At 40.0% G+C, this 144,179-nt stretch overlaps 1 protein-coding gene across 3 annotated transcripts; it reads right to left on the bottom strand.

Annotated features, from left to right (window-relative positions):
- Positions 1–55,917: 55,917 nt before the first annotated feature.
- Positions 55,918–143,018, bottom strand: CEMIP2 (cell migration inducing hyaluronidase 2). Of its 3 annotated transcripts, none has more exons than XM_063636997.1 (24): positions 142,998–143,018; positions 122,577–122,919; positions 118,755–118,895; positions 117,583–118,144; positions 111,705–111,874; positions 106,285–106,473; positions 103,847–104,016; positions 102,192–102,401; positions 101,534–101,739; positions 101,331–101,400; positions 96,811–96,939; positions 94,292–94,380; positions 90,769–90,900; positions 89,340–89,375; positions 87,747–87,902; positions 84,911–85,088; positions 82,516–82,731; positions 77,840–78,048; positions 73,387–73,569; positions 70,777–70,996; positions 67,047–67,145; positions 62,683–62,837; positions 58,286–58,389; positions 55,918–57,939 (listed from the first exon to the last, which is right to left on the bottom strand). In XM_063636997.1, the coding sequence occupies exons 2-24, from the start codon at positions 122,905–122,907 to the stop codon at positions 57,743–57,745; spliced, it is 4,152 nt and encodes a 1,383-aa protein (XP_063493067.1). In that variant the 5' UTR covers positions 122,908–122,919; positions 142,998–143,018; the 3' UTR covers positions 55,918–57,742. The 3 variants fall into 3 exon arrangements, with proteins under 3 accessions (XP_063493067.1, XP_055128250.1, XP_055128251.1); XM_055272275.2 differs by lacking the exon at positions 142,998–143,018 and adding an exon at positions 141,982–142,511; XM_055272276.2 differs by lacking the exons at positions 106,285–106,473; positions 142,998–143,018 and adding an exon at positions 141,982–142,505.
- Between the last annotated feature and the right edge of the window lie 1,161 nt (positions 143,019–144,179).

Genomic DNA, 144,179 nt, shown 5'->3' with positions numbered 1-144,179 from the left:
AAAGCAGACTTTGCACTGGAAGAGCTTTAAAAATAGCTCAGCAAATCCTGCTACACACACTGAACTTTTATAACACCATCATTTAAAAGGATGGTCATTCTGGGTTTTTGCAAGGTTACTAGATGAAAAAAAGTCACTAAAGTCATTTTTAAAAGTCACTTAAAAATCCTCTATAAGTAGATAAATAGGTTATCTTCCATACAATTTCACATTTTGGGGGAAACTTTTAAAAAATATCATCATCTGGATTATTTTACTTGTAAATAGACCTTTATTTTTGAATGTATATGTATATTCAGATTTAATTTTATATCTCGAGCTTTTTTTTCTTTTCTCTTTTTGACTTTTGGAATCTCTTATCGTCCTGCTACATTCATTCGTTATTACTCCCACTCCAGGGGAATCCATTTTAATAACCTATCTATATCTTTTCATATATTACTTATGCTCACATAATTCTATTTAATCATATACTTATATATACACATCTATACATTGTCAGAACAACTTTTTTTGATTCTAGTTTAGCAAGAAGAGGTTCACATTATTTATGCTTTTCTGTGCCCTGCTTTTCTCAACTCCTCATGGAAATCCCTCCAAGTTGACTGGGATCGCTGTAACTCATTCTTGTAAAACAGCTGCATAATATTCCATATTCCTCCTGTTGATAGAAAATGCTGTCTTCCTATGGGCCACTAGAGAGCACCATTGAAGCAGTGTCAAGTTAAGCAGAGTCTAGTTTGGGGTAGAAATTTGGAGACATATTTGTTACCAAATTTACCCCTTCATCCTCACTGTTCTGAACGAGATTTTGTTCATTCTCAGCTGAAGATGCAGAACTGTTCCTGACTTCTCCACAAGCCTATGCTCAAGGAGGGAACTCAGAACTCTCTAGCTTTCTCCAAGTGTATCTTACCTACTATTTCAGCCCCAGTGAGATGATAACAGGCTTCCCAGGGTTTCCTGTTCAGATTCTCTACAGTTGTTCACAGACCCAGAGGGAAAAGTCTCTGCAGAAATATTATGATTGACATGACAAACAAGAACAGCCCCTATCAAAGCTGTAACTTCTAATGTAATTCATAGAGAACAAAAAAATTCCAGTAAACAGGCTGAGAATCTGACACGTTACCTCCCTTTATATTCACAGCAACCTTTGAAGTAAGCACAGTTGTTACCCCATTATAAAGATGAAGTGTGTGGTATCTCTATACACACATGATAAGACACATATCCAGATGCAGACTCTTACAAGATACCTCGGGTTTTTCGTCATGCCCATCTAGTAAGTCCGTCACTGTGTGGCCCTTCCTGCATCTCCATCTTCAACCCTTGGCACCATCTGTCTCCAGCCAAATTCAATCCAAATTCCCTACAGTTTTTCAAAAACTACAGAGTTCTCAGAGCTTTGCATTTGCTATTACCCTGTCCTATGTGCTCAGCTCCCTTCCTCAGAGTATCACCCTGACCCCAACCAACCCTTTACCTGCAAGGCAAATTCCTCTTTGTTAAAGAAGTCAGCTTACATTTTGCCATCTGTGGAGCTTCCCCGGGTAAACTAAATATTCCTTGTACTTTAACATAATGGGAAAAGTTGCTTGCTTATCTAACTTCTCTACTAGAAAAAAGTTCTAAAGCTGAGACTTAATGGTATTAGTCTCTCTGCAGCTGGTACAGTGGTTGGTACATGGCAGATGTTTGACGTACATTCAGAAATGAAAAAATGACTGAGTGAGTGAGCTGTGAGGGCTCTCTCTGAAAGAACCAGAGTCAACTTCAATTCTTAGCAGCATCAAATAAATAAATAAAAGCCAACGGACTTGGGTCCCTTTTTTTCAGAGAAGATTTCTGTGACAAATTCATTTACCAAGCCAATCTGTAGCAAATAAAGAGCCCCTGGCTTTTGTTCTGCAGCTGAGCCTGCAGCGCTACTTTGCCTGTGGATCTGGACAGCTAAAATTGAAGAAATAGCGAGGGTGTCAGGCCACTCATATATGCCCAGGATCTGCTATTAGTTGCTGCTGAGAGATAAGGTTCAATCTTTTTATTAGAGTGGAAGTACTTCAGGCTCCAGAGTTATACAGCAGCCATTGGGGCGACAAAGAGAGAAAACTCACCTTTTATCTGAAAAATATGTGGTAAAAGTATACGTGAGTTTTCTCATCAAAAACACACACAGGGACTGTTTGGCTTGGTTGGGCTTCCTTATCATTTCCTCTTGCTAAAGACAGATCAATGCTCCTGGGGAAAGAATTGAAGCCCCAGTGCAAAAGTCACTGGGCCCACAATTACTAACATTACTACTTACGTGGTGTTTTCTTTCCGGCAAACTCCAGATGCTGCTAAGGAGAATGCCCCATCATTATATCTATTGACCAGAGCAGTGCTCTTTGCTGCCCAATAACACGACATTCTCTGGAAGCTCATTCTAATGAGAAACTGGGTTATTATGGGCTTCTTCACCAAGGAACACAGTTGAGGTGCTATAGCCCAAGTAGAACTTGCAGCTACAAATGCATATATTCAGGGTTACTGTGAGATCTTTGGAGAAGTTTTCCTCTCTCTCACAGAAGTTGGCTTTCTACTTTATATATTGGATGTTTCCAATCTAATGAAACAGAAATACATGTAAAGTATTTTTCTTCTTCATGCCCCCCAATTTTAAACACATTTTTAATATAACAGGATCAGAGATTTGGATGGGGGCCCTAAACTTTCTCTGCTCCTTGCAGGGAAAACTCTACTTAACTCATCCCTGGAAGCAAACTGCCCACCCTGTTCTCAGAAATACCTCAAGGAGACTTGGGACCGCCTGCGCATCCTGCTATCTCTTAGCACAGTTTGCTTCCTTGAGGCTCAAATACCATTGTCTTCATTTCCTCTACTGCTCAAGTAGAAGCTTAGCTTTTCCATTACTTTCATTTCCTGTGCCGCCCAAGTAAGAGCTCAGTTTTTTTCCATTGTCTCCAGAGTCTGTAGACTTTCAGGCTGTACATATGTTGCTGTTTTGTGCCTCTATATCTTTGCACATACAATTCCATCAGCCTGGAAATCTCCTTACCCTTTCTCACAGTAAGAAATTCTGTTTATTCTCCAACACTCAGCTCCTTGGCAAATAGCCTTCTCATCTCCATATTCTGCTGCTCTTTAATCTAAGATATTAATTACTAGCTCCTGAGTACTAGCAACAGCTCTTCTGAAACTGTATTACTCAAACTGTGGTCCTTAGACCAGCAGCAGCAGGAGATTACAAATGAGAATTCATGGGCCACACTCCTGAACTACTGAATTATTATATCCTAAAATGGGGTCTGGGAATAGGGGTTTTAACAGGCTTACCAATCTTTAAGAAGCCCTACTATGTAATAATTTAATCTCAGATAACCTTTGGCATTGGTGGATTTAACACTCTTAACAGATGAAAAGGATCATGGTAAGTAGTTATTATTTTACTGAATAAAATTGGAACAGAATTCTGAGACAGTCATTAGTGAAAAAGAATGTATGTAACAGCACAGACTCTACATCTCACTGAGATTATTGCTTTTCATTTTTGATTACAGACATATTTTAGAAGAAAATTATTTGGCAAACTTGAAAAGCCACAGATATCTCCCTTGAAAATGTCAAAGGTCAATGCTTTTGCCTTTTGCACATTATTTAGGAATCATTCCTTTGCATGTTTGTCTCATAATAGCCATAAAGACTAGGCCCATCTCTCTTTCATGTTGGAATCCCAGGACCGAGCACAGGCCCTGACACATAGTGATAATTTAATATGTTAACAGGAAAAAAAAATGCAGGAATGAATGTCCACAACAGAGCATTTCTTTCTGAAAACTCACTGCCTATTTTAGACAATACAGCCATCAGACTCAGTTTTGGTTTAGTCTCTGCAAATAGTTTTGGCATCTGCTAATGTTTCTCAGTGTGTTCTCTGGACCAAACGGCCATCAGCATCATCCTGGGTATATATCCTGTGCAGATTCATAGACCCACCCTATAATATTGAATCTGAATCTCCAGTTTTGGGTATACAGAAATCTCAGTGATTTTTATGTAAACAATGTTAAAGAACCACTGGATTATATGATTACTCCAATTCAAGGCACTCTAAAATTGGTCACTAACCAAAAAATAAGGAAAAAAATCCCCAACTAAATGGCTTACCATCTGAATTCAGTAAGGGAGGAGTCCTAATGAGGTAGAGAAGAAAGCAAAGATCCCATGAAGAAATTTCATTATGCAAAGATTCCAGACAATCCCATGAGTTTCATTGCATGTTTAGATTGAGATCCATATCTTTGTCAATAGCAGCTTTGGGAAGTGAGAAAAGAGTTTAAGAAGTTTATTTTGCTAAGCTACTCCTTACATAAGAAGCCAGTGAAATATACTCCCAGGAATTCAAATCAAGGGAAGGAAAGCAAGTGGAGGCAGTAGAGGAGTTGTTTTTGGTTTTTGTTGTTGCTTTTACAGGAAAAAGAACTAAACATAGAGCTATATATTCTTCCCAAGACCACTTCTCTCAAAAGAGCCTGGTGCAAAGGCCCAGTAGACACCAATTCACCATGGTGTGCCTTCAAGGGGTTGAAAATGAGGTATCTATTTCACGAGAGTTCTTGAACTAAAGATGCTTTCTCCTGTTCCACAATTTAAGATAATATCTACAATAGAAATACCCTAGGAAGAAAAAAAAATAGTTTATTTTCAAAATATACTATGGGGAGCTGGTGGTGGAGGTGTGCAATTTTTAATCTCCTTAAATCACCTCATAAGAAAGCAACCAGAGCCAAACAAAATAGCCACAGACAATAATATCTATAACCAAATCAGCTAATGAGTTGTCCTCATGAACCTGAGTAGACGTGGGTGGGAACAAATCATCAATCCCCAGGAAGTCTCAACATGTATACAGGGGGAAGCCATGGAAAGCAAGGGGACATCTAATGGATGTTGAAAAAAGGTAACTCCAAAAAATATTGGCTGGAAAGCACGGTCAGCCAATTTAAAGATGGCGGCTGAATTGGAAGGGCTTTTTGCAGATGAGACCAATGGGATGGCAGTGAGATTTTAAGAGGCTGGTTTAATCTGGAATTTATGAACTGCGGGAACATATTTGCCCTAGTACTCTTTCAAGAAAAAGCGCCATGCCAGAAAAAACTTCTTGGAATAGAACCCAAACTGACCAACAGGCGAAAAAGAGAGAGAGAGAGAGAGAGAGAGGAGAGAAAGAAGGTTCAGATAAAGTTGGGATGAGTAATAAAACCAAAGATCTCTAAAAGTATGAGGCCATGTTTTTGAACAAAAGCTATTAATCAACAAAAAGAATTCGACAGCAGTGAAGCTAGAAATGCTATCCTGACTCAACCCTTCCTCCTGAAAGTTGAGAACTTATTTCATATAAAAGCAAGCAGCAGAAAAAGATTACGGTTGAATTCTGGACAACGATTTTACAAGGAAATAGAAAATGAGTCACAGGAAAACCTCCCTGCAGATAATGAAAGCACTCTATAAATGCCCACAAAACAGATGAAAACTATAACCTCATTTTTTAATGAACTAATTAAAATTGTAAAATGATAAACCTATATGAAAGAACAACACAAATTAAAATTTTTAAAACTCGGAAACGAGGTGTTAGAACCAAGGACAAAATTAAGCCGGTCGCAGTGGCTTACGCCCGTAATCCCAGCACTTTGGGTGGCCGAGGTGGGCGGATCACTTGAAGTCAGGAGTTTGAGACCAACCTGGCCAACATGGCGAAACCCCGTCGCCACTGAAAATACAAAAATTATCTGGGTGTGGTGGCGCATGCCTGTAGTCCCAGCTACTGGGGAAGCTGAGGCAGGAGAATCACTTGAATCCGGGGGGCGGAGGCTGCTCTAAGCCAAGATTGCGCCACTGTACTCCAGATTCAAAGATGCAGAATTGAGCATTTTAGGACCAAGGAAAACGATATGCAACTTAGCAAGTCGGATTTGTCTCGGGCTTTTCCCAGCCCAAATTTTGCTCAGAGAAGTAGCATGTATGTTATTTGGCATGACATGACCAGGTCATTGTGGGTATAAACTATCATGCCATGCTGAAAGCGATAATGCAATGGGCTCTCCCACTCTGAACCTAAGGCAGATGCCATTTTTACCTCTTGTCATAAAGTAATAGAAAGCATGGGTATGACCTCAACTAGGAACACTATTGAATCCTCAAGGCAAAATGATGGCGTCTGAAGAAACATAAACACGTACACAATTTTCCCTTTGTTAGAGTCAGGTCAGATTCTACCTTTTATTTTTCATTCATCTCAATAGATATTTATTATATAGCTATGGTTGGAATCATACAGTATATAGCCTTTTCAGATTGCCTTTCACTTAGTAATATGCATTTTGGATTCCTCCATGTCTTTTTTTTTTTTCTTTTTCTTTTCTTTTTCTTTTTTGAGACAGAGTCTCGCTCTGTCGCCCAGGCTGGAGTGCAGTGGCGCGATCTCAGCTCACTGCAAGCTCCGCCTCCCAGGTTCACGCCATTCTCCTGCCTCAGCCTCCCAAGTAGCTGGGACTACAGGCGCCTGCCACCATGCCCAGCTAATTTTTTTGTATTTTTAGTAGAGACGGGGTTTCACCATGTTAGCCAGGATGGTCTCGATCTCCTGAACTTGTGATCCACCCGCCTTGGCCTCCCAAAGTGCTGAGATTACAGGCGTGAGCCCCTCCATGTCTTTTAATGGCTGAATTTCTTTTTATACACGTAAACTGTGGGTGTGGGGAGGGTGAAAGCACATAGCACGTCAAGAATTGAGACTCCAGGGTTGTTTTCCTTCTGCAATAAAGCCCCAGGCTCACACACCTTAGATTATGATAGCCCACTGGTCAACCTGGGAAGGGTTTATATGGTAATTATCCTAAACCTGTTTTGCTACAATGTGTAGTCTGTGTCAGGCATTGTGCTACAGCTTAAGGATGAAATATAGGGGTCCCAGGCCCAAAGAGTTCAAAGACTGGTCAGAAAGACTACACATAAATGCATGAATTGCAATAGAGAATAGTAGGGGCTTTAGGGGAGGGATAACAAAGGGCTTCAGGATCATACAGGATAGGACTGAGCGTTAGTCTAGTCCGTTTGGTTTCTATGTCGACTGTGTGCTCACTGCTATTAAACTGAAGGACTGATAGGATAAACCAGCTACTTTCCAAAACTGGTCAAATGAAAAAACACTGGGCTCTAGGTAAGGTCGGAGTGCCCTCTACTGAAACAGGAAGATGGAATTAGAAGACAAACTAGTCTGAGTAGAAAAACATCAAAATATTCTTTCTATCCTTTTACTTGTAGAAATGAATAAAGATCCACCTCTTATAACAATAACCATCTTAAGTCTAGTAGATTGTGTTTATTGGGATGGAAAACAATAGGAGCGCAGGAGAATAGCAAGCAGATATGAACATCACAGTGGCAAGACAAGTTTAGGATAACTAGCATATAAACACTTTCCGGGTTGATTTGGGGGCTATCAAAATCAAAGGTGTGTTAGCCTGGGACCTTATTGTAGAAGGAACTGGAGCCTCAACTCCTGACGAGCAATCATGCGCTTTCACTCTCCCTGTTCCCACATTTTATGTAAATAAAAAGAAATCCAGCCCCAAAAAGACATGGAGGAAACCTAAATGCACATCTAAATGAAAGAAGCCAGTCTGAAAAGACTACGTACTGTATAATTTCAACTATATAATGCTCGGAAAAAGTCAAAACTATGGAGATAGTAAAAAGACTGATAGTTGCTAGGGGTTAGAGGGGCTGGAAGCATGAATAGGCAGAGCACAGAGGATTTTTAGGGCAGTGAATCTACTCTGTATGGTAGTATAATGGTGAATACATGTCATTACACGTTTGTCCAAACCCATGGAATGTAAAACACCAAGAGTAAACCCTAATGCAAACTATGGACTTTGGGTGATGATACGTCAAAGGATTGAATTTGATTTTTTTTTTAAAGAAATTCAGGCTAATTCCATCGTCAGGGCAAGTCTCAGAAGGTAAAAGAAGATCATAAAAAGGCAATATGTAAATTGAACATTGTATCTGTAAGCCCATGGCCCGTCAGCGGGGCAGGGCACTCCCAGGCTGCTGGGGGTGGGCCCTTAAGCAAGCCACTTCTTTCTTTGCCGTTTTACTTCAGTCTGAATGTCATTTTGGGTTCTACAGTTTAAGATCTATGTTAAAAATAAGTTAGTTATGATTACAATCATTGCTACTTTTGAGTGAATGCTGAAATTTCCACTAAATCAATCAGAATTTAACCAGTTTCTGGAAAATGTAATGATAGGTAGGTTCATCGATTGTAACAAATGCACCACGCTGGTGCAGAATGTTGATAGTAGGGGAGACTGTGCATGTGTGAAGGTGAACTTTCTGCTCGATTTTGTTGTGAACCTAAAGCAGCTCTGAAAAAAAATAAGATCTTTTAAAAAAATTTTAAAGAAATTCAGGCTAATTCCATCATAAGGGCAGGTCTCAGAAGGCAAAAGAAGATCATAAAAAGGTAATTTGTCTTGCCATCTAAAGCGACTGTAGATAAGAAGAGAGAATGTGTGAAGGACAGATGACATGGTAGTATGAGCCTCAAAGAAAGCCGCCTTATTTACTTCCTCTTGCTCAACCTCCCTATCAAACAGCAAGCTACAGAGACAATATCATTACATATGCCAGAAATTGGCTAAATTCCAATTGATTTAGTGGAAATTTCAGCATTCACTCAAAAGTAGCAATGATTGTAATCATAACTAACTTATTTTTAACACAGATCTTAAACTGTAGAATTCAAATTGACATTCAGATTGAAGTATGACACCAAAGAGAGAAGTGACTTGCCTCTAAGGTCCATCTCTGACAGCCTGGGAGTGCCCGCCGCACTGACTGGCGATGTGCTTAAGGATCAGTGTTCATTTACATTATGCAACAGAAGAGACAGAGGCTTCTAAAACTGAAGGTTCTGCCATAAGCAACTCTTGAGCAAATGAGATACTTTATGGCAGCAATTGAGGCTGCTTTTTTTTTTCAAACAAGGACATATGCTAAATGTGGATAACTGTCCTTTAGGTTAGATTATTTGATCTGAAGTCCTTTTTCCACCTTAAATTAGCTTCCAAAAATGGAATCCCATATTTTGAAACAGTGTTGTTGATAAATCTTCAGAAATATCCCAAGAGGAGCACTGTAGTCATTTACTTAAATGGCATTTAGAGTAATTAGCAGTTACAGAATTTTTCCTAGCCTCTTTAATTATCCAGTGAGGCCTAAATATTTCATCGCTCCTGCATGATTAATGTGCTAGTACAGATGAAAAGGTAAGGGGAGGTCTCTGTAGAACAGGTGCTGAATGCCTTACTTGCAATAAACATCCTAGCCACCGTGAGTTTGGACATCTGGTAGAGATTTTGTAGTGATATAACATCTGGAATTTAATTTGCTACATGTTGTAGAAACTCCTTCTATTAAAAAAAAAAAAAACCCTCTACTTTATTCAAAGCAATTTGCAGTCTTATAATCCATTCATACCCCCACCCAGCCCTTTAGAAAAAAAATCTCCACAATGCCTATTGTGAAAATCCTTGGAATTTCTTGGCTTTGAAAAATGATAACTTAATGCATTCTAAGCAAGGTTATTCCAGTTCCTGCTTCTATGTTTCCATCCATTAATGAGCTCTGGCTTTATAATTAAAGTGACCTAGTGTGATATTTCAGCTTAATTACTCAATGCTGTCATCTATTTCAGGGTCTGTGAATTCTATAGTATATATGGAGGCCCAGTAAGAAGTGAGGGAGGAGGGCAAGCAGAGAGTTCATTTGCATTTATTGAGTTCATTCATGTTTATGTACACAGTGTTCTTTTCCTGTGGAAATGGACTTTTGTGACTGCTCTTTTCATAGTTCAGTAGATTGCTCGCTCCACTGCAAATGGCTGCTATCAATAAACACCCTTACTTTCATCTGTGAGACCCAATCATTTCCTAGAGATAAAGATGGCTTAGATTAATGTAGAATACATTCTAAGACATTTCTTGGATGGAGTCAGAATATTTAAAGAAAACCTAACAGGCAGACCTTAGATAAGATGGCTCTTTTTTGCTCTCTCTCTCTCTTTTTTTTTTTTTTTTTGCCATCGCCAAACGTGCGGCCAAGTGACCTTTGAAAAGCAAGAAGGGACTATTAAATGATATCAACCCCTTCTTCAGTCTCAGGGTGGCAGAGCTCCTTCTCTAAGAAAGCAGGTTGCCCACCAGATGAAAGGCTGGAAGTTGACATTCAGACCCTGGGTGTGCCTTTCACAGTCCTTTCTAAACTTGGCCTATGGGCAGTTTCATGTGTGATATCAAGCTGATAAGTACTTCTCGGAATGATTTCCTCCTCCGTTGAACCAGATCCTGAAAGGAAACGTTGATTCTGGCTCTTCCCTAAATTACCCATCCTCAGCATTTCCTACCATTGCTAACATTAAACAAAAACTGTCCTCAAATAGTTATGACTGTTACAAACATCTTGTATTCGTTTCTTTCAGCGATTTCTCCTTATAACAAATTCTGCTTTTGGATCCAATATATTCAAATTCAGCCTGCTAAAGCACTTACTATTTTTCTAATAATTGAAACATGAGTTTATTGCCTGTGAAAAACATGTTCAGCACAGAAAAACACATCCTCATAATCGGGACCTTTTGAAATGTAAACATTACATATGGGAAACATACAAAATGGGAACAGTTTAAGTGGGTTTCTCTAAGTCATTACCAGATGATCTTCCAGTAGACTTTAGCCTCAAGACAAAATGAAATCTAAAGTTGCCTAAGTAGATTTGTGGTGATCAGCTTTAAATACATTAGACTGGGAACATATGTTTTTGAAGCAAAGGAATCTTGACACAGCAAAACCTTTTGACATGACAGAGAAATGAAATTGATCTGAGTAGCTGTCTGTAATGTGCCATTTGCTATGATCAGTCTCTCATCTAGCCTGATCTCTGGTGTCCCTGTTTGTATTGGAGCCATTTCCTGCCTGATTGTACGTTCCTGTTTGACACACCATGCCTGGGAAAAGGCAGTACCATTTACCCCCACCCAGGCACAAGCTGTAAGACGTCATCAGAACCCTCTGTTTCCGTTACTGGGTGTTGGTCATTCTGCAGGGTTTGCATCTTTCTCTATTTACTTCCTGCCCAGTTAAGGGAAATCAAAAGAAGTGTCCAAAGATTTGGTTTCAAGATGAATTGACAAAGCTCAAAAAAAAGAAGACAAGGAGGAGGTGAAAACATAGTTCAAGGTCCAAGATTTATAATCAGAATTTTGAAGCCTATAGAATTTATCTGTTCCTTGCTATTCAAAGTATGGTCCATGGACCAGCAGCACAGGAATCACGTGGAAGCTTATTATAAATACAAAACCCCAGATACAACCCAGGACCTACTGCATCAAAATCTGCATTTTAACAAGATACTCAATTAATTTGTGTGTGCCCTGAAATTTGAGATATACTGATCCAAGTCAAGCCTTTTATTTACAGATAAGGAAACTGAGTCCCAAGTGAAAGGCTTATGCCAAACCACAAAGATATTCATCCCAGAGGAGCTGGGACAAGAACTTTAATATGAATACTCTGGCTAGTCTTCTTTCTCTGTATTTGAATGGAAGACATACAGCTCATGCCCTGGGGACAAAATTTCTTCAAATTTGTCATCCTCTTCAACTCACAGATTGTACCTCTTCAACTCACAGATTTCTCGTTCATCAGAGCTTCTTCACTTCTCTCCTCATCCATGTTAGATTCCATTACAATCCTCATCCTGCAAATTTCTGAACTCCCCTTGAACCATCTTCTCATTGTTTCACACACTCTGAGCAAAGCACCTAACATGAGTGCTGGACCCCTTTCTCTACACCTGCACCCAAACAGTTGAGCAAGGCTGGAGAAATATCATTGAACCATACAGATTGCTGTCACTTTATATTTACAATCAGCAGTCTCAACTAAGCCTTCAACAGTGTCCACTAATCTTACTATATGTCTACAGTAGTATAGTACATTTTCTACCCTTTCATACTTTTTGCAATTTCCTCAAAATTCCCACTACCTATTCTCTCTCTCTCTCTCTCTCTCAGACAAAATTTCATTTTATTACCCAGGCTGGAGTGCAGTGGTGCTATCACGGCTCACTGCAGCCTTGACCTCCCAGGCTCAAGTGATCCTCCCACCTTAGCCTCCTGAGTAGCTGAGACTACAGGCACACACCATCACTCCTGGCTAATTTGGTTTTTTATATATATATTTTTTTAGAGACAGGGCCCCTCTATGTTGCCTGGGCTGGTCTCAAACTCATGAGCTCAAATGATCCTCTCGCCTTGGCCTACCAAAGTGCTGGGGTTACAGGCGTGAGCCACCACACCCAGCCCACCATCCATTCTCAAGTAATGATTTGTCTCCAATTTCGCTGAGACAATATAAGTAATTAGCTACTAAACCTTTCAACTTTCTACCACTGGTTCTAAATCTACATAGCCGTCTGCACCTGCTCACACCAATATTCTCCTTTCCCCTCTCTCCCACCTCTTAACACACTAGTTTGCAATGGGCCCTGTGAAACCACCCACTCTCCCCTTCTCAGGAAGGATTCTTGCACTATAGATCATTTTTTATTTTCTGAATATGCCATATGTACACATCCTTGCTTCTGAATCAATCTCATCAGCATTCAGTTATATCCCAGTACCTCCCTTCTTCAACAAGAAGCAACGAGGCAAAGCTTTGGAGAGAATTTCCTTAATTTGAGTTCTCTCAATTCTCTTCCTCACAGCAGCTTCTTGAAAGAGTGTATTCTCTACACAAATACTGTTTACTTTTCATCTTTTATTCACTATTTCTTTACTTTGTTGATGTTATAAAAGTGGCACATGCTCCTTTTTTAAAAATTTAAGCAATAAAATATTTTATAACTATGAAAACAGCCCAGAACTTCCACAACCCAGAGATTATCATGCCTTGTCTCTTTGTAATCTCTCTTTTATATTAATATATGTCAACATGAAGGGGGATAGAGTAAAAAACATAAAATGAGATATATTCTATATGCTGTGTTTTAAAATGTAAGATTTAATTGTATTTTTTCAAATGCATTTTTCCCCAAACCTCATTTATTTTTTATTGTACTTGAATTTAACAACAGAACAAGTTTAGAAAGCAAAATTAAAAGCCATTCCTGGTCAGGTGCAGTGGCTTATGCCTGTAATCCTAGCGTTTTGGGAGGCCGAGTCAAGCAGATGGTTTGAGCACAGGAGTTTGAGACCAGCATGGGCAACATGTTGAAACCCTGTCCCTACACACACACACACACACACACACACACACACACACAAAAACCCTACAAAAATTAGCTGGGTATGGTGGTGCATACCTGTTGTCCCAGCAACTCAGGAGGCTGAGGTGGGAGGATCACTTGAGCCCAGGAGGTTGAGGCTACAGTAAGCTGAGATCACGCCACTACAGTCCATCCTGGGTGAAAGAGTGAGACCTTGTCACCAAAAAAAATAAATTAAAAAAAAAATAGCTACTTTGAACAATAAGAAAAGTAGTCTTTTAACCTATCAGAAACTCAAAAGAATGCAACATTTGTCTCTCACCTACCTGTGGCCTGGAAGCCCCTGGGATGACTGGAGAGGGGGTGGGTGGTTTGTTTTGAGTTGTCTCCACCCTTCTGGATGGAGTTCATGTACTTCTTACATATATTGATTGATGTCACATGTCTCCCTAAAATGTATGGAACTAAGCTGTGCCCTGACCATCTTGGGTACATGTTGTCAGGACTTCCTGAGTCTGTGTCACGGGCACGTCCTCAACCTTGGCCAAATAAACTTTCTAAATTAACTGAAAAAAAAAAAAAAAAAAAAAAGGAAAATTAGTCTTTTGTAATTGCCTTCACATTCTTAGTTTTATAGCTTATCTTGTTATTTTAATTGTGCCAAAGTTTTTAATACTTATAATCTGTCTGTAATTATCATCCTTTAAGTATTGTGTTCTAGTTCTCTATTTAAATATATCAAATCCTCAACACTGATTGTTTTTACTGTAGGTTTTCCATTTCTGAGTATATTCAACAAATATATTTGAAGCATCTAAACATTGGAGATGAGAGTAGAAAAACAGGTAAGAGCTTTGTTTTATGGAACATATTCTAGAACAGGAGAGAGAAAACAGAAGAAGACAAACCAAAAACCAATATAACTTTCAGATTGTGTGTGGTAAGTACTGTGTACCTTATATAAGGCCATATACTGAATAAGTAAGGAAAAAGCTATTCTCATCAAGAAAGGCTTCCCTTTGGATGTGGCATGTGAGCTGAGTCCTGAATGATTCAAAAGAGCCAATCAAAGAAAGGGATTGGGGAGCAGGAAGAGGAGGGACATTTTACACAGAAAGAACAGAAAATGCTTACGGCTACATAGAAGGAACAGAAATAAGCTTGGTGTATTTGAGTAACAGAAAGTAGGCCCATGTGGCTAGAGCTTAGTGGGAGAGCAGGAGAGGGGAACATGCGGTTGGAGATGTAGACAGGGGTTGGTTCACAAAGGGGTTTTAAGCCAAGACATGAAGTTGCAACTTTATTCAAAATGCAATGCAAAGCCTTCAGTAGGCATAAGCAAGAGAGGGAGAGAGGGATATAAAGTGATTTATGTTTTCAGACGACCAGTTTGACTCCTGCATAGAGAATAAATTGAAAGTGGAGGTGAAGTGAAAAGGTAGAAGCAGGAAGTTCAGTTAGGAGATTATTGCAGTAATCCAGGCAAGAGATGATGGTGGCTTGGCTAGAGAGATACCAGCAAGGATACAGAAGAGCAGCAAATTTGGGATATACATTATAAATAGAGGGGACGGGACTTGCTAGTGGGCTGGAGGTGGAGAAAAATAGAACCAAGGACAAATCTTAGTGGTTGCTTGATTGGTTTCGTTTTACTGAGCAACTGGGTTAAAATTGACGCCATTTACAGAGAGAAAGAAGACTGGAGAAAGTATAGGTTGGACTGGGAACAGATGCCCAGGGATTTCACATTTGAGATACCTACTGAAAAATCCATCAGACAGAGGTATCTACATCTAGTCCAGAGTTGAATGGAGAGAAAAATTTAGGTGTGCTCAACATGTAGATGCAATGAACACCATCGGAAGGATTGAAATCACCTAGGGTGGATAAAAGGTCCACAGTCCTCACTTTACAACAAAATTATCTGAAAACCCTAAGAAACACTTGTGGCTGGGGACAGTGGCTCAGGCCTGTAATCCCAACACTTTGGGAGCCCGAGGTGAGAGGATTGCTTGAAGCCAGGAGTTTGAGACCAGCCTGGGCAACAAAGTGAGACCCTCGTCTCTACTAAAAACAAAAAATAAATAAATACTTCTGTCCAGTTCCTAACCCCAAAATAAATCAGCATGTGTGAGAATGGGGTCAGCATCAGTGTAGATAAAGAAATGGGCCAAGGGCTAAGCCGTTGGGTACACTAACATTTAGGAGAATCCAGTAAAGGAGGCTAAGAAGTCGCCAGGGAGAAAGGAGGAAAACTAGGAAAGTGTGCTGTCCTAGAGGCCAAGAAAAGAAAGTGTTTCATGAAGGACGGAGAGGCTGCTCTTCTGCTGAGACATCGGGAAAGATGAGGACCAAGTAATGGCAATGTGGAGGAGAAAGTTGAGCAAGTTGCCACCTGCTTTTGTTTTATCAGCCATGTAAATGGAAACCATCAGCTGAGAAAGCGTAGGAACAGAATGACACTAACGGTTGGAGGAGAGAGAGGATATTGTGTAAATGTTATTTTGAAGAGTCAGAGAAAACAGAACATTCAAAGAAAGCCAGGAAGTGTCAAGTGCTGATGTGAAAATTAGGAGAATAGTTAGTTTACTGGTATTAGCTATTCCAACCCCATTCAGGTGCTCAAAGTGGGCAAGTAGTTGGCTTTCATAATGGTAGGGTTTTTGTTTTGGCTTTAGTTTTACTTTTGTTAGTTTGTTTGTTTTGCCAAGTAAACACTATGAAGGAAGACAGGGAGGCAAGACAGTTAACTTAAACTCCTAATTTCCCAGGGGTTAATTACAGTGACAGAACATAGCATCAACACCTTCAACATGGGAAATCTCGTGCTCTAAACTAAACAGGGGGGAAACTTGCAAAAAAACCAAAAAGGAAATAAAAAGCATTATTCAGATTTTCAAAAGAATGTGCTTTTAAGTAAATCTAAGCTGGATAAAGAGAGAATGAGACTGGAAAGCTTGATAATGAAATGCTGAATAATGAAGAGTGGTGGGGTTAGTAGATGGGGATCCCCATGAAATAGAATAATTGGTAGGGGGCTAGGCACAGTGGCTCACAACTCTAATCCCAGCACTTTGGGAGGCCCAGTGGGAGGATTGCTTCACCCTGGGAGTTTGAGACCAGGCTGGGCAACATAGTGAGACTCTATCTCTACGAAAAATTTAAAAATTAGTCACACATGCTACTGCACACCTGGAGCCCCAGCTATTTGTGGACTGGGGCAGGAGGATCACTTGTACCCAGGAGTTCATCGTTGCAGTGAGCTATGATCATATGACTGCACTCCAGCCTGGGCAACAGAGTAAGATCCTAGCTCTGAAAAAAAGAAAAAAAAAAAAAAAGAATTGGTAGGATGTAGACCTAAGAGTGAGCCAGAGGATCAGAGGTGGTGAGACCTTTCATTCCGAATGCATTCAACTCTTACCTTTGTCTGCTGCATTCTCTATGATATTGTCAGTATTTCCTCTATGTAAATAATTTGATTTTCAGCGGTGTGTACTCTGCTCTCTGTTGCTTGTAATTTGTGTATGTTTTATAATATTGTTTTGTTTCTTAAGTTATTCCCTTGACTCTGAAATCTGTCTCACTTTGTTCTGATTTTTGTGTTGTTTTTGAGGTTTTCCTGCCATCATGTCCTTAAATTCTTATTTTATAAATTCCTGTTTTTAAGAAAGAATCTTATAATTCTTTTATGACCCAAAGGACCCATGGAAATGTGGACTATTCAACTGTGTTTTGCCCACCACTTTCCTTCTTCGCTCCTTAGTCCCTTCTTCTTTTCCCTCCCTTACTTCCTTCTTTTCCTTCTCCTCTTTCCTCCCTTTCATTCCTTTGTCTGCCTCCTGTCCTTTCTTCCTTCTCTTCTTCCTTCCTCCTTCCCTTCTTCCCCTTACTTCCTTCCATGCTGTCTTCTCCCTTCTGGCCTTCCTTCCTTTTCCTCTTTTCTCCCTCTTCCCTCCTCTCTTTCCTTTCTTCCTTCCCTCTTTCCTTTTTTTCTTCCTTCTTTCCTTTTTTCCTTTCCCCCTCCTTCCTTCGTTTTTCTCTTCCTTCCTTCCTTTTTCCTTTTTTTCTCTTTTTCTTTTTCCTTCCTTCCTGCTTCTTTCCTTCCTTATTCTCAATTTATCTAGCACCATCGCTCGGTTTGTTGTTGTTGTTGTTGTTTCACACAAGTTTAAGGCTGACAGCCCTAAACAGAACTTCTCTTTACTCTGGTAGACTGCAAATCAGGCCTCATTGGCACCCTTTGCAGTTCATGTAAGACTGTGTTGTTTTCTCCTCTGGGCAGCAGGTGAAGGAGTAAATGTTGTATTAGACCCATCTTCCTGTGGCCTGTGGTGCAAGGGAACAGGAGAACCTTCTGCTGGGGCTCTGAGCAGCCTCAATCCACAATGTGAAGACATGAGCTCTTCTACTTCTTCAGAGTTTTTGTTTGTTTGTTTGTGTTTTTGAGACAGTCTTACTCTGTCACCCAGGCTGTAGTGCAGCAGCACAATCTCAGCTCACTGCAACCTCTACCTCCTGGGTTCAAGTGATTCTTGTGCCTCAACCTCCCAAATAGCTGGGATTACAGGCACGCACCACCACACCTGGCTAATTTTTGTATTTTTAGTACAGACAGGGTTTCGCCATGTTGGCCAGGCTGGTCTCGAACTGCCCTTGAGTGATCCGCCCACCTCGACCTCCCAAAGGTCTGGGGTTACAGGCATGAGCCACCACACCCAGCTAATTTCTTCAGAGATTCTCTTAATATCCTGTATGACAGCATATCACCTGGCTATTGGTGCCAGTCCCCCAAAACCTTTCCCATGGGGCGAGACTGCCCAGAGCCTTCATGTTACTGCCCAATTTCCTGGAAAACCCTTCTTTTCTCTACTGAGACCCTGTGATGATACTTAAGCATTTCTCTTAACTTTCCCTAGGCTTCCTACTCACCCCCTCAGTCTCCTTCTCCACAAACTTGGGAATTTTGACAAGAATGTTCAGGACTCTATGGACTTCCCATCTCTCCCGTGCTGCCTTTGGAAGGTGGGTGTGGGTTAGAAGCCATGCTAAGCCCAGCCATGGTAGAGTCTTCTGATTCTTTCTTTAGCTACCAGATTTCCACAGTTAGTGAAATTGGAAACTTCCCCTCATTTGACTGCAGCTGGTGAGCTTACTGTTGGTTTGGATTATATTGGTTGTTGAGAGGCAGATTTTTGTGATCCTCTTTCACACGACTAACTGGGAAGCACCAAAAATGAAATCTCTCCCTCTGCCTTCTTGTGGAGAGAGACAGATCTTAAATATGTAAATAAACATTCATTCAAAGCATTGCAACAGAAATAAAATACAAGGAAAGCAACATTTCTTTGGGTTTGTCTTACTAGCTTTACCTTCATTACTCCCTGGAACTATCATTTATAGGGATCTAGCCCTACAAAAGAACACATGACAAGTTGTTGCTTTAGTTGGATGCCGTGAGGCTCTAAATAAAACTGGTCCTGTGTGGATTGTGGTGTCATACTTAATAAAAACTTTATTTTATGGGATAGTCATGGGAACAATGACAGGTTAGACATACTAATCTGTCTCGAGGTGGCGGGTGGGGGTCGGGGGGAAGGGAGTCCTGATCTCTAGCATTTACAAATTTCTGTAGTATAAATACTTATACCATGCTGATTTCAAGCTACTAATGATTTAATAACTGGCTTGAAAACTCCTAAATATTAAAAAAAAAAAAAAAAGAAAACTCCTAAATATTTAACAGTGGGCTCTTGTAAGTCAATACAAGACAGCAAAAGCCAAGCCCTTCAGTCTGTGCCCCATTGGGGCTGCTACTCTGGGACCTAAGCTCCAGTTCTCATTTTCAGAGTGGCCTTAAGTTATATAACTGTTCTTAGTCTCCATATTTTCATTTTTATAAAAGGATCAATAATATGATAGAGATGTATGATGGTTAGATCCCATAATGTTTGGTTCATAAAATCTTCCTAATTTATCAAGCACATACATGATAGAGGGGGAGAGGTCTATCATGAGCTGAGCTGTGAACATGAGATTCTGAGGAGCTTCAGAATAAATGAAGACAGGTTCCTGAGCCCGCTCCCCATATAATTCGTTTGTTAAATTGCATCCCCTCTCTTTCCCTCCCTCTTTCTCACACGCATACGTGTCCAGTTGAAGCCACCTGCATGTCCAATGTTGAAAGCTCAGTCTCCCGCTGTTCTCCTGACTTCTTTAGGGAGTTCTGATGAGTCATTCTGGCTCCAAGCCCCGCCACTTCCTCTTCCTGCAGAGGAAGCTCATTTTCAGCACTCACACCCACAAATCACACAGGAAAGCGAGAAGTGGGATTAGGTGAAAATGTTGAGCTCCTTCCATCGCCTCTGGTCCACTATTATACATGATCTTGCCAGCTGTGCCTTGACTGGAACTGCGGCTTGTCTGAGAACTGGAGTGGCCCCTGGAGCACACATCCCTGCCTGCACATTGCCTGGAAAGTCGAGCTCTGTAGCCAAGGAAAAACCTCCTGATTGGAAGGCAGAAAGCACTGGGTTTTGATCCAGCTGAACTGGATACAAAGACCTTAGTTTCTTCATCAGCAACCTGGGCATAAATAGTTAGGCATACTTCATAGGGTTATGTAAAGATTAGTTGAGATAATGCATGCAAAATGCTCAGGATAATGCCTGGTACATAGAATATCCTCATATATGTTAGCTAAAATAACAATAATAACCTTTTCTTGAGACAGGGTCTGGCTGTGTCACTCAGGCTGGAGTGCAGTGGCACTATCAGGGCTCTCTGCAGCCTTGACTTCCCAGGCTCAAGCAATCCACACACTTCAGCCTCCCAAATAGCTGGGACCACAGGCATGCACCACCACACCTGGCTATTTTTTTTTTTTTCTGGTAGAGATGGGGTCTCACTATGTTACCCAGACTGGTCTTGAACTTCTGGACTCAGTGATCCTCCCACCTCAGCCTCCCAAAGTGCTGGAAGTGCAGGTGTGAGCCACAGCTCCTGGCCAATAATTATTATCATCATTAAGTAGATCTGCCTAAGGATATCTTTCCAGTCTTCAAGAAGCTTCACCTATGACTATTTTAAAACATGTATCCTCTAATAAATTTCAAACTCACTATTCAGGATTTGTTTCACTGAGTTGCTATTTTTTAATTTATCCAAAAGCTCTTTCATAATCTTTTATGCCATTTTGCCTAATAGGAATTTTTCTGTATGGTTTTGCTCTAGATGTCAGTCTGGACTGTTTTAAAAACCGCATACAAGATTTGCTTGTTCTCCAGACACTTATTTATCATTGGATTGAGAAATCTTTTTATCTTTTTTCTATTATTTCCCTTTTTCTTAATTTTTACAGTGCAGATGGAAAAGCAATCAGTGTTGGGCTGATGGCCATGGGTGCTTAGGGAAGCCTGAATTCATTTATTCATTCTACACACATTTGTTGAATACATTTCTTATGCCTTTGTGTCAGGCACTACTCTAAGATATAAGCCCACAGAGAACAAAAACAGAGTCCCTAGCTTCAAGGACTCCCAAGACTAAGCAGAAACTACAGACAGATCAACTGGTGATAAATGTGTGGTGTGTTAAGTGCTAGATACAAGAATTCATACACCACTATGGGAACCTGTGGGTCGGAGGGAGCTAAACTGGGAAAGGAGGAGACAGGGAAGTTTTTTTGAAGTTTGCAAGTGATTTTCAAGTAAAGAAAGTGGGCAAAAAGAATCCCAGGCAAGGCCAGGCAGAGTGGCTCACACCTGTAATCCCAGCACTTTGGGAGGCCGAGGCAGGTGGATCACGAGGTCAGGAGATCGAGACCATACTGGCTAACACAGTGAAACCCCGTCTCTACTAAAAACACAAAAAATTAGCCGGGCGTGCTGGCGGGCGCCTGTAGTCCCAGCTACTTGGGAGGCTGAGGCAGGAGAATGGCGTGAACCGGGGAGGTGGAGCTTGCAGTGAGCTGAGATAGCGCCACTGCACTCCAGCCTGGATGAGAGAGCGAGACTCCATCTCAAAAAAAAAAAAAAAAATTCCAGGCAGAAGGAAAAATAAACACATAAGCACAAAAACATGAGGGAGCCTGGTCTACCAGCAGCCACATGTGGTTGTATTTGTTGGAAATTAGGAAGAAGGTAGGGAAGTTCTAGCAGTGAGGCCTCACAAGCCAGGTCAACCTGTTTATAGAACATCCTGATACCAATAAGGAGTGATCAAAATATTTTTAATCAGGGGAATAAAGAGATCAGACTTGTGCTTTGAGAGGTCACTGCAGGAGTATTTGGAAATACTTAAAGGGGGCCAAGCCTGAAGGTGGAAAGACCAGTCGGGAGGTAAACACAATGGGTACAGAACAAGGAGGTTTGAACTAAGGAGACAGCAGTGGGAACGCAGAGAAGTGGAGGGCTATGAGAGAGATGTGAAGCAGCAAACTCAATAGCTCTTGGTGACCCAATAGACATGGTAAATAAGGGAAAAAGAACAGTCAAGGATGACTCTTAAATTCTTGGCTTAGGGGCCGGGCACGGTGGCTCACGCTTGTAATCCCAACACTTTGGGAGGCCGAGGCGGGCGGATCACGAGGTCAGGAGATCGAGACCACGGTGAAACCCCGTCTCTACCAAAAATACAAAAAATTAGCCGGGCGTGGTGGCGGGCGCCTGTGGTCCCAGCTACTCGGAGAGGCTGAGGCAGGAGAATGGCGTGAACCCGGGAGGCAGAGCTTGCAGTGAGCCGAGATCGCGCCACTGCACTCCAGCCTGGGTGACAGAGCAAGACTCCGTCTCAAAAAAAAAAAAAAAAAAATTCTTGGCTTAGGTATCTAAAGACTGTGGTGCCATCCACTGATGGGAAGCACAGGAGGAAGAATAGATTTAAGGGGTTAAATAATTATTCATTTTAGATATCTTAGGTTGATTTGCCTGTGATACATCCAGACCAGGCCGGGTGTGGTGGCTCACGCCTGTAATCCCAGCACTTTGGGAGGCCAAGGCGGGAGGATTGCTTGAGCACAACAGTTCGAGACCAGCCTGGGAAACATGGCAAAACCTCTTCTTCACAAAAAATATGAAAATTAGCCAGGCATGGTGGCGTACACCTTTAGTCCCAGCTACTGGGAAGACTGAGACTGGAGGATCACCTGAGCCTGGGGAGGTCAAGGTTGCAGTGAGCCAGGATTGCACCATTGCACTCCAGCCTGGGTGACAGAGTGAGACCCTGTCTCAAAAAATAAAAATAAATGTCCAGGCCAGACAAAAAGTGTTTCAGAGTGGTGCAGTGTGTCTAATTTGGAGTTTGAGAGACAGAACTTAGCAGAATACAGGTGGTAGTCAAGGTCACAGACATATGTAGAGAGTCAGCGGAATGAGAAGAGAATAAAGAGCAAGGACAAAAAACCAAACACCGCATGTTCTCACTCATAGGTGGGAATTGAACAATGAGACCTCATGGACACAGGAAGGGGAACATCACACTCCGGGGACTGTTGTGGGGTGGGGGGAGGGGGAAGGGACAGCATTAGGAGATATACCTAATGCTAAATGACGAGTTAATGGGTGCAGCAAAACAACATGGCACATGGATACATATGTAACAAACCTGCACATTGTGCACATGTACCCTAAAACCTAAAGTATAATAAAAAATAAAAAATAAAAAAAAAAGAGTCAAGGAGGAAAGACTGATGCTATGGTTTCCATGTACGTGTCCCTCCAAAATTTACATGTTGTAACTTAAAACACGAGGTGAAGTTATTAAGAGGTGAGGCCACCTGGAGGTGATTAAGCCATCAGGGCTCTGCCCTCATGAGTGGGATCAGTGTCTCTATAAAAGGGCTTGAGGGAGTGAGTTCACCTCTTCTGCCCTTCTGCTTCCTCCACCATGTGAGGATACAGTTTCATCTCTTTGGCCGCGTGAAGACACAGCAAGAGACACTATCTTGGAGGCAGAGAGCGAGCGCTCACCAGACACGGACTCTGCTGACACCTTGATTTTGGACTTCCTAGCCTCCAGAACTGTTGTCTGTAAATTATCCAATACAAGGCAAAGTTTGTTATAACAGCAAACAAACGAAGACAACTAGTAACCATAAATAGCAATAAAGAAGAGAAATAAAAAGGAAAAGCCAAAGAGATAAAAAGGAAATAAGAAGAGTGGGAAACCATATTAATACTTAACATTTATGGCCAGGTATGGTGGCTCACTCCTGTAATCCCAGCACTTTGGGAGGCCAGAGTGGGAGGATCACTTGAGCCCAGGAATTCAAGACCAGCCTGGGCAACATAGCAAAATCCTGTCTCTATTAAAAAAAAAAAAAAAAAAAACCTACAAAAATTATCTGGTGTGGTGGCAGGCACCTGTGGTCCCAGCTACACAGGAGGCTAAGGCAGGAGTTTTGAGTCCAGGAGGTTGAGGCTACAGTGAGCTGTGATTGTGCCACTGCACTCCAGTCTAGGTGACAGAGTGAGGCCTCATCTCAAAAAAAAAAAAAGATTTAAGTCTCAGTTCAGGTACCACATTTTCCAGAAAAGTAATTACCTATCTCCTCCTGATACCGAAGGCCCATCCTATAAAACCCTCAAGGGTATGGTCCAACTTTTACACATCTCCACATCTCTAGCACCTAGAATGTTTTTCTGACACATTGTATCTATTTGGTCCCTCAATATATGTTTTTTCAAAAAAGTTGAAATCAAGGGAAGAAAGACACTCAAATGAGAGGAAATGATCAGCTCTGCAAAATACTTCCAAGAAGCCAAGTCAAAACATTGTACATCTAAACAAGACAGTCAATTTGCAAGGTTCTTGGCAAGAGAACTTAGTAAACTAAAAGAGGCAGAAACCAAATAACCCTGGGAGTGAATTGAGACAGCGGGGAAAGAAAAAGTAGATTTCTCTTCTGAGAACTTTGTCAGTGAAGAGTTACATCACTTCATATAATAGCTGGTTAAGGAAAGGATTTTCACCATAATGGCTCTTGAAATATGCCACTTTTGAGGCAATTCCTTCTGCTTTATTACAATGACTTTTTCACCTAAAACATATGAGACAAGTCCTCTATAAGAAGTGATATTTTGGTATTTTGGTTCCAGGCAAAGTCACACTCCCCAATTTACTTGACACAACAGTTTCTCATCAGAGAGTATCATGCAAAACAAATTTGAATTGCACTCATGTTTGTATAAATCCAAATCTGTTTTGAATATGCGAAAAAGAGGCTAGGGAGATGGCATCTTCTTCAGTCTTTTTTCACACGTAACAACTCCACATTTCTAAGCACTCTCCTGTCTGGACTTTATTTTATGCTGCAAGTGTGTTTCTATGCTATAAGACTACTTTCACTGCACTTTGAGTGAAGATACCTCAAGCCCCCAAAAAGTTGAAAAATCGTTGAAGATGATGCAAAGAGAAATAATTAGCTTAAGAAATTTTCATTCTATCACATTAAGTGCACAAATTATTGACTTTCAAAATGTTATCCATTACTTGTAAAAATTTGTTTTTGTCATTCGATATATATTTACCAGCTATGAAAATGATTTGGGTATCATGGGTTCTGATGAAATTCATCAAAATTTTTCCATTAAAATTAATGAAAATATTTTCTTTATGGAATGGCTTTTCATTTAGCAACAGACTTTTCAGAAATGAATTTAAATTGTTAAAGGAGGGATAGGTGTTATGAAAATGGGAGGGTGATAGAGAGTCATGGAGATTTTTTTTAAAGATGCAGGATAGTTTAGTGCAATTGTATATCAAAGCGAAACAAAAAATGTTAAGAGAGAATGAAGATACAGAAGTCAGAGGCATCACCTATAAAGTGATTTCCTGAGAAAGTAAAAAGGAAAGAGGATCCAGAACACAGGTGCCTTGGACTAATGTGGAATGAAGGCAACTGCTCTCATAGAAACTCAAGGGAATGGAGGAAATAAAGGCTTCAGATTCAGATCAGTGGGTCAGGAAGAGGAGGTGTGATGCCCAAATTTACATGTTAACTTGGCTGGGCTGTGGTGCCTAGCTATTTGGCAAACACTAGTCTAGATATTGCCATGAAGGTATTTTTTAGATGTGATGTGCATTTAAATTAGTAGACTTTTCTTTGTAAAGCAGATTACCCTCCATATGTGGGTAGGTCTCATCTAATCAGTTGAAGGCCTTAAGAGAAAAGATGGAGGTCCCTGGAAGAGGAAGGGATTCTGCCTCCAGACTGCCTTCAGGCTCAAGACTGCAACATCAGCTCCTAACCAGAATTTCCAGACTCCCAACCTGCCCTGAACGTTTTGTACTTGCCAGCCTCATAATGGTATGAATCAATTTTTAAAAATAAATTAATCTCTAGACAGGCAGAGAGATAGACATAAACATCATATAATATATGTAGGGCTAGGCATGGTGGCTCACGCCTGTAATCCCAACACTTTGGGAGGCTGAGGTGGGGGGATCACTTGAGACTAGAGTTTGAAACCAGCCTGAGCAACATAGTGAGACCTCATCTCTACAAAACATAAAAACTTAGCCGGGTATGGTGGCACACACCTATAGTCCTAGCTATTTGGGAGGCTGAAGCGAGAAGATGGCTTGAGCCCAGGCGGTCAAGGCTACAATGGAATCATGATCATGCCAGTGCACCCCAGCCTAGGCAACAGAGTGAGACCCTATCTCAAATATAAACATACACACACACACACACACACACATTGTATATACACATATTTATTGGTTCTGTTTTTCTGGAGAAGGAGAAAAGAAGTTCAGGAAGTTCAGGGAGAAATGCTTTCTGACCACTATTCCCTGGATGAAATCTTGGATGGCATCATCCACTGAGAGCTAAGAGTGCTGCTGAGGGAGCGTTAGGAAACTGGCAAACATTTGCATAGTTATTGTGGACAAGCAGGAGGTTGCTAACTCAAAATGTGCAGAAACATTGTTAGAGCAATTTAGACATACTGATGGCTCAGTGCTGGAACAGCAGAAGACCACCTCTGTGAGGCCCCCGTTCCTGGAGTTATGTGTTGTTGCATAGATTCTGTATGAATATATAAGACTTGATTTTTGGTGGAGCATGGGGAAGGATCTGCTGTGTAGAACTGTTAATGAGAATTTTATATATATAAGAGGAAATAATATATTTTTTCACAAATGTATTTATTCATTTTCTGTAATACAAATAAGAATACATGTGATGGTTTATCCTTTCAAAATCCAAATCTCCAAGTATCCATCCCCATATTCAACAGGTGATATTTTTGCTATATTCTCATCAGATCATTTGTTTTCAGAAGTAGACATAGCAAATACAACTGAAGCCTTAATGTTTCTCCGTCTCTCCTCAGAAGTCATTAGCATCTACGTTTTCATAATTTATCTTCCAGGTATTTTATGCATAAGCAATATTTATATTTATTTGACAATGCCATTTCCAGTAAAATAATAGAGAATTGTTTTTGAATGATTTTATTGTTTAAATAAATGTCATCTTACTGTACAACAATTTGCTTTTCTCACTCTACTTTTTGTTTTTGAGTGTTATCATGTTAATACATGTAACTGGAAAATGAGATTTTTTTATTATAGTTTTTAAGTTAAGAATAGAATAACTAATTTATTTGAAAAAATCTTTTTACAGAGTTTCTTCTTAAATTTTCAGCTTAAATTACACCTTTCTAACTTAAATGAACAGTTTTTATATACTGATTGTATTAATTGAAATAAGAACAAAATGACCAACAAAGTTTATTTTTTTAACTAACACACACACACACACACACACAATTCTCTATTATGAATATTTTAACAAATGTAGTTTCCTAAAACAAACATACATTGTCTCAAGTTTACAAGCCAACGTTCTTGCAATCTCTACTAAACAAACTTTTACACATGACAGGAAAGTTCTTTGCTCTTTGAAGTAAATAGTCTTAGATAAGAGGTCATTTCATGATAACTAAAGACAAAAGAAGCATAGATAAATTTTATAATCGTGGCAACTGGAATGTAAATATTCTCTAAGCTTCTGCATTATCTTTTTCATCTAAACAAAGAATAAGGGCTAACCCAGTGTTTGGGATTCTCAAAAACACTATGCTAATAACCTCATTGAAGGTTTTTATTAAGTATTACTGAACTATGTGGCTTAGAATTTCAACTATAATTTTAACTGAAGCTGATTCTAAGTATTTGAGGTAAATAATGTTCTATGATATAGAACATTAAAGAATCTATAGGCAGAATCTATGGCCACATAGTAGCAATTCATGTTAATTCTTCACAGTATTCCATTGTATAAAGATCCTACATTCTAATCTACTCTCTGGCAATAAGATTAGTTTATTTCCAGTTTTTAATTATCACAAGGAAACCCCCAAGAACATTTATGCATATGCCTCCGAACTCACAAGCAAGAGTCTATGTTCCACATTAAGTGGAACTGCTGGATCACCGGGTAAAGAGAATGTGCATCTTTGATACGATACAAAGATCATATCTTTACTAGAAATTGTCAAAATTGTTTTGAAGAAGTTGCAGCAGCATAGCCTCTCACCACTCCTGTGTGAGACTTCTGGCTTGTTTTTCCACATCCCAACTCAGACTTGGAATTATGAGACTTTTAAGTTTTCACCAATCTGCTGGATATAAATCCGTGCCTTTAATCTGTATTTCCCTAGTTACTGGTGAGACTATGCTTTGCTTTTGGATTTGGGATATGCTTTGTGGCCGTGCTGGTTTCCTCTTCTGTGAATTGTTTGATCACATCCTTTGCAAATTTTCTCAAGGTCTTGTATTTTCTTTAAAGGTTTGTAGGAATTCTTGATATGTTCTGCATACAATTGTTTTTTTCAGTTTCATGTGTTGCAAAAACCATCTTCCAGTGTGTGGATTTAGAGCTACCATTTCAATTTGCACTTACCATTCTTCTCCTCCTCCTCCTCCTCCTCCTCCTCACTCTTATGTTTGCTCCATTCTTGCCTTCTGTTGTACTTATAACATTTATAAATATATACATATGTGAAAGGAAAACAAATCTTGGGATAAGCCAAAGGGAAAAGTCAAGCTGGGAACTGCTTAGGGCAAACCTTCCTCCCATTCTACTCCTAAAAACGACAGCTACTAAAATTTAAAAAGCCACAAAACCTCCTTCACAATTTGTCCACAAGGAAATTCCTTACAGACAAAGTTCAGATAGAACTCAGAGTCATTCCTCTCCTCACTGAGATAAATGCATATCTGCTTGCTTCCTTTGGAGAGGCTAATCAGAAACTCAAAAGAATGCAACCATTTGTCACTTATTATTTACCTATGACCTGGAAGCCCCCTCCCCACTTCGAGTTGTCCCACCTTTCTGGACCAAAACAATGTACATCTTTACACATACTGATCGATGTCTCAAGTCTCCCTGAAAATGTATAACACCAAGCTGTGCCCGACCACCTTGGGCACATGTCATCAGGGTGTCCTGAGGCTGTCACGGATACGTGTCCTTAACCTTGGCAAAATAAACTTTCTAAATTTATTGAGACCTGTGTCAGATATTTGGGGTTCACACATATATAGTCCATTTCTTTTCCTTTGGGGTTTTAAAGCTATACATAGTTTCTATTCTTTTAATGGTCACTCAGGTTTTTTTTTTTTTTACCTACATAATTAGTCTTTCCAGTGAAGTCAGCAGGAGTGGTTCCCAAAGCATAGACCCCAGAACAGCAGCCTTAGCATCACCTGGGAACTGTTAGAAATGCAGATTCTCAGGTCCCACCCCAGACCTAATGAATCAGAAACTCTATGGGTGGGTACACAACCTGTGTGTTCCAAGTGATTCTGACGCATGCCAAAATTGGAGAAACACTGGTCTAGAATTACTTAAATATTTCTATCCACCTTCTCTTACCCAATCTCATAAGAATCCCCATCCCTACTCCACCTTCTTCCTTGGTATTCTTGCCTGGAATTTTGACATCAGTGCTATGTTTGTGTGTGTGGGTGTGGAAATAGTGTCAATGGTTAATTAAATAAAACAGCATTTCAAGACAATTAGTTTCTCATGGGGTTTTTGTTTTGTTTTGTTTCATCACAATCCTTGGATCTCTGTTAATGGTTCTTTCATTAAGGATCCTAAGTTGTTAAATTTTCCTAATGCATTTTTGAAAGTCTTTATATGGTCTTTATTTTTGAATCCTGTTTCATTCAGGTTTAGAATTCAAAGTTTGCAGTTATTGTCTATCAGTACCTTGAAAATATTATTCTGTTGTGATGTGGTATCTGTTGCAGTTGAGAAGTCTGTTGTTCATCTAATGAGATCTGTTAGCAAGAATTCTGTCTTTCTGTCCTGTGTTTTTTTTGTTCTTTTGTATTGTTTCAGACAGAGTCTCACTCTGTCGCCCAGGCTGGAGTGCAGTGGTGCAATCTAGGCTCACTGCAACCTCCATCTCCTGGGTTCAAGCAATTCTGGTGCCTCAGCCTCCTGAGTAGATATGATATGTTTTGGCTATGTGTCCCCACCCAAATCTCAGCTTGACTTGTAATAATCCCCATGTGTCAAGGGCAGGGCCAGGTGGAGATAATTGAATCTTGAGGGTGGTTCCCCCATACTGTTCTAGTGGTAGTGAGTAAGTCTCATGAGATCTGATGGTTTTATAAATGGGAGTTCCCCCGCACATGCTCTCTTGCCTGCTGCCATGTAAGACGTGACTTTGCTCCTCCTTTGCCTTCCACCATGATTGTGAGGGCTCTCCAGGCATGTGAAACTGTAAGTCCATTAAATCTTTTTTTCTTTATAAATTACCCAGTCTCAGGTATTTCTTTATTTGCAGTGTGAGAACAGACTAATGCAAGCTGTGATTACAGGCATGCACCACCACACCCAGCTAATTTTTGTATTTTCAGTAGAGACAGGGTTTTGCCATGTTGGCCAGGCTGGTATTGAACTCCTGGCCTCGAGTGATCCGGCTGCTTCAGCCTCCCAAAGTGCTGGGATTACAAGTGTGAGCCACTGCGCCCAACCTTCTCCTGTGGTTTTTAAAACTTTTGTCTTTACTCTTGTTCTGCAATTTTACCATCTTGTGTCTACATGTGCATTTATTTCTATTTATCCTTTTCATTATTCTTTGTGCATTTTTAATTGTAAGCATTTGTGAATTTCTTTGTGAAAAGTCCTCAGTTCTTTCTTTGAGTGTTGTTTCTCATTATCCTTTTTTCCCTGTATGTATGTATGTATGTATGTAGAGATGAGGGTCTCACTATGTTGCCCACACTGGTCCTGAACTTCTCAGCTCAAGTGACCCTCCTGACTTAATCTCCCAAAGTGTTGGGAATACAGGCATAAGCCACTGTGTCTGGCCTGAATTTCTAATACAATTGTTCAGAGCACTTTTTCTTCAGCTGTGTCAGCCTAGAGTTGATCCAATCTATTGTGTTTTTTTTTTCAGCTTTCCAGATTTTGCATACATGATATCCAGGCGGTTCTATTTCATATGTAACTGTTCTTATGTCCTTTCTGCCTTTTTTTGTTTGGTTAATTTTGTTTGTTTGTTTGTTTCCAGTAGAGATGGGGCTCTCACTCTAATGCACAAGTTGGTCTTGAACTCCTGAGCTCAAGCAACCCTCCTTCCTCTGCCTCTCAAAATACTGGGATTGCAGGCATGAGCGACTACACCTGGTCCTTTTCCTTTTATTTACCACTCTGATGATCCTAAACTCGTGTGTTTAAAGCCTTCTTTATCTTATCCTATTATTATTTTTATTTATTTATTTATTTATTTATTTATTTATTTATTTATTTATTTTTGAGATGGAGCCTCACTCTGTCGCCCAGGCTGGAGTGCAGTGGTGCGATCTTGGCTCACTGTAACCTCTGCTTCCTGGGTTCAAGCAATTTTCCTGCCTCAGCCTCCAGAGTAGCTAGGATTACAGGCGCCTGCCACAACGCCCAGCTAATTTTTATATTTTTTTATTAGAGATGGGCTTCGCCATGTTGGCCAGGCTGGTCTTGAACTCCTGGCCACAAGTGATCCACCCGTCTCAGCCTCCCAAAGTGCTGGGATTACAGGCGTGAGCCACTGCACCCAGCCTTATTCTATTATTTTAATTATACGTAAAGTGAATTTGTCACAAATGTTGGCTTTCTCTCTTAGACTAGACTTCTTCACGTTTTGGACTGTGTACTTCAGCTCATCTTAGGTGAAATTTTTTTCTCTTTCATTCTTTCCAGCCAGTCTCCAGGTTTGGGGTTGTTTCTACCTGGCCTTTCAGAGCCCTCAACTTCTACTTCTAGTGGTGGCTCACAACTACCTCTCTACCCCATACGCTGTGTGGTATTGCAGGTATTGATGATACGCCAAGGTGTAGGGCTTGCTTAAGATTTTGGTTGTGTGCTTATACAGTTTCTTTCCTGGTTACAAAACTTCATAGAAGTGATAGCCCTAAGGAGTTTTCCAGACTCGTTTCTTAACCAGGGGAGCTTCGTTCAATCCCCTAGTTTCAAGAAACTCCTGCTCCCTTTCAGACATAAAGCCCAGCAAGGCCCAGAACCAACCCCCAATTATAACTTTGTGGGTTTGTTGTGTTTCTGATACATGGAAATATTATTTATTATTGGTATACCAAATGCTTTTATTTTCTATTTTTATACTAAAGATGGCATTTCAAAGAATAAATTTATAACACCTACTGAACTGTATTAGTCAGTTCTTGCACTGCTATAAGTAAATACCTGAGACTGGTTAATTTATAAAGACAAGAGGTGTAATTGGCTCACAGTTCCACAGGCTGTACAGAAAGTGTAGTGGCATCTGTTCAGCTTCTTGGGAGGCCTCAGGAAACTTACAATCATAGCAGAAGGTAAAATGAGAACAGCACTTCACATGGCTAGAAAAGAAGCAAGAGAGAGAAGGGGCACCTGCCACACACTTTTAAACAACCAGATCTCATGAGGACTCACTATGGGATGACAGCACCAAGGGAGATGGTGTTAAACCATGAGAAACCATCCCTGTGATCCAATCACTTCCCACCAAGCCTCACCTCCAACACAGGGGATTACATTTCAACATGAGATTTGAACAGGGACACAGATCCAAACCATATCATTGACACACAGATTCTGACAAGAAATCTGCTTTGTTATGTTTTTAGGGCCCAGGAAGGTAAACAGAATGATGCAGACTTCCAGTTTCTGCTCTGACATGTAAGAAGCTTGGAAGTCATCACTCTGTCCTAACAACAAGTAAAAAGCTGAACAAAATGAAAATCAATAACTTTTCTTAGATCTGTCAGAGAAGTGAGTTCACATCAAACTGCTGCCCTCAAAGCTGGAGAGACAGACAGGTGGTTACAGAGAATAATAACTTACCAGAGCAGAACTCCATGAGCAGAAACCTCCCCAGGAAAGGCTAGGAAAACCTAAGCTGTAACTGAAGAGTTGCTGAAGCCTTGGTGTGGACAGGTCTGAGAGTTAAAAACTCCAGAGGGGCCATTCACAAGGGCAACCTCATGCTTTTGTGAGTTCTCCACAATCTCTACCAGGTTCTCACAATGAAGGCTGGAGAGAAATCCACTGAGACTTCCTGCAGGGGGAGGGGGAAGGGAGCCATTTTAAAATATGCCAGAGCATTCTGTGCATCTTAACAAGGTCTGCTCTTAAGAGTAACTATTTTACCAGTGCCTACCTTAATGGGTTATTTTAGAGCCTAACCAACAGGGAGAAAGGGAAAAACCCAGCTCCAGCCCCCTTAGCCATCCTGTCCCACCCAAGGGGAAAGAGGGCACTGAGAAGCACTTATGAGGTTCACAGCCCAGCCCAGGGGCACAGACTTCCTCTCTCCCCACATCTTATGCCACATTGCTAAAGGTCAATTTACTGGAATTACTTTCACCAAGTATGTCATGTCTAGCTTTTAAGAAAAGAGTATAAGGCATACTAAAAGGCAAAAGACACAATTTGAAGACACTGAGCAAACCTCAGAACCAAACTCAGATATGGCAGAGATGTTGGAATTATTAGATGGAGGTTTTTTTGTTTGTTTGTTTTAGACAAGGTCTCATTCTGTCTCCCAGGCTGGAGTGCAGTGACACAATCACAGCTCACTGCAGCCTCAGTCTCCTGGCCTCAAGTAATCCTCCCACCCGAGCTTCCCAAGTAGCTGGCACTAAAGTGCATGCCACATGGCCAGCTATTTTTTTTTTTTTTTAATTTTTTGTAGAGACGGGGTCTCACTATGCTGCCCAGACTGGTCTTGAACTCTGGGCCTCAAGCAATCTCCCAGCCTCAGCCTTCTAGAATGCTGGGATTACAGGCATGAGCCACTGTGCCCAGCCCAGATCATGAATCTGAAACAACTATGACTATGTTAAGGACTTTAATTTAAAAAGTAGAAAACATGCAAAGACATATGGGTAAAGTAAGCAGAGAGATCGTTACTCTAAGAATCAAAAAGAAATGCTAGAGATCAAGATTACTGTAACAGAAATGAAGAATGCCTTTGATGGTCTCAATAGTAGACTAGACATGGCTAAGGAAAGAATCTCTGAGCTTGAGAATACCATAGTAGAAACTTCCAAATCTGAAGATGAAAGAAAGAAAACACTGAAAAAAACAGGAAAGAATATCCAAGAACTAAGGAACAACTTCAAAAGGTATAACATATGCACAATAGGAATAGCAGAAGCAGAATGATGTATAATAATCCTGTTCACATATATAATCAATTTAATGTCATCTTCTAAGTTCTCCTGGAAGATAAGACAATTACCCTCACTGTAATTGTTTGTGAAATTTCTTCATAACTAGGTTATAAGCCTCACCAGAAAAGCAACTTTGAAATCACACTTCATATGCAGCAACGTAGAGACCATGTGGACTTTCATTTTAAAGTACTTTCAGTAAAGTCTAAACAAGTGGTTGCAAACTCTCAGCACACATGCCATGGTTGATCTAGGTAACTGTTTGCCGTATTCTATCCCACCATACTGTGGCAGTACCTCATGATCCTTCTCAACACAACACACTAGGTAGTCATTTCCAATTTTCTGGAGTTAGCCCACAAAATACATTCTGTTTACCAATATTTCCTAAGGTGTGTTTATGTGGCAACTTCCTTCTACAAAACATTAATTTGTGAAAAACAAAAAAGGATTAATAGGGTCCCATGAGTTTGAAAACGCTGAATCAAAATTACACACATTCTTCTTTTAACTGTGAGACTTCATAATATTCATGATGTGTCTATTTTCTAAACTTTCTAAACCAGGAAGGGGCAGCTTGTAAAACAAGCATGCCCTGGAGGTACTTGGACAAATATTATTCTAGAAATATTCATGGATACATTGTTTACGGGAAAGTAGAGGAGTTTGGGAAGGGTGCCTAATGTTTTTAGGTTAGTGCTATAGTACAGGGATTTTGCAGATCTTCTCCATCAAGGCCAGATGCTAAGTATTTTAGACTTTGCAACCCATGAAGTCTCTTTCACAGCTACTCATCTCTGCTGTTGCAGCGCAAAAGCAGCCATAGTCAATCCTGGGTGTGGCTGTTTTCCAATAAAATTTTGTTTACAAAAAGAGGAATGTGGGTTGTAGTTTGCCAACCCCTGCTACAAAGAATAATAATGATGCTTTGTCGTAAAACATTTTTATTCAACAAATACCGAGTAGCTACTGTGTGTTTTTTGGTTCCTTAAATATTGTTGGATGCATGAATACAGTAGTCACCTCTTATATGTGTGTTATATATCCCAGGACCCCCAGTGGATGCCTGAAACCACGGAGAAGATTGAATCCTGTATATGCTGTTTTTTCCATCTAATAACCAAGATGGCGATTGTGACTAGCAGGTGGGTAGCATAGTAGGTAGTGTATATAGCGTGAATACATTGCACAAAAGGATAAGTCCCATCCCAGAGGGACAGCATGAGATTTCTTCACACTGCTCACAATGGCATGCAATTTAAAACTTATAAATTTTTTACTTCTGGAATTTTCCATTTAATATCGTCAGACCAAGGGTGACCATTGGTAACCGAAACCACAGTAAACAAAACAACAGATAGAGGGGGGCTACCGTAGATGAAATCAGTGTGTCAGGGAGACATCAAGGTGTTTAAGGCACAGACACTGTACAAAGTCCTAACCCTTTACAGTCGACATTTACTTATGGGTTTTTTTGCTTGTTTTTTTGTAAAATTATTATTTTTGCATCACCATTCCACAGAGGAGGGAACTGAGACTCAGACTTCCTTTGGTGCCCATGCCAGAGGTGGCATCAAGGAATACAGGATGCATAGGCACACCATCAGTATAGCTTTTCTAAGTCACTGATGCTTTGTGTGTCAGCTTGACATTGCCCCAACTTATGGTGTGAGTCCTACAAATATTAAAACCACAATAAAAACATCACGAAAAAACAACTAATTTGCTTTAGGTAATCCAACCCTGCAGTGTTTATGTGTTCCAGGATGGGATCTATTCTTGAGTTGTTCAAAGAAACCGATTACATCTTTTTCCCACATCCAGTTCTCTAGTCCTCTGCTGAACTTAAAACCTGGCCAGTAGCAAGGAAAGAAAAAGGCGCCCTCTGTTTTTTTCAATGTTTTGTTTTGAAACCCCGATGGAAAAGCTTTATTTAGATCTGGCTAGCCTTTATCCTGCAAGACTTTCCAAACAAAGGCTTCATGGCTTGGAGTTTTTCCAGGTCCTGTTGATTCCTGTAAATCAAGTTAACCCAAGGCAAGTTTGGGCTTTGTTCAAATCCCTACCACCCTCCACTTCCATGCCTGTTTCCCATGCCAGCTGTTTAGACTACAGCATTCTGATATCTGCAACCCACAGTTAGGCTAGCCTATGTTCTTGCCCAGCAAAAGAGAATCCCAAGATGACAAGTATTTAGCATCTGACAACTACAGAAGCAGGGAAAGGGAAGTGATTTATAATGAAAAGGAGATGGGTGCCCCCATGTTTACTTTCTCAAGCTCTGTTGCACCATCCTTTCTAACTGTAACCTTTTTGAATAAGTACTAGAAATTAGCCTGTTTCTAACAAAAGAAGCCATTGAAGCCCCCCTTACCCACCCCCCTGCACCCCTATAGCACAATATACTAAATTGCTGATGTGAAACAATTAGCATTGTGGCCAGACATAGGGCTCCAATTCAAAAAAAGGGCTGTGTCCCTTGAAATTCCTTAGGCTTGGCTGCCCTGCTGGCCACAGAACCAGCCACCGGAATGTTTAATAGCCCAAATTCTCTCTGCCTACACCATTTGTTTCTCTTCCTAGAATTCCTATGGAAATTTTCCTATGAAACATATCTGAGAGTCAGTATGTACAAAGAGCTTCCTTTTGGACAATTGTCTTCCACTCCCCATTCCCAGCCAGATCGGATGAAAGCAAAAAATGTTCTCAGATTGCACAAGCAAAATTGGGCCTCACAAAGGCTTATAAGAGTTAAAAAAATGTGGGAGCCATTCTTCAGTTGGATCAAATGTCTTATCTAAATGAAAGCAAATTCCTAGGATTCCCCTTCAGCTGGCATCATTCAGTAGAGCCAGTTCTCAAAGTATTGCTACAACATCCGCCAACAGGGATTGTCACCACTCATAAACATCTGTGGATTTAACTCACTCCAGAGCTCTGAAGAGTGGGAAATCCAGGCATTTGTTTTTTCTGCAGAACAAACTAACCTTGACCCAACAAGGGACAAAAACAAGGCAAAGCAAAATTAAATGACAAGAGCTAGGTGTGACTGATGGAAGGCAGAATATAGAAACGGGGAGAGGATTTGTTCTTGGGAATGTGTAATATCCAGTAAAGAACACCTGACTGGCTTTAACAGCCATGTCTACTAAGCACAATTTTTTTACTTACTAAAAACTCTAGTTTGGTGGCTTATCCTGTGTTTGTTTTTTCCCTCCATATCAAAGAATAACACACTCGACCATGGCTTGTCACATGTGACATGTGACATGCATTAACTAGTCGTTCAATCTGTAAACATGACACTCTAGAACTAGATGTTTTCTGAGATCCTCCGGTACTACAATTCTATGAATGATTTTTATCTTTAAAGTTTCAGAAAACGGTATGGCATCTTTTCCCTTCCCTAAGATTAAGAAAAAGGATTCATAGAAATTAAAGCAGACCCAGTTTCACCTATGAAGGAAAAATACCTACCGTTGTCTGATGGAGACACATACACCAGTTTGAGTTATTGGGGGCAAAATACACAAGACTTCATTTTTCACCTCCCACAGCACTGGCTTCTTGGGCATTTCACACCTCCTTCAGGGGACAACAAAGAATATGAGAAAAGTTAAGACTCAAATCAGTTTTCACACAGTATCTGTTAGGAATGCTAAAAATAAGCTAGGTAGCAAAGAGTAGTCATAATTAAGGTTGAAGTTTAACTGTAAATTTCAATTACCATATTTCTGTAAAATTTAATTTTTATATTTCAGCAATACTAAGACACATTTTTATTTTCACATTTAATATCTCTGAAATTGGAATGCAATGCTACATTCCAGGGAGTTGCATTTTATAATTCCTGTCATCGAGGCACCATCATGATGTAGTTGCCATTGCTGAGGTATGTACAGCTTTGGTCACACCTGTTCATAGGAATGTCGTCATCTCTATTGAATGATGTACCACCTGGTTGCTATGGTTTGAATGTCCCCTCCAAAACTCATGTTGAAACTTAATGTGGCATATTGAGAGGTGGGGCCTTTAAGAGGTGATTGGACCATGAGCCAGCATGTTAGCACACTCAGTCCCCTCACCATGTGATGCCCTGCACCGCCACATTAGTCTTCAGAGTCCTCACCAGCAAGAAGGCCCTCACCAGATACGGCCCTTCAATCTTGGCCTTCCCAGCCTCCATAACCATAAGAAATAAATTCCTTTTCTTTATAAACTACCCAGTTTCAGATATTCTATTATAAGCAACAGAAAATAGACTAATATATCAGTACTACAGCATTGAATTTAGCTATGATTTGATATTTAGATAAAAGATTTCAAGAATGCAAAAAGACACAGAAAACAGAGCAGAGGGGTATAAATTTGACATAAGTGAAATAAACAGTCTATTGTGTACGTACAAAGACATAAAAACTGAGCAGAAAATATTCACTGTAGGAGAAGAAGAATGACTATGCTTCCATATTTTCTTATAAAGGAATAACAAGTGCTTTACAGGAGCTAAAAAAAGATGATGTTCACAAGAATATGATGTCATGGTTTGTTACTGAGGTGTGTGCAAAATGATTTCCTATCACAAGGCAAGGAAGGCAACTGGGGGCAGGACAAATTGCCAAACCCCCTGGAAGAGCTGAGAGACATTTCAAAGCAGTAAGAGGTTGCTGTGATCAATTCATATAAAGTTGTTTTATTTTTTCTTCTCTTTCTTACTTAGTAATACATAAAATAATGGTAAGACTTGCAACTGATGGAATCTTAGGGTTGATGGGTTGTATCTTCAGCATCATAACTAACTGAATATGAAGTAGACCTTGATAAGAGATTGAAATAATATGTGGTGTTGTACTCATGACTCATCTATGGAAACTGGAAACTCATCCTCTTTGTGACCTCCAGCCCCTCAACCCCTCAGTCAGCAAGACCACTGACTGCTCTTCCCGGCTAACTTCACATCCATGGCCACTCAGCCCAGGCCCCCCTAATTAGTCCTTTCACCATGTTCTTACCAATACCTTAAAGACCAGTTTTTTTTCCCCATGATTTTCTATCTTGGTTAATGGCTTCTGCATGTACCTCAATACCCAGTTTCAAAAAGTAAAACCTTCTGGTTCATAGTAGATGCTCAATAAATGCCTGTTTCTTTTATCATGTGCCTCCTCCCCAGCTCAAAATCCCCTCTTCTGGGCCTAACCACACTCCGTGATTTCACAGAGCTCATATAACCAGCTTTCTCCAACACCCATTACATTCACACTAAAGGTTCCCTGTTTTCAAAAAACTTTGCTTCCACCTTGACTTTCTAGCAACTAGAAAAGATAATTTTTAGTTTGCTTTTTGCCACTTTATTCAAACTGCCTTTTCTGTAAATAAATCTCAGGGGAAAAAAATATATATAATGGAATTCTACCTGTTTTTGGTTTTAATTCTCCTGAATGTCTCAGCAACACTTGATACTATTTAAAACTTCCTTCCTGAAATTTCTCCTTTCTGACTTCTGAAATGCCATTTTTTCTTGGTTTTCTTCCAAAGTTTATGATAACTTCTTTGGTTACCCTTTCTGGAATCTTTGCCTCTATTCAGCCCTCAAAAGTAAAGTGGTCCATTGCATATACATTTCCGTATTATCTCATTCCAAATCCATATTTCCAATTCCAGCCTGAGCTCCAAACGGCATTTCAAACCATCTCCTGGAAATCCTCATCTAGGTGACTTACAAAGATCTCTGTCAACTATATCCCAAACTAAAATAAACTCCTCTATATTCTGACTGTTCTTATACACAAATACTCAGTTTAGAACACAATTATCTTTATACACCAAGTGAGAAACCTCAGCATCATCTTACACTCTTTCTTCTTCAACTCCAACGGTAAGTACCACCCAATCTTGTTAAGTCAAATTCTGTGAGATCTATTGAATCAAATCCTTTTGATTTTTATTCATTTATACAAATGTTTAATGAACACCTTCTCTTGGGGATGGCTCTGTAAAGTGCCAGTGATAACCCTCTCCTCCTTCTAAGTTTGATTCTCAGAGATAGATCCATTCTTCAGATAGAAATTAGAGTATGTGCATCCCAAATGAGGCTCCATACACACAAATACACACATGCACATGCACAGGGGCACACACACACACACACACGAAAGCCCAAATTTGCAATCCATCTAAAAAGAGAGTCTGCAAAGCAAATATGTCCAGTCAGCTACATGGGGAATTGTGTGCTGTCTTGCAACCCTTGAGCCTAGAGAGCTTCTAGAAAACAGGCTCGGGATCATCAATCAGGTTTGCTTACATAATTAGCAATCAGACTTGCTTACTTCATGGAGGAGCTCAGCAGAAGAACATATCCACCCTATAGACTAGCCTAAAACACAGCCCAGAAGAACATTAGCTGCTATGAGCGAATTCCACAATATCACAAATCAGATAAATAATTCTTATTTTGTGAAAAAGGTGGAGTATAAAATGAAGAGAGAATGTAATTGGAAATGTTACCGTAATGCCATCTCACCTGATAAGTGGAGTGAAAGTCCTATATTCGTTTACTGAGGCTGCTATTAAAAAATTACAACTAGGCCAGGGCCAGTGGCTCACACTTGTAATCTCAGCACTTTGGGAGGCCAAGGTAAGAGTATCCCTTGAGCCCAGAAGTTTGAGATCAGCCTGGGCAACACAGGAAAGCTCCAACTCTTAAAAAAAAAAAAAAAAAAAGAAAAAGAAAATAAAAACTACCAACTTTGTGGCTTGATAACTTAAACAATAGAAATTTATTCTCTCACATTCTTAGGGGCCAGAACTTTAAAATTCAGATGTTGAGGGGGTTGGTTCCTTCTGGAGGCTCTAAGGGCAAATCCATTCCTTACCCCTCTCCTGGTTTCTGATGGCTGCTGGCAAATGTTGGTGCCCTTTGGCTTACAGTTGTATAACTCTATTCTCTGACTCTACCTTAACATGTCCCTGGCCCCTGTGTCTCCCTGTACACTCTATGTCAAATCTCCTTCTCCTTTCTATTAGAAGAACACTAGTCATGGATTTAGGGTCTATCCTAAGTGTAGGCTACTATCACTTCACGATATTTAAGTAATCATATCTACAAAGCCCTTATTTCCAAATAAAATCACATTTATAGGTTATCAGAAGTTAAAACTTGGACATATCTTTATCTTTTGGGGGACACTAAACAATCCACTACAAGTCCTTATGAAAGTATGAGCACAAGGAATCTCCCTCTACTTCTCTTTTATTCTGGGAACTGTACCAGGCACCAGAAACACAGAAATGAGTAAAATCAATGCAGTCTGTGTCCTCACACTCACTGTCCATTCTTCACTTTTCCTACTAATAATGCCTGACCAATTTAAATGGTCTCCTAATTTTTCTCCTGGTCTCAAGTCTAATTAGTGACAGATTTTAAAACATGCACATTAGTCAGAACAGGCAAGGTTATGCTGCAACAACAAATAACCACTGTATTTCCATGTCTCTTTTTTTTTTTTTTTTTTTTTTTTTTGAGACAAGGTCTTGTTCTGTCACCCAGGCTGGAGTGCAGTGGTACGATCATAGCCCACTGCAGCCTCAAACTCCTGGGCTCAAGCAAACCTCCCACCTCAGCCTGCCACACTCGGCTCATTTTTAAAATTTTTGATAGAGACAGAGTCTTGCTTTGTTGCCCATGCTGGTCTCGAACTCCTGGGTTCAAGCAATCCTCTTGCCTTGGCCTCCCAAAGTGGTGAGATTACAAGCATGAGCCACCACACCCAATCTTCTCAGTGTCATAAAACAAAGAAGGCTTCTGTCTTCTTATTCATGTCCCTGAAAGAATAGCTGAGTATTCTCTATATTTTTCTCATTCAAGGACCAAGTCTCATGCTTCCATAAAAGCTAAGGCAGAAAAATGAAAAATCATGAATCAAACAATGTCTCTTAAAGTTTCTACCCAGACATGGCACATGTCACTTGCACTCATTTCTCATTAGCATTGGTCCAAGTAAGTCATGTGACCTTGACTCATCTCAAAGGTATACAGAGAAGTATGTAATCCTAATATAGGCTTAGAAGTGTGAAGAACTAGCAACATTCAGTGAATAGCTCTAATAACTACCACGATCATCCTAATGTTTCAATCTGTAATACATGTGCCTTGCTTGCAGATTAAAGTTTACACTCCTCAGCATGGCATTCCAGGCTTCATATAGAGATCCCAATCTCTATTTTCTGCTTCATTTCTGCCACTAATGCTTCAGCATTTTGACTACTCAAATTCCCTGCCATGCTGTGCCCTCTCTCGCCTCCAGGTGTTTGTTTACACTGTTCCTTCCACCGGGAACAACCTTTGTCCTTACTAATTTTCCAGGTTTCTTCTTAAAGGTCATTTCTTCTATGAAGCCTTTTCCTTAGGTGGAATTAATCCCTCCATCTGTTATCATATTTCATTTTTACATAACTCATTCCTTCACTAATTTATTTTCTCAAGAAATAAACCACGTGCCGGGCATTGTGCTGCAATAAAGAAAAGGGCATAGCCGTAGTCCTCCAAAGTTTTTTGCCTAGTAGGGGTGAAAAAAAAAGTAACAGGCAATTAAAATACAGAATTTCACATGCCACTTGAGGAGAAGGATGAGGTGCTATGGGAGCCCATTAGCCAAGAAAAGGCTTGGGGAGGAGAAAGTTCCAGGTGGAGAAAAGCTTGTATAAAGGCCCATAGAGAAGAGAACTCATGAGTTTGGAGAACTGAAAATATATGCTTAAATACAGGGGAAATGCATGGCACACACTGTAAAGTGAATTGAAGATGGCACCATATCTTGAACTGGTGAACAAGACAGTCTCATTTACTACTTTCATAATTCATCAGAGTAATTGGTTCCTTAGTTTGGCCTCTTTGATCTATCAGTTTCTGAGATCTGAGAGGGATATTTCTCTTTGTTGTTGTGTTAGTGGGCTTTGTTTTGTTTTGTTTTTCTGAGACATAGTCTTAACTGTCATCCAGGCTGGAGTACAGTGATGTATGATCACGGCTCACTGTAGCCTTGACCTCCCAGGCTCAAATGATCCTCTCACCTACCTCAGCCTTCTGAACAGCTGGGACTGCAGGCACGCGCCAACACCCAGCTTGTTTTTTGTGTTTTTTCGTAAAGAAGTTTTGCCATGTTGCCCAGGCTGCTCTTGAACTCCTGGGCTCAAGCGATTCTGCTTCCTTGGCTTCTCAAAGTGCTGGAATTATAGGTGTGAGCAACAGCACCCAGCCTTCCTCTTCATTTTGTAATGCTACCGCCTATTATTATGCATTGTCTTTTTTCTTTATACTTTTTTTTTGCTGAATATTCTATTCATATTCTACTAATATTAGTATTATTTTGTTATATCAACTTTTAAAAAATTAATAAACCATTTTCTCTTTTCATTTTTAATCATTCCATAACATTTTAAGATGTGTTTATAAACAACACATAATTATATTTTACTTTTTAGTCCAGAGATTGTCCAATTCAATATTAGAAAAGTGAGTTTAACCCATATCTATTTTGTATAATTATTAATATATTTACACTGGCCAGGTGAAGCAGTTCACTCCTGTAATCCCAGAACTTTGGGAGGCCAAGATGGGTGGATCACATGAGACCAGCCTGACCAACATGCCAAAACCCCATCCCTACTAAAAATACAAAAATTAGCCAGGCATGGTGGTGAGTGCCTGTAATCCCAGCTACTTGGGAGGCTGAGGCAGGAAAATCACTTGAACCTGGAAGGCGAATATTGCAGTGAGCTGAGATCGTGCCACTGCACTCCAGCCTGGGTGACTGAGCCAAACTCTGTCTCAAATATATATATATATATATATATATATATGTGTGTGTGTGTGTGTGTGTGTACATACACACACACATGCGCTCACACTGATTTTTGCCACCTTTACATTTTACTTTTTGCCATTCTTATTTTTTTCTTTTTGCTGTTTTATTAAACAGATCAATTTTATAGACTTCTTTCTTTTCACTTTCCAGTGTAGAAGTTATGCATTTTGTTTATTTTGGCATACATTCTTACATTTATAATATGCTGACAAAGTGAAAGGTAATCAGTATTTCTTTTCTCTACGGAAAAAGACAAGGACCTTAGCAAACAGTAACTTCCCCCAAACTTCCTCTGCTTCAAGGTTTCCAAGTTACTGTGGAGTATTTTATTTCTAGCTTCTTTTGAAACACAAAACACAAAAACAACTGTTCTTGTTATTTTATGGAAAATACTTTTTAAAATTGTGTTCAACATTTTATTGCTTCCTTTGTTCATCATTGCTTCTTGTACTTTATCACTCCACCCTGCAATCATTTATCTTCTCACTGAACCCCAGGGCTTTAGCCCCAGTCAAATAGATACTTTAACCCTAGGGCTGGTTAAAGAACCACCCTCATATATGGGTATCTGGGGTCCCTGAGTTGTAACCCAGCTCTTTGGAGCGTCCCTCTGGCTCTTCACCTACAGTGCCTATCCCCAAGAGCCAAGGAATCCAGGAGCCCAAGAGGACACTCCACCAGAGCAGGTACCTCTGGTCCTTCTCTGAACCATGTTTCAAAGATCCAGGACCCAGGAATTTCCTCTGAATGGCAAATGTTAAGGGCAGGCTTTCAGTGTAGCTTCCTGGTCCACACAGACCTTTACATCCTGCTCATTGATACTAGTTCCTTCCACATTTCCAACAAGTACAGATTTTGCTTTATTTTGAGCCAGAACTGTGTGAGTTAATATAGAATCTAATAATTCTGTATGTCTCAAAATGAAGGGTTATTAGGGGGAGGGGAAAGTAGATTTTATATGTGCAAAATCCACTGCCTTAATTTTACATATAACTAAATGTATGATTTAAGTGAAATAAAATTAATTGAATTACATTGGTTAATTTTACAATTAAATTGATTGAATTAAAATTATTAAATTATTCATTAAGAAAATCCTCTAACTGTGGCCCAAATCGTACTGTGGACCAGATAAGTCTATGATCTGGGGCAAATCACTTTTATTTTTCTGAGCTCCAATTTCTCCTTTTAAGAAAGACACTGATGTGGATTGCACATAGTGACTTCCTTCCAAAGAATACAGCATGGAAAAGAGGGAGAGGGCAGAAAAGCAACTCTGCAGCTAAGAAATGTGGCAAATCCTACTTGCACCAGGTGATCAAGGTTAACATCAAAAGGGATAAGTCATGATAATAATATGTGCAGTTGATATAATGTGATAGGGATAGTACTTTATAGTCTTCCTCACTGAAAGTCTAAAAATGAGAAAAATATCAGACAGCCTCTAATGAGGAACATTCTACAAAATAGCTGATCAGTACTAAACTGTCAAGGTCATCAAAAAAAGGCAAAGTCTGAGAAATGGCTACAATGTAGAGGAGCCTAAAAAGACATGACCGATAAATTCAATGTAATATCCTTCATGGGACCCTAGAACAGATAAAGAACATTTGTTAAAAACAGAAACTCTGAATAAAATATAAACTTTAATTATTATATCAGCATTAGTTAATTAAGTGTAACAAATGTACTATACTAATGTAAGATGTTAGGCCGGGCATGGTGGCTCACACCTGTAATCCCAGCACTTTGGGAGGCTGAGGCAGGTGGATCATGAAGTCAGGAGTTCAAGACCAGCCTGACCAAGATGGTGAAATCCCTGTCTCTACTAAAAACACAAAAATTAGCCGGGCATGGTGGTGGGTGCCTGTAATCCCAGCTACTTGGGAGGCTGAGGCAGAAGAATTGCTTGAACCTGGGAGGCGGAGATTGCAGTGAGCAGAGATCACACCACTGCACTCCAGCCTGGGTGACGGAGCAAGACTTTGTCTAAAACAAAAAACAAAAAACTAATGTAAGATGTTAATAGGAGAAACTAGGTGTAGGGTATATGGGAACTCCCTGTACTATCTTCATAATTTTTCTATGAATCTAAAGCTATTCTAAAATCGAAAATCTATTCTTAAAAAATTTAAATGGGGAGATTTGATAAGATAATTTCTAGGAGAGTTTTTAGCCCCAACATTCTGAGATCTAAATGTAAAATAGTGAATCTTCAAGTTTAGCAAAGAAAGAAAGAAAATCTCTTCTTAGAGGTAAGAAATTGGATCATGCAACCTCAAAAATAAGTGTATATCTATAAATATAATACTACCATTTCATATGAATTCATTTGTAACTTGCCTACCCAGCACTGTTTCCTGAATGTATCCATATTGATACACAGAGACATAACTCATTCATAGTTAACTGAAGTAGAGTAGTTCAATGTATTCTATAATGTGTTTATGCAGTCCCACATGATGAACATTAATGTTCTTTCCAATTTTTCACCAGTATAAACACAGCAATGAATTTGTCTAAACATGTTTGCTTGTATACATGAGCAAGAATTTCACAAGTGTATATATACAATTAGGGCAGCAAATATACAAAGCTTTTAGATACTGCCAATTTGACCTCCAAAGTATTTGTACCAACTTACTTTCCAACCAACAATGTATTCCACAGTTTCATTTTCTCTACATATTCACTAACCCTTTGAATGGTATTTCATTTTTTAATTTCATTTTCCCTGAATACTAATAGAGTTGCCATTCAGATTTCTATTCTATGAGTTGGATATGATTAACATTTGCCCATTTTTTTCCTGGTTTCCTTTTATTTTCCTCAGTGATTTATAGAATACATATATATATATATATATATATATATATATATATTCTTGATAGTAATCCTTTACTGGTTATACTTGTTACAAATATCTTGTTCAAGTTTTTGGTGAGTCTCTTGACTTTGCTTATGGTATCTTTTGTCATACAAAAAATTCCATTGCACTATGGTATGAAAGTTTGTGTTTCCCTAAAATTCCTATTTTGAAATGTAGTCACTAATGCGATGCTGTTAGGAGCTGGGGCCTTTGGAAGGTAAGGACAAAGCAACAAGGCTCCATCTATGAACCAGGAAATGAGTCCTGCCAGACATCAAATCTGCCAGCACCTTAATTGCAGACTTCCCAGTCCCCAGAACTGTGAGAAATAAATTTCTGTTGCTTGTTAGCTACCTAGTGTACAGTGATTTTTATAGCAGCCTGAATGCACTACAACAAAATTGGTACCAAGAAGTGGGGTGCTATTATAAGAAATACCTAAAAATGTTGAAGTACCTTTTGGACCTGGCTAATAGATAGAGGCTGGAAGTGAGATCCATGCTAGAAAAAGCCTACGTTGGCATGAATGGACCATAAAGGGTAATTCTGGTGAGGGCTCAGAAGAAAAGAGCTGTAGAGAAAGGCTGAATCTTCTTAGAGAATACCTACATGATCATGAACAGAATGGTAAAGGCTATTCTGATAAGTCTCAGATGGAGATGAAGAATATGCTATTGGAAAGTGGAGGAAAGGTGATCCTTGTCATAAAGTGGCAAACAACTTGTCTGAATTATGTTATTGGCCTAGTGTTTTTGTGGAAGGTAGAACTTATGAGTAATGAAATGGCATATTTGGCTGAATAAACTTCTAAACAAAGTGTTGAAGATCTGGCTTAGATTCTCTTGAATGCTTATAGTAAAACGTGAAAAGGGAAAATGAATTAAAGATGGATTTTTAATCAATAAGGAAGCAGAACTTAAAGATTTGGAAAATTCTCAGCCCATGTATACTGTAAAAAGTGAGAAATGTGTTGGGAGCTAACACCAAGGGTGTGGCCAAATGACCCTTTGATAAGGAAATTAGTATGGATTGGCCAGGTGTTACTCATCAAGACAATAGAAGAATGACGCTGAAGGCATTTCAGATTGGGGCTGCCACTCACAGGCCCAAGTGCAAGGACCTTGGGGAGAGAATGATTTCAAAGGAGGGGTGATTGGCACCCCTGGGACCTCGGCACCCTCTGCCCAGCCCTGCCTCAAGGTTCTGCTTCCTGCACTTTGTCACCATGCTCCTCCACTGCCCCAGGTGTGGCTCTTGTGGCCCTGATTCAATATGCATTGTACCCAACAGAGCTATAAGAGTCTGGCTCCCTCTACCTAAATTTCAAAGGATGACCTGGAGAGCCTGGAGCCCAGGCAGAAAGCAGCCATAAGGTGGGGCCACTGCAGGGGACCCACACTAGGGCAATTCCCAGCAGAGCCATGGGGGGTATGGCCACATTGAGACCAACAATTAGAGCCACTGGCATGTGATTACATCTGGGGAGAGCTGCAGGTTCAAGACCCAGGCAAGGAGCCACCATGGAGATGGGTCCTGCTCAAAGCCCCATTAAGAGAACTGCCATGGGAATGGGGCTCCTCAAAGCCATGAGGGCAAGGCCATACCCCAGTGGGTTCAGAAAGGGGAACTTCAACCCTGCTAGGACTGGCCGGAAGAGCCTCAAGTCAAAGAAGATTATTTTCAAGCTTTAAGGTTTTGAATTGCTCAGGACCCATTACCCTCTTCTGCCCTTAAATAAGCAACCTAACTAGTGGAATGAGTCACAGAACCTGGAAATAGCCATGTGACAAAGATGGCATTACAAATGGAATGGAAATGTCTATCCTGTTCCTGTCCCACCATTGTGTTTGGAAGCACATAACATGTTTGATTTCACAGGTTCACAGCTGGAGATAATTTGCCCCATGATGACTCATACATTCAGTCTCACCTATATCTGATTTGAATTATATTTAGATGATACTTTGGACTTAAGATTTTAAAGATGCTGGAATCAGTTAAAACTTTGGGGGCTACTGGGATGAATATAATTTTCATGTGAGATGGAGTTTATTTTCTTTCATGGCGTGAGGTAGGGATCTAATCACATTTTTTTCCATATGGAAAACCAATTTTTCTCACATTATTTATCGAATAATTTATCATTTACATGCTGATTTGTAATGCCATCTTTGTCACACATCTATTTCCAGGTTCTGTAACTCATTCCACTAGTTAGGTTGAAGGGCAGATTTCTAGGTTTCAACCCAAGATTCTAATGCAATCCACCTAGAATGGAGTCCATGAATCTGCAATTTCCATAGTTCTGATGGATATTGGCCATAAACCTCACTTTAAGAAACATAGTCCTTGGCTTTGGTAAACAAAAGAGAATGCCAGAATCCAGGGAAGATGATATTCTTTAATACAGGGTAGCCTCCCCTTTACAACCTGTTCTTTTTCCAAGTGGTACCTGAAACCTTAACATCCACTATTCAATAGCCCATTTCAATGCAACTTGACTCATAGAAGTCTGACCACAGAGAGAAGCTAAGCCCTCATTCCCTCTAAACTTAGAAACTCATACTAAGCAGGTGGGTATATCTAAGTAGCTAACTTCCCCTGTTAACTTTTCTTAACAGATTTAACTTTTCCCTTGAAGCAGGAGTCTACCTACCACACACACCATTGTAACATTATTTTTGTAGCCCTCAGCAAGATAGATTAGTACAACTAATAAACTCTCAGATGTATGAGAGCAACACATACACACACATACACACAAAGTAACAAAGAGGGCAGAATTTATTTAGAAAAATATTCTCTCACTAAGCACACTCAGAAATTCAATGAGTAGATAGAGTCCACTCGCTCTGACCTGTTAGTGGAAGAGCAGAGATGGTAGGAAAAGTAAAAGAAAACCAAGGTAGAGTCACTATTCTTCCTCCTCATTCTTTACTTCCAAAGTTACCATTCTTTAAGTCTAAAATTGGCTACCTTTATGCTTCATATTAGCCACTTGTCCTCTGTAAACAGATAAAGTTAGCACCAAATAAAAAGAGCCTCTTGTGTTAGGTAGCAACAATAAAAATACTAAATTCTTAATTTAGAAGCTGACTCTCCAAAATATCCAACACTTACACTTGTTATCGACTTTAAATCCAATTATTTTAGATAATATTACAGTAAAAAATTATGACTGAAATCAACAAATTGACTCATTTCAAGGAATTTGAAACAAGAGCCAGAAAATTTAGATTATCAATATAATAAAATCACACCTTCCCCTCACAAAAATAATTTTGTGTTTGTAACTGACCCTCTTCCTGGGGTCAGTTCCTGGATAAAACTGCACAGGAAGCCCCTAATCCTCATGATTCCTAATCTTGTTTATGTATCATCTATCCACTTGCATCTTTCCTTAACTTTTCTGGCATATGTTTTCAATATAGAGCTGCAACAAAGGAAAGCTATAATTAACAAATCTCTTCCTCATAGCTATTAAAATAGGTGACTTACAGAAATGCAAGACATTACAAAAAGAAAGAAATTTTCCAGTGCTCACAGAGCACAGCTTCCAGGAAGATGTTGGGATAAACATGCTTTCTTGTGGCCAAGACCCTGGGCCTGGAATCTGAGTAGATTATATGTTTCAGAGCCAGGTACTGTTTCTCATCTAGTATCTGTGTTCTGCGAACATTGCTTAAGCTGGAGGAAAATCACAGTATAATCCATGACCTTCCGGAAGGTAATCAGAAGGGATTCTACTCAAGTACAAATGCTCATATCCTGTAGATGTACTGACTTTACTACCCAGTGACTAGTTCTCCAGGGTGTGAATTTTCCAGATCTGTAATTTCCTTTACACACAGATGAAATCAGTCTCATATGGAGGTCAATATGCTGCTGGAGGGCAAAAGTCCTCTAAAAGCCAACAAATCAGATATGTCAACAAAAATTCCAGGTACACATTACTTTTAGAACTATAAGGTGCTGCGGGCAGATATTTAAAATCACATTGTCTCCCAAGAGATAATTTGTTTCAGACATGAGGACTGACCTGATTTTGAATTACTTTAGCAAGGGCCGAGCATCTTGAGGGTTAGAAGAAAACATGTGAGCAGCAGTGGAGCAGGAGTTACAAAACAGTTCCGGGAATGTGGTCTTCCAGTATAACAAGGGTCCCAGGAGTGGAACTTGGGCAGTTGGGAGGGTGCAGAGGTGTGACTAAGCAGGAATGGGGCACAGAAACACGGGCAGGTTTGTTGTCAAAGCACTCATTTTCCAAGTCCTTGAACTCAGCTTAGTTTGTTATATGAACCTTAGCTCTAAACCATTTCACTACATGTTAGCATTTTTTCCTACTTGATAGGAAGAAAAAGTGAAATTGTGTGTGGTTTAAAAACTGATAGTGGGCTGGGCGCGGTGGCTCACGCCTATAATCCCAGCACTTTGAGAGGCCGAGGCGGGCAGATTACCTGAGGTCAGGAGTTCGAGACCAGCCTGGCCAACTAGAAACCCCGTCTCTAGTAAAAATACAAAAATTAGCCAGGCGTGTAGCACATACCTGTAATCCCAGCTACTCGGGAGGCTGAGGCAGGAGAATTACTTGAGCCTGAGAGACGGAGGTTGCAGTGAGCCGAGATCGTGCCACTGCACTCCAGCCTAGCCGACAGAGTGAGACTCTGTCTCAAAAACAAACACACAAACAAAAAACAAAAAACCTGAGAGATAGTTAGAAATCAGATGTTTCTGGTCCCTGTTAGTTTATGGTACAGAGGGGTTAGAATAGACAAATTACTAACTGAACTAAAGTTTCCTCTCACAAGAATGAAGAGCTAAAAACTATACATACTAGCAGCAGAACAGGGTGAAGCCACATGTTTTCCAGGTTTTTTTTGTTTTTTGTTTTTTTTCCCACATTTCACAGCTCCAGTCTGTACACAGCTGATTTGTGGAGTTATGGTGCTAGGGCAACTAAGAGCATGAATGCAAACCCCATGATATTCAAACCAAGTCGGTAAATGGATATTGCCTGGCCTGAGTTCCCGTTTTCTAGATACAAGTAATAGCACCAGAGTGTGTCGAAACTAGGGCAGGGTTTGCATCGGGTATCCTCAGTGATTCCTGAAACTGGCATTATCTTAGAAGTTTGTTTTTAAAAAATCCAGATTCCCTAATCCTTAACCCTCAAAACAACAACAGTAAAAAAACTACTAAATTAGAATTGGCAGGGGTCTGGAAATCTAATTTTTTAGACAACAAACCATCAGGTGTTTCTGATGACCAGCCATGTTCAGGAGCCACAGCTGTTCTCATTTAATCCCCCCTGTAATTTCACTAAAGTTATGAATGGTTCCACTTTATAGATGAGAAACCTGAGGCTCAGGAGGAAGCTGCTCCCAGGACCACCACTAAGTAGGGAGCCTTAGCGGAATCAAACCTAGACTGGTCACCAAAACATCCATTCCTACAGCAAATAACTGTATCAGACACTTTACCCTGACTCCACTTCACTTCCTCTAAGAACTATTTTACTTAAAAAACAACTGACTGCATGCACTCTTGATGGAGGCAACAAGTTTTGTCATCTTTCTCTCCCATCAGAATTCTCTTGTTCTCCTACCCATAGTGGGAGCTAAGGATGTTTCTTGCCTCCTGAGACTTGCAAATCTTGCATTCTCCCACATCAGAAACCTACCTGACCCGGGCCCTCCTCCCTCAGGAACTGGATGTTGACAATCAATATGGGCTGATGGGAGAGGGTGAACCTCCCACACCCACCCTCTTCCCTGGCAAGGGTCAATCTCATTATCCACTACTCAGCCACCTCCTGCAGCCCTCCATAAAGTTCATGCATTAAAAGGTTTTTGCTTACAAAGCAAACTGCTTGCATGAAATGATTCATTCTACCTCACAAAAAATATATCTGAAATTACCAATCAGAGCTTCAATAAATGTAAAATTAGTAAAAAGGGTGGATACAGTTTCATCAAAAAGCAAAGAAACCTACATTTTTGTTAGCCTGTGCAGCCTAATTGTGGCCAAATGTACATTTTCCTTTAAAATCCTTAAAATAATAAAACGAACTTGCAGAAAATAAAGAATGGCTGGGATTTCAGAGTAGGGATAACTGTAGCCAAAGGAATCATTGTAGTGGTATTTCAGGCATCATGGCGGGAGGACTTAATCATGGGCTCCAAATCTTTGCCCCAGTAACAGCCACATATTCTGCCCAATATCAAATCTGCCCTAGTCAGAAAAAGTTCTAGGGAAGACTGTGTAGATGGAATCATTAAGGTTAAAAAAAAAATCAATTTTGTTCAGATGTGTTCTCTGTTGAAGGGAAAGAGGGAAAAGAACAGCCTCACTACATGCTGAGATGGTCAAACTTTAATGTTCATAAGAAACATCTGGAGAGCTTGTTATAATATTCCCAGCTTCACAACTCCTGGAAATGCCAGTTCTCCTGTCTGAGCTGGGGCTTGGGATCCTGCATTTTCCTCAAGCACCTCAGGCGATTCTGAAGCAGGTTTTTTCCTTAAGTTGCTATTTTAAAAATTCTGACAATGTGGGAAGGTTCCAAGAACAGGACAATGAATGCTGGTTTACACCACACTGAGATCAAAGGTTGGTAAACTTTTTCAGTAAAGGGCCTAATAGTAAATATTTTTGGACTGACAGTCTCTGTAGCAACTACTCATTTCTACCCCTGCAGCAGGAATTGCCCACAGTTAATAAGTAAAGAGAATGAGCTTGGCTGTGTTCCAATAAGATTTGATTTATGGACACTGAAATTTAAATGTCATAGAATTTTCACCTCATAAAATATTACTCTTTTCTTTCATTATATTTAAAAACAGAAAAACGATTCCTAGCTCAGAATTGTAGGCAAACCTACAAATCCATAGGTTTGCCAACTCGGATTTCTCACTTGTGATCATGAAGCCAGCTTTTCTATGGATGAACTTTAAACTTACCATTTTTCATATTTAGACTAATTATTTTGTCCCTCTTAGGAAAATTACAACACCACATCTATAAAGATGTTTTCTGGTCCACCCTTTGCTATATTTTCAGATACAACATGTTCACAGCTTGCTATGGCTGATAATTTTGGATGTCCTGTGGGGCACAGTTCCTCATTTAGAAATCACAGTTCAGTCAGTCATTCTCTAAATTTACCACATAAAAATAAAATGTGTGCGTGCCCTTATCCACAACACCAGGGCCTACTGAAGCATCCTTTTATTAGTTTTTTTTTCAAATTGAAATAAGGGAAAAACAAAAAAACCTTTTCTCTTCCAAATGACTCAAATGGTCTAGCAAGTCGTGAACAGCATTTTGCCATTTGTGAGCGAGGAACCAGGAATGGAGTTCCTTTACTGTTTTTCCCTCCGTGACCTTTTGTTGAAAACTAGCTTAAATAGTGTCTGCTCACATTTCCAGCAGACTGGGTTATAACCAAGTTAAGACTAACAGTAATGATACAAATCTGCTGCCCTATTAAAGGTCTTTACCTCCAGGGGAATTTCTCAGGTTATTAAACATTCTTTAATAAGTATCTGAAAACCAAACAAGAATTCCAGAAGCTCCAACTCTGCGCGATGAAATTAACAAACATTGTCATCATTGAATCTATGTATTGTGCTTACCTACTAGGAACAACAGAAAAAAACACTTGAACTAACTAAGCTCATTCCTTCTTACTGAAATGCTTCTCAACCAGACACATCCAAACGTGACCTCATCTCTTAAGGAATGAAAACCTGCTGTAGTTATCTGAAGCACTCAAGCCTCGATCTGTCACTTCATTACCTTCCCCTCCTCAAGACAAAGTAACTCACTTAATGGCATGAGGATGTGTTGTCTCTTGATGAAGTTAGAGAACAGAGGAGTCATAATTCCTCTCTTCCCATTCCCAAGTCTAAACATCAGCTTAGAGGCTGCTTTGGAGTCATAGCCCATGAGATGGTGTGTCTGCCTTTCATCTTCTTGCCAGCACTCTCTTCCAGCCTCTGAAGATAATATATGGCATGCTGACTCAGGTGGAGAGGCAGGAATCCAGCAAAGACTTAAACCCCAGTCTGTGGATACATGAGAGCCCTCTGTGTTTCTCATCAGCTGGCTGATTTGTGGATGACCACATTTTTGGAGCTCAACCAACTGCCTCACCTGATGGAAAATGCTTACGAACTTATAAATCACCTTTGAATATATTTTCTTGGTAGAAATAGAACAGATTGCTAGCTTCCAATTGCCTAAAATGTATGTATCAGTGTATAGAACCAATTTAATGATTTGAGAGGACTGAGGACTAAAAACTGTATTAAAAGCTTCTATTAAAAAGAGACAATAGAGAAATGCTTTGTTTAGGGCTGGAAGTTTTGTGAGTAATATAGGAAATGCAAATAAAAATAATAGATAAATGCAATTTTGTTTTAGTCACAAAAAAATTATAGACTGGAGTTAAACAGTGGGCCTATTATATTAGTGCCATGGTTCCAAAACCTGGCTGCATATTAGAATCATCCAGGGAGCTTTAAAGAAAATTCCAGTGCTCAGGCGGCACCCAACACCAATTAAATCTGAATCTAGGGGGAAGGGGGTAAAGTCCAGGTCTCTATATTGTTTTTAAAGCTCCTCAGGTAATTCCAGTGTGCAGTCAAGATTGAGAACCTCTGCATTGGAGAATACAGTCCCTGCCCTTCTGAAGCTTACTCTTACAGTATCTACTTGGTGGATTCTGTTCACCAAGTGTCTTCCTCACTTCCATCAGTAACTTCTTTAGAGCTGGAATCTGGAATTTTAAATTTATAGATAGAGATACAAATTCACATACAGGCCAGGCACGGTGGCTCATGCCTGTAATGCCAGCACTTTGGGAGGCCGAAGCAGGAGTATCACTTGAGGTCAGGAGTTCAAGACCAGCCTGGCCAACACGGTGAAACCTCACTTCTACTAAAAATACAAAAATTAGCATTGTATGGTGGCGTGTGCTTGTAGTCCCAGCTACTTGGGAGGCTGAGGCAGGAGAATCACTTGAATCTGGGAGGTGGAGGTTGCAGCGAGCTGAGACTGCATCACCTCACTCCAGCCTGGGTGACAGAGCGAGACTCCATCTCAAAAATAATAATAATAATAATAATAATAATAAAATAAATAATAAATAAATTCACATACACACATATATAAAATACATGCGCACATATTTTTATTTAACTTAGGCCCTGATTATTAGTATATAAAACAGAAAAACCAAGTGCCTTGGTAATTTACATATCTTCTCCAAATCTTTAAAGAACCAAGCTCTAAAAAACACACATAAAGATATTTAAGTCATAAAACACACACACACACACACACACACACACACTCAAACTTTAATGACCTTCAGGAACCATGATCCAATAATATATTGAATAGGTAAGATCTCATTCATCCATATACAAAAAAAAAAAAAACCCCAGAAAACAAAAAACTAACTTTGATTAAGACATGTGCCCTTAGTAAGGGCACTTACAGTTAGAAAGGTTTATTGGTAGCACTTTGAGGTAGCATATTTTGTAAAGTCACAGGGCTGCTCTGCAGTTTCTCCTGGACACAAAGGTAGAGGCCATCAGCCTTTGCCCCTGGAAGAGGAAAGTGAAATTATCTGTACTCATTGCCAGTGTCAGCCTGAACACACTTTCTACCACCCACCCTTGGCCATCCCTCCTCTACACTTTATGTGTGGGGGGTTTAGAACAACATAAAGGCATTTTGCTGCTTCTTTCCTCTTGGTATGGCAGCATCCCAGGCTGTGGAGCCAGTTGCCTCTCGCCGCATGTGATTCACCAGCAGGAGACGCATGCACCCTGTGGAAAGGGAAGCTGGGCATCACGGCACGCTTTTTAATTGGCTTTAACATTTCATTAAGTAAGAGTGACTCCTTCCTGTAAGGCTTTAAAGAGGTTCATTTCTGAGTATTCTCTCCACGATTCTGACCCTAGAAAGCGCTCCTTTTTTTCCTCCCTGGGTGTAATCATTTTGGGGTATCATTAAGCTTTCTGGGATTTTCCTGGCAGGAAGGTGAAAAGAAAAGCTTTAAAAAATCCACACAAAACAACAACAAAAAACCCAAGTGCAAGAGCAATACCAAGAACAGACTTCCTTTGTGCAAGTTAAAATGATACAAGTTTATGGTTCAGGAAAACAACCTGCTTCTTAAAACAAAACAAAAAAAAAGGAAATATTCAGTTCAGCTCTGCATTTTAAACACAAATATACAGTCAAAAGAGGCTAAGGATTAAAGCTGCAAAAATGGTCCCAACAGCCTCCGACTTTTGCTGCAGGAAAATTTTTTGCCCAATGGTCACAGATTAAAGGGATATCTAATTCCCAAGAGCCCTTTTGTCCCAATATACTTCCTGTTTGAAAGTTTAACCCTTACAAGTAATTGATATACACAAGTGAATAAAAATAGCACATGTCCAGGCAAAAAAGGGCATGAGCTGGGCCTGAGTTGCCACTTAAAACTGTCATTCAATATCATAGAAAATCCTCAAAGGCTGCCCAGAAACAGGGCCCCAGGCACTGCTGAACATGCCAGCCACCAAGTCAACTGCCACCTGACACAACTGAGCTTTAGACTTCAAGTATCCAAGGTGCTACAACAGCTGGTCCTCTAAAGACCTCAGGCTCTCAGAAGCCCCCACTCCACCCCACCCCATTATACAAAAAGTAAAAATATTGCTCATGGTCATTACAAAATACTGGGGTGGAAAGTGAGGAATAAGAGATCTGCTCTCTGAATACACCAGCCTTACAAATACAAATAACGTCTTTAACATTTTGTACAACTAGAAGGTGCATGAAGCTGGTATCCAAGCAATGATTTCAAACGCTTTCTTTTCTCCCCGTTCTGTATCAAACTGGAAAATGGTTCCGTTGGGTTAACAGTGTCATTTTAACATGCCATAAATTAAATAAGTTAGTTCACATTTTTTTCCCCCAGCACTTAAGTTACAGTTAGTCTCTAATGTGCTTTTGAAGCTTGCTTTAGCAGTTCCAGGTCTCTTCTGCGGACAGTGGTGGCTCTGGGACAACCATATTCGTCCAGCTGCAAAGGTATGAATTGTTCAAGCACCCCAAGGCCCTGTCCAGCAGGACTGGTAAATAGCTTAGTCCATGATGGTTTAAAGTTTCCACGGAATCCCAAAAATATGGTACTCCCTAAAAAAAAAAAAGAAAAAGAAAAAAAAAATTCAATTTTTATAGCTACATTCCAGCAAGAGAATACAGGTGGTGAGTCGGAGGTGAGCAAAACAAAGGCAGCTATTAAAAAACTCTGCACTTCCTTACATCAGCAAATGAACTCTCACCACCCACCTTTTGCCCCAGATAACAAACCACATCCCAACACACTTCCTCTCACACTGTGCCCTTATTTAGAAGTCATCTTAATGATACCCACTCCAGCAAACAAGCTCATGAAAATGGTCTGGTAGCCGAACTGCACCATAAAATTACCTATGTTGCTGGCCCTGTAAGAACTTCATGGGATAATGCAAATACAAACCTTTGTCATAAAGATGAGCTGGTTTGGCTAATCCCAGAGGTACTAGTAAGTGTGAAATGTTCAACTGCTTTATTTCTCCTCTTGTGCTCAACAGAACAATTGACCTGTATGTGAAATTTAGAAAGTCAGAGCCAATTTCAATCCTTCAGCATGAGTATCTTTCTATTGAGTCTTTCTGAACTGAGTGCTGAATAGAAATATTAGATAAAAGCAGAAATCCAAAAATAAAAAAGCCTAGATGCTTTTCCATCCAATTCCCACTCTTCCACCCCACCACCATGGGCTTCGCATGTTGCTCTTACAAGGGGTAACACATACAGAAACCAAATCATTTATGTAAGTTCACCTAGTGCAGGGCTTCCCAACCCCTGGGCCATGGATGGGTACCAGTAGATTAGGAACCGAGTTGCAAAGCAGGAGGTGAGCAGGTGAGCAAAGCTTCATCTGTATTTACAGCCACCCCCCAACACTTGCATTACAGCCTGAGCTCCGCCTCCTGTCAGGTCAGCTGTGGCATGCAACTCTCATAGACGCGGAACCCTATTGGGAACTGCACACGTGAGGGATCTAGGTTGTGTGCTCCTGAGAATCTTATGCCTGATGATCTGTCACTGATGATCACCCCCAGATAGGACCATCTAGTTGCAGGAAAACAAGCTCAAGGCTCCCGCTGACTTTACGTTATGGTGAGCTGCATAATTATTTCATTATATATTACAATGTAATAATAATAGAAATAAAGTGCACAGTAAATGTAATGTGCTTCAATCATCCCGAAACCATCCCCCTTCACCTCTGGTCCATGGAAAAATTATCTTCCATGAAACTGGTTCCTGATGTCAAAAAGGTTGGGGACTGCTGATCTAGTGGATGGTTTGGGGCACAGCTCTTTTAGGGAATAGTCTATGGCTGTTGCTGTTGTTGTTTGTAATTTGCATAAATTTGTGGGGCACAAGTGCAATTTCATTACATACATAGGATTGCATAGTGGTGAAGTCAGGGCACTTAGGGTATCCATCACCCAAATAATGTACACTGTGCCTATTCAGTAATTTCTCGTCATCCACCCCTCACCCTTCCTTCTCCATTGTCTATCAGGGAATAAGTCTACTGTAACATGAGAGAATGGTTTTGTTTTGTTTCAAATACTCTATTTATTTAAGTTCTATTATCTATTTATTAAATAAATGGATAAACACAATTCTAAAAATAAATAACTGTGTTTTCCATGGTTTGAATTGCCATTTTTGTCACATAGTAAACCAACACACATACTTGGACCTATCTGTGGATTCTCTGTTCTCTGATCTTGCTCTTCTCTGCCAAAACTATGCTGGCCTATGGCCTCATGGTCTATTTTAATATTTGATAAAATATTTAATATTTGATAAAAACAAGCCCCTTGTATTACCGTAATTTTACTACTCTCTCATTTATTCTTCCAGATGAACTACAGTATCAACTGTCAGGTACGGTAGAAAAGTACCTTTTGGGATACTAATGGAAATATGTCAAATTTATATTTTAACTAAGTAAATGTAATGCACTTGACTCATCCTGAAACCATCCCCTTCCACCTCCAGTCCATGGAAAAATTATCTTCCATGAAACTAGTCCATGAAATTAATATTTATTAATTTTTCCATTCAGAAACAGAGTCTCTCCTTTTATTCAACTTCTGTTGCATATCCTTTAGCAATATATTTAATAATGTATTTATTTTCTGTGTGTGTGTGTGTGTGTGTACATACAGACTCGCTGTTTCAAAAACTTTAATCAGAAATGTTCTTGGCCAGCCAGGTGCAGTGGCTCATGCCTTTAATTTCAGCACTTTGGGAGGCTGAGATGAGAGGATCATTTGAGCCCAGGAGTTCAAGACCAGCCTGGGAAACACAGCAAAACTCCATCTCCACAAAAAATAAGAAAAATAATAAAATTAAAAAACAAAACAAACAAACAAAAAAACAGCCAGGCTGGTGGTGTGCACTTGTAGTCCCAGCTACTTGGAAGGCTGAAGTAGGAGGGTCACTTGAGCCTGGGAGGTCAAGACTGCATTGAGCTGTGGTCACATCACTGCACTCCAGCCTGGGCAACTGTTTTTGGTTTTGTTTTGTTTTTTTTAGAGATAGGGTCCTTGCTCTGTCACTCCAGCTGGAATGCAGTGATGCTAGTTTACTGCAGCCTCAAACTCTTGGGCTCAAGGGATCTTCCTGTCCTAGCCTCCTCAGTAGCTGAGACTACAGGTATGTGCCCACATACCCAGATAATTTTCAAATTTTTTATAGAGACAGGGTCTCATTACGTTGCCCAGGCTAGTCTTGAACTCCCGGCCTCAAGCAATCGTCCCGCCATGGCCTCCCGAATTGCTGGGATTATAGGCATGAGCCACTGTGCCTGACTCTTGGCCGGTATTACTGAAACAAAAATTTTCAAGAACAAATCAGTGTTTAGGGGCCTCTGAGTAGCTCTTATTAATTAAAAGGTAACATTAGATCGATTTATTTTCAGAGTCATCAAGGATGCCTACAGGAAGTTGAAATTTGTGTAGTATGTCTTAATGTGGGTCTTGATAGTTCTTAAGATTAAGTGCCTTAGCGAGACTCCGTCTCAAAAAAAAAAAAAAAAAAAGATTAAGTGCCTTAAGTTTCATGCTGGTATGGGTTCTTTATGGTAGTCTTTCTTTCTTTTTTTTTTTTTTTTTAGAGACAGAGTCTCGCTCTGTTGCTCAGGCTGGAGTGCAGTGGTACAATCTTGGCTCACTGCAAACTGCCTCCTGGGTTCAAGCAATTCTCCTGGCTCAGCCTCCCGAGTAGCTGGGATTACAGGTGCCACCAACATGCCGGCTAGTTTTTGTATTTTTAGTAGAGATTATGTTTAGAAACATAGTTTCACCATGTTGGCCAGGCTGGTCTTGAACTCCTGACCTCAGGTGATCCTCCTGCCTCAGACTCCCAAAGTGCTGGGATTACAGGTGTGAGCCACCATGCCCGGTCTACTGTAGTCTTTCTAAAGCAGTGGTGACACAATCTAAAATTAGTGCAGCAGTCTAAGCACGGCTACCCTGCAGACCTGACCTTCTTCAATAGGTCAGAATTACCCATAAGATCATTTACAGGTTACCCTGCAACCGTATACACGTAGACACATGCTCCGTCTCCCTAGAAGTCACTGCCAGTTGCTCCATACCTTCTTAACACTTTGTTAAAATACAACATACACATTGAATTTTTGCATACGAAACCTATCTGCATAACCAGAGGGCGGATCAAGAAACAGCATTACCAGTATCTTAAAAGCCTTTCTGTTAATGAGTTGGTTTTACCTCTTAAATCTATGGGGTACCTTGCAGGACTACCACGTTGTCCTAAATATTTGTGGTGAGATTTATGTCCTGGATTGTTTTAGGGGAAATGAGTGCATGTATTTTCAACATTAGGAAAAATCTTTAAATCCTGCAAGAAAATTGAGGCTGTACAAGTATCTTAAGCCAGAAGACAGAACTACATATATACATTTAATGTTACATCCAAATAATCCAGCGACTTCATAGAATTTATTGGCATCCGGTTCTATAAAGCATAAGCTATTGGAAAATGATTCTAAAGCTAGATAGGCCTTTAATTTGGGGAAAGCTTATGTTCCTTCCTTAATGGTTCCATTAAATGAAAGCCTGTGTATAAATCAACATCTGCGGCAAAGGCAGAAAACACCCTGAGTTCATCTCCTTGCCTCCAGGCAGGGTCTCACCAACCCAGAAAAAGAAAGGTTTCTCTCCTATGCAGCTTTCTTCAGAGACATCAAAGAAAACCAATCAGACTAGTGCTCTATAAGAGCGATCGCACACTCAACCACTTCAAAAATCAATTTACTCTTTTCCAGCCATTTCCAAGTGACCCAGGTGATGACTTCCTGTATCACAGTCATAGTGCAATGCTGTCCAAGACCATCAGTGGGACAGAGGGCTGCAAAGGTCAACTGCCTGGAAAATCACTTCAAAATAGTAATAGACCTTCTGAGGGGGTTGTGGACAAAGTATATCAACTTAATACTAAAAAGTATAACGCTCTGATATTTGTTTTATGAGACTCAAAAAATAAATAAAATTAAAAGTGGGATAGTAATGTTCCAAATAATGAGCTTTTTTCCTCCGAAGAGCCTTCCACCATTTGCAAAATGTTGCAATATCCAAGTTCTGCCACAGGTAAGCATTGGCTTGTCAATGATAAGCAGCTTAGACGACATGGGCGTCCATCTGAGGTAGGAGAGGAATGAACACTTTGCATAGTGCCCTGAATGTCCAGAGAGTAAAAAAATCGGACTTGACCAGGCATTATGGGTTTGGAGCACTCCACATCTTTAAGGTGGCTTTTCCCTGTTATAGCACAAGCTTGACCTACCTTGGAGGGATGCCTGTTTTTAAATACTCTTCCATGCGACTGACATCAGCAAGAGGAAAAATCTTTTTTTCCGTCAACCGGAATGGAACGCTGCATGGATCCACAACAAGGAGGAGGACGCCTGCACTTCGGAAGGTAAAGTCAGTGCCATTGACCTGAGAATGCAAAAACATCTTCTGCTGTCATCATCATTTCGAGAACATCTGCAGGATGACTCATTTTTCCGGCCCTTTCCCTGTGTCTTCTAAACCCATGATTCAAAGTGTATTTCCAAGATTCAAACTGTGTGCTTCACTTGCTTTTTCCTCACCATCTGAAATTGTGCCTGTGTTCCTAGGCACTGCCTATAGATTCTGCCTTGACTGATGTTTGCTGACTGGAGAAGCTGCTTTGAGCAAGGCATGGTGGCCCCCACTCAGCTAAGCTGGGTGACTTCACTCTGAAGTGTTCAAGGTATTCCTTCTTACACACACTCTCACTGGGGTCAAAGCTTTATAAGTCCATGATAGGTGGCTGCCTCTGTCCTTCAGTGTAGATGGCTTATTGTCATATTGGTTCAGGAAAAAATACACACACACACATAAAAATATGTATCATGCCTTGATCCACAGGAATTCCACATTAGTTTATATTTGTAGTTTGCTGCAAATGTAGCTCTCCTCTGAGATCAAAATGACAAAGTGATAATTTTACTGGAATTTAAGCTACAAAGTACTACTACATTTATTTCACAATTATTGTGAGCTAAATTTTCAAAGTCATCCCCTTTAAATCAGTGGTTTGTGACGTTTTCAAGAAAAAGGAACTCCAGACATTTCCAAATATCATTAATTTCTCAGCCAAAAATGAAGGAGCAAAATAAAACAACTAAGCACTAATTAAACCCACAGGCACTGTTTCTGTTTATAAGGTGTAAAATTATAAACTATGCTAAAGGCTAACAAAGGAGAAATGTTCTCACCACTACATCTGTCCATGCTTGGGGAAATTATAATATTTAAATTTTACTTCTAATCACTTTTGATCTCACTGGGATTCAAAATGGCACTTTAAGGCTGGGTGTGGTGGCTCACACCTGTAATCTAATCCCAGCACTTTGGGAGGTTGAGGTGGGTGGATCACCTGAGGTCAGGAGTTCAAGACCATCCTGACCAACAAAGTGAAACTCCATCTCTACTAAGAGATACACCAGGCATGGTGGTGTATGCCTGTGATCCCAGCTACTTGGGAGGCTGAGGCAGGAGAATCACTTGAACCCACGAGGTGGAGGCTGTAGTGAGCGGAGATGGTGCCACTGCATTCCAGCCTGGGCGACAGAGTGAGACTCTGTCTCGGGGAAGAAAAAAAAAGCCCTTTAGCTAAGTTTAAATTGCACCAATCCAGTGAAAATAGTTCTGGAAGCATTTGAAGTAAATTTTATATGTGGAAAGACTAGACATGATTTCCTTATGTTTTTAAATCTCAATACTTAAAATTGAGGTACACTTAAGAAAAAAATACCTAACAGTCCTCAACATATTCAGACTGCCCCCATGAAAAGTATCCCCAAAACCTGTTGCTTAAAAAAACCACAATACTTTCCATGAAAACTAAAGCAAAGCAAGGTACTGTGGCCCATGCCTGTGATCTCAGCTACTTGGGAGGCTGAGGTAGGAGGGTCACTTGAGTCTAGGAGTTCAAGGTCAAGGTCAACCTGGGCAACATAGCAAGACACTGTCTTAAAAAAGAAAACCAAAACCAGCTGGGTGCAGTGGCTCATGCCTGTAATCCCAACACTCTGGGAGGCCAAGGAGGGTGGATCACCTGAGGTCAGGAGTTTAAGACCAGCCTGGCCAACATAGTGAAACCACATCTCTACTAAAAATAAAAAAGATTAGCTGGGCATGGTACCTGACACCTATAATCCCAGCTACTCAGGAGGCTGAGGCTGGAGAATCTCTTGAACCTGGGAGGCAGAGGTTGCAGTGAGCCAAGATCAAGCCACTGCACTTCAACTTGCATGACAGAGCAAAACTCTGTCTTAAAAAAAAAAAAAAAAAAAAAAAAAAAACCAACCAAACAAAAAACCCTAATGCAATTCCAGATCTTAGGGAAGAGTTTTCAGATAATGAATGTAAAAAGTATTGGGGATAAATATGACTTTTCTAGAGTCCCAGGCATCCAGTGTGTAACAATAGAGTCAAACAATGTTTTCAGACTCTGGGGCATAGCCTGCCTGAGATTTTTTTTTTTTTTTTTTTTTGGCAAAATGCTCTCCCCATCTCTCTCTCTCTCTCATTACCTAGTAAACTACTAGAACAGTGAGACTCAGCACCCACCTGCTTCCCTTATGCAACTCCCACCAGTTACCACGCTAACAGGCTGGGATCAGGTTCCTCATGCAGCTGATTGCATTCAGATGCTGAGCTAGCAAATTTCATGCCAATAAAATTACATCATGAGTATATTACAAAATGCAGGACTGCTAAAGGAGGGGAACAAGCATAAACACAGACTTGAAGAATCTTTAACCTGGTGTGGTGGCTCACACCTGTAATCCCAGCACTTTGGAAGGCCAAGGCAGGAAGATCACTTGAGCCCGGGAGTTCAAGACTAGCCTCAGCACCACAGTGGGACTCCGTCTCCATAAAAAATATTTTAAAGATTAACCAAGTGCTGTAGCATATGCCTTTAGTCCCAGCTATGTGGGAGGATCAATGTAGCCTGGGAGGTGGAGGTTGCAGTGAGCCGAGATTGCGCCACTGCACTCTGGCCTGGGTGAAGAGGGAGACCCTGTCTCAAAAACAAACAAACAAAAACAAACAAACAAACAAAAACAAGAATCTTTGAGCTACATTTACATAGGGATAGTCTTAATTCAGAGTTGTGAAGTAGAACTTAAGTTCCGGAGCTGGATGGTAGTGATGGTTTTACAACAATATGAATAGACTTCATACCACTGAACTGCCCACTTGAGAATGGTTAAGATAGTAAAGTTTATGTGTACTTTACGACAATAAAAAAAAATTAAGAAAAAAAGTAAAATTAAATTTTCTCCACATGTATATGGATTTGTGATTATGTTGCCCACCACTAAAAACACTAAGCCCCTAAAAAGACCACGTGAGATGGCACAGGCCTTGGCTGAGTGTTAGTTGAAAGGCTGGATACTTGTCACCCAAAGAGATCTTTGTATGGTGGCACCTAGGTCAACCTGATCTTGGACAGGCCACATGCTGAGACCTGGTTCTCAGTGGCTAACCTTGCTCTATGCGCAAATGCTAGTGTTGACACTGAAACTCATGTCTATACATCCATCAAGCCACTTAGAAAAGACAACTAACACTTTGCATCTTCATTTTCCTCAACTGAAACAATAGAGAAGAGGCAATCTTAAAATAAAAGGCCAAAGAGATGTTAAAACTTTCATTTCCCATATCTTAAACAATCTTGAAGCTTATTTTAAGTTTCAAAGAATAAGGTTAAAGAGTAAACACAATCTACTCAGGAAAAAAAAACATTTCTTAAATGTATTTAAAAACACAAAATGTTTAGGAGGTATTTATATCTCTGTTGTATTGCTTGCTACCAACAATAGAAAATGTGATGACAAACCAGTGACTATAGCCAGAAGTAATTCATGTCACCAAGATAGAAGATAAAAGCAAGAAGCTGTGATGGTGTACACATCTGCTTTGGTCTGAATGTCTGTGTCCTGTCAAATATTTCTATGTTGAAATCCTAATCTCCAAGGTAACAGTATTAGCAGGTAGAATCTTTGGGAAGTGATCAGGACACGACAGTGTAACCCCCATGAATAGGATCAGTGCTGTTATAAAAGAAGCCTGAGAGAGACCCCTGGACCGTTCTACCCTGTGAGGACACGATGAGAAGGCACCATCTATGAACCAGGCTCACCAGACACTCAATTTGCTGGTGCCTTGCTCTTGGACTTTCCAGCCTCCAGAACTGTAAGAAATAAATTTCTGTTGTTTATTTTTATTTATTTATTTATTTTGAGACAGAGTCTCGCTCTGTTGCACAGGCCGGAGTGCAGTGGCGCGATCTCGGCTCACTGCAAGCTCCGCCTCCCAGGTTCAGGCCATTCTCCTGTCTCAGCCTCCCGAGTAGCTGGGACTACAGGCACCCGCCTCCATGCCCAGCTAATTTTTTGTATTTTTAGTAGAGACGGGGTTTCACCATGTTAGCCAGGACGGTCTCGATCTCCTAACCTTGTGATCCACCCACCTTGGTCTCCCAAAGTGCTGGGATTACAGGTGCGAGCCACCGCGCCCGGCCAATTTCTGTTGTTTATAAGCTGCCTAGTTTATGGCATTTTGTTATACCACCTAGAACAGACTAAGACAACACCAGACAGTACTTACAGAAATAACAGACGGGTCTCCACGCTGGGTTTCTGCTTTATCAGGTGACTGGAATTGCACAGGGAGATAACTTTTATGAGGATCACTAGTAAACACCACCTAGACAGAGAAGATGTTCCATATTTATGGCAACTCTTACCTTCCTCCAAAAGGTTCCCTCAATATAAACTTAATTATAATTAAAGCCAGTGGTTGTATTTCTTATTCTGAACTTTTTGTACATATTTCATGACCTAGAATTCCATCTTGTTATTCTTAACACAGTAAGTATATATTTGTTCCTCATTTTCTGGAGCAATCCCAGTTTCAAATAAATATTATTCTTGTTGTTCACTTCAGTTCCATAAGTGATTAAATAAATGTGCTTTATATTTTTATTTAAATCTTTGTAAACATTTTATGGAAAAACAGGCACAAATATTTTTTAAAGTTTTTTTCAGACCATGGTCCCTCAGTCACTCTAGGACCGAGGAAAGAAGTGTAGATAACAAGGACTACCCTGTTAAGAAACGTTTACTAACTTTGTATATGCACAGGTCTCAACTCCTCTTTGTGACCTGCAAGGCATTCCATAAACAGAGTCGTGCCTTGTAGACAGGCCCCTATTTTTCCCTGCGCTGTTACACTCAGGCAGGGCCTCACTTTCCCATAAGCACTCCACCCTCTTTCTTGCCACTCTGCCTTTGCTGATGCTGTTCCCTTCCCAAGAATGCCCTTCCCTTATCCCTGTACTCCTCCAAATTACTCCCAGTCTCCAAAACCTATCTCCTCCCTAAGGGCTCTCTTCTCATTCAAAAACACTTAACTCTCACACAATTTAACACTTAGAGGTACACTGTCCATATAAACCAATGTTAAAAACTTCCCTGCAAGAATAAACAATTAGCCGGGCATGAGGTGGGCAGATCACCTGAGGTCAGGAGTTCAAGACCAGCCTGGTCAACATGGTGAACTCCAGTCTCTATTCAAAATACAAAAATCAGCCAGGCAGGTGGCACACATCTGTAGTCCCAGCTACTTGGGAGGCTGAGGCAGGAGAATCGCTTGAGTCTGGGAGATGAAGATTGCAGTGAGCTGTGATCATACCACTGCACTCTAGCCTGGGCGACAGAGTGAGACTCTATCTCAAAAAAAAAAAAAAAAAAAAAAAACAGCCGGGCGCGGTGGCTCACGCTTGTAATCCCAGCACTTTGGGAAGCCAAGGTGGGCGGATCACGAAGTCAGGAGATTGAGACCACGGTGAAACCCCGTCTCTACTAAAAATACAAAAAAATTAGCCGGGCATGGTGGCGGGCGCCTGTGGTCCCAGCTACTCGGAGAGGCTGAGGCAGGAGAATGGCGTGAACCCAGGAGGCGGAGCTTGCAGTGAGCCGAGATTGCGCCACTGCACTCCAGCCTGGGCGACAGAGCGAGACTCCGTTTCAAAAAAAAAAAAACAAAAAACAAAAAATAAACAGTCAAAATGATCCCAAGTCAGAAGCTGGGTAGTTCTTTGAAGTCTCCAAGTTTGGGTCAAAAATTCCTGTGAATTTTCCTATTTACTCCTAGTATACATGTGTTTGGTTTTGACAGTCAGAACAAAAATTAGGCCGGGCGTGGTGGTTCACACCTGTAATCCCAACAATTTGGGAGGCCAAAGTGGGAGGATTGCTTGAGCTTAGGACTTTGAGACCAGCCTAGGCAACATAGTGAGACCCTGCCTCTATATTTAAGAAAAAAAAAAAAAATTACCCACAAATTTTCAAGTAAAAGTGATGTTCCCAGCTACTTCAACTACTTCACAACTGCACAAAGTCAGTAATCAATACATTTTTAAAAAGTGAATTCTGATCAATGCTTCATGCACAAAAGATAAAGAATGCTAAGTATTAGTGCATGGAATCATTTAACAACATAGGCCTAGAATATTTCCAATAACAGTTAAATTATTTTTATAAGTTATAATGTTTATTATAAATTATAAAAAGTCTCTTTAATATTGAAGGGTCTTAACAAATCCAGCTTGAGAATTAGGCTGGAAAATTTACTTCCCCACAAAGATTATCTCAAAATGTCACTTTAACAGTCAGATTATTATATCGACCTGGCAAGGAATCATATAACCTTCATTACAGGGTTGTTTTTGTTGTTGTTTTGTCTGGTTGGTTTATTATTTTACTTGCATGAGAGAATAGAGGTGGCTCAGAAATATGAGAGACTAAGATTGTGATAGTAGAGTTGCCATTAAAAAAAAAAAAAATTGGCCAGGTGCGGTGGCTCACACCTGTAATCCCAGCACTTTGGGAAGCTGAGGCGGACAGATCACTTGAGGTCAGGAATTAGAGACTGGCCTGGGCGATATGGCAAAACCCCATCTCTAGTAAAAATACAAAAATTAGCCAGGTGTGGTCACATGCACCTGTAGTCCCAGCTACTTAGGAGGCTGAGGGAGGAGAATCCCTTGAACCCGGGAGGCAAAGTTGCAGTGAGTCGAGATCATGCCACTGCACTCTAGCCTGGGCAACAGAGAGAGACTCCATCTCAACAACAACAACAAAAAGCAAAACAAAACAAAAAAAAAAAACTTATACATCCTAGTGGGAAACATAAATCCACCTCTTTTCTTCTTGCTCTTACTGCCACTGATGGATATAAATTATGAACCAAAAAAAAAGAGAGAAATATGGAACTTATTAGTGGAAGTAATTTTGTCTTCTTAAATCACTTAGAATAGTAAGAAAAGATTTAGTCTTCTCCATATTAATAGGCAGTATGCATATTTGTGGTAATTATTGCTTTTTAAGAAAAATTCTCAGTGGAACTCAAATGTGAACATGTATCAGAATCAGCTGCAGGGCTGGTTAAAATAGATTGCCAGGCCCCAGCCCCGCAGTTGCTGACTCAGTAGGATGAGGGTTGGGCCCAAGAATTCCCATTTTCCGCAAGTTTCCAGGGGCTCCTGATGCTGCCGGTCTGAGGGCCACACTTTGAGAACCATTTCCCCTAGCCCATATTTGTTTGTGTGAAATATAAATCAGGGCAGCTCCATCCTTTGTTTTTTCACTTGGAACTATCTGATTTCCTTTGGAACCCCTTCTGTATGCCCAATTTTAGTTTGTATTTTGGGTTCACTTTCATTGCAGTGCTTTCTTGAGATCCAGTAGGCGGCCATCTAATCAAGAATGTTAGAAGAAGCATTTTCATTTCTAACCAAAGTCAGTCTGTACTTTTTTTTTAAATAAAAATGATAGAGTGATGTGATAGTCTGTACTTTAATTACAGAAGATATAATAGCATATGCTTCAAAAATAAGAGTGGACTTCCACCTTATAAAAAGGAAACAATTTTCATATTAGCTGTATTTTTGAAAAGAAATTTCACACCGGGCCAACAAAACAAAGTATCCTTTTTACATCACTGGCATGTAAATCGAAGTCATATTGCAACAGAATCAAACATCTGAGAAAGAAAAAAAATGAGGACCAACATAGCAACCTCTAATTTCAAACTGTGGAAAATCTGCAGTTGTTCAGGGTAAACTGACGTATCACAGGGGCAAGTATCTCTGTTATAAATTTGAACTAGTTTGCTTCTTATGCGCTTCACATTTTAGCATGGGCCAAAATTCAGGAGATACCGTGCAATGTCCATAAATGGGCAATATAGATGTTTCAGAGAAAAGTGCTCCTATTGCAAAGAAACCCTCTGACTTTTTCTCCTTGGCCACAGACCACTTTTCATCCTTGTTTACCTGCCGAGTGCCACAGCCTTGACAGAGTCCAGTGAGCATGGCCGGCATCCGCTTGACCACTGATGGCTTTCTGTAGTACTGTGGGTATGCTTTGGCCATGCAGTTACTGATGTCCTTTGAGTCTGTGGCTGCCTGGATCTTGACTCTTTCACATCCCTGAGATGAACAGTAACTATGGCCATGCCTGTGGCTTTTGGCTTTGAGATACAAAAACAGTAACCTGCACAAAACAGAAACCAAATCATGTAGTTAGACTTATTCTCAAAAACTTACAAAATTCCTCAAATCAGCTCATGGCCGAAAGGGATATTCCTCCAATTAGTAACTTTTCCTTAAAACATAAATTACAAAATGAATAAAGTTATTTCTGTTTTCTTTCTATCCTTCAAGGGTCCTAAGTCAAATGCAGTAACACTTTAGGAAATACTTTCATACCCTGTTTCCATTGTTGTGGAACATATCACAACAAATCTGGGGGGATGAAATTTGGTTTGTCTCAAAAATTCCTTGGAACACTTTATACATAATGTGTTGAGTTCAGGATTTGGTAAATTAGTGTGGTTCATTCTTTTTGTTGTTCTCGTTCATAAATCATTTTGGTTAAGGCATAAAACTGAAATAAGAAAAACAGGAACTGTGACTTGTTTGGCTAAGATCAAGATAAAGTCCCAAATCAATTCCTGTGATATTTACGAAGAGCAGAGGGACCTGGGTTCCTTCAGTCTATATTAGGTCCAAAACCAGGCAAAATGAACAGTCCATCCCACCCATTCTGATTATCTTCCCACTGCCAAGATGAATGAAAAAGTCTAACTTCCAGGTAGGAGTTCAGTCTCTATCAGCAAACCCAGTCCTTCCAAACCAAAGGAAGTCAAGATTCTAAAAAAACTTGATCAAGTGTGACTGATTACTCGAGACAAAGAATTCATATTTTAACGAGGTCAATAAACAGTACAAAGTTGAGATTATGAGGTATAAATCAGCTCAAATGGCACACTGAATATCTCTAGGACTGAGAGCATTTAAAAAAAAAAGGCAAAACCTGCAATTACTTTTGCACCAACCTAATAAAAAGAATTAGGACCTCAGGATTCTTGAAATACCCAGATTGGAAAGTATTTCCAATCTTTTTACACTTTTAATCATTAACTTGTCACTAGACTATCCTTCCAAATGTGGATATTCTTTTTATTCTTGTGGAAAATCAAGTGGGAATGTGGAAGTTCTATCATCTACAGAATGAAAGTCCAGGTAGTTAAGTCTAATCAAAAACTGAAAATCAATGCTGGGTGTGGTGGCAGCAGCTACTTGTGAGGCTGAGGTGGGAGGATCACTTGAGCCCAGGAGATCAAGGCTGTAATGTGCCACAACTGTGTCTGTGAACTGCACTCCAGCCTGGGCAACATAGGGATACCCTGTCTCTTTAAAAAAAAGAAAAGAAAGAAAGAAAGAAGAAAAAAAAAATTAAAAATTGGAGAAAATTATGAAAATAAAACTTTTAAGCTGATAACACTGGCTGGTGGGGGACTGGGATGGGAAATGAGTTGCATCTTATTTAAAGGCTAACCAGGCACTTAACAACTGAGCCCCAACTTCATTCCCCAAGTCAATCTTGCCACCCTTCTCCCCACTCTGCACTTCTTGCCTTTCCCCAAACATGCAATGCCATGTTCTGCCATGCCCCCATGCATTTGTGCACACTGTCTCTTCTGTGTAAGACATCTCACCCATTTCTTTTTCCATCTCCTCATAAGTGTTTCTCAAGAATTAGCTCCAGGGTCAACCTCTCAGGATGTCACTGGTTACTCTAGGCTAAACTTCTGGGGCAACCCAAAAGGCACATTGAATATAGGACCGAGAGCATTCAACCTTTCCTTCTCTAATGACTTGCTTTACATGCCCACATTCCTCAATGGACTGTGAGTTTGCAGAAGAAATGCGTCTTCTTTCCATCGGTATCTTTATAGTGCATAGACAATGGCATATAGGAGGACTGTCTGCGTGAGGAGAGAGGCTGAAGGAACATGCTACCTGCTGGAAGAGTACAGGAGATGGAGCCTACCATAGCCCACAGGCTGAGAGACTGTAACTGGGTAAAAGCAGTCAAAACCAACAGGACCCCAGAAGAACAGGATTGGAATTAAAAAGTGGAAAGATGCAGCCTAGAGAAAGTTGAAAGCAAATATTCCACAGTTACACAGTGATTTTCAAAAACTCAAGGTCAACTTGAAAGATAGCCTTAAGTCAGGAAAAGAAAAATGAGCTTTCACTGAAATATGAACTATATCACATGTAAATAATCATATGAAGAACATTATTATGGGAAAAAATTATTGTAATTTCCAACTGGGCCTACTGGTTCTTCATCAACAAGGGATAATTTCTCTCTCTAAATTGCCTTAATACGTATACAGCAAACATCTTCACTCGATCCCTACTGCCAACTATAATTACGAGCCATTCTAGTTCCCCTCTAAACCTCTAATAGAGATGTGCAGAGAATTACCCACATCAGCTGCTTCACTAAACAGCCGCGATGCTGAAGAACTAGCAATTTCACCATTAAAGAAAAATAGGAATAATTCTCATTCCCTGGTTTCACTGAATTACCCTGTGCTGGAGTCAAAATAGAATTTCCTCTCGGATTGCTTTCTTTGCAGTTCTTCCAGTGAATGCACAGGCTCATATTCTTCGATTTTGGATAATGAGCCATTCTGCCGCTGCAAATAGCCAAAGGTAACTTGAAAACTTGTGTTTGATGGATAGCAAAGGCCAACTCGAATCCAGTCATTCCTTTAAAGGAGAAACATAATAAAATTAATTTACACTTCAGCCATATCTGTTAAGTACTATAGCATATGCAAATAACTGTTCTTCATGCCCCACTTCTTTCACTTCCTGCCCATAGTTTTCTCCTCCTTAAATTTCTTCTGTGTGTTGGGTCACTGACTGTGGAAGTTCTGAACTATGGCACAGTAACAAATCACCCACCTTCATCTGTTGCTCAAATTTCTCATATCAATAGATATATAGCAAAAATATGAGCCTTTAAAATTTTTTTTGTTGTTGTTGTTTTTGAGATGGAGTCTCGCTCTTTTGCTCAGGCTGGAGTACAGTGGCGCGATCTCAGCTCACTGCGACCTCCGCCTCCCAGGTTCAAGCAATTCTCCTGCCTCAGCCTCTCGAGTAGCTGGGATTACAGGGGCATACCACCATGCACAGCTAATTTTTGTACTTTTAGTAGAGACAGGGTTTCACCATGTTGGCCAAGCCAGTCTTGAACTCCTGACCTCAAGTGATCCACCCACCTCAGCCTCCCAAAGTGCTGGGATTACAGGCGTGAGCCACCGTGTCCAGCCCTAAAAATTCTTAGTTTTAACAGGATTTCAAAGAACATTAAAAAGTTGGATAAAACAGACTTAGACACTCTAAAAAGATAAGAAAATTAAGTGAGATGGTTGGGTATAGGTGTACAAGATAGAAACACTAATATATGGAGAGTGGAACTGTACACTGGCAAAAGCATTCTAAAGAATTTTTTTGTTTGTAATTTTACCTTTTATAAATGTATTAGGATACATATGTAACAGACCTGCACATTGTGCACATGTACCCTAAAACCTAAAGTATAATAAAAAAAAAAAAAGAAGAAAAAAAAAAAAGAAAATGTGGCACATATACACCATGGAATACTATGCAGCCATAAAAAATGATGAGTTCACGTCCTTTGTAGGGACATGGATGAAGCTGGAAACCATCATTCTGAGCAAACCATCGCAAGGACAAAAGACCAAACACCGCATGTTCTCGCTCACAGGTGGGAATTGAACAATGAGAACACTTGGACACAGGAAGGGGAACATCACACACCGGGGCCTGTTGTGGGGCGGGGGAGGGGGGACGGATAGCATTAGGAGATATATATATATATATATACCTAATGTAAATGATGAGTTAATGGGTGCAGCACACCAACATGGCATATGTATACATATGTAACAAACCTGCACGTTGTGTACATGTACCCTATAACTTAAAGTATAATAAAAATATTTTTAAAAAACTAAAAAAATAAATAAATAAATGTATTAGGATGAGTTCCTAGTGGGAAAATTGCTGTATGTAAAGATATATGCCTTTTTAAAGCTTTTGATGCGTATCACTAAATAGCCATAGGATTTTCTTAGTGTCCTTAAATATAAAATTAATCCTTTTTAAAAATCATTAAAAACATTTCCACTTGTTATCATTTTCTCTCTTTTTTGACCTTTTTATTATGATAAATATACCTACGATAACATTTACCACTTTAATAATTTTTACCATATGGTTCAGTGGCAATAAGTTCATTCTCAATGTTGTTCAATCATCATCACTATTTCCCGAACTTTTTTGTCATTCTAAAAAACGTTTAAACAATATGTAACAAGGCCTTAAAATTCTTCACATAGCCCAGCAGAGTGGCTCATGCCTATAATCCTAGCACTTGGGGAGGCTGAGGTAGGTGGATTACTTGAGTGCATGAGTTCAAGACCAGCCTGGGCAACATGGCAAAACCCCGTCTGCATAAAAAGTACAAAAATTAGCTGGGTGTGGTGGCATACGCCCGTAGTCCCAGCTACCTGGGAGGCTTAGGTAGGAGGATCAACTTAATCCAGGAGGCGGAGGTTGCAGTGAGCCAAGATTGCACCACCGCATTCTAGCCTGGGCAACAGAGCAAGACGTTGTCTCAAGGAAAAAAATATATATATATATTGTTCACCTAGGTTTTCAAGTGAAAAAAATAATCCCACTAAAGAATAACTAGAAAATGCAGACAAAAGATATCAAAGAAAAGATGTTCTATGAATTATTGTCTATAATAGCAAAATGCGGGGGGGCAGGCAGGAGAAACAACCTAAATGTTCACGGGGTAAGGGAGGTAGTTAAAAAAATTATGGCACATCCATAGGCACAAAGCAACTTGAGGTTAGAAAGAGGGGAATATACTATATATGTTTACAATGCCTCGCTTTGGTTAGAAGAACTATAGATTATTTCCATTTTCTTTATGTTTTTCTATATTTTCCTTATTTTGTTTAATGAATAAGTACTGCTTTCATAACTTCTAAAAGTGTTATTTTCAGAAATGGCATTATGACAAAATCAATGACTTCCCTATAATTATCTTAAATTGAGGGGAAAAAAATTGTCCACCTCTTCCTTTTGCCTCTGACCATCATGTAATTTTTATAAACTTTCAGCTAATTAAACAAGTATGACTGAATTTCATGCCCATGTGGATTTTTGAAACTTCTAGGCTCAGCATTTTTTTTCACTTTAAAATGTTTTTACTTGCTCAGTATCTGATGGAAAGGTATGCACAGTACTTTACAGAACACTGCATATCATTTTATTGTCACACCTCACCTCCAATTCATAATTCTGCCCAATATAACTTATAGAGTACTGATCACCCTTTGACATTTCTCCATCCTCTCTGACAATTGTTTGTTTCTTTCATTGACTTCTCTGCAACTCACTGATGATATCAGATTGGGCTTTCAAAAATCTCACTCTGGCCACAATGTGGACTAAGGATTGGAGGTGGGGAGACTGAAGTGGGGACTGCTCCACGGAGCCAGGCAAGAGATGTTGAGGGCTTGACTTAGCCACAAACACTGTGGGTAGAAAGAAGTGGACAGATTTAGATGACTTTAGGAGCTGGAAGCAACAGGGTGCAGTTACTGATAAGATGGAGTGATGAGGGAAAAGGAAGAGACAGGAATGAGTACTGGCCTTGGGGCTTGGTTGACTGTGTGGGTGGGGCACAGAGGGCCGCAGCAAGGATTACAGGAAAACAGTAATGGTGATGGTTCAGCTCAGAGCACATGCCAGAGCCCTAACAATCTCAGAACAAGGGCATCTGCCACGGTGTTCATCATCCTTGGAAGTGACTTGCTTAAAGCTGAATTCCTATATGCTCTAGTCCTTCTATGTTCATTTCAACTGGATGTTTTAAGAGTGTTCTGACAAGTCAGGGCTTGATGATGACTCAGGTGAACAAGCCATTTCAATTTTTCAGGTACACAGCAGTTTCATGGAGTCGCATGGGTTAATAGCCACATGTATCTAGATTGATAAGATACATGTGGTTTATCCCTCCCTTTCTAAATAGTGCCATCCCACCTTCCTTGTTTCACCTTCTGTCATTTCCCCTGATACACTCTATGTCCCCATCACACTGAATCCATCATTTCCCCCAGGAGAACTGGCCCTTTCCCAACACTGTGCTTTTATTAATATAACAAGACAGATTGCTTCATCAGAATCATTCTTCACTGCAGCCTGGCTCAACTCCCTTAGGCAGAATTATTTAAGAGTTGCTCTATCGTTTGTCCACTAAAAAATAGCTTTGATTTATCTATTTACTTGAGTTTTTTCTACCTGTCTACAGTGAACTCCTAGAAGGCAAGTACTTCTCTCATTCATCTTTATGTCAACTTACATACAATAAACACTTGAATAAATCAATTATAAAAATAGCCCCTTGGATTGCCTGTGATATTAAAACAGACAACTGAGAAATCAAGAAGGGATAAAATAGTGCTTTAAGGCAGGGCTAGCAAATACGGGGCCTTCATGTCCCAACTCTTTCACTTCTTGTCCCTAGCAGGCATTACTAATCCATCCCACAACTTTCTTCTGCCAAGTCTAAACTCAGCCTCAAAAATCTTTTAATTTTTCAGGTAAGCAAATGCTCCACTGGAACAGCATAGAAAACTACTTCCCATCCCAGCTACAGGGAATTAAAGCATTCAGCAGTATTAAAACCTATTGTTGAATGGCTTTATGTGCATAATAACTTGACCACAGAGAAAAAAAAAATGCTTTTGAAATGACAGGATTCAATTTGTATAATCTCTTAATTCCATCAACACAAAATATACAGCCTCCCTACAAGAGAAGCAAAGTATGTAAAATTGGCTTTCTTTGCTTGCTGCAAAGGAGATATAAGTTATTCTTTTTCTCCACTAAATTACTACTAGCTCAACTATTTGAAATAACAGTAACAGAAACATACTTGTTGAAGTTGACGAGGTATAGAAATGTAGTCCGTGGTGCCGGCCCATTCCAGTGGATGGTATATCCCTTCTCCAGCATGACGACAGGCTGGTACTGTGGAAAGGCAGCCTTCTGATTAATACCTCGGAGCACCATAGGGTGGGACGGATACTCATCTCGTGTAATGGTCATAGAAAGATTCTGAGTGCTCCATGTCTGTACATAGACCTTGAAAAAATAATCAAGAAGTAAAGGGAAGAGAATGAAAATTTAAACAGCTAAAAAGACATTTTCAGCACAAAGTCAAGTGTCTCAACTTTGAAAAGGGAGATTCCGTGATCTGTGCCAGAAGAAGTGAGCAGCGGCCAACTACATCCTAAGCCACTTATAGTGCAGCCCACTTAAACCAGAAATGGCAAAAACAGACCATGTGCTCTGCTAGCCAAGATCTTCATCATCGCTTCCACCACTACAGGCCAGCTTATTCATCAGAATGTAAAACTTCTGTGGCTTATACAGCTTGTCAAAGAAACCTCTCAGTCTAAAGAACACACATACAAAAATAATTAGTAAACTAATGTGAAAACTGATATCCTCTACTCAAATCTAAGAGACTTTCCTCTAAACCAAGAGATGAAAAATTTATATATCTTAGAGCTTTGGCTTTCAATTTTCCATGACCTACGTCAGCCCACAAAGCCATTTTTCACCCATTCAAAAAAAAAAAAAGTTATAAAGTACTGTGCAACAACTGAGAAAACATTAAACTGAGACAAATTTGCAAGTCCTGAATGTATTCCAGTGGCATTAGAGCTACTTGCCATGCCAAAACAAAGCCATCCCCAAATGTATCCTACAAAGGAAAATTCTTAGAACAAATCTCCTAAAACAAATCAGTATCTGTAACCAAATTCTCCAGAATATTAAAGCAGCTGCAGAATATTGACATTTAATCCACAATACTTCTGTATTTTCCCTGTCATTTCTACAATCTTATCCACATTGACTCCTCAATTTTATGTCCCTTTTAACTACCTCAATTATTTAATACTCTACTGACACCACTTAAAGATTTAAAATAGACAGGAAACATTTTTAAGACTATCGATTGTCTTCATTTAAATATATACTCAATATATAATATATATTAATTTAAACATATACTTATGTTTAACATATATTTATATTTATGTATATGTCTATTTACATGTACATTTATATGTGTGCATGTGTGTGTATATATATATATATGAGGCTATACATACACCGCATATCTGTCACCTGCCTTAGTAACCTTAACTCTCCCTATATCACCATCTTTCTCCCTGAGTACCATTATCCCTCAGGTCATTAAAAAGCACATATTCAGCCAGGCACAGTGGCTCACGCCTGTAATCCCAGCACTTTGGGAGGCTAAGGCAGGCGGATCACTGGCAGTCAGGAGTTCGATACCAGCCTGACCAATATGGTGAAATCCCGTCTCTACTAAAAATTCAAAAATTAGCCAGGTGTGGTGGCGGGTGCCTGTAATCCCAGCTACTTGGGAGGCTGAGGCAGGAGAATTGCTTGAACCTGGGAGGTGGAGGTTGCAGTGAGCCAAGATAGCACTATTGCACTCCAGCCTAGGTGACAAAAACAAAACTCCGTCTCAAAAAAAAGGAAAAAAAGAAAAAGCACATATTCCACTAAAAAATATTTACAAATAGTTAAATAATGATAATTCTATCTCGAGATCCAATTGCTCCCATTTTTGGCATACTACATCATTTCTAAGTAACAACAAATGGCTGCAGATCTGGGCTTCTGGCCCAAATTTCAAATTCTCAGAAGTAAATTTCTGGTCCATGGTCCTACAATTCCCAGTGCCCCCTGAGGAGTATTAGACGACTTATTTCTTTCTTCATCTATAAATAAAAACAGAATTACTACTCTGATTTGTAATATAGATCAGGTTAATATTCTCAAATACATTAGATATTCAAAGGACTAAATGCTTTACTGAGTGAATGTTGAATAAATGAAAAATATGTCACATTGATAGTCGCAATGGTAATTTATAAAAGAGCTACCATAACCACATATTTATAGAAACATTTATGATCACTTAAAAAATACAGTTTTCATTAGTGTGTACCTGCCACTTTAAGACAGGCAGAATACGCACACATGCATGAATACTCATGGCTGGCAAGAACTTTCGCCAAAACTGTAGCTACAAAAAGGCTAAAAGCTTTTTATTATTTATTTTTTATTATTATTATTTTTGAGACAGAGTTTCGCTCTTGTTGCCCAGGCTGGAGTGCAATGGCGTGATCTCAGCTCACTGCAACCTCCGCCCCTGGGTTCAAGCGATTCTCCTGCCTCAGTACCCTTGAGTAGCTGGGATTACATGTGCCCACCAGCACACCTGGCTAATTTTTTCTATTTAGTAGAGATGGAGTTTCACCATGTTGGCCAGGCTGGGCTCGAACTCCAGACCGCAGGTGATCCACCTGCCTCAACCTCCCAAAGTGCTGGGATTACAGGCGTGAGCCACCACGCCCGGCCTTAGTTTTTATTTTCTAGTTTTGTTGCAGTTCTAGAACTTCTACAGTTCCTAGGCATTGATGGATAAACTTAACTTGGGGAAGGCAATTCTGATTAAGAATAAGATAAATGGAAAAAATAAATCATATTATAAACCATGTTCCTTTCTTCTTTATTCTACTGTAGTTAATTCTCCATCCCTTCTGGTATTTAGGCAAGTATTACTTTTTTTTTTTAGTATTTTTTATTTTTGCTCATGGGAATGAGAAATCCCATAGCAATAAAGAAGCTAATACCCCCACTAAAATAAACCAGAAACTCTCTCCCATCTTTATTCCTCTTAAGCCCTTTGTTTAGTCTATAGATAAGGATCTAAACTTTTTTTTAAGTTTTAAAATTTAAAAATCACTTTCTTTAATTGTTGTAATTCAAAGTCAGAAGAACAATGAAGAATTCTGATCCAAGAAGCTCCAATTATTGAAAGCTCAGGTGGTGGAAACCACATGTAATTCAGGGGGTTCAGAGAAGTGATAAGCGGGAGCCCAAAAACACACCTTTGACTGGCAAAGTGAGGAGAGCTCAATAGAGGGGAAACAGCACAGCACGGATCCTCCCCAGGAAGAGCCCATGCTACAAAAAGAACATCTAGCAGCAAATCAAAGGAAGGGGCTTCTTTCCTGCCTTTAGGGCTATCAGAGTCCAATTCTATGTGGAAAATCCCTTGCTCTTCCTCTAATTCTCGTCTCCATGTTCTGATCATCTATTTCCTTTATCTCCTCTGACAGTCTGTTATTAAATCCTGGACGGGCGCAGTGGCTCACGCCTGTAATCCCAGCACTTTGAGAGGCGGAGGTGGGCGGATCATGAAGTCAGGAGATCGAGACCATCCCGGCTAACATGGTGAAACCCTGTCTCTATTAAAAATACAAAAAAACTAGCCGGGCTTGGTGGCGGGAGCCTGCAGTCCAGCTGCTCAGGAGGCTGAGGCAGGAGAATGGTGTGAACCTGGGAGGCGGAGCTTGCAGTGAGCCGAGATCGTGCCACTGTACTCCAGCCTGGGAGACACAGCAAGACTCCGTCTAAAAAAAAAAAAAAAAAAAAAAAAAAAATTCCTACCCTTTAATTGTCTGCATGGGGCAGAGGGCGGGGGCAGGATCTGCTCCTTTCAAAATCCTGGGCAACTGGTGCCTCCATTCTACAATCTCTTCCATCCACCAAAATGTCACTGTTAAAATCACCTTTGCAACTTACAGCTCTTCTCCTTAAATAATACTAACAGCAGCAGGCACTGAACCATGTGCCAGGCCATATGCTAAACGCTTTACATGCATGCATGTACTCTATCTTCACAATAGCCTCCTATGAGAGTAATTACTATTATCCCCATTGTGCACCGACATAGAGTAGTTAATTAACTTGCCCAATGCATACTTTAGAAAATAACAAAGCCAGAATTCAAACCCAGGCAGTCTAGCTCTAGAGTCTGTGCTCTTAACCATATATACTACCTTGCAAATTAGTTCATCCTCTTATACTAGGCATCAAGTTAATACACATTAATGCTTAATGTCTTCAAAGAGGTGTTTCTCAATGGATATCATCTCCTCCATATTTTCATAGACATTATATCATAATATAATTAGGAAATTTTCCTTGGATTCCTTTCTTGTCCACTCACTCCTAATCTCCAGCTCTGTCCCCGGGAACATCTCACTTTTCATGTGACCTATTGATATTTTGCCTCAAAAGTCAGATTCTTTAATTAAGTAGAGATTAATGACCCCAAAAGCAAAGGATAAAAATACCTCTTAGAGGGCATAGCTGTAGTGTGGCAAGAAAACCTAAGAGTCAAGAAACATGGGTTCTTGCCCCAACTACATTCCAACCACATTTAACCCAGGGTAAATCAGCTCTCCTCTCTGGGACTCACTTTTTCACATGTTAAACAGATCTGGAGTTGGGGAGTTTTAAGAAAAATTCCAGGAGTCCATGACTCCTAATGAATCGAAAGAAAGAAAAGAAAGTACAGGACAGGACAGGACAGGACAGGAAGATAGATCAAACTTTGGAAAATGTCAATCACACTGAAAAGCTGAAGAGTACTTCTTACAGAAGCAGTGCTGGCAGGAGCTGGTAGGAACTTGAGCATTATACATTTGCTAAGCCTACCTGTGCATAGGTCCCACTGCAGATCACTGCATTCCACTTAGTCACATTTACACAGCTTGGATGGCGGATCAGGTAGTTGTCCATTCTTCCCACATAAGCATCCTTGTATCCTGTCACAGAGCCATCAACGTCATGGAATATGGAGTTCTTATCACCATCCAGCTCACAATCTTCAAACCAGGGACCAGGCTTTCCAAAAAAGACATTCAGAGAGACCTGACCACAGTGAAAAAGAAAGACATCACAAAGTGAGGGCTCCTGCCATCTCAGCATCCCCTGCAATGACTCAACTGCGGGTCCATTGTGATTGCTTTAAGGTTAGAGCAGTTCTGAGTTACAGTTCATAGTTGTCAGCTATGGCACTCAAGTCAACCTGAGTTTTCTACCCAATTAACAATATGCTGGGGTTGGGGGGAATTTCCCAAAACCTTATGGTGTTTAATGGGCAAATGTTAAACTTCATCTTTATTTGTATTCTTCTTTTCCCCACTTAAAAACTATTACCTGTTCTCCAGACAAAACTCATTTGTGGGGAGAGAAAGCAGAAGAGTTGTGGGAAGGGAGACTACACAGTCACATATGTTTGTTAAAAATTATAAACTGTACATGTAAGATGTGTGCATTTCCCTGTATGTAAATTATACCTCGATGAAATAAAAAATCTATGATAAATTATCTTCAGAGCTAATCATTTTATCTCCAAATGCTTTAGTTACTTGTTCATATGACTCCCCCCCACCAAAAAAATAAACAGATAAGTACAGGTCAAAACAGAAACACAATTTAAGTGTTGACTTAGCATGGCTGAGTTACTGATAAACTCACTAGAATCTGCTAAAAAGCCTTATTACTGTCTCACTCCTCAGTACAGACCAAACTCAGCTCAATAATTTTCACATCCAGTGGAGTTTAAAGCCTTTATCAAACACATAATGCACAGCTGCAAAATGGGCTGCAGGTGACATGTTTTACAGTCTTTAGCTGCTTTTTATTAGCAGTAAATTATATAATACTAACGCTATTCAAGTCACACAGATACATCTCTTAAATGCTTTTATGCACTTTTTGCCCTGGGTGTTTTTAAATCAACAGAACATCTAAATGATAAGCAACTCAATGGAAAACTGTGATGTCTAGGACAAGTAACTGCAAATTCTTGGTTCCACACTTCTCTTTTCCTACGTGGTTAAATCTGAGAAAAGTTTAGTGCGTATTTTCCACCCTTTGAAGTAAAGCGAATTTTGCAAACTGCTCCTTTTATCAGCTTCAGAGCATCCCCACCATAGAAAACTCCAGACTGGATGAACTGCTGGACTTAAACAGTATGGATTGTATAATGCTGTTATAACTTTAGGACAACAAATGCGGTATCTAACAAACTGCTTTTCAGTATGCCTATGCCAGTGATCACTAAACACGATACATGGAGAACTACAGGGAGGTCCACGTGGGCAGTAAGGAAACAGCAAGTCTCCATACTGGACAGGAGACCCAAGACTCATCCTGCTACCAGCCTAGTCCTACCCCTCCCCTGGAGTCACATGGCCTAAGAAAGAACCAGCCAACAAAGCTGACACTCCAGTTTCTACTTGTGCCTCTGATCCATGCCCGAGCTGTTGCAGAAAACCAGACATAGACTTTGATAAACCTATCAAGCTCTATTTTAAATTGGGCAACTATAAAGTTTGTGGGTGGATGTCAATGAGAGAACGATGACTTATTTCCCAGGTGTGGCTGCCTGTGGGAACAGGGAGCTAGATGTCCTGAGACTTCTCTGTCTTGTGCCATTGCCATCATGGAACTGGCAAGATGATGAAAGCCTGGGGGCATGTAATCAGATCGTCCTGTGTGTTACGGGTACAGGTGATACTGGTGAAATTGGTAAGAAAACGATTCCTGTGGGCTACTGTACTGTAAATGGTAATTTTTACAGTCTATCTGCAATCTTCAGATAGAAGATTATTCTCTATCTGAAGATTATTACCTCTTATTCTCTAGTCCCCCAGAAGAATAGCCCTCAGACAAGTAAAATAGCAGGAAGGATCCAAATCTCTTAGTGGAAGTGAGCTACCCAACCAGCATATTTCACTGAATTTTCCAAAATCATATGTCCTCTTGTTCCTATGAAACTCCACAACCTCTGTATCATCACTTGAAGTCATTTTCCCTACCAAGGTATGACTTGAATGTCAAACACACCCCAAGTCACACGGGACTTCTGTTCTCCCCTTGAACTCAATGGGAGAGTGCATAGAATTAGGAGCTGGCTCTGTGTGTATTTCTCCTCCCACTCATACAGACTCGGTGCAAATCCTTTGCGTTTTTGTCTTTAGGAATGTGATATCCGTCCTTCTTTCACCATAGTAACTATATAAGAACTACAGAACATACTTACATGTGGACCAAACTTCACGAGGGAGATATTATTCCTGGGGGTTATCTGCCAGGAATTCTTCATGAGGAAGCCAATTGCACTGCTGTACCTATCTGGAGTTGGCACATATTTTTTGAAAGTGCTCCTGGTGAGATGAATGGGCCCATCATAAATCTGAAAGCCTCTAATTGGGAATGTCCTGTGGAAATACAAGATTTTGTTTAATGCATATGAGTGTCCCCTTAGCAGCACTTCACTTACTTGTTTTATGAATACAGTTAAATATCCTATATGCACTATGCAAAATTCTAGGATACAGTGCGAACCAAAACAAGATCCCTGATTGAATGAAACATATGCTGTAGTGGCAAAGACAAACAGAAAAACAGGATCATTTCAGAAAATAAGTGCTATAGAGACCATACGATGCAACATTATAATAGATTGGGTGGGGAGAAAGATGCTATTTTAGACAGAATGGAGGCCCCTCTGAAGAGGTGACTTTGTCTTCCTAGAATCAACTCAGTTAAGATCTTTTATTTGGAACCTCAGGTACTGTGGTCTTCGTTTCCAAATCTCCAGCCATGAGAACAAAAGACAAGTCTGTGCTTAGGCAGAGAACCGCCTCTCAAGCCACTAAATGATGGTACGAAGGTGAAATGATACACTTAAAAGTGTGAAAGCATGAGCCCTCAAGGCTTACCATGTCAACAGGGTTAGCTAGACTGAGAATTTTGTTTTATTCATTTTCCCCGTTTCTGTTCAAACACAAATTCCTTAGCCTACTAATCATAAATCAATAACCATAATTAATGTATAGGAACTGGTAATATTCTGAATTCCTTAAGTTCCTCTCCTATTAATTCTTTAACTGCATGGCAGAGGATCTCTATAGCAACTAATTATTCTACAACTAGGCAACGTTTTACAGCAAAAGCATGTATGCTAGCAAGAAAACCAAATAGCCCAGTTTAAAAACCTTCACATCATGATGTATTTAATATTTCTAAGCATACATCTCAACATGATTCTCCCCTGTAGAAAAGGTTGTGATACAGTTTGGCTCTGTGTCCCCACCCAAATCTCATCTTGTAGTTCCCCATAATTCCCACATGTTGTGGGAGGGACCCGGTGGGAGATGACTGAATCATGGGGGCAGGTCTTCTCCGTGCTGTTCTAGTGATAGTGAATGGGTCTCACGAGATCTGATGGTTTTAAAAACAGGAGTTTCCCTGCACAAGCTCTCTTTTTGCCTGCTGCCATCCACCTAAGAGGTGACTTGCTCTCGTTGCCTTCTGCCATGATTGTGAGGCCTCCCCAGCCATGTGGAACTTTTAAGTCCAATAAACCTCCTTCTTTTGATTTTAAATTGCCCAGTCTCAGGTATGTCTTTATCAACAGTGTGAAAATGGACTAATACAGGTTGTAAAGATATGATAATATTAAAGCTGTTTCCATTAATCAATGAGAAAGTTTGATTTTGGAAAATCCTCCTTACCAAACAGCAAAAAGCATTTTGAAATAAAACTGGAGGTCAATATAAAATACAGAGTGGAATTGATTTGGCGACCATCTCATTGCAGCCCATATGCCAACCAATACAGCTTTTTAAAAAATCTACACCTTAGAAGCAGCAGCAAGAGCCTAATTGTGAAGAGCACAGCACTGAAGACAACCTAACTGGGATTGAATTCCACCTTCTCTACCCTTAGTAAGATACTCATTTGTAAAACAGGATGCTGACAGAACCTATCTCATTGAGCTTTGTGAGGATTAAGTAAATATATTTACAACAGGGCCTGACAGATCATAAGCATTTAATACATGTTAGCAATTAAAAAATCCATGAAGTTCTTTTCCCAGTGGCTTCTATGGGCTAACAGGAGTTCCACACAGAGTGTAGCACATAGCAGTGCTCAATATTCCACAACGACAAGCACAAGGGGTGAGAAGCCAAGCATAGTGACCTTTTTCCAGAAAATAGTACAGCTCTCCCCCGAGTCCTCGCTCTGCGCCACCACTCCCCAAAGCTACAGTCTGTATGCCCCATTCCTCTGCCTTGTTCTAGCCCAACATCCAGCGACAGCACTCCTCTAGGGGAGTTGATTCCTGAAGAATTATGACGGGCTCAGATGTGAGGCCTAAAAACACTGTTGAATATTTTTCTACATGGTTTTCTCACAAGTAAAATGAGAAGTCCAAACTGTGCCTCAGAACTGAGATACGAATTACTAGTTAATAGTTTCCTTAAAGCTTTGAAGACATGCTAAGTACAATTTTAATGACTGCGATGATGATGATGACAGAAAACATGCCAAGAGCCTACCCCGTTCCCTTCAACATCTAAACCGCCATTAATTAGACAGCCATGGTGGGGTTTTGAGTTAACTTTGGCATCAATCAATTCTCATTTCCTAAGAATCTTTTCAGTAGGTAATTTCCTCTTTCCAGTAGCTATTTCTGAAAACCAACAACACACATTGAGGAAAAACTGACCTAATGTCATAGTTTAGGGTTTGGCAACTTTCTATGGCTCAAGAAGGAAGAAAAAAACAGTTTATATAAGGTCTTATATAAGGAATGAGAAACAAGACAGATTTCTTTGTTATAAAATTGATAATTAAATCTATGAAATGTTTAATAACTAATGCTCCAAAATTTCAGGAGGATAATACACATAATAATTATAATAGTAGTAGCAGCAGTAGCAGCAGTAGTAGTAGTAATAAATAATAAAAAAGGAAAAGAGTCTCATGGTAGGAACCAATCCATCCAGGATTATTACAGAAACTTCCCTGGGGGTTAGGTTTTCCTTTATTGCTTAAATTTAACACTCTACAGCTAAAGCAATGCTTACCTGTTCCTGGGTAATGTCCGAGGCTTCTGGTCTATTCCTCCAGTGCCTACATACTTGTTCTGACCACCCTGAAAGCCGTAATTCCTGCTCTCCCCAACAAAGAGAGATTCGGATACCTCTTGGCTGGAACCTTCATCACTTGGGAAGCTTCCATCACTGTTAAAATGAGAACAATCATTAGCTACATTTCTCTAGAAAATTTAAATGTATTCCCAAATGTAGGCATGCTATAACTGAAAAGCTAAAAGTTTTAAAAGAAGTCAATAGCTTTTTCTAATACACATTCACAAGTCTTCAGAAACTGCTTGTTTGTGTGTGTGTGTGTGTTTTTTGTTTTTTGTTTTTTTTTTCCTGAGACAGGTTCTTGCTCTGTCACCCAAGCTGGAGTACAATGGCAAGAACGTGGTTCACTGCAGCCTTGACCTGCCGGGCTCAAACAATCCTACCTCAGCCTTCCAAGTAGCTGGGACCACACATGCATGCCATCATGCCCAGCTAATTTTTTAAAATTTTTGTAGAGATGGGGTCTTGTTATGTGGCCTGTGCTATTCTTAAACTCTTGGCTTCAAGTGATCCTCCTGCCTTAGCCTCCCAAAATGCTGAGATTATAGGCATGAGCCATCACACTTAGCCTTGAAATTGCTTTTAAACTATAAAAATACCTATACCTACTTATAGTTTAATATAAATACATACATATCCCCCTCTTAAGACATATATAAACTTTTTTTTTTTTTTAAAGAGACAGGGTCTCATTCTGTCAGCCAGGCAGAAGCAGCAACCTTGAACTCTTGAGCTTACAGGATACTCCCACCTCAGCCTCCAGAGAAGCTAAGATTACAGGCATGCCACTATGCCTGGTTAAGATTAATTTTTTTATTTTTGATAGAGACAGGGTGTTGCTGTGTTGCTCAGGCTGGTCTCAAACTTCCGGCCTCAAACTTCTGGCCTTGAGCGATCCTCCTGTCTTGGCCTCCCAAACTGCTGGGATTACAGGTGTGAGCCAGCACGCCCAGCCCTCATATGAATTAATAAATGATTTACAAATTATATATAAATAAACTTTAATTTAGCAGCAATAATTGATTGCTCTAGTCTCAAGCAACAACATAGATAATGAGGAGAACAAACTTGTCCTGAACCTAAGAATTAAATGACAAGCATGTTTAACATGACAACTAGAATGACTATTATCTGTAGAAAAACATATAGAACAAAAAGTTTAGTTCTTAAAGACTGTTGCTAAATTAGAGCAGCTTCTAAGAAGGAAATATTAGTTTTTAAATTTTCTCCCTACTTTTACTCCCTTCCTCTTTTTTCCCCTACTTTTTAAGAACTTAAGTCTAAATAGAAAGTGTTTTCTTCTAAGCAGAAATTATCCTTCTGTGAAATTCCAGCTGTATTAACCTATCACTTTGCTATGAATTCAATTAATCAAGAAAAAATGTATTTTTGGCCCTCTAGTGGCATCAGGAAGAGGTTGCTAATTTTTTTATGTTAAAAAATGATACAACATTCCTGTGTATTATCAGAAAAAAAATATCAAGGGTTATTTTAAAGCTTTAAAATAAGTATTTTTAAGCAATTACAAACCTGGCAAAGGTCAGTCCTATTCCATTATCTGCAAATCTGTAAAAGAAAAGAGAATGAAGAACATTTTAATTCACCATATTATGTAAAAAGAAGTAATTCTCTCAGTATTTAATTATCATGAAATCCAGGAGGTCCCAATATTTATTCTCTACATGACCACACAAAAATTTGATTTCACAATAACTAGGAGCACAAAATCTGCAGAGAGGGCACCCAGTTCAAATCTGGGCTTTGCCAATTACTAGCTGTGTGACTTTTGGCAAGCTACTCAACCTCTATCTCTCACTTTTCCCATCTATAAGTTGAAATGAAAATATAACCTTCCTCATAAGATTCTTGAGAGTATTAAACATACTAAATAATTTCTGGTGTTGGCGAGGTACGGTGGCTCATGCCTATAATCCCAACACTTTGGGAGGCTGAGGCAGGAGAATCGCTTGAGCCCAGGAAGTCAAGACCAGCATGGGCAACACAGGGACACCCTGTCTCCACAAAAAATTTAAAAGTTAGCAGGGCATTGTGGCACATGCCTGTGGTCCCAGCTACTCGGGAGGTTAAGGTGAGAAGATTGCTTGAGCATAGAAAGTTGAGGCTGCAGTGAGCTATGACTGCACCACTGCACTCTAGCCTGGGTGACAGAGCAAGACCCTGTCTCAAAAAATAATAATTTCTAATGTTTAGAACAGTGCCTGGCAAACAGTAAGCAGTGTATCAAAGTATTAACTATAATTATTATTTTTATAGCTATGTTTTAAAAACAACTAGACTGTGGTATATGATTCTGAAGCCATTTCCACAGATTCAATACAATATCAGTTTTTTGGATGAAAAAACTCAGAAATGACGTGAAATGCCAAGAAGCTAATTTCAGTGCCAGAAAAAAAAATACACACATACATTTTTCTAGACTGTTGAACACTAAATCTTAGCTCAACATGCATGAAACCACTCCTAAAATTATACAAACGGGAAAAAAGTGAGATACTTACTGCCTCAAGTCATGTTAAGACATAAGTCAACAGATTTACTGAGTTGGAATTATAAAGCTTTTATTTTGAATGGCAATAGAAGAGCATCAGAAAAACTAAGGAGTTTTCAAGAGGAAGGGAAAAGATCCAGGTAGTTTTATTTAGCTCTCTGACATAGACCATGCTTGTTATATAAAGTTAAATTCCCGGTTTCTGTTCAATTTCATCAAAAACTCTCATGTCACTGGACAAGTTCTGTTCCAATAAAAGCACCAGAATGAGACAACTTCAAACATTTGCAGTCTTTTAACTGTAGCATACTTCCTCAGAGCTTGTCCTGTCTATTAATAATAATATAATTCCAAGAATCATCACTGTGCTTTCATGCTACTGGCTTTAAAAAAAATCTGAAAAATAATACATCAGTGTCATCATATAATAACTTGGTAGAGAATACCCACGCTGAATTTTGAATGATAATATCTCCTCCTCTGACCCAAGCTCCATTATCATTATTTTTAAAAGCAATGAGCCTGTCAATTAAAGCAGCAACACGTGGTTTTTCAGGGTTTGCATCCTGATGAGGTCGAAATCTAGGGGTTAAAAAAAGAATTTTAAAAAATATAAAAGCCATAGGAATTAGCTAGTTATAAGCTTAAGTGTCAAGAAGCAGAATTTAAATTTGACCAAAACAAATGAAAAAGTCTTAAGATACAACTTACTTACATTTTAAAGATTCAAAGAAGAAATTACATTTATTTACATACAAGTTTCCAGAGAACCAACTGCTTTTACATCTTCTTAGTTCATTTTTGAAAAATCAATTAAAATGGACACTGTAGAATATTATTGCATAAAAATCATTTCCAAAAAAAAACCCAGATCAGGAAGTCTGGCATGTCTTTACAAATCCTTAAGTTACATGTTACTAATATAAACTTATTTAATAAATTAATAATATATTTCAACATACATATATGTGAACTAGAGTATAATTTGGGTTGTATGCTGGTTAAATGTTTATAGACAAAACTGGGCTCAATATCATTAAAATGACTAAATTTAAAATAGACTGTCTTTTTTTATATTTTATGTTTTGTTTTTTTGAGACAGAGTCTGACTCTGTCACCCAGGCTGGAGTGCAGTGACGCAATCTTGGCTCACTGCAACCTCTGCTTCCCGGGTTCAAGCATTTCTCCTGCCTCAGCCTTCCAAGTAGCTGGGATTATAGGCACCCGTCACCACGCCCAGCTAAGTTTTGTATTTTTAGTAGAGACGGGGTTTCCCCATGTTGGCCAGGTTGGTCTCAAACTCCTGACCTCAGGTGATCCACCCACCTCAGCCTCCCAAAGTGCTGAGATTACAGGTGTGAGCCACCACGCCCAGCCAGACTGTATTTAATTAACATATTTATTATAAAGACTGAACTTCACCTTTTCTTTTTCTTTAAAACAGTTCTAAGGACCTTAGTGAAAAGGTAAAAACAATTGGTGTCAAAAACTGTCCACTATAACAACTCAAATAGTCAAACAGCCCTATGATGCTCAAATACATGATAGTCAAATACTCAAATGGCCCCATAAGGCCACCTATTTTTTTTTTAATCATTTCTATATTAATCTTACAAAACAAATGGAAGAAAAAAACATCACAGCTTTTCAAAAACCAATTCAGCAGGTAGAGATTTTCAACCAGTGAGGAAATATCATTTGCCTAATGCTAATACCACACCTGTTGGCACATAGTAAGTGCTCACTAAATGGATATGATGGCAGAAGCAGCTATGGACAGAAAATAGCAAGTGCAGATGTCCTTAGGCATGAGTGAGCTTAGCATGTTCAGGAACAGCAAGGAAGTTTGCTGGAGAGAAAGAAGCAAGGGAGACAGAATACAGAGGAGGGCAAGGGCTAGGTAAAGATCTGGGTCTCCATTGGAAATGCAATGGGAAGTCAATGGAAGCATGGAATCAAGGAAGGGATGTGATCAAATTTCTTTTTTCTTCTTTTAACAGATCACTGATTGCTATCTGGAGAATAGATTATAGAGAATGGACTCTAAGGAGACCAGTCAGAAGTATCTTCATGTGTTTCAGACAGATGCACGTGTGGTATAAACTGGGGCAGTAGCTGCGAAAATAAAGAGTGTCATATCCATCTTTAGATTATATGGCCCAAGTCCCTTTACCCTAACTAGCTCCGACTTAAGAGGTAAAAAGTTTGCCTCTAAGCCAACATCTACTCTCTGGCATTGTAGTTCCTGCCAAACAGCTTTGCAGTCATTACATAATACTAAGCAGATGGAAGAGTTCTGGAAAGGAGACATATTGTTCTAAAAGAAAGCAAAAAAAAAAAGAGTACTATAAAGCAGCATCTGATTCTCTGCCATAACCATCTCAACCTTTCTGAACTTCCTATCAATAGAAATCAATCACGACACCCCCACAGCGCCCAGGCATATACAGGGAGAAAAAAAACAATCAGTAACTGACCACTTGCTTTGATACCCTTTATTTCCATCTTCTTTCCCACTTGGCATATAGAAAATAGTTAATTTTCCCAATTTTCTTTTTATCAACATTGAGTTTTCAGCACACTTCTCAACTGTCTCTTAATTGTCCTCTGCTTTAAACGTACTAGTTGGTTCTAATGCCCTTTCATTCTTGTAGATGAAATTTCCTAATTTCAAACCAAGAGCTTTCTTCAGTTAAAATTGTCCATCTTTGGATTCCTATATTTTCACGTCTTGAAGACGCAAGCAAAGGCTTATGGGATTAACAGGTTTTTTGTTTGTTTGTTTGTTTGTTTGTTTGTTTTTGAGATGGAGTCTCGCCTTGCTGCTCAGGCTGGAGCGCAGTGGCCCAGTCTTGGCTCACTGCAACCTCTACTTCCAGGGTTCAAGTGATTCTCCTGCCTCAGCCTCCTGAGTAGCTCAGATTACAGATGTCTGCCATCACGCCCGGCTAAATTTTGGATTTTTAGTAGAGATGGGGCTTCACCATGTTGGCCAGGCTGGGCTTGAACCCCTGATCTCAGGTGATCCACCCACCTTGGCCTCCCAAAGTGCTGGGATTACAAGCGTGAGCCACTGCGCCCGGCCCTGATTAACTGTTGAGTCAACTTCCTCTTTGATAAACAGATTAAATATCTTCTGGATCCTCTAAGCCTGATGTTTAATACATGAGCTGTTTTATTATTCATTTATGCTAGTTTTTATCATTTTTACCATGTCTAAATCGCATGAATATATATATGAGCATATTCTAAACACTAGTTCAGTATATGCACAAGCTCTTGTTACTTCTGCTATAATCAGTTCTTTTCAATAACAACTTCCAAATGGAGTCCAATTCCTTATCAATATGTATGTAGTTATAAACTACATTTTCTTTATTTTGGCTCATATATAGCATGTAAGAGAACTCTGCTGAAATGCTGATCCATACCTAACGCATTTTGTGATTACAAAAGGAAGTAACCTAGAGCCTGGCTATGATGTAAATCTGAGGCTACAAAGGGCTGAACCAGAACCAGGTTGCTCATCAAATTTGGGATCATTCCTTTTGAAATATTAAATGCAGTGTTCATTTTGACCATGAAGAATAAATTCTGTATGGTTTGGTTTTTCGAGGATTAGACTAAACATCTTAGTTTAACTTATTTTTCAATGAATCATACTCCACACCAAATTTGGAAACTTTCTCAACATATCTCCTCCTTTTTCTTTCTCTTTCTGCAACTCTCTCTAGCATCTATTTATAGAAATGAAAAAGGAGAAAAACATCAATCTCTTCGGTATTTCAATAAGATAAAAGCCCAGTCACAGGACCTGGAACAACAGAATAAGTGGTTTTCAAAAAACCCTTTTATGAACTTTTAAAACTTCATTTTAAATGTGTTACCAGAGAAAGAACACAATGAGCTCCAGTTGGAAAGTTTTGCTTTGGCAAAGTATAGCTTGAGTGTGACTTAAAAGAGCCAGCTTTACCTTGCACTATTGTCCAAACAGAGGTATTCCCTTGGGTCAGCAGCACTAGAGTTGGTTGTTTTGACACCTTTGTCAATAAATAAGCCAGCCTGAAAAATATAAATAATGGATTGGAATGAATGTGAATCCCAACTTACAATAACATATACAATGATTCATGAAAACAGATTTTAGCTTATCACTTCTACCACAAAAAGTGGGGCAGGGAATCAACAGCAAAGGTACCGTAAAAAAAAAAAACAGCTACTTTCCTGGATATTTTCTACTCATTTAATGCATTTCACTCATTTAGTCATTCAACAAATACTTACTGGTAGGCACCCAGTGTTATACATTAGTTAACAAGAAAAATATGATCCTTGTTGTTGCTAACACAAAAACTAGCAGAAAGACATGCAATTAAATAATTACAATCCCAAACGTAAGCATATGTTAAAGGAAGCAGATGAGGCTTGGGCAGAAGAGAAGGGCATCTGGAGGAAGGCTTTTTTGTGCGTGGAGGTGAGAGGATTCAGGGAATGTCACCTAAAGGAAGTGACCTCTTAAAGCTGAAACCTGAAGGATGGAGAGAAATTAAATTTAATTTAATAAGAATATTAAATTTAAATGACATGAGTGGATGATTAGGTGTTAATTTGTTAAATTTGGAAATGATTGTCCAGGATAATACTTTATAGCCAAAGGAGATTGAATTCTTGGAATACTCAAAAAGAAACATGTCATTTTGGAATAACCCATAAACACATACATGCACACACAGGCACACACTCACATATGTGCACACACACACGCTGGTCCTTATGGCTTCAACTGCTGATGCCTCCCGAATCTGTACTAGTCCAGGTTGGTCAGGCTTATCCTACTGCGTACTGAGTACCCTTTGAATGTCTTATGGACATAAATAAAACATGTTGCAAACTAAAATTCTTATTTTTAGGCCCAGACCTATTCCTGCATGTCTGTTTCAGTGAACGAAACTACTAGTCAGCTGTGGCCTGAACCAAAATATATGTCAGTTCACAAGGTCAGGAGTTCAAGACCAGCCTGGCTAAAATGGTGAAACCCTGTCTCTACTAAAAATGCAAAAATTAGCCGGGCATGGTGGCAGACGCCTGTAATCCCAGCTACTCAGGAGGCTGAGGCAGAGAATTGCTCGAACCCAGGAGGCAGAGGTTGCAGTGAGCTTTGATCGCACCACTGCACTCTAGCCTGGGTGACAGAGCAAGACTGTCTCAAAAAAAGAAAAAAAAAAAAAAATCAATTAGAATGAAGTGCCTTTTATACTATTTACAATTAAGAAAATTTGAGGATTTCTACTATGAAATGCTATTTTCAATAAACATTAATCAACTATTCAGCTCACAAAAATCAGTTTTGTATAGTTTTTTCCTTAACTCTTCATCAAGTGATTCTAAGCTCTTCAAACGCTAACACACTTAGGTTTTTAAAGGATCCTCTGAGTATCATAAATGCAAAGTATTCCTTGAACTCTGGTGTGGGGCACATCAGGGTAAAGGATCTGGGCATTATACGTATAACAAAACATTAAAGTGTCTGTGAGCACAAAATAAACCACATGTATTTATCACCAGGGGGTGAAGGGTTAGAGCCAAATTTCACAAAAAAATTGAAACTCCTAATGGCCTTTAGCTTACTTGATCTGTATCATTTTAAATTAGGTCAACTATTCTTAAGCAATATTTCTCTATTTATATAATTACTGTAATGCCTAATAAGACACTCTACCAGCCACTGTGAATCAAAAGAAGAGATGAATTATGCTTATCAACCCCTAGAAGCATATTATTTAATGTGCACCTCCCTAGAAACAAGTAAGGACATTAAAGATTGGAAAGAAGTTGAGAGGGAGGAATAGATGAGAAGAAACAAGAGAGAGGATGAGGACACGTGAATCAAATCCATTATGTAATTATTCAGGTTACAGGTGCATGTATGTGTTGCACATACCTGTATGCGCAATAGGTATGTATAAATGGAACGCTCTCTATACATCCTGAACAGGGAGGGGTTAGGTGTCTGTTTTTAATTACAAATTACTTTCTCTGATGACAAGTTCTACCAAAAACTGACATTTCTCAGCTATAATCTACTACGGTTTGAATACATCCCCCAAAAAGCATGTGTTAGAAAGTGCAAAAGTATTGGGAGGTAGAGCCTAATGGGAGGTGTTTAGGTCATAACGGATTCACCCTCTCGAATGGATTAATGCTGACTGTAAAAGAGCTTGAGGCAGCAAATTTGTTCTATTGCTCTCTCACCTTCTCCTTGCCCTTCTACCACGGATGACACAGCAGGAAGACCCTTACCAAATGCTGTCCCCTTGATCTTGGACTTCTCAGCCTTCAGAACTGTGAGCCAAATAAATTTCTGTTCATTATAAGTTAACTAGTCTGTGATATTCTACTACAGCAGCACAAAGTGGACTAAAATAAAATCACAATAGTTCATCCTTTACACTGTCTAGCATATGTACTAATTGTTAAAACTTAGAAACCTACCTTAAAATTTGAATGGACCCTGTTGTTATAAAATATACCCAATGGAGTGAGTTCTGGTTTTGCCAAGAGCTGCAATCCACTGGATTCCCCAGTAGGTTCCTTGTGGAATAAATACCACATTCCAGCATCCTACAAATGAAAGGACAAGCCCATTAAAAGCCTGATTTATACAGATATCTATGAAACACTCTCATAAACTAACTGCTTCACCAGCAAGTTTAATCTTTTTCACCTCAATTTTTCATTATTGCAGGTTCAGAAGTGACAATAAAAAGTTGTACACACATCTCAAAGTGGTTATATCATGTACTTTTTTTAAAAAGCAATTTTAAAAAAATTATTATTTAATTTTGCTTGCAGGATTGGACAGAAGAGAAATAATTGGCTGGTATAAAAATTCACTTTCAAAACTTTTCCATCATTATCTACATTAAAAGTTATGCAGAATTAAAACCAAATTGGCTTTCCATGTGACCAAGACAGCACAGCCATTAAGCAATATGGTTTTTATCTGTTTACCTCAAAACCTGTTCAATAGATGAGTCATGCCTATTAAACAACTGTACACCAGCACGCAGAGATCACTGACTTCTTTCAAACAAGTCTAATGCCCTTCCTGTCCCGAGGCAAATTTTTGCCAAAGAAAAAAAAACCACCACACGTATGAATCAGGATGCTGTCTCCGGCTGAGCCCTGTCTGTTCAATTTCAGTATTACTCACCTTAATAGGAACAGAACAGTTTAAAATTTTTTGACACTCAAAAATGAGACATAAAAATGGAAATAAATGTTAATTCCCTTGACAATTCTTTATTTTACAACTCAATTAAAAATCAGCCCAATGTGAAGGACAACTTCACTTTATGGAACTTCGATTAAATAGTTTGTTAAAACTTAATCATACAGTGTAAAAGGACAGCATTAATTCAAATTCAGCACATATTTATTTAGTGCTCACTATGTGCCAGGTATACAGTAAGACTATTCTCAAATAATTCATAGTCTAATAAGAAATATAGAGATAATTAAAATATAATATACCTAAGAAGTACTTACTAGCTGTAACAAATTGGGAGGAGAGATGAGAGAGGAATTATGGAAACATATATATATATATATATATACCTACACACCAAAATGAATGCCATGTGTAACATTTTCCATGATAAAAGTTTACAAATGGGTCTTAATAAAACAAACTACTCTGAAAAATGTTTGCTACCTCAACTCTTCTGGGCACAAAACAGACAAGTCGACGGGATAAGACCCGGAGGGTCAGAAGAAAACTCCATACCATAACCCATAAGCTGAGGGCAGAGTGGACAATCCTAGGATACGATGGTGATGGAGATGGGAGTGGGACAGGGATAAGGGAGTAGCAGCTGTTTCCTGTTAAAACACAGTGGTGTCAACACAGGTAAAAGGAGCTTTGTAAAAGGCAGTGGAAAGGTACAATGAAAAAATGGTTTGATTTACTTTGGGAGGAAAAACCCTGCCCAAATTAGCTTTTACTGGAACAGTTTTTCTAGAGAGAAAATAAACAGCTCACAGAATAAAAAGGAAGAACATACATGCAATGCTTTCTTCTTTTCTCACATGAGCCACAGTAAGGGTATCTAGCGGCCTCACCTTCTATTTTTCATGAACTCTCGGCAATTTGCTTTAATCTTCAAGCCCTGACTTCTAAAAAGAGCTAAAAGAAATCTTTGTTCTGGCTGTTGACACATAATGTCACATAGATCAGAAGATGGCTGTGCATCAACTTCTTGGTCATCTCTACTCAAAAACTCACTTTCCAGTTAGAAACTCTAGCACAAACCTCATACAGGCTCAACAAATATTTGATGAAAAATGAATGAATGAAAACCGAAAATGATCAAATGTCTGGGTTTCCGCCCTGTCAAATAAGAATCTTCAATTGACAGGGACCTTCAGATTATGTTTTATGTTTTTAAAGAAAATAATAGACATGAGTTCAAACCGTCACCCACTGATGCCTTTTTTCTTGTTATCTCAAATAAATACTCCCTTCAACTAATCTTTTGCTTCATCTTAGCAAAAAATGCTAGGTATTTATTTCCTTCTAAAAACTTTAAATAGCCATGAGGTATAAATATGAATATTTAGGTATCACTGCAAATTTCATTTTTTTAATTGCAGTCTTCAACACAGTTAAAATCTCGATAGCATACTATCTTAAAAGATTCATTTAGCGGCTGGGTGCGGTGGCTCACGCCTATAATCCCAGCACTTTGGGAGGCCAAGGCGGGCAGATCACCTGAGGTCAGGAGTTCGAGACCAGCCTGGCCAATATGGTGAAACCCCGTCTCTACTAAAAATACAAAAATTAGCCAGGCGTGGTGGCAGGCGCCTGTAATCCCAGCTACTTGGGAGGCTGAGGCAGGAGAATCGCTTGAACACAGGAGGCGGAGGTTGCAGTGAGCCAACACTGTGCCACTGCACTCCAGCCTGGGAGACAGAGTGAGACTTCGTCTCAAAAAAAAAAAAAAGATTCATTTAGTCTGAGTATGGTGGCTCATGACTGTAATCCTAAAACTTTGGGAGGCTAAGGCAAGTGGACAGCTTGAGCCCCGGAGTTCGAGACCTGTCTAGGCAACACAGCAAAACCTTTTCTCTCTCTCTCTCTCTCTCTCTCTAGATATATACATATATATCTATCTTTATATATATATATATATATATACATATATATCTATCTTTATATATATATATATATATACACATATATATCTATCTTTATATATGTATATATATATACATATATATCTTTATATATGTATATATATACATATATATCTTTATATATATACATATATATCTTTATATATATATACATATATATCTTTATATATATATACATATATATCTTTATATATATATATACATATATATCTTTATATATATACACATATATATCTTTATATATATATACATATATATATATCTTTATATATATATATAAAATCAGCAGGTGTGATGGCATGTGCCTGTAGTATCAGCTACTCAGAAGGCTGAGGTGGGAAGATGGCTTGAGCCCAAGAGGCAGAGGGTGCAGTAAGCCAAGGTCACACCACTACACTTCAACCTGGGTGACAGAGCAAGACCCTGTCTCAGGGAGAAAAAAAAAAAGATTCATTTAGGTTTTAAATTAGCAGTTTTAATAACACTAAAACTCTCAATAATAAATACAAATTTCTCCAAACTTATCCAGGGGACATTTCTACTACCCAAAAATATCATTTAGTCTCTTAAAAATTATTCTCATGTGTGTCTTAATTCATAATAATGAGTTTTGCTGCTTTCCCAAGGAAATGAAATTCCCACGTGTATATAAAGCCTTACATTCAACAAAAGGGTGTGCCCCCTGACCAGAGTGACAACTGTCATGGTATTCTCCAAAATAATCCATTCTCATAAAGAAAAGCTAAGGCTTTTTTGTGGGGTTTTTTTGTTTTTGTGTGTGTGTGTTTTTATTGACATGGGGTCTCACTCTGTTACCCGGGCTGGAGTACAGTGGCGCAATCTTGGCTCACAGCAGTCTCCACCTCCTGGGCTCAAGTATCCTCCCCCTCCTGGGCTCAAGTATCCTCCCACCCCAGCCTCCCAAGTCACTGGGACAATAGGAATGCCCCAGTAGGCCTGACTTTTTTGTGGGGGGATGTAGGGGGAGGTGAAGATTGGGTTTCGCCATGTTGCTCAGGCTGGTCTCAAACTCCTGAGCTCAAGTGATCCAACCGCCTTGGCCTCCCAAAGTGCTGGGATTACAGGCGTGAGCCACTGTGCCTGACCTAAGCCTATTTTTATCAACATCCTGAAATTGAAATTATCAGTTACTTGGCCACGTATGACTTAAATATGAGAAGCCAGAAAGGTTGTACCTAATATACCAAAAATACACTCTGGAAACAACATAAACCTAGTGATTAGCCCACTTCTTTTCCCCCTTTGGCATCTCTCTTATTAAACTCATAGATACTAATGGGCACAGGCCGGGCACGGTGGCTCATGCCTGTAATCCCAGCACTTTGGGAGGCCAAGGCGGGCAGATCACAAGGTCAGGAGATTGAGACCATCCTAACAAGGTGAAACCCCAACTCTAGTATAAATACAGAAAATTAGCCAGGCATGGTAGCGGGCGCCTGTGGTCCCAGCTACTCAGGAGGCTGAGGCAGGAGAATGGAGTGAACCCGGGAAGCGGAGCTTGCAGTGAGACGAGATCACGCCACTGCACTCCAGCCTGGGCAACAGACCGAGACTCCGTCTCAAAAAAAAAAAAAAAAAAAAAAAAAAAAAAAAGATTACCAAAAAGATACTAATGGGCACAAAGAATTTAGGAGAAATAGAATAATCATCTCTACCATATTCTGCTCTCAGCTAAACAAGTAATACCAGAAAACAATGTCATGCTTGGGTTACACTGGCACACATGACATTAAATCCAAATAAACCAGACTATTTATAAACAAGAAAACATCTGAGGTCACTTTAACATTATTTACCTGTGAGCCTGCAGCTGCATTATTAATCAGATTATTGTTGGGATGAGCAATCCAGAAAGTCGAAACAGCCCTGCAAGGCATTTTTCAAGGTGATTTAAACATTCTTCATAAAAACTCCTGCCCACTAAAAACTTCCCCCAAAACCTCTTCCCCAAAAGTCAAAGGCCTTGACGCATGGGTTTTTCTCTCTGCCAATTACTCACATACAGTCAGTGGCAGGCACAGGAATGTAATTTCCAAACACTTTATCTCGCATGGTGGTACACATGGAGTTGTTCCTATCAGTGGGCAGGAGAGTGCCCGGCTTGGTGAGGAGTCCCAGATTGTGGAACAAAGTATTCCTCTGTTCAATACCATCTTCCAAAAAGAAACAATGGCCTAGTGTGTCAAATCCAATGGTGTCTTTTATCTGCAGAAATAAAAGTATATTAATGTCATTGGTAACAAGACTGATTGTGATTTAAGTGACAAGCGCTATTCAGTGTAGCATGTTCAGTACAAATGGAAAAACAGGTTTGAACCTTAGCAGAATGGGCAAAGTGAAATGTCAGGCTTAATTTATCTCTGAAGGGGATAATCTGCTTGGGTCCCACAGGGGAAAAAAAATAAAAATAAATTGTAAACAAATAAATAAAAATAAAATACAAAATATAAAATTGAATTAAATTTAAAAAAGGATACTCTGGGTGGTTAGAAAGGTAGGCTTCCTTCAGACAGAAAAATCTTGGAATGCTCAAAAAAGGCAGGACAGAGCAAGGCATATGGCTAAACAGTTTACTTATATAAAATTGAGAAGACATGAGAATTAAAGAGAGTTAGCTATTTCAATAATATAGGTTGACCTAATATGAGGCTACTTACTAGCAAGCCATTTGTCCCATGCACAGTGATGCACCTTGAGAAGCTGTGATGAATAGACAGGCCGTCCACAAATGTTGCGTGTCTGTATCCTCCTTTATAATCCACGTCTCCACACAGGTGAAAATGAACAGGATATCGCCCCATCTGCTGCTGACCCATGTGTTTCAATTCCACATAAGAAAGATGGACTGAAGTAAAATTTTTCATTATCTGTAAGTCAAGGTACTAAAATCAAACTCATACTTTTCAGAATAGGGAAGTAGCAAAAAATATTGTTTTAGTAGAAAACATCCAAACGAGAATACTTATTAAAACATTCGATTTTCTTTTGCATCCTGTTTTCCCAGATTGCCAGTTAATAATTTAGCAAATGCTTCTTTACAAAAGCAAATGCTTTAAAGAGCCACAAAAATAGTCTCCAATTAGGAATAAAGGCAAATGTAATCAGGAAACCTGCGATAATGATCTCTGCGTAAGTGTTTTGACTTGTTCACATATTTTGGTCATTCCCAGTCTCATCTTGTTCTTTCACTTCTATAACCTCCATCAGAGTCTGATAAATAGTTATTTATTTCTAGATCCTCCCCAGTGTTTTAGTTAGCACATAATATTGTTGGCTTAAGTTATTTTAAAAAGTTCTTCTGTGATCCAAAGTTTGAGCACTCTCAATATTTTTAAACCCTAGATTTTCAATCATATTACGAAAAACAAGGGAATAGTACTGATCAACATTTCAGAAATCCTTGTAACAGGCGGGATACAGTGGCTCACACCTAGCACTTTGGGAGGCCAAGGTGGGGAAATTGCTTGAGCCCAGGAGTTCAATACCGGCCTGGGCAACATGGCAAAACTTTGTCTCAAAAAAAAAAAAAAAAAAAAAATTAGCCAGGCGCAGTGGTGTACACCTGTAGTCCCAGCTATTTGGCGGGGCTGAGGTGGGAGGATCACTTGATCCCAGGATATTGAGGCCACAGTCAGTTGTGATCATGCCACTGCACTCCATCCTGGGTGACAGAATGAGACTGTATCTCAAAAAAAAAAAAAAAAAAAAAAAAATCCTTGTAACAGAAATGCTACTTACAACCACAGCCTACTCAATGCACAAAAAGTGATTTAAAAACACATGTAGCCAAAATGCAGCCCAGCAGTCCAACAGATTAGTATATATTAACAGAATACTGCCTAGCATATAGTAAGTGCTCAAAATTTTTCCAGAACAAAAATTTGCATACAAAAAATATTTTATAGAAACATATTTTGCATGTGCTTGCTAGTATTGCTAACCCTTTGGTAATACTATGCTTTTTAAAAAACTAATTGATTCTTTCAGAAATCGCATGCATGGATACCAACCAAGAGCCTTCGGGTTTTTTGTTGTTTTTTTTTTTTTTTGTCTCTGTAATTGGTTCTTCCCAATATGTTGATTTGACTTTTCATGGAACAATTCTTAAATGGTTTAACTAGAGGTCCAGGTCAACTAACTGAAGTCATAACATTCTATTTTAATCATCTAAAACCTCCTCATTGTCATTTGAGAAACAAAACATGATTTGCTTTTAATATCCATTTATATCTCGTTCCAAAACTTGACAGTTTCTTCAAACACATATTTAGCAACCAGGATTTCAAAGAAATAATCAAATCCTTTTGCCTACCATAACGTGCCCCCCAAAGGTATCATAATCAAAAAATTGGCACTGATTTTCTGCGTAGCACGAGTCCTCCACTTCTCCTTGGATCACAATATTCCGGGTAAGAATTCCAACCTCAGCTCTCATGTCTACACCGTCTATGATCTCACCCATGTGCAGGAACTGAGGGGTTTCTGGTTGATATGACCAAGGAAAAAAAGAATATTAGAACAAAGAAAACATGAAACTCACTTCGAAAAGACATTCTCTTCATTCCATAACCCCAAGATGATCCTGACAACTTATCATCTGCTCCCATTCTCTGACACCTCAGAGTCAGAATCCCAGGACACAGGGATTTTGTTTGTTTTTTGTTTTTTTGGTGAGACAGAGTCTCACTCTGTCCCCCAGGCTGGAGTGCAGTGGCATGATCTTGGCTCACTGCAAGCTCCGCCTCCCGGGTTCATGCCATTCTCCTGCCTCAGCCTCCCAACACAGGGAATTTAAAGATTATCTAGTCCAGCCCCCACCCACTGCCTGAACCCTCACTACTAACTGTTCTGCCAATTTCCAAACCCACACACTGACAGAAAGCTTGTTCCTTCCTGAAGCAGCTCAATCCTCCCTTCAACAGCACTAATAATCTGGAATCTAATGATCCATCCCAGTTTCTGTCCATACGCTCTTGGTCTCCTCCCTTAGGGCATATGAAGAACCAAATGCATGGTGAGTCCATAAAACAGATGGTGTGTAGATATTAATATCAGGGTGTCAAATTGTTTACGCTTTTACCTGAAAGCTAAAGTAATCTGCAACTGGACATTAACAATAGATAAATTACCATCTTTTCTTTCTCATTTCTTCTTATTTTATGTTATTATGCATTCTTTTAAATTCCCACATTTACTGGAAGTGTAGAAGCACTTTAATAATGAGCTTTTCACTGATGAGCTTATTATATAAACTCAGGAAGGAAAAATACACATCAATCATGGGGGGACAGTTCATGAAGACTCATCATGCAGACGTGTTAACAAGAATTGGAATTTCCAAAAAGATTAATGCCAGATGGTATCATAGTTGTGGGGGTTTTTTGTTGGTGGCAGTGTTCTTGTTTTGTTTATGCCCTGTATTACCAAGAAGGAAAAGTACAATGTTGAATGAAGCACAGGCAAAAAAGGCCAAGTGAGCCAATCACTATTTTTTTCCAAAGCAGAAAATTTTTCCTTAAATGTTGAAGCTCTGCCTATTACTCTAAATTACTGAAAAACTAAAGAAGCACTTACTTAACAGTTACTGTAAACTCTTTTGTTTTATACCATAAATGTATAATCTTGAGTTCAAAAGAAAAGCAATAGAATGAGTGAAATGCACAATGAATCCCATAAATGAAGCAATGTACAAAGGGGCTATGCCTAGTACCAGGCTCAAAATGAGTGCCCGGTAAGTGTCAGGCATTCTTTCAATATGCAACTTACAGTAAGAATTTCTTTGTGTAGTCTTTGTTTTTTTTTTTTTTTTTGAGACGCAGTCTCGCTCTGTCTCCCAGGCTGCAGTGCAGTGACATGATCTCAGCTCACTGCGACCTTCGCCTCCTGGGTTCAAGTGATTCTCCTGCCTCAGCCTCCCTAGCAGCTGGGATTACAAGCCTTGTGCCACCATGCCCAGCTAATGTTTTTTGTATTTTTAGTAGAGACAGGGTTTCACCATATTGGCCAGGCTGGTCTCAAACGCCTAACCACAAGTGATCCACTTGCCTCAGCCTCCCAAAGTGCTGGGATTATAGGCGGGAGCCACCGCTCCCAGCCAGGAAATGTAGTCTTATGAAAATACCTATTTGATTCCATTTTAAATATTAGTGAGATCTTTTTTTATGCTAATCAAATAGGCACTCGAAAACCATAGGATTTCTTTTAATTAAGAAATACTTCTATTAATAAATGGATCTGATTCATCATTGGGTTTACTATTATCTGATAATAGAAAATTAATACAAAAGAAAATGGAGGGGAGGCAGGGGGAGGGAGAGCATCAGGAAAAATAGCTAATGCATGCTGGGCTTAATACTTAGGTGAAGGGTTGGTAGGTGCAGCAAACCACCATGGCACACGTTTACCTATGTAAGGAACCTACACATCCTGCACATGTACCCCAGAAACTTAAAATAATGGAAAAGACCTTGGAAAATCAATTTCTCTAGTTGAGATCTCTTCTTTTTTATACAAAGAAACTAAAGCAATATGTATCACTAGCAGCAAGAATATTGCTCAATAGCTATTTTTATCTAACATTCCCTGGAATCTAGTGTTCGATGCACTCCACTGCTACGACTTTCAATACTGATGATGGTGATGGTGGTGGTGGTGGTGGTGATGGTAGTGATTGAGAGGAAAAAGGATTCCAGGAATCAAATCCCAAGAAAATAGTGTGTTTCCCAAGAAGTACTCTAAGCAGTTTAATACCTTTGACTTTGACCTGAAAATGGCTGCATTCAGAACAGGGAAGAAGAGTGAACTCCTCTGCTTGGTACATCGAATAGTCTGTGCTTGCGACCACAATCTGGTCTCCAGGTTTCCAACTACTAACATCATCTAGCAAATTTAGCTTCACTCCATCTACAATCTCTACCCGGAAACCTGAAAGAGAAACGCCTAAAACAAAAAAAAAAAAAAACAAAAAAAAAAAGAAAAAGAAAGAGATACATTAACAATACTTTTTTCTCTCTAAAATCAACCCTCACACTGATTCACAAATCAAAAGTTAAGATAACCACGATTCAGCAAATTTTTATGCATGCTACCATGTATTAGTCACTCTACAGATATAAATAATAAAAATATGAAAACAGAGCGATCCCTGCCCTTAAGGGGAGAATGCCCCACGTACCTCTAGCCATGAAGGAACACAAGATGTCACCTTAGTAAACTATTATTTTATAATTTTGAAGAAGGCTGTAGATCCCCAAATCTCTTGCTATATTCAACTCAGTGCAACAACTGTTATATTGACCCCAAACAATTCTAGTATGTGACAAGTACATATATTCCAGAAGTTGTCAAGCAGAGGATAGGTCTGTAATAAATACCCAGTGCTTCAAGTTGATCCAAGCACAGAAAAATGGATAGGACATTAGCACACTAGCAATCTTAATATTAAGAATAAGAATTTGTGGGTCAGGCGTGGTGGTTCACACCTGTAATCTCAGCACTTCAGGAGGCCAAGGCAGGAGGATCACTTGAGCTCAGCAGTTCAAGACCAGCCTGGGCAACATAGTGAGACCCCTGTCCCTACAAAAAACATTGGCCAGGCATGGTGGTGTGTGCCTATATCCCCAGCTCCTTGGGCAGCTGAGGTGGGAGGACTGCTTGAGCCAGGAAGGTTAAGGCTGTGGTGAGCTATGATCGGGCCACCACATTCCAGCCTATGAGACACAGCAAGACCCTGTCTCAAAAATAAGTAAATATATAACAATTTGTGGCTGGGCACAGTGGCTCACGCCTATAATCTCAACAATTTGAGAGGCCGATGCCAGTGGATCACTTGAGCCCAGGAGTTCAAGACTAGCTTGAGCAACAGAGCGAGGCCACATCTCTACAAAATATTTTTAGAAGTAGCTGGGCGTGGTGGCACACGCTTGTGGTCCCAGCTACTTGGGAGTCTGAGGTGGGAGGATCACCTGAGCACAGGAGTTTGAGACTGCAGTGAGCCATGACTGTGCCACTGCACTCCATCCTAGGCAACAAAGCAAGATCTTCTCTCAAAAAAGTAACATAAAAATCTGTCTCAGAAAACCCTTCATCTCTGTGCCTTTGCTCATGCTTTATTCTTCCCCTAAAATGTCCTTCCATTCTTCTTGACCAACCAACATACTGTCCTTTTTATGAAGTTCAGGCAATTCTTTAAAGACTTCCCAAACATCCTTGTTGGAAGCAACCTTTCTCTCTCTGGTATTCTCTCAGTATACTGCCTGGTATTGTTCATACCTTCCCAGTGGGAGGACTGCTCACCTCCTTGGAAGCTGCATCAGTGAAGGTAGCAGGATACATTATTTACATATGCACTACTCTGTCTTGTTTGTGTTATGTATCCACGGATGTCTACTGAATGGAAGAGTATGACCAGTATGATCTGCAATGTAACCTGAGGTCACATGATGGTGCCCCTGTCCAACTCAGCTCCTTTGCTGGGATGATGTAAATTATGTAATTTAATGACTACTAATTACTGATCTTTACTAATATCTTCTTTGAAAGTCAAAGTTAGTTCCCAATTAAGCAGATAAGAACTGAAAATCTGATCCAACTTCATAACTTGGCTTCTTTTACATGCTATCCAGTATAGAAATGTTTTCTGCTTTTTAACATTCATAATATAATCTGTCATAAACCAAAAGCTGATTTAATGGAAATGTCTATGAAATCGATGAGAACTACTTCATAACATTGACAGAGAAGGAAAACATGACATTTCAAAAGATAGCTGTTCAATAAATATCTGTACTTCTCTGTCGTCTTTCTAATTAACAGCATACTACCCTGTGGCTACTTTAAGATGCTGACTCTAGGATGGGCGTGGTGGCTTATTCCTGCAATCCCAACACTTTAGGCAGCTAGGGTGGGAGGATCACTGAGTCCAGGAGACCAGCCTGGGCAACACAGTGAGACTTCATCTCTACAAAAAAATAAAAAACTTAGCCAGGTTTGGTGGTGCATGCCTGTACTCCCAGATACTGGGAAGATTGCTTAAGCCCAGGAGGTCAAGGCTGCAGTGAGTTGTGATTGGACTACTGCACTCCAGCCTGGGAGACAAGAGTAAGACCTTTCTCAAAAAAGGAAAGAAAAGAAAAGAAAAGAAAAGAAAAGAAAAGAAAAGAAAAGAAAGAAAAAAAGAAAGAGGAAAGAAAGAAAGAAAGAAAGAAAGAAAGAAAGAAAGAAAGAAAGAAAGAAAGAAAGAAAGAAAGAAAGAAAGGCCTGTAATCCCAGCACTTTGGGAGGTCAAGGTGGGCAGATCACCTGAGGTCAGGAGTTCAAGACCAGCCTGGCCAACATGGTGAAATCCCATCTCTACTAAAAATACAAAATTAGCCAGGTGTGATGGCACGTGCCTGTAGTTCCAGCTACTCAGGAGGCTGAGGCAGGAGAATCGCTTGAACCCCAGCCTGGGTGACAGAGCGAGACTCTGTCTCCAAAAAAAAAAAGAAAAGAAAAAAGAAAAGAAAAGAAAAAAATATGCTAACTCTAAGGGATGATGATATGAGTGAAAGAAGAACACATTCACTTTGGAGAATCAAAAGTGGGGAAATTCAAGCAAGGAACAACCAATAATATGTATATTCTTACAGTCTTTAAAAAAACATTATAGACATGGTCCCACTATATTGCCCAGACCTAACTTTAAGTGATCCTCCCACTTCAAGCTCCCAAAGCTCTAAGATTATAAGCATGAGTCACCGTACCTGGCTCTGCCAACTATCCAGATAAAGCTTAACCTGGGCAAGTCTTGGATTCTGTTTTTGTACTCTTGATCTACCCTGCTTTTCTATCTCTATAAAGCACAGAAATAAAGTACCTAACAAATCTAAAATGTTTTCTGAACATATGTCTTGCATCCAGATACTAAAGCCTATAAGACTTTATACAAATAATAATATTAATAATAGTAATTCTAACAACAGTAATGATAGGTAATAGTTGTTGAGATCCCACATGCATAATAACCTTCATCAAAACCACCGTGAGAGACAGGAGCTATTATATTTATTAGAGAGGGAAGAAACCAAAGATCAGGGAGTTTGAATAACAGCTAAATATGGTAGAGCCCCCAATTTAAAGCTAATCTAATTCCAGAGCCCAATTTCTTCCAAAGCCTCTATATTATACTCTCCAAGAATCAAAACAAGCAGGTTAAGAACAAATAAAGAAAACCTCATGGAGGCAAAAACAACCCCTACCCCAAATTTCACATTTTTGCCAACAAAATTAATTCCCCTAAGAGCAATTAAGAAACATTCTTTTTTTTCATATAAAATTTCAGTAATGCAACCACGCCTGTCATTCCAGCACTTTGGGAGGCTGAGATCGACGGATCGCTTGAGGTCAGGAGTTGGAGACCAGCCTGGCCAACATGGTGAAACTCTGTCTCTAATAGAAATACAAAAAAATTAGCCAGGCGTGGTGGCACGCACCTGTAATCCCAGCTACTTGGGAGCCTGAGGCAGGAGAATTGCTTGAAACCAGGAGGTAGAGTCTGCAGTGAGCGGAAATCACACCACTGCACTCCAGCCTGGGTGACAGAACAAGAATCCATCTCAAAAAAAAAAAAAAAATTCAGTAATGCTTTAGAAAGAGATGACTAACTGGGTGTGGTGGCTCATGCCTGTAATCTCAGTACTTTGGGAGGCTGAGGTGGGTGGATCACAAGGTCCGGAATTCAAGACCAGCCTAGCCAAGATGGTGAAACCCCATCTCTACTAAAAATACAAAAATTAGCCAGGCGTGGTGGTGGGCACCTGTAACACCAGCTATTTGGGAGGCTGAGGCAGATACTTGCTTGAACCTGGGAGGCAGAGGTTGCAGTGAGCAGAGATCAGGCCACTGCACTCCAGCCTGGGCAACAGAGTGAGACTCTGTCTCAAAAAAAAAAAAAAAAAAAGATGACTACTAGACAAATAAATTTTGATTTGAAAGATCACTAGAATTTGTTTCTTTCTGTTAAATTTTTTTAAAGCCAGAAGGTTAGATGGGGAAGATTTGTATTAGTCATTAACACATTTTTTCTTGGCTTTAAAAGAAAATCCTGTCTCAGATTATCTCCTACTAGCACTACTGAATGGGAAACATAAAAAAAAGTTCATTCTCTGATTCCTGAAGAAAATTTTCCACCTCTTCCAGAAAGAGTCACTGAGAACATGAGACATGAACAATATCTTACAATAGATAGCTAGAACATACCATCTTTCAGAAATGAGTAGTTATCACTAATATGGAAATGTAAATAACATTTCCTACAAAGGAAACGTTGACTAGAGGTCTGTCAGTAATTATCCCCTGTCTAGAATACCAGCTATTTGGGAGGCTGAGGCAGAGAATTGCTTGAACCTGGGAGGCAGAGGTTGCAGCGAGCCAAGACCATGCCACTGCACTCCAGCCTGGTTGATGGAGTGAGACTCTGTCTCAAAAAAAAAAAAGAAAAGAAACGAAAGAAAAAAAAAGATGACTACTTTTTTTTTAGTGGTACTGGAGGCAGGACTACTAAACTCCACTTACAGGACAAAATTCCTGCTAAGAAACGCTTCTTATCCACCACCTATGCTTTTTGGCAGAGGCAAAGAAACAGCAGTCATCTTGGAGGCAGAAAGCTGGGGCTTGATTCCAGCTTCCTCATCTCTAATAGATCATCTCTTCACGCCAAGCCCAGAAGATTGTCTCTAGACTAGAGAATGGTCTATTCTAGTTTCAGCACCCCCAATTCAGCTTTGTTCTAAAACAAGCTTGTCCAACTCACAGCCCGTGGGCCACATGTGGCCCAGGATGGCTTTGAATGCAGCCCAACACAAATTCATAAACTTTCTTAAAACATTATCAGATTTTTTTTTTTGCCCATCAGCTATCATTAGTGTTACTGTATTTTATGCGTGGCCCAAGACAATTCTTCTTCCAACTTGGTCTAGGGAAGCCAAAAGATTGGAGACCCCTGTTCTAAAAGATTACTGGATTTTGTTCTAAAAGATTAAGCACAGTAGGAAAACTGTAAGTTTCAACTTCAACTAGTCGAGAAATCTAACCAGGCGGACTCTCATTAACATAATACTATTCTTAGAAAAAAAAAAATCTGTCATAATACTTATCAGTGCCTAACAAGAGTATAAACTCTACTTGCCTACCTTCAATCCATTCACTATAAGCTGTCACAGAGAACTTCTGGCCATCCACGGTAGAAAATTCTCTTTGGGCAAGAGCCTTCCCGCCACTGCTATGATTTTCATAGTTCCTCACAGATTCATTGCAAGAAGTGCTTCCACCATCAATGACACCAACTAAAGCCCAAGCTTGCCTAGAAGGAAAAAGAGCATGTGCATTTGATTACTTGTCATGGTATTCACGAAATCCCTGACAAAGATGTTATTACAGAGTGCTGTTTAATTCTCATATTTCATTTTTGTCAATCCCTAATGTTTTTTCTATATGAGGTTGCAATTCCAAACCTTGACTGCACCTAGTTTTCCTAGAAGGAAATGCGGCTACTTTTTAAATACTTGTTTGTCCAGCTCTGTAATAAGTGAAAGACCGATGACTACAATTTCAATTAATCATTGACTTACTTCCTCAATCCACATCCATATCACACATAACATTCTGGCCAAAATCCATTTACTTTCTTTTAAAATGATTATCACCTGCTCTCTTTTAAACTATCCATTCTATTAATACAATGTTCTCAAAAATCTCATTGCATAATAGAATTACCCAGGGAGTTTGAAAAATATATCAATGCACAGACCCCATCCCAGATAAAGGGAATCATGTTAATAATTGCAAAAGGTTGGGTCCAGCATTTGTATGTTTGCAATAAGTTATTTTTATTTTTTGGAGACAGGGTCTCACTATGTTTTTAAAGTTCCCAGGTGACTTGAAAGTGCAGTTAGGCTTAAAAACCACTAAGTTTGGGCAGTGGTTCTCAAACTTCAGTATGCATCAGGATCAACTGATGCATGATGAAGAAAGGAAGGCGGGGCTGAATTAGATTGCTGGCCCCACTCTCTCAGTTTCTGAGGTGGGACCAGAGAATTTGTATTTCTAACAGGTTACCAAATTATGTTAATGCTGCTGGTCAGGGCACCATACTTTGAAAACCCCTAAATTAGAGACTAGAAGTTACAGTAGTAATCATCAACCTTCAACAGCCTGGGAGTCTTATCCTTCTTTTATCCTTCTTCCTGACATAAATGATCTGAGGTGCGCCCTGGGTGTCAAGATTTTTTAAAGTCTCCAGGTGTGCAGGCAAGGTTGAGAACTGAGTTAGATTTTTTTTTTTTTGAGATGGACTTCCGCTCTTGTTTCCCAGGCTGGAGTACAATGGCGCAATCTCGGCTCACCGCAACCTCCTGCCTCCCGGGTTCAAGCGATTCTCCCACCTCAGCCTCCCGAGTAGCTGGGATTATAGGCATGTGCCACCACGCCCGGCTAATTTTGTACTTTTAGTAGAGATAGGGTTTCTCCATGTTGGTCAGGCTGGTCTTAAACTCCCCACCTCAGGTGATCAGCCTGCCTCAGCCTCCCAAAGTGCTGAAATTACAGGCGTGAGCCACCGCAGCCAGCAGAGATTTCTTTTTTTCTTTTCTTTTTTTTTTTTTGAGATGGAGTCTCGCTCTGTCGCCCATGCTGGAGTGCAGTGGCGCAATCTCGGCTCACTGCAAGCTCCGCCTCCCGGGTTCACGCCATTCTCCTGCCTCAGCCTCTCAGAGTAGCTGGGACTACAGGCGCCCGCCACCACGCCCGGCTAATTTTTTTTGTATTTTTAGTAGAGATGGGGTTTCACTGTGGTCTCGATCTCCTGACCTTGTGATCCACCCGCCTTGGCCTCCCAAAGTGCTGGGATTACAAGCGTGAGCCACTGCGCCCGGCCAGCAGAGATTTCTTAACGTTCCTAAATTAAATCAAAGCTGTAGAATCACTAACCAACAGATTTTAAATTTTATATACTATATGTCTATTTGTTGACAGCAACATGTTTGAAAACACCATTATTTCTTTTTCTTTTCTTCCTTGTTTTTTTTTTTTTTGAGACAGACTCTCACTCTTGTTGCCCAGGCTAGAGTGCAATGGCGTGATCTTGGCTCACCGCAACCTCCACCTCTGGGTTTCAAGCGATTCTCCTGCCTCAGCCTCCCAAGTAGCTGGGATTACCGGTGCCCACCACCACACCCAGCTAATTTTTGTATTTTTAATTTTTAGTAGAGACAGGGTTTCACCATGTTGGCCAAGCTGGTCTCGCACTCCTGCCCTCAGGTGATCGGACCTCCTTGGCCTCCTAAAGTGCTTGGATTACAGGCGTGAGCCATCGCACCCGGCCTAAAAACATTTCTGATACTAAATATCTGAGAGACATGCTCAAACTTGTGACCAAAAGCAATCAACGCAAAGGGACAATTTTTAAAAACCAGAAAATCTGTTTTAAGACTCCTGGTTTAAGGCCGGGCGCGGTGGCTCACGCTTGTAATCCCAGCACTTTGGGAGGCCGAGGCGGGCGGATCACGAGGTCAGGAGATCGAGACCACGGTGAAACCCCGTCTCTACTAAAAATACAAAAAATTAGCCGGGCGCGGTGGCGGGCGCCTGTAGTCCCAGCTACTCGGAGAGGCTGAGGCAGGAGAATGGCGTGAACCCGGGAGGCGGAGCTTGCAGTGAGCCGAGATCGCGCCACTGCACTCTAGCCTGGGCGACAGAGCGAGACTCCGTCTCAAAAAAAAAAAAAAAAAAAAGACTCCTGGTTTAAAACATGAAAAGAAAAATGTCAACTTCCTACTCTATAAAAAAAATAACAAATGTAATCTGTGTCTGACAGATGGCTAGATATTCACAGATAAAAGTAAACCGAAGCATGCCTACACCCTTACAAATTCCACAGCCGCCCCTGTATGGATTAGCTACTCTTTGGAAGACAATGCTTTGTAGCTTTATTTATACCCCTGGATACAGCAGAAAGAATCAAATAAAGAATGTCTCAATATATTATCTCCTATTTGAGAGAAGAAAAGAGAGGAAGAATTATCACAGGCTTTCTTTCTTTACCAGAACTGCCTCAGCAACTATAAAACAATGTTCTTTCTCTTCTATTGACATTATCTCCAAAACACTCCTACTTCCCTCCTCCACTTGAGGGAAAATTTCAGCGCACCAGAACATTATCTTCAAAGGCCTATGTGTTTATGTACATTGGAGATAATGTCAATGCAATGGAATGCTGGCAAAAGATCACAACTCTAAGTTCTCTGTGAAATCAAGAGCAATATTTTAACAGGAATTTAGAAACCAGTAGGGAGAAGAACCTAAGAAAGTCAAAATGGTCACAGCTAACGATCATGCAAATCTAGAAACAATAATAGCATGAAGAAATAGAAGTTGTAATCCCTGGCATTACTGGATAATGAAACAAAGTAGGTCTCTAACTTTGAAAAGATCATGCTTCCACTCCTAGGTTTATATATTATAGAAATATATGCACATGTACATTAAGAGATGGATCAAGGAACATTTAGGGAAGCAATTTTATAACAGGTCCAAACTGGAAAGCCACTCAGATGGCCACCAATAAACTGTGGTATATTCATAGAACAGAAAATAAACAGCAAAGAAAGTGAGCCTCGGCTGGGCACATGGCTTATGCCTGTAATTGAAGCAATTTGGGAGGCTGAGATGGTAGGATCACTTGAGGCCAGGAGTTTGAGACCAGCCTGGTCAACAGAGTGAGACCCCATCTGTATTTAAAATTAAAAAAGAAGAAAAGAAAATAAAATGAGCCAGCACTACATGCAACAATATGAATAGCATTCAATAACGTAACACTGCGCAAAGAAGCCGGACACAAAATATAATATATTGTCGGCTTCTATTTATATAAAGTTGAAAAACAGACAAACCTAAACTTTAGTAGATCCCACAAATTGAGGAGCATGGCTCCCTTCAGTGGGGAAGAGAGTGATTAATGCATAGCAGAGGGGAGGGAGGGAACTTCTGGGCTGCTGGCAATGTTCTATTTCTTGACCTGGGTGGTGGCTACAAAGGCATCACATTGCGGCAACTTATTAAGCTCTACATTCTTATTTTTGGCACCTTTTTGCATGTGTATCAAATTTCAAAAACAAAAACCAGGAAGAAAAAAAAACCCTTTGAGGTTTTGCACATGGAATTCCCTCGGTCTGAAAAAGCTTCCTTCTCCACTGTCTACACAGCACACTCCTGAACTTCTTTCAGGTCTCTTGCCTTTGGGGAGCCTGTACTGATTCACTAGGCCAATTTAGAGGCTCCTTCTATTAATACTTACGCTCCCATTGCACCCTGTAACTGCAGCATGTCTCACTGTATGATCATCATCTATTTAGGTCTCTGTTTATCCACTAGATTAACCATGGGCTCTGAGACAGTGTCCTTTCGTCTAAGCATCCATGGGTATCCAGCACTTAGCATCTCCTAAATATCCCCTACATGAATAAAAGGCATTTCTAAAATGTTACAGACTGTTTTTCTTCACTCTTTTTTGTCTTTCTAGCCTGCTCTAGAATTGCTGTAGGTAATACCCCATTCCAACAATCTACCATCGAAGGAAAAAATAGTAACTAGATCCTTATGGCATGCCAGTTTTGAGGTCCTCTTACTTTTTCCACCACAGATATTCCCTGACATTATAAAAGCATTCAGCAGAATTAAAAGCTTCTGTTTTTTAAATGAAATGTTAGGCCGGGGGCGGTGGCTCACGCTTGTAATCCCAGCACTTTGGGAGGCCGAGGTGGGCGGATCACGAGGTCAGGAGATCGAGACCACGGTGAAACCCCGTCTCTACTAAAAATACAAAAAATTAGCCGGGCGTAGTGGCAGGCGTCTGTAGTCCCAGCTACTCGGAGAGGCTGAGGCAGGAGAATGGCGTGAACCCGGGAGGCGGAGCTTGCAGTGAGCCGAGATTGCGCCACTGCAGTCCAGCCTGGGCGACAGAGCGAGACTCCGTCTCAACAAAAAAAAAAAAAAAAAAAAAAAAAAAAAAGAAATGTTAGGCCGGCTACTTCCCCTAGACTCAGAACTGCATTAGGAAATCACAGTTAATTAGAATATGGTATAAGAAGGCTGGGTGCAGTGGTTCACGCCTATAAAGCCCATGTTTTGGGAGGCTGAGGCAGGAAGATCACTTGAGCAAAGGAGTTTGAGACCAGCCTGGGCAACAAAGTGAGACCCCCCCTCCATCTACAAATAGTTTAAAAATTAGACAGGTGTGGTAGCAACTGTTTGTAGTCTCAGCTACTTGGGAGGCTGAGGTGGAAGTATCACTGGAGCCTGGGAGGTTGAGGCTGCAGTGAGATGCGATTGCACCACTACACTCCAGCTCGGGCAACGGAGCAAGACCCTGTCTCTAAAAATAAAAATAAAAGGAATAGGGTACAAGAACTATAAATACCAGAAATGAATTCTACTATCTGGATGAATTTCCTAGCTCTTTTTTTTCCTTCCTCATATATGCCAGGGGTCCATAGACCTGTGCCAATCAAATATGCAGATTCCAATCAGCCTGCAAAGGAGTCCAAAAAAAAGAAAAAGAAAAAAACTGCATATTCTATCCCCTCAGCCTTTTAAGACAGGTTTAGAACTTAGCATGAAATTCTGCCCTAACCTTTAAACTCATTAAGTTGCCTCAATTAGCCTGAGTTTCATATGATCTTCAGAAGGTAATGAAAGGAGGAAGTATCTTCAGAGGCAAATTGTCCTTAAACTGCCTGACTGTTTTTCAGCACCACACTTCTGCTCTCAACTTTTCACAAGCCTGGCACTCCTTCAGTTCACAAAGGGCTTCGTAAACCAAAGCCAAGGAAAATGGCTTTTGTATGCGGTGTCCTATCCTTCAGCCCAATGTCTCAAAGCTACCAGACATGCAAATGATAGAGTGGCCCTTCTGATGCCTGAGTCATGCTGTGGCTGTGGCTCCTTTCCCCACCCTCACTCTCCTCTCACACAGACACGGACACTGATAGGGATCTGGGAAGAAGGTATGCCTACCTGTAGCCCAGTCCTTGGATCAGTTCACTTCCCAACCGTTCCTGGATCATCTGGATGGTTCCTTGTAAGAGGCTTTTAGCGGCTGAATCCCCGACAGCTATGGCAACAATCCGACCTGGATCCTGGAATCTCAGAAACTCCTGAAGCCGCCTGCTCTCATTGTAGTATTCATGGGTATCAAACCTCTCACTTTCCAAAATTTTGGCCGTGTCTTGGTCAATGACCCTGACATTGAGGCCCCGGGAAAAGTCCTTTTCAAAAGTATAGGACCCAAAGGGCAAGCCTGAGGAATTCAGGGTCCTTGCCAACAACGTCCACGATGTCTTCCGTGCCCCATGTAACTCCAGTGTCCCGCCAGCTTCCACACCAATAAACTTTTTGCCAAATGTTGGCATACTTTCACCTTCATCTGACTTGCCATACAAGGTAATTGTCGCTTTGGATTTATAGCGGCATTTTTCTGCTCCAATATGAAGCGTCCCACCATCCTGGATCAGGATGTAATGAGTCCTCAAAGTAATATTTCTGGATCCATCTTTATTGTCCCCAAATACCAGCAGTCCTGCAGGGAACACCACCCTGTAAGCCAACTTCTAAATCATCTTTCTGAGATACAAGGAAATAGATTTCACCTTAAGGTAAAATACACTTCCGCAATTAGGTCGGAAAAAAGAATTCGCTAAGAATCTGCTTAGAAAACTAAAGGGAAAAATGAAGAGTTCATATCTTAATATACTCTCAATGCCCATGACTGTGAATTTCAACCTATTCACTTTAGAGGTTAAATCATTTCTCTTAAAAATATCTAAGAGTCTACAAATCTGAATCTTATTTTTGTATATGTTTACTCATGTTAACTCTCTCATCACTCTCAGAATTGTGACAAAAATTTAGCTCTGAGAGATCACCTCTCTGGAACTGTTTCCTTGTCTATAAACCAGGGGTCTTGATTTGAGTGATACCTAAGGTCTAAGCTCTTAAATTCTATGTTTTTTATCTCTGGATAAATTCTCTGGTTTTATCTCATGATCTTTCCAAATCTCCATGGTTAGAGTGACACCACAAACTAAAGGCTATTCTACCTAAAAATAGTTTTCTACATAAGGAACATCAAATACCCCCCACATTAAAGAGCAACCTTGCAGTTCCCACAGGCAGGAACCATCACCTACCTCCATCCTGAATGACTATAGAATGTACAGTGGCGTCTGAGGTCAGACGGAGCATATCTCCCTCCTTGATAACAACTTGCTTTGCAGAATCTTGTCCTGGATCCCAATTCCTGAGACGAGGATTTTGATCTGGGCAATTTTCTATAAACACATTGATATTCCATCCAACCCATTAAAATGCAAGAATAATATAGCCAAATCTAAGCACTACCATTATTTACTGCAGATCTGCAAAAAATATGCTAACATATGTTGATTTCCTGCCATTAGAATGGAAATCCCACGTCTTCCCACCAGCAGAGAACCATCTTAACCTTTAATTTCTCATCACATTTCCATTTTAAAGTTTTGCCACAAAACTAAATTGCTAGCATCTAGTTCAGGGCAAACTTCACAAAAAAAAAAAAAAAAAGTTCCCCTGAATCATCTACTCTGGAAATAAACCAATAGTAAGAGGCAAAATTATACATTCTCTTGGGATTCACACTAGAAAGCTGTTTTAGAAAAGAAATATGTTCACAACATCCTGGTAAATAAAAAATGAAAATTGCTAAATAATACATTGATCATGTCTTCACAAGTTCCTTCTTGTACACAGCAAATAATGAAGTAGGTACTGATAGCACCTCTCTCCAAGACTGAGAAACATAGCTATCTTCAGCCATGTGCACTCTCCCAACAAAATGAAAGAGGCAAGTGGCTAAAGCCATAACTTCCTATTTTCAGAGATGAGGAAATTACAGGTGAGAGAAACCAAAGATTACTTAGCAAGCTGAGTGATACGCAAGTTTCCCCTTTTAGAAAATAAGATTATTTACTTGTAGTGTTCCTTTACTGGAATTAGAACTTGCCTCTTGAATAGGTATTATAACAAAAATATAATAGTATTTAATTAAAATAGCCATAGCTATTTAATGTATGAAAACTTTAAGGTCCGCCATAATTTTGAAGAGGGGAGAAAAAAAAATCACACCTTCAATTTTGATCAACCTATGGCCAAGTATTTGTGGAGCATCAATTTATCCACTCTGTACCAGATATTTTAAAACTTATAAAGCATAGAATCAGCTCACATTTCCTAGGAGTTTATATGCAAGCTTTGGAGGGAAAAAACACCAAGTATGAAATAATGAAACACTGAACAATATGGTAGTCAGTCGAGGTTCAAAAGACCTCAGGCAAAGGAGGCATGGGGCTGGAGTAACTGAGGCAGCTTTGTGAACAGGTGACTCGAGAGCTGGACACCAAATGACGGGCAGTATTTAAATAAGAGGATCATGAGAACACTAGTAATGCAAGTATCCCTTGAGATCCAAGTAGTCCATTTGGTTGCTCAGAATTCCAACGTGGCTTTATTTAAACTGAGCAAAGGTAGGAATAAGCAAGATATGCTTGAAAAACCATATGAAGAAATTTCTTTCATTAAGGTGGAAGGTACATGTTTAGGAATAACATGAGAAAAAGTAGAGAGGTAGGGTGCTGCACAAAGATATTGTTCTATACAGAAAAAAAAATGATTCCTCATTTTGAACTTGCACAACACTAATGCAAACATCTTCCTGTTTCTGAGCTCTTACAATGCCCTAGGTTTATGCTTTCTCTTATTAACCACAGCTAAAATTAGTCTCACCAGTTATATCCTTGGCAATTATTTCATGGAATTAGTTTTTCTCACAGCAGTATCATAACTGTTGATATTTAATGCTTCTGATAAGTCAATGAGTATCACTATTATACTAAAAACAATCTTTAAGATTTTCTTCCCATCAAAGAAACAAAAAAAATCTTAAATTTGTTTTGCCTTAATAATGAGGATTCCTTAAACTTTTCTTCTACCTCCCTCTTCCCATAAAACATTTAGCTGAAATTCTCCATAGTTTTATAACAAGCACTACACCCAGCTATAAAGAAGGAAATCCAGTCTTTTGAGATCTGGAGCCTACTTCAATGGTTATATAATTTCTCTTAATTGTTTTTAATTATTCCCCAGGAGAGCATGGTTCATTAGAACCATCACCAAAAATTCCAGTCTATTTCCTTCCAGTAAAATGTGCTTAATAAGAAAATGTGTGGTCTGCACAAAGCACTGAAAAATAGCTCAGCCAACCCCACCTTCCCAGCTACCCACTTGAAGAGCAGTGAGTGTATTATCAAAGTTATGTAACAGCAATAACCACAGTCAAGCTGACCCTGAAATATTTCAGCATACCAGATCTTTCCACTGATGATTTGCACTTACACTGCCAAAACGTGAAACTAAAGAATGTTGGTTCAAGGAACCATATCAGCAATGCCGTTTTAGATGGAATATGAAAACACCAATCAAAGCCACAGACTTCAGCTCTGATTTCCCACTAGTCTAGCATCCCTTTACTGCAGAATAGTTGGGAAGTATGAATCAGCACAGTGAACTTGGTTATTATGAATCAGCATAGAGAACTTGGTTATTCTGCTGGGAAAAGGAAAGAGGAAGTCATACAGCATGCAATGGAAATCAATGTTATAAGTTCATAATGTGGTCTACTCGTTTGGTCCATAAGGATATTAATGTGCATGTCTCTCATTTGAGGTTTATTTTCTTAGAAGTACTAGCACTACCTCTCCCAGAACCTTAAAATTTTAAAAATCCCTTGAAAGCACCCAGGAAAACTAAATAATAAAATATTTGTAAGTCTTATAAGTAGTAAAATGCCTCTGAACTGTTACAGCCACTTAAGGAAGCATTTAACTTGATAAAAATCTGTTGTAGAGAAATATGGTACCCAGTCCAGGCTGTTAGAGTCTTCTCTCTTCACAGCCCCGAGCCGTTTGATTTTAGACAGATGGATGGTATTCTTTTATGAGGCAATTTTTTGTTGGTATTCTATTAAGGCTGACTGGCAACCAACTTCCTCAAAACTTTTCAAAATATTGATATATCATGAACTTGAAAAGAAAATACCATTTAAGAAATTAAAATCTCCCTGCATAATATTTAACTATGAATTAATGACTGATTTTTAGATAAAGGTGTCAGAACTTACACATCCTAAAGGATGCTTCCCTTCCAGAATATATATTGTTACTCAAAAATATTTGAAGCTTTTCTTTTGGAACTGCTTCCCAAGCCCATTTCAAGCCACAAACACAAATATTTTTAATCACTTACTTAAACAAAAAAATCTACTATAGTTCACTACATGTATGACCAAAAAAAAAAAAAAAACTTGCAGCCGGGTATGGTGGCTCACACCTGTAATCCCAGCACTTTGGGAGGCCAAGGCAGGCAGATCACCTGAGGTCAGGAGTTCGAGACCAGCCAACATGGTGAAACCCTGTCTCTACTAAAAATACAAAAATTAGCCAGATGTGGTGGCACTTGCCTATAGCCCCAGCTACTCAGGAGGCTGAGGCATGAGAATAATTTGAACCCAGGGGGCAGAGGTTGCAGTGAGCCAAGATCACACCACTGCACTCCAGCCGGGACAACAGAGCAAGACTCTGCCTCAAAAAAAAGGAAAAAAAAAACTTGGCAACAGTCCAAAAATCATACCTACCATAAGAATTTAGTGAAGGCTCTCAAAGCATTTCCAAAAGAGTTGCTCCAAGACCTCCCTGAGCACTGAAACAAAGTGGCACAATGGACAGGAAAAGCAACCATTTAATCATTTCCAACAGATTATTGAACAATTGCTGTCATTCATAAGAAGTGACACCTCATATTACCTAACTGCATATTAATTAGCTAGGGCCAACTTAAGATAAATTTTTTTTTAAGTATTCTGCTATTTCGTCCTGTTTTGTCTTCTAGAATATGTTCTATGTGCATACACACACACTTACCATCTGGAGCATATTTTGAGGATATTCCTAAAATGATTGCAAGTGCAATAAAAAATGAGAAACTAGTAATAGCAAAACAAATGAAAGTATTTTTGTGTCTCTTTTGCTTTTGACTTTCTCTCTGGGCATGCTGTTCTTCAGGTGAGAATGCGAAGGTTGCCTGATCTTCTCGTCTGATGGAGGTAAATTTGGCTGAAGCTTGACTCTTTGGAGGAGGAGGGGGACGCAATGGGACAACCTTCCCTGGAACATAGCCAGATGAGTGACGACTGTTTCCATTCTGAGGTTGGAGGAAAGCAGGGGAGTGTCCCCTGGAATCAGTGGCATACATGATACACTGTTACTGTGAAAAGAAAAAAAATTAAGCTTCAGTATGTGTAAATTCTTCAATTGCTTTTATTTATTTATTTATTTATGAGATGGAGTTTCACTCTTGTTGCCCACGCTGGAGTGCAATGGCATGATCTCGGCTCACTGCAACCTCTGCCTCCCAGGTTCAAGTGATTCTCCTGCCACAGCCTCCCAAGTAGCTGGGATTACAGGCATGCACCACTACGCCCAGCTAATTTTTTTTTTTTTTTTTTTTTTTTTTAAAGTAGAGATAGGGTTTCTCCATGTAGGTCAGGCTGGTCTCGAACTCCCAACCTCAGGCGATCTGCCCACCTCAGCCTCCCAAAGTGCTGGGATTACAGGTGTGAGCCACTGCAACTCGCCTTTAATTTCTATTTTTTAGAGACAGGGTCTCACTCTGTTGCCCAGACTGAAGTGCAGTGGCATGATCATAGATCACTACAGTCTCACACTTCTGGGCTCAAGCAATCCTCCTGCCTGAGCCTCCCAGGTAGCCAGGACTACAGGTGCATGCCACGATGACTGGCTAATTTTTAAAATTTTTGTAGAGATGGGATCCTGCTATATTGCCTAGGCTGGTCTCAAACTTCTGAACTCAAGTGATTCTTCCACCTCAGCCTCGCAAAATGCTGGGATTACAGGCGTGAGCCCTAGTATCCAGCTGGAATGTATGAATCGTAAATGGTTTTTTTAAAGTACTTTTTAAATTGTGTTAAATCTACCATAAACTTACATTTTAACTATTTTAAGCGTACAATTCAAAGGCATTATGTACGTTCACAAAGTTGTGTGAACATCACCACTATCCATTTCCAGAACTTTTTCATCATCCCAAACAGAAACTCTATATCCATTAAGTAACTCTTCATTTTTCCCAGCCTCTGGTAACCATCATAATGACTTCTTGAAAATATCAAGTCAGCTTACATCCCTGATCTAATAAACCATGTTGACAATCACCTTCGTTACTTGTGTTCTAATGTCACTCCTTCTCAACCCTGGCTGCATACTATAATCACCTGCTAAGGTGAATGCTCAGTGCACCACCGCAAAACAATTCAATCAGGATTGCTGTCCCTGGAATCTAAGTATCTGTAGCTTTTAAATGCTCCCCAAGTGATTCTCATGAACATCTAGGTGAGAGTCGCTGTTCTATGCCAACTGTTCTCAATTTTCAGTATGCCTAAGAATCATCAGAGAAGCTTGCTAAAAACCTAGATTCCTGGCCTCTTTGCCCTGTAATTCTGGCTCAGCTGGTGCAAAGAGGGCCCTGGATTTTACATTTTTAAAAAATGTATCTTGGTGACCCTGAAGCAGGTCACACTTTGAGTATCATTATTCTAAGCTCTTCAAATTGAAGCTAAAAGTCCATGTGTCATGAGGACCCAAAGTGGCCCTAAAAGTTCCAATAGCTAGGCACTTGTGTTTGGGTGTTTTAATTTCCCCACTAGACTTACCTAGTGATTAAGCAATTTAAGTATTACCATCTGTGTTATCACTTAACGATATAGACTGTGAATTCATTTAGTGAGAAAGTCTAAAGTCTATCTTATCTCTTTAAATCTTTAAATTTTGTTTGGAAAAAACAGACATTTAAATATTATAGTTAAGATTATAAAAATAGCTAACACAATTAGTGCCTTAGTGTATTAATTCATTTAACATATTTAATACAACAAATCTATAAGGTAGATGCCATTACCTCCATTTTACACATGAGAGAAACTGAGGCCCAGAAAGGTTAATTAACTTCCCCAAAGATCACACAGTTAATATAGAGGAGAACAAGGACTTAAACCTAGGTATTTTTACTCTAAAGTTCAGGCTCTTAACTTACACCACTGTGTCTTTCCAAACAATCGAGAGGCAAAGAATGAGCTTTGCAAGGGTGCTAAGTCTGAAAGGCCTATTAATCTTCTCAGGAATTCTTCATAAGGAAGTTTAAACTATACATGCTTCATTTTTAACAGAAGCTTACACACAAAAACAAGGAAGTCCTTTTTAATTTTTTACGTTCTCTATAAAGAGCAATTATAAGTTTTTGAATGAAAGAACACGTTTTGAATTAAACCTTACTTTAATTTGCCAAGAGGGAGGGAAGGAAGGAAGGAAGGTAGGAAGGGAGGAAGGGAGGGAGGGAGGAAGGGGGGGGGGAGGGAGGGAGTGAGGGAGGGGGGAGGAAGGGAGGGAGGGGGAAGGGGGGAAGAAGGGAGTGGGGGAGGGGAGGGGAGGGAAGGAAAGAAGGAAAGAGGGGAGGAAGGAAGGACGGAAGGGAGGGAGGGAGGAAGGAAGGGAGGGAGGGAGGAAGGAAGGGAGGGAGGAAGGGAGGGAGGGAGGGAGGAAGGGGAAGGGGAAGGGTTCTTATTGCAATGACTGGGGGATAAATGTATGGTGTGCCCTATGGCTTCAGAAACATGGTGTTTAACCTCTTACATCCCTTCCTTAACAACTGGAGCATCTCAGAGTCACCTGACTTCATTCAGTACCGTTACAATTAATCCCCTTCATCTTCTGCCAAACAGTGAATAAGATTGTAGTCATAAAGGAACTTCCAAATTGCTCTAAACTATCAGCAAACCCATTAAACACAAAATGGTCATTAGAGAAGCCACAAACAAACAATTCCCAGGACCCAAACGACCTGGAAATTAATGGGGGCAGAAAGAGAATCTAATCAGGAATTGATGCTGATTTTACACGGGGCAAAGAACATTCTCAGAGTCAGTGTGTCTGTCAAAAACACTTGGTTTGTGGGGTTTGATTTCTGAACAAAAGTTATTATTTAGATGAAGCTCAAGCTTCATGACAAAAGAAAAACACCACCATTCAAGGTGCTATTGAAGAACTGCTGCATGTGTCAAGCAGCCGACCAAAATAATGGAGACGTCCTGCTGGAACAAATGAAAGAGTACAATAAAGACCCCGTTATGATCCTCTCTGAACAAAGAAAGGGCTAACATAGGTATTCTTGAGTGTCAGCTCACCAGGGTGGGAGGGGAATCACAGCCCTAATCTGCTCTGAAAGGGAGTGGGAATCTTTTGTTTCTGAGGCTGCAATCATGTGATACCTTATTGTTTCAGGGTGAGAAAGGTCGATATTACTTAACAGGCTGGTGGGGGCGGGGGTCTTTGGTGGGAGATAATGGGTCTCCAGATGTGCCCACAATAAAATAAAAGGCATGAGAGGCTAACTAAATGAAGTCACCAGCCTACTGGGAATAATTTGTGTCTTCACAGTCAAAAAATGGATCCCAACATGAAAATTCAGATGGCATCTGTCACAAACTAAAGGGGTCAATAAATCAAAAATAAGCACGGTTGTGTTTTCCCTATAAAGCTCCTGCAAAACATGTATGTGTGTGTGTATACACATGTTCTGAATCCATTACCTCTATTTTATTGAAAAACATGTAAATGTATAAGAAGCAAATAGAAGATTCTTTTCCTAAGAGGTAATATAGTGTTGCACCATATATTAGAATAAAATAACCAAAAAAATCGTATTTTAAACAGCTCCCTCAATTTATTCAAATTTTTAAAAATATAAGATACAAATACATTGCTTTAGGATTTCACTTTATGTTTGTGGATTTACTTCAGGCACAATATTATGTATTAATTACTTAAAAATAGATTTTATTGATAATTATACATCTAAATTATTCCTGAAAAAATCGACATTTCATTGATTCAGTAAGCTAATTGTGAGCTCTTGCTATCATTAGAGGATTGTGGTAGGAACTATGGGGTATACGAAAAAGGATTTACAGCATCCCCAAGAAATGCAATTCCTAAATTCAATTTTAAATCACTTGTTTGGACCACATGTTCTCACCCATAGGTGGGAATTGAACAATGAGATCACTTGGACACAGGGCAGGGAACATCACACACTGGGCCTGTTGAGGGGTGGAGGGCTGGGAGAGGGAGAGCATTAGGAGAAATACCTAAAGTAAATGACGAGTTGATGGGTGCAGCAAACCAACATGGCACATGTATACCTATGTAACAAACCTGCACGCTGTACGCATGTACCCTAGAACTTAAAGTATAATAATAAGAAAAAGATTTTTTAAAGAAATAAAATAAAATAAAATTAATCACTTGTTTGGAAGGCAAGTGAAATTGACCAAGTTTCCCAGGCAATCTCAACGAATGGCTGTTTAATCCCTAAAGTTGTTAGTACTTGTGTTTGGGGTCCTGAGAACAAAAGAGGGGTCTACCAGGGAAAAGACAATGAAGTCCTCTCTGGCTTTCAAGGCAAACTTAGGCACCATTTTAATAATTTCGCTACAGACCAGTATTTCACTTTAATACTCAGTTCGTATCACATTTTTTTTTTAAATGGTCGTATTTCTAGTGGAAAACACATGCTATGAAGGAGCACATGAGTATTTTATGACACATTTTTAGACCAACTATAGACTGTGACAACACCTAAAATAAGACAGATAATCCAAAATGGGGATAATCTAAGTCATTCATATCAAAATTGGAAATGTACTCTACAAAGCTTTTAAAACATAATTTTTGGTATTTAGATATCTCTCAAGGTGAGAGAGTCATTTTGTGAGTATTCATTTACTGGATTATAAAAAGTAGTAGCCCAAAAGGCCTGGTTATGAATCAAGCAAGCAAGTAAGCAAAGCAATTAGAAAATTGCACAGGCAATTTAGGCAAATATTAAATTAAATAATAAAGAAATTACTCAGACTATGAAAACATATCAACTTAAAATATACAAATGCTGTTCTCAAAAGCAGTTCAAAGTGAGAGATACTTGTATAATTGGTAAGAGCATCCACTTTATTCGGTAATAAATTACAGTAACTAAACACAGAAAGCAATTATTTTGAGATTTCAATAACATTAAAGGAAATCATGCTTTTTTTTTTTTTAACCTATAAAAAGAGGCATGATTTTGGCCAAGCGAGGTGGCTCACACCTGTAATCTCAGTGCTTTGGGGGGCCAATGTGGGAGGATTGCTTGAGGCCAGGAATTCAAGACCAGCCTGGGAACCTAGTGAGACACCCTGTCTCTACACACACACATACACACACACACACACACACACACACACAATTAAATTAGCTGGGTGTGGTGGTTCGATGCCTGTAGCCCTAGCTACTGGAGGCGGAGGCAGTGAGGCAGGAGGATTGCATTAGACCAGTAGTTCAAGGTTGCAGTGAGCCATGAATGAACCACTGCAGCCCAGCCTGGGTGACAGAGTAAGGCTCTCTAAAAAAATAAAAAATAAAATAAAATAAAAAAAGGAGAGGCATGATTTTAATAAAATTGAGCTATTCTCATTTAATGCTTTCAAACACTGCACTATCTCATCCATAAACCCTTCTCAAGTTTCCATAAATTAGCAGGGCACAATGGCTCACACTTGTAATCCCAGCATTTTTGAGAGGCTGAGGCAGGAGGATCGCTTGAGCTCAGGAGTTCGAGACTAGCCTGGGCAACATAGTGAGACCTTATCTCTACTAAAAACCAAAAAAATTAACTGGGCATGGTGGCATGTACCTTTAGTCCTAACTACTCATGAGACTGAGGCACTTGAGCCTGGGAGGTGAAGGCTGCAACAAACCAACAAACTGACTGTACCACTGTACTCCAACCTGGGCGACAGAGCAAGACTCTGTCTCAAAAAAAAAAAAAAAAAAAAAACAAAAAAAACAAAAAAAAACACCTCTTACAGGATCATCGTACTTTTTGCCTTATGTTTCAGTTAATTTATGTACTTGTCCATCTGCAGCAGACCACAAGCCTCTTGAGACCAGGAGTGATTGGTATTCTCACAAAAGCTTACATAGAGTAGATACTCAACAAATGATTGTTGAATTTAGATCACAAATTCCTGCCAAGGAATTAAGCAAAAATGCTAGATAGATAGATAGATAGATAGATAGACAGATAGATACACTATATATATATATACATGTATATAGGCATACATGTATATATATATAGGTGTGTATATATATACCTATACATATATAGCTATACATAGGTATATATGTATATATACATATAGGTATATGTATATATACATATAGGTATATGTATATGTATAGGTACATATAGGTATATACCTATACGTATATATACATAGGTATACATATATACACATAGGTATACATATATATATAGGTGTGTATATATACCTATATATATATACCTAGATATATATACCTATATATATACCTAGCACATATATATGTGCGTGTGTGTGTGTGTGTATATATATATGTATATACATATATGTAGTTATTGGGGAGGAAACAAATAGTTGAAAAAATTAAGTCCACTTTCATTCAGAAATCAATTTGATTTTGTCTAAGCATACTCCCAAAGAATCTCTTTAACTACAGATTCCATTCTTTCTCTTTCTCACACACACATACACACACACACACACACAGAGAGAGAGAGACAGAGAGAGAGAGAGCAATTTCCTATTTAATCCTTCTTTGACATCCTTGAGGCTCTGGGAAATCTGACTAATTTCTATATCAGTTTCTCTGATTCAGGAGAAAATTGAGAACACTACTACTTAAAGCAAAAAAAGTCTATGTGTTAATTTTTATAAAATGCAATTCTAGTATGAAAACTAATAGGCGACTAAAAGGTATTATTAACAACTGCAGATAGGAATTCTAAAGATAAAGAGCAGCAAACTACCTAGATAAATTCAACCTTTCACAATATTTTGTAATAGTTTTAACTACACATTATGAAATGCAGTAGGCACACAGAAGAAAAGAAACATTCCACTCCACTTTATATTGTTATGTTGACAGCCATTCAATGCTGTGATCAAAGAGAAAGGCTTCTCAATACAGAGAAAGCTGCAGCAGTTCAAAACTAGTAGGAACTCTTTAAAAGGGCTTTTAATGTTCTTTCAGCTGCTGAGATGTTAATATGCAAGACAAAGGTACTTATCACTTACATGGCGGTTGAGGACACTTGCCCCCTAGGCTGTATCATCAGTCCCCCAAATAATCTAGCACTTCCAACCCAATGCAGAGAAGGTCCCACAGCCACACAGTCCAAGAAATGCATATTGGCACCATCATCCCCTCATATTGAACAACTAATGAAAATACAATACTTTTGATTCACTTAAGCTCTTTCAAATCACACCTAGGCTTTTTAAGAAAACTAATTTTTGAATGGAAGATTCAGGCTTGTGGGAATAGCCAAGAAGTTGGCACGATCTAATCAGGTCAGTTCTTTTTTGATCAAGGACATAATTTTTTAAACAATATTCAACCTAAGGGCCAAGTTACAATTTTTGCTTTCCGAGAGTTTCAGTATAACTGGCCAAAATTTGGCTAAGAACATTTTTTATTTTATTACGATCTTAGAAGATCTAACACATTCACTAGTATGCCCAAAAAGTAAAAACATGCAGCAAAAAGTAAAAAGAGGAGTGAGCATGAATTATCATGAAAACAGATGCTACTATAATTATTTGTACTTTTGACCTAATAAAATATTTAACCAGATTCTAACTGCCTTGAATTTTCAATTAATAATTCCACATTCCCAACCTCCTACTTTCAGGAGAAGAACACAACAAAGAATAATAATCAGGGATCACCATTTAGATCTTCTGGTTTGGTTAGGTTTGAGGGGAAGCAGGGTTAGGGTGTTTCATTTAGTTTTGTTTTAGATTCAGATTATGTCCATTGACAAACAGTGAACTCAACAAATACCCTGTACATAAAAAAGTGTTCAATAAGAAAATAACCTTAGCAAAGTAGACTTTTTAGGTCCTCTAATTCCCCAAGTTTCAAATAAATAATTAAGTGTGACCAATACTCTCAAGAAGATTGTGTACTTAAATAACTATTATAAAGGTTTTCAAAGAGTTTGAGTAGGGAGGAATCTTTTTATATGTAGTTTAGCAGAATATAATGTATCACCTATTCTATTCCCAGAGCACACAGGATAACATACATTTTTTAAAAAAACAACCACTGCAAAGAATTCAACATAAATGCTAGGTCTATACATACAGCTATTTATGACAAAACCGACATATGGTTGAAACAATTAAGTCAACTTTCATTCAGAGATCTGCTCGATTGTGTATTAGCATACTCTCAAAGAATTGAAAACCCTTAGACCTCTAAACAGGTGTGGGGCCAAGGACCTTGGCTACCTGAAGTTTCACTGAAAAATCAACTCGCAAAAGCCAGATCAACAGGGGAAAAGACACACAACTTTATCTAACGTGTTATACACGGGAGCCTTCAGAATGAAAACCCAACCCCCTGGTGGGGTACAGAAGTGTGTAAATACCTTCTAGAAATTGGAGAAAGAATGCAGGCTCAGAGCATGGCCGAAAACAGGTTACAGCAGTAAATCAGGTTTTAGCTGCAAGACAGGTTATGTAAGGAGGCTTGGCTAGCAAAGGTGGTCTTGTTATGTAGATGAACCGAACCTCACAGGTAGCACTCCTCAGAGAGGACAGAAGGCAAATGTCTCTTTCAGCTCTGTAAGGAGTCAGACTTAATTAATCCTTCCTAGATCCGGACAAGACAACGCCTGGCTACATTAATGCATATTTTCTTTTTTTTTTCTTTTTTTTTTTTTTATTATACTTTAGGGTTTTAGGGTACATGTGCACAATGTGCAGGTTTGTTACATATGTATCCATGTGCCATGTTGATTTCCTGCACCCATTAACTCGTCATTTAGCATTAGGTATATCTCCTAATGCTGTCCCTCCCCCCTCCCCCCACCCCACAACAGTCCACGGAGTGTGATGTTCCCCTTCCTGTGTCCATGAGTTCTCATTGTTCAATTCCCACCTATGAGTGAGAACATGCGGTGTTTGGTTTTTTGTCCTTGTGATAGTTTACTGAGAATGATGGTTTCCAGTTTCATCCATGTCCCTACAAAGGACACAAACTCATCATTTTTTATGGCTGCATAGTATTCCATGGTGTATATGTGCCACATTTTCTTAATCCAGTCTATTGCTGTTGGACATTTGGGTTGGTTCCAACTCTTTGCTATTGTGAATAGTGCCGCAATAAACATACGTGTGCATGTGTCTTTATAGCAGCATGATTTATAGTCCTTTGGGTATATACCCAGTAATGGGATGGCTGGGTCAAATGGTATTTCTAGTTCGAGATCCCTGAGGAATCGCCACACTGACTTCCACAATGGTTGAACTAGTTTACAGTCCCACCAACAGTGTAAAAGTGTTCCTATTTCTCCACATCCTCTCCAGCACCTGTTGTTTCCTGATTTTTTAATGATGGCCATTCTAACTGGTGTGAGATGGTATCTCATTGTGGTTTTGATTTGCATTTCTCTGATGGCCAGTGATGATGAGCATTTCTTCATGTGTTTTTTGGCTGCATAAATGTCTTCTTTTGAGAAGTGTCGCATATTTTCTATAGATGCAAATTTCCCCCATAAAAGACTGCTTTGCAGGGAGACTTCTGTTTGCTGCTGTTTGCTGACATCTCAAAATATGTCAAAGAAATATATTTGGGGGTAAAATATTTTGATTTCCTAAAATAGAAGATTTTCCACAGGACATGCCTTCACACTGTCCCACAAGGTGCATTCTCCATTATTACTTTGCCCTTGTCACAGCCCTTTTGTTTTTTTCCTTCAACTCTCAAAAATCAGTATGAGTCACAATCACCTGCAACTGTCTGGCAAGTTTCCAAGAAATAAGACACTCTGCACAGTTAGTTTACTTACACAGATCTTTGTTTACTTTTATTAAGCAGATTATAGCCAGGTCAATGTTCAGAGGTAAAAGGGAAATACACCAACTCTTAGTTATAAACCTCTCCCTATGCAGGGAAAGGACAAGGGACTGAGAACCCCTAATTGTTTATATGTCCCTACCTGCTTTATCTATTTGATCGATTTAGACACATGAGTGATATTCCCAAGTTAAGCTATTGTTATAATAAACAGCTGTATGCACCAGACTTCTAGATTCACACCATGTATCAATCATATTATCTCCTTCCTTAAAGAAAAAAAAAAAATCTTGCCTGCCCCCAAAACCTATTAAAATATAATACAGCAAAAGCATAAGAAACTGTGGGGGTCATAGGCTTTTGGCTCCCTAAAAGTTCACTAAAATCACTGCCATGAGGCAGTTTGATTCACAGGAGAAAAGGCATATTTAATGTGTAAGCATGGGAGCCTTCAGAAGGAAAACCCAACTTCCCATTGAGGCACAGAAGTTATATGACATCCTGAGGTTCCAGGCAGAATGAGTGCTTGGATCCTGGTAAAATAGGTTATAGGAAGGAGAAGAGGAGGAATTCTATTGAGGGAATAAATAATTACTACCGGAGAATGATTGGATGGGGAAACAGAAATTGACTTCTAAATAGTTCTTTTTGGAATTTAAATGATCCGTGGAGGTCGTCTTTATCTTGAATAGGGCTGTTCGGTATGGTTAGATTTTTGGTCCTTCCTGCAACGGATAATGAAATAACAGGGAAAGAAGCAGGGATAATTGTTCTCCTTGTTGGGGGGGATGGGGGGTGGGCGGAGATGTCGGGGGTCAGTCCTATCTCTGTAGATAGGGGAAAAGTCTCTCCAGGAACTTTTTGATCTCTAAAGGCTTTTAATTTAAAATACTCATTTTACCAGGAGCCATATATTGCGGTGAAGTATTTTTATTTTCTTCAGAATATTTCAAACCTATAGTCCTAAAAAGACTAAACGTATTAAAAAAAAAAAAGATACCAAGCTTTTGAATTAGAATAAGTATTATTTAAAGTGGAAAGATTTATTTTTCCTGCTTAAAAATTTACTTTTGTATTAAGCTATAGTCTTTTTGCTAGAAAACTACTAAAAAACTATAGTTAGGAAATAAATCTCTGGAGAAACAAAAATTAACTATAAATACTAAGAGTTTGCTTAACCTGATAATAACAAAATAATAAATGCCTATGGTCTGTATTTAAGGAATTCAGATTAGCAACTTAGCTACAGTTTCACTAAAGTGGACACATCTTTGGCAAATTACATTGGACTCTCCTGTTAAAATATGAATCCCTCAAAACAGAGCTGCCATTTATGTTTAATGCCAAAAGTGAACCAAGTGAAAACTTCTTAATTTTAAAGTGAAATAAATGACTTTAAAGAAATATTTAAAATTCATTCTTATGTTTCTGTCATTTATGCAAGGTAAAGGAGGCAGCTATCCAATTTTTCTGATCCCAAATATACTAATTAATCCTATCTTTCTCCAACGATGTTAAACAAGTCTATGAGAAGTAATGCTTGACCCTAAAGCCAATGGGGCTGATACCGCCAAAAGGTTAAAATGTATTATCATGCCCAAAAAAAGAAAAGCATAAAAGGAAAAAACTGCAGACCTACTACAGACCAAGGGGGGAGGAAGGGTAGCAATTAAGAACAGCTAACACTCTTTGAGCAACCAAAAATAAAAATAAAAAGAGAGCAAAGTACATAGGCCTCTAGGTGGAAGTAAAGAACTAGGAGATAAACTGCAGAAACATAGATTGTTCTTCAACCCAGAAAATTAGAAAAAAGGGAAAAAGGTCATTGTACCTACCAGTCATTCTCTATTCCCTTTGGTTTCCTTTTTTCCTATTAATATTTCTCATATTTCTTTTTCTCCTTAATTCTTTTTATTGAAAAGCTGTTCTCTTTTCTCCCTTCCTTCCCAGTGATCCTAGACCATCCCCCTTCACCCTTGTTCTCAACTGGCTGGGAAGATTCAAGAGAGGCTTCCAACCTGCTGGCAGTGACGGATGGCAGTGCAGAGGCACACAATGGCAAGTGCAGGCGCGTCACCAGCCTTGCAGCTGGCCTTCCAAAGAAAGAACCAAAGCCGAAGTCTGTCCTGAGGGAGGCTGATTTAATTAAGGTTATAGCAAAGGGCAGAACTGCCTGTGGGCTGCATTCTCTGCAGAGGGCCAAAGACAATGCATTAAAATACTTCTCAGGAAGAAAAAGCCAAGAAAGTTATGTTGGTAAAATGTTGAAAGGTGGGAAAAATGAAAAGACAACAGGGATGTGTTTGAAAAATAAGCAAAGACCTGTCAAAGTTCATTATCTAGTGATGTACAGATACCAAAATGCAATGACAATACGAAACAGAAGGAGTATGTTTTGATGTGCCTTTCACACTAGAAATATTTCAGATGAATAATGAGATGCCCAGACTGAAATAATCCAAGGCTGTTCAATCCAGCATCATAGCAAAGTTTCTATCAATGGCAGGGCCAGGACCAGAACCCCAGTGTACTATTTCTTTCAACTGTAACACATAGCCTATTTTTAATATAACTTAAACCACTTGGAATAAAGCCTTTTCAAACAGGGAACAAGTTCAGTTTTGAGCATCTCTTAAGAGAAAAGTGTTCTGCTAGACACTGGAGACCCAATAGTACAAAAAATAAACATGGTTCCTACTTTCAAGAAGTTCACAGCCCAGCATCTGGGGGGAGAAAGAGTAGGGAGACAACACAGGTAAACAAGTAATTAAACTGAATGTTGAGGCAAAGAAAGTGGGCTGAGGAGGTGATTGCTTGAGTTTATTAAATCCCCATGAATGGAATAGAGTTTAATTTTCTAAAAGCCCTGGCAAATTTACTCACCCAAATGTGCACCACCAGATGATTACTAATATCTTTCTTATTTTGCTTGTGTAAACTAAAGTCTACCACTGAACTCCGCCATTAAAATGACAACACGTTGCCCAATAGTGACTAAAAAATATGGGAGGGAGGGAAGGGTGACACACTACAGAAGTCTTTCATATTCTTTGAAAGGGTGTCACCTGCAGGTGAGTTCCCGGCCAGAGTATAAAACAGTCATAGTCCCTCTCCTCCTAGGGCGTGCGAAACCTAAGCCAAACAAAAGGGCCATCTTACACATTCTCAACAGTTTCCTCTATGTTCCTCAAGACTCAAGGGTACTACAGAGTCAAAAGGCAGAACTTCTAATGAACAATAATTACTCAGCACTAGAGTGGCAGCTGGACTTCACTTAGCCGAATAGGGATACACTGTGGCTAGGAAGAGGGGCACAATGATGTGCACCTGTAGTCCCATCCACTTAGAGGCCGAGGCAGTTGGATGGCTTGAGCCCAGGAGTTCAAGACTATAGTGTGCTAGGACTACTATAGAGCCACTGCACTCCAGCCTGGGTAACCTAACAAGACCCCACGCCAGCCCCATCGCCAAAAAAAAAAAAAAAAAAAATACTGGCTAGCAGCAGCACAACAGGCAAACTGGGGCTATGTGACAAGCCCAAGTGCCGCAAGCACTAACAGGAGGCAAGAGAAAACACTTGAAGGTTAAAGCCAACCTCAGACTCGGCCAAGCCCAGCTCAAGTACAATATTTTTCAAATCCTCGTATAAAGTTGATTTTATAGTGGTGGCACCCATGGCATTAAAAAGCAATGTTAGTACGGGTGCAGTAGCTCATGCCTGTAATCCCACCACTTTGGGAGACTGAGGTGGGAGGATCACTTGAGGCCAGGAGTTCAAGGCCACCCTGGGCAACATGGTGAAACCCTGTCTCTACAAAAAAATATAAAGATTAGCTGGGCATAGTGGTGCATGCCTGTACTCCCAGCTACTCAGAAGGCTGAGATGTGGAAAGATAGCTTGAGCTCAGGAGGTAGAGGCTGCAATGAGCTGTGATCATACCAATGCACTCCATCCTGGGTGACGGAGTAAGACCCCTGTCTCAAAAAAATATATTTTTTTAATGTTATGTTTTTTCAAATCACAACTTAAAAAAAAAAAAGAAAACCTCAAGAACTCATTTTTCTAATTCCTCCTGAAACAGGAATCAGGCATATGTCCCTGTGTTAAACTAAATCTTTCCCATTCCTAAAATATTAATAATTAACTTGCCAAACTTCATTGTATGCGAAAAAATGACTCATTCTTCAGGGAAGTGAATCACCATTACAGAGACCATTAACACAACAGAAGGCTTGCTGTCTCCAAAGTGCACACCAATAATTAAGTAAGAGCCCCCAAATGGATAACAATTTCACACTGGAGGGGGACTTAATTTGAGCTGACCACAATATCAGATTTATAGTGGATATTCATATGTTTTAAGATATTTACATGAAACTCAGTCAGAGGTCAATTCTTTTCTCATGGGCTCAATGTGGATTGTCTTAAATTTCAACTCTTTCAGGCAACAACGTCCTAATGACACTTCTAACCAGTGGTAAAGCCTTATTAAAAAATATTAGGATTAAGAATGCCACAATCTCTACCAGGCAAACTTTTCAAAACATAAAATTCTTATCAAATATTGAACTTTTACTTATTGTTCAAACTACAATGGACCCTTGATACAACAAATGTAAAAAGGTTTATCACTCTTCACCATGTAATGAAAATAAGTGTCTTGTTACAAATCTGGTTACTAGGTTAGCCTAATAATAACAATTTCAAAGCAGATTTGCCTTATAGATCAAAGGACTGATTTGCTGGGAGATAGCAATTCTGTGTTTTAAGACATACACAGTTTATGAGTCTGTTTCACTTTTTTTTAAAGACATTTTAATAAAAACCCTATGCTTCATTTATCTTTGTATTGCTCACAGCAACCAGTACAGTGCCTTGCACATCCTAGGAATGAAATAAAATAGTTGCTGAACATAGTTCCTGACAACCAACATTAAAGGCTTCCCAAAGCAAGTACCAGGAAAACAAAAGAACAAGCAAACATGACCTACAGCCATAAGTTTTGCAGAAGAAAAAAAAGAACATGCAAACATATTCTAGTATGCTTTTATTCTATGATTCACAACCCAAATCTGAACAGGGTTTCCAGGAACTTGCTTCTTCTAAAAAATGTGCACATCTACAGTACTTTAAATTTTCATCCTGTTTATAGAAAATACAAGTAAAGCTAATGCTATTTTTACACTTAGTTCCTTATTTCACAGAAATTTGTTACAAGTAACATCACCCCACCATCATGTGTAAGTAGTAGGAAATGAAAAAATATACATAGTGTCTGCCTTAAACCTGAAAGCAATGACTTTCAAAGCCCAAATGCAAATTATCTGACCATTAAACTAATTAAATTGCTAACAAAGCCAAACAGGAATAAAATAAGAATATATCTGAGAAAGAAAAAAGAAAAGTGCTGACTGGAAACAGGGACAAAGGAGTTCTTGTCCCTGCTTGGCTGTTAATTTACTGTATGACCTTACCTAATTATTTAGCCTCTCTGGGTCCCAACTTCCTTGTTTTAATATTATCTTTAAGGTCCCTTCAAGCGACATACTAAGATTCAGCATATGTAGCAGTGTCCAGAAAACTGAGTTACATTCATTACCCCCCTCCCCACCGCACCCCTGGCAAAAGGGCACAGTTCACTTGATAGTTTTAAATATCTGAGTTTGGATTTCTATCGAAGGCAATTTATTAAAATGTCAGATGGGCTTAAGTCCATTTCAAGTGGAGAACTAAAGCGAGTATTGCTTACAGATTCAAGTTTCGCCTAGACAGCAGCTGCTGCTATTGAGAGAATAGACTTTAACAATCTAGTTGAAAATTATACCTCTTTACAAATGGAGAAAACTAGTAATGGGGATTTTCATACTCTCAAAAAGGCAGATGCATAGCTTTTCTTTTTTTTTTTTTTTCCTTTTCCATATTCATCATATTGAGAGAGAGGAAAGCAGAAGGGCTAGCTTGGCTTGGGAGGCAGAGAGAATGGATGTTACCGTACAAAACCAGACAAGACCATTTCAATTGATGTACTGTACTAGACAGCCCATTCTTCTCACTAATGCTCACAATCCAAATGAAATGAAAAGATTTCCTGTGGCTGGGATGGGAAGAAGCCTGGACAAGAGAGCAATACCATATGACAGCAGCTAGCTTAAAAGTCTAAAGACTTGCTCTCAAGATGGGATTCAGATCATTCTGGAAAGGGCCAATAAAATGAAAATCTGTAGCTGAGACCTGATTAAGCTATGATTTATATCTATTTATAGCTTTAAAAAACTTTTGAAAGTACCTTTTGATACCAGACAGCATTAGCCTGTATAGTACTTTATCATACATTAATACATAGCAAACTTACTCAAATTTAATCCCCAAAACATTCCCATAAAGCATTTTAAAACTCCTTTTTCAGGTGAAGAAGCAACGTGAGAAGGATTAGGGGATTTGCCCACAGCAAATGTTTAGCAAGTGTCAGAGCCTTGTTTTAAATCCAAGTCTGACTTCAAGTCCTCCAATCTTCACCATTTTAAGATAGTACTTCTGACACTAGTTTTCAGTCGCTACTATTTTGTCTGATTTAATAAATTTCATTTCTCACAAAATTGCTCCCCCACCCCAATCTGTTCCTTCTCTAGCTTCTTAGAGCATTCTATGCATAATTTTCCCAGACATGCATTTATTGGACCTTCTAATTGTTCATTTCCTTATGTCCGGGGCTAGGCTCATTTCTTCAATAGCAGAGATTGTCATCTCTCTAGTTGCAAATGACACAGGTATCTTCAATCCCTGTGGCCTCCCTGGTTGCAACCACTTTAACTCTTTCTCTTTACCAACATGAATGCTCCACAAAGCAGGCGCTGCAATTGCTTCCAGAGGGTCTGGACCACAATAGGTGATTAATAAGTGCCAGCTGAATGGATGGTGGGTGGGTGAAGGATGCAATGCTTATACATATTTTAGAGCACACATTACGATGCACACATTTACATACAGCACTCCATGTGAGTCTAAGACCGTGAATTTGGTAGTGATTATTGTTTCTTTTTTTTTTTTTTTTTTTTTTGAGTTGGAGTCTTGTTCCTATCGCCCAGGCTGGAGTGCAGTGGCACGATCTCGGCTCACTGCACCCTCCACCTCCCAGGTGCAAGTGATTCTCCTTCCTCAGCCTCCCGAGTAGCTGGGATTACAGGCATGCACCACCACACCTGGCTAATTTTTTTTTTGTATTTTTAGTAGAGATGGGGTTTCACCATGTTGGCCAGGCTGGTCTCAAACTCCTGACCTCAGGTGATCCACCCACCTCAGCCTCTCAAAGTGCTGGGATTACAGGCGTGAGCCAATTGTGCCCGGCCTAAGTTTCCTCTAAAATGTGGCTTGTCTTTCTCAATTTCAGAAACTTGCCCAAAGCATGTAGTTTTAAGTAGTACCCTGTCAACTTCAAGATAATGGCCCACAAGACTACATTACCCTCCAGTTTGTCTTTTCTTGATAGCTGTTTGAGGACAGCATTGATTAGGCCTATTAGAACATGACTGAAGCGTTCCCCATTCTGGTTTCCTGTTATGAATCTGACACTTCTGAAAAGTCACTGGTTACAGACTAGATCAAGGAAGGAGACTACTCAAATAATTAACTGTGACACAGAATATCCAGATAAACACCATGTTAAGAATGTACAGATTCTATTTCCCTGTCCACACACAGGAGAGTCCTCGGCTATCTCATTCACAGGTTAATAAGAACAGGTGATGACTCAGAATTCACTTCTAATCTTAGTTTTCTGAGCCTTTAAGCACACATACATCAGAAAAAACAGCGTCAGGAGGACTGAACAGAAAGCCAGAGACAGATTTCCAGTTCCGCCCAAACTGATCCTCTAATGCAGGTACACAGAAGCTGGGGAAGTCATTTCAGTGTGAAGAGAAAAGCACTCTAAAGTGCTACCCAATGTTTACTAAGCAGAGGACGTGCCTACTGCACATTCTTCTGCTTTGCCCAGAAATGCAAACTAAAAAGAACCCTTTGTATAGGTAATCAGACACACAACCACAGTATGATACCTAGACCAATTCTGAAAAGAACAAGCGTCCTTCAAGGGTCGAATAAACATTAGCAGCTCCATTCTAGTCAACCAAAGAAAGATAAGGCTAACCATTTTAAATGTGTTTTTTAACACTGAGCCATTTCCAACAGATTTGCCTGGCTGCTCTGGGGATACAGGCCTCCCTCAGCTCAGGTGAAGCCTCTACCCTTTCCCCTCTCTCTAAATTCTTCTCACTTTTTACCGGGAAGAGCAGCACATCTCAATACATGCAACTGTGCGGCAGCGCATCACTCTGTCACACTGAATCAAGGGGAGTGAACTCAAGGCAGTGAGTAGCTCATGTGCACAATGAAAGTTTTAAAAATTATTAGGCAGTCTATCCTTAACCCCAACTGCTGATGAAAGGAGATATATATCAAAGTCTGTTTTCCTAACCTGCGGAGAATTTAAGTGAGCTGTTTCCGCTCCAGGGCGAGGTCTGGTGACACTCATCAACCCTCAGCAGAGAGCATCCAGGGAATTCAGGACCTTGGTTTTATCGCTAAGGGTGTAGCCACTAGTGCTATTAACAGCAGCACTCTGGATCCTCACAGAGAGGGCCCCCCTCCTTTACCAGGATCTCCCAACTCTGCCGAGAAAAGCTGGGAATAGGGTCCAGGGCTAAGGCTATTCCCCAGATTTAAAGGAAGCTGTACATGATTTTAAAGCCTCACCTTACCTCAGCTAACAGAGAGGCAGGGGGCGGAAGGCGGAGGACCCACCAACCCAGGGGGATTGTAAGGAGACAAAGATCACCCCAAACGTACAAGCGCGCGCGCCCTGAAGCCCGGACTGCAAAGCACATTCCATCAACCTTTCACTGTAATCGGCTTACTGTGGGGTTTATCCCCTCACCCCATCCCTCTCCAGAAAGTTTAATGCAGTTCGCACCGACTTTGAAAGGTCCATTGTTCCCTTCCCCGTAAACTTAATGAAAAGAGAGAGGGGAGAGAAAGAAATCAAGACACTGTTCCCGAGGACCCTTTCTTAAGGAAAGGACTGACTCCTGGGGAGTCGGGTCAGTCCCAATCCAGAGATGAAACCGGGAAAGGAGGCGCACCAGGGAAGGGCGGGAGGACGTTTTCCTTTTCGGCAGAAATGCCCAACGCCTGAGCCTGCCAGGCCGCCGGGAGCAGAAAAGGTGGGCGAGACCCGGGTCTGCGCCCCCACAGTGGCCCCTAGGGCAGCAAACGAGGTGGAGCGGGGGGGCGGGTGACTGAGTCGCTTCTTACCTTCCCCTACCCCGCTTAGCGTCCGTTAACTCAGGTGCCTACACAGCGGTCCAGGGAGACGGAGAGGAGTCCCTGGCGTCCTCGGGTCCAGATCTCCTCTCCATGGCCAGGAAGCCACTCGACTGCCGGCGCCCTCGGCAGCCGCTCGTACTCAACTGGCAGCCGCAGCCTCTGCCTGGAGGTGAAATATTCTCCTCCCGAGAGTGACGCGCACTTCCCTCCGCCTCCGCCTCCGCCTCCTCCTCCTCCTCCTCCTCCTCCTGCCCGGAGCCTCGGGGGCAGGGGCCTCGGCTCGCTCTCTCCCGGAGCCGCCGCTCGGCTTTCTCCTTTCCTTCCCCTCCGGGAGAAAGAGGAGGAGAATCGTGGCCCGGGCGGCGCGGGCCTGAGCGTCCCCGCGACAACAGGGGAGGAGGCGGCGGCGAGGGTCAGAGTGGGGTCCCAGGAGTCGCTCTTGTCCCTGGTCGGTGGGCGCCGCGGCTTGCTAGGGTCGCGCTCAGCCTCCGCCGGCCAGACAAGCAGCCCGGCTTGGCTGGGCCGGGAACTGTGGATTGGGCGGGCGGGCGGTGGAGAGCGAGGGAGGCGGAGGGAGAGGAGGAGCCTGCCATCAGAGGAGGCGGTGGCCCCGCCGGGCCCCTCCCGCCGGCCCCGCTCCCCGCGAGCTGCGAAAGCGGAGGCTCAGCGCCACTCGCTGCCGCGCGCTGGAACAGCGCCCGAGCGCACTGCCGGCGGGGGAGGTCCCCAGCCAGCGACCCCCGCTGCGGCTGCAGGCTCCTACCCTTCCTGGGCGCGCACACCCGCCTGGCCGAACCGGAGCCCGTGCCTCCAGCACCCCCAGATAAGGCTGGTACTGCGCCTGTCACTCCCTGGCTGAGCCTGACACTGCGCCCCCAAAGTCCCCTGGCTGAGCGTGACTGCACCCCATCAACCCTCGGCTGAGTCAGACTTTGAGCCCCATCACCCGTAAAGAGATTTCCACACTCCCACAAATGTTCTGAGCGTCCAGTCACAGCCCCCACCTGGCCAGGCGCGAGCGCCAGGTTCTCAGCGCTGTCAGAAGAACCAGCCTGCTCTGGGACACAGGGCAGCTCTTCTGGTCCCTTGGAGCAACCCCAGCATCCGCTCGCAGGCCGGAATAAATATATTTAGGTCTTCCCACGCCCCCTACCCGCGCCACTCTGGAGTGGCGGCCGCTTGCAGAGGTGGCGCCGAAAGCCACGCCCCGGCCCACCCCAGGGCCAAAACGCCGCTCTGAGGACACCGGCACCGGCACCGGCCCTGAAGCAGCCCTGCCGCCGCCACCCTGCCCCCTCGCTGGAGCTGCTTTCACAGCCTTGGCCCTGGGTGAGGGCGCGGCCCGGGCTGGATCACTCAGACCCACGAGGTCCCGAGCACTAGCTCGGCAGGACTGCCAAATCGGGGCCATCGTCATCCTGGATTTAATTGGGAATTGGAAGTTTTCCCTCCAGGAAACTCTTTCAGTGAATAATATACAGGTAGGATAGTTTAGTTTTCAGGGTTGTTAATTCCTCCTCCCTCAACAAACTCAGTCGTGTAACCGCTACACACCCGGCAGTGAAGGGGAATCCCCTATTTCAAGGACTTTGTGTAAGAAATTACTGTTTCCAAATCTTGGCTGATGATAAGAATCCCCTGGGGCACTTAGAAAAAATTGGATTGCTAGACATCGCCCAATCTACTGAATCAGAGGTATCTGGAATATGTAAGTTTGGGAAACAGGGCTAGAATGCATCCTCTAATTAATTAAAGCCTTGGAAAGATGCCTCCAAAACAGCAATGCGAGCTAGTGCTGAGATCTAAAGAAACTTCACCCAGCTGCCTTTGGGAGCCGCTGTCCCTTCTGGGAGAGACAGGGAGGAAAGGTTTTTAAAATAAGGGAGATAGTTTTGAATAACAAGATGGAAGGGATAAAAGACTGTTTTCATGGTCCAGAGTTGTTTTGGATTGTGCTTAATAAAGATAGAAACTGTGTCACCCCGTGTGCTAGGCTGAAAAATGTTCCCTCCCCAAAGATAACAGGTTCTAAATCCTGGAACTTGTGCATATTACCTTACATAGACAGAAGCACGGCCTTCACATACGTGATTCAATTAAGGGTCTTCTTGAGTTGGGGAGATTATTCTGGATGATCAAGATGGGTCCTAACTGCAGTCACATGTACTTTTATAAGGCGAAAGGGG

Source organism: Symphalangus syndactylus, chromosome 3, assembly GCF_028878055.3.
Source record: "Symphalangus syndactylus isolate Jambi chromosome 3, NHGRI_mSymSyn1-v2.1_pri, whole genome shotgun sequence".
In the NCBI taxonomy this organism is placed as follows: domain Eukaryota; kingdom Metazoa; phylum Chordata; class Mammalia; order Primates; family Hylobatidae; genus Symphalangus; species Symphalangus syndactylus.
Note: the sequence above shows the minus strand (reverse complement) of the source record. Positions and strands in the feature narration are given on the sequence as shown.

What these genes read in the sequence shown, in the direction of transcription:
- CEMIP2 (XM_063636997.1), bottom strand. Translation starts at nt 122,907, where the DNA reads ATGTATGCCACTGATTCCAGGGGACACTCCCCTGCTTTCCTCCAACCT. An exon ending in GCAGTGGGACCTATGCACAG is followed by an intron (nt 78,049 to 82,515) that starts GTAGGCTTAGCA and finishes TATTTTTTCAAG; the next exon opens with GTCTATGTACAGACATGGAG. An exon ending in TATTTTGACTCCAGCACAGG is followed by an intron (nt 70,997 to 73,386) that starts GTAATTCAGTGA and finishes TGTTTTGTGCAG; the next exon opens with GTTACTGTTTTTGTATCTCA.